We start from the raw sequence: 144179 nt of genomic DNA, 5'->3' as shown, positions 1-144179 counted from the left end.
AGCAATACTTATAATTGTTTACAAAAGAGGTGAAACACTTAGGTGTAAATCTAACAAAACATGAATAGGACTTGTATGTTGAAAAGTACAAAATATTTATGAGAGAAATCAAAGATCTAAATACACAAAGAAACATACCATGTTCATGGATTGGCAGGTTCAATACAGTAAGGATGTCAATTCTCCCCAAATTGCTGTGTAGGTTTAACTCATTTCCCATCAAACTCCCGGCAAGATTTTTGTAGATATAGACAAGACTATTCTAAGCTTTATATGGGAAGGCAAAGGAACTAGAATAGGTAAAGTAACTTCGAAAGAGAAGAATAAAGTGGGAGGAGTCTGCCTATCCAATTTCAAGACTTATTATAAAGCCAAAGTAATCAAGAATGGTAGTATTGGTGGAGGAATAGACACATAGATCAATGGGACAGAAATAGATCTACACAACCACGCTCAACTGATTTTTGGCAGGTGCAAAAGTAATTCAAGGGAGGAAAGGTAACCTTTTCAATACATGGCGCAGGGGTGATGGAACGTCTGTAGGCAGACAAACACACAAACTCCTTAACCTAAACCACACACTTTGTACAGAAATTAACTCTGAATTTCTCGTGGACTTAAATGCTGAACATAAAACAATAAAACTTTGAGGAAAAGACAGAGGACACAATCTATGCGATCTAGGTTTAGGCTATTTTAATTTAAAAAATACAACACACAAACATACATTAATCTATTTCAAAGGAAGTAGGAAGCACCTTTTTTTCTTCATCTTCCCAGTTGCTGCCCTTTCCTACAGAAATGATGAAATCACATGGGAAATGTTGTCAAGCTACCAATGCCCAAGTTCCACTCCCAGAGATTTGATTCATTTGGTCCAGGATAGTGGCTGCGCATGTGCATTTCGGAAAGCTCCCAGGTGATTCCAATGTGCAGCCAGGTTGAGAACCACTTGGTGAAATGAAGAGCTCCCACGAAACACCTTCAGTACAGTGATTTCCCAAGGGCGGTCCCTGATCAACCTCAGCCTCAGCCTCACCGGGGAGCTTGTTAGAAATGCATGTTCTCAGGCGACACTCCAGCCCTGCTGAACCAGAAACAGCCATCCGTGTTTCAACAAGCCCTCCCTCCAGGGGATTCTGATGCCCCACTCAAGCTGGAGAACCTCTGCCTCGGTAGATAAATTCTGACACAGACAGGAGCAGCTGGCTCCAAACAAGAAAATACACGTGGTGAAAAAGCAGTAAGAGCACTCTTTAGCCTCCACAGTGACGAAAAGAAAAGCAGCATAAAAACAGCAGGGAAATTCCACCGGACATCTGTCAAGTGAGCAAATTTAGGAATAAGTCATGCAAAAGATAATACTTTATGCTTCCCTTTTCACACGACTAGGGTAAGCAACCACCCAGTGTGCCTGGGATGGAGGGACTTCCCAGAAATAGGACTTCCTGTGCTAAAATCAGGACAATGTGGTCTCCCGACCCAAGACTTAGCAGATTGGTACAATTCTGGCTCACTCTCCGTTTTCCCCCATAAGACAGTGATCCATAGGGGCAGAACCCGTGTTTCTTGTATGATAGCCTGGTCCCTATCCTTGTACGTAATAGATGCTCAATATATATTTGGAGATGGAAGGAAGAATGGAAGGAACAGAGAGAAAGAGGAAGGGAAGAGGAGAGGAAGGAAGATAAACCTTTGCCAAGAAGTCAGTTCTTCCCTCGGCATTGCTACAGTACCAGACACACACCACGATTATAATTCTGACCGCATCGCATTATAGCTGCATACTTGTAGGTCCTTCTCCCTCAATAAGCCATGAGCTCGTCCTCTGCATGGACCATATCCTACCCACCGTCATAATCATAGGTGTCAGCACTGAGAGGTTAGGAGAATGAGGGCTAAGCTCAATCTTCCTGGGTTCAAATCCTAACTCTATGGATTATTAGCTGTATGACCTCAGACAAGCTAATTCACCTTTCTCTACTTCTCTACTTTCATCTGCAAAATGGGTATGAACAGAACAGCACAGGACCTAGCTCATGGGGTTGATGTGAGAATGTTACGTGAGCCAATGCATGAAAACCATTTAGAATGGTGCCCGGAGTATACAGAAGGCTCAATGTCGTTAGCTATTATTGTCAAAGGAAAGGGACTCACGAATCCCATCTGAGGGATTGAAGTTACCTTTGAGTAATCAGGAAGCTGCAGGTGGCTGCATTTTCTGGATGGTGGATAGACAGCAGTGTGACTGTCACCAAACAGTCAGGAGGGAACTTTTCAGGGATGGGAAGATGACACAGGAAGGCCACAGGCTACCACTAGGCTTCTCTTGCCCATGTCCTCCTTCACATGTTCCCTACTCGTCGCCCTGTCTAGACCAGATAGCCCAGTGTCCCTACACTTTCACACACATGGCCACTTGAGAGGGGCAAGGGCTCTCACCGGAGAGTCATATCTCAGTGAGTGGATCCTTCGGTTCATTACAGAATCCCTAGGACCTGGTCTGTAGAACAGAGTATGCATTCCAGAACTACGTATAAACGGACAAATTTTAATGAGTGTAAATCCTTCTTTTAATCCCATTTGTCTATCAGAGTCCAGAACCTCTACACCTCTGATTCTGTCCTTGACCATGTACTTCCCAACTAGGTCTTTCCTGTTGGGTCATGAGTCAGTAAGCAGAATGGCCATAAACAGTTACTCCACTGGCATTTACCCAAAGGAGCTGGAAACCGAGGTCCACCCAAAACCCTGCACACAAGGGGCGCCTGGGTGGCACGGTCGGTGAAGCATCCGACTCTTGATTTCGGCTCAGGTCACGATCTCAGGGTCATGAGATCGAACCCCTACATGGGGCTCTGTGCTAGTGTGGAGCCTACTTAAAATCCCTTCCCTCTCCCTCTGCCCCCCCCCCCAACCCCACTCGTGCGTGCGCTCTCCCTCTAAGAAAAACCAAAAAACAAAACAAAAAACCTGCACACAAATGTTTATAGCAGCTGTATTCATAATTGTCAAAACTTGGAAGCTACCAAGATGTCCCTCAGCAGGCGAATGGATACATAAACAGTAGCACACCCTGAAGATGGAATATTATTCAGTGCTAAGAAAGAAATGAGCTACCAAGCCATGAAAAGTCATGAGGGAGCCTCATATGCAAATTGCTAAGCGACAGCAGCCCATGTGAAAAGGCTACGTTCTGTATGACTCCAATTATCTGACACCCTGGAAAAGGCAAAACTATGGAGACAGTCAAAAGACCAGCAGTTGCCAGGGGTTGGGGGGAGGGATGAACAGGTGGAGTACAGGGGACTTTGAGGGCTGTGAAACTAATTCTGAAAAATAAAATGGCCCCATCTGTACACTCCCCAGGACTCCACCTCTCCCCAGGGCCCCCCTGACTTGAGAGCTAGCGAGGGGAAAGAGAACACACTGGATTAAGCCTACACTGTCTTTATCACTATCCTTTCTTAGGGACCTAACACGAGCGCCCTTTGTCCGGCTCCTTGCTGGCATCCACATGTATTCTCGGCTCTGAGGCACTAAGCTTGTTGTCTTTGCATTGGGGTTAATTAACCAGGCCCTTAAGCATAATGACATCATCCACCCGGAAGGGAGGGACCCGTGAAACCAGTGAAGGCGGGATTAGCACCTGACCCCAGAATGGAACCTCCCTTCCCTGTGTCCCCACTGAGACATGCCACCAACACCACCTCAGCCAGCTTATTTCTTTATCTGTTTCCCTTTCCTGGACCCAGAGTCTGTGAAGGACAGGGCCCCCGTTCATCCATCGCTGGTTTAGCGAGCCCCCCCGCCTGTGTGGTATAGCGGGTACGATGCTGAACATGGACGGCAGAGATGGGTAAGACCCAGCCTCAGCCGCTGGCGAGTGTCCGATGTGGGAGCCTCGTGTCTTGCTCATTTCTGCATCCTTGGCGTTGAGCACATTTGCCTCGCAAATACAAGACATGTTTGTTGAAGGAATGGATGAAAATCCCTACATGACCCCACATCAGGTTGCAGAAAGGGCTGCCCCTGAAATCCTCTCTGAGTGCTCCTGCCATCTAGGCCTGGCACCCGGGGAGGAGCAGCGATGAGGGCAGGAAGGGTCCGAGTCACCTAAGGACAGAAGGCATCCCTTACTGTCGCAGATCAACAGCCAGGCCAGCCAGCTCGGTGTCCTGACAGCCCAGCGCTGCCCTGGTGTGAGAGCGCTCTAGCTCGGAGAACTGTCCTCCCAGGAGAGGAAGGGTAATGACAGGGTTCTTTCTTGTCCTTTGACTTCTTTTCAACAAAAATGGGACCATATATAATATGCACTATTTTGCAACTCGGGAGGGGTTCCCCCCACTTAAAAACATACAATGTATATATTTTTTAAAGATTTTTTTTGAGAGAGAGAGAGACAGAGCAGGAGCAGGGGGAGGGGCAGAAGGAGAGGAAGACAAGCAGGCTCCCCAGTGTGTGGGGAGCCAGAAGTGGGGCTCAATCCCAGGACCCTGAGATCATGACCTGAGCTGAAACCAAGAGTTGGAGGCTTACCCAACTGAGTCGCCCAGGCGTCAAAACATGAAAATGAATATTTTTCTGTGTTACTAAATTTACAAGTCCAGCACCAATTTTAATGGTTGTACAGTGTTCTGTTGCATGAATGCATTAGCCTTTATTTAAATTATTTCCCTAGTCTGGGATTTTGGCTATTTTCAGATTGTCATTGGGAGGAATATCCTAAATCCTTCAACCTTTAGAAGCAATTCCTAGGACAGGAATTGCTGAGTCAGAGAGCGTGTACGTGTGGGCTTCTGGCATTTATTACCGAACTGCCTACAGGTTTCCCGCTGGGCAAGGATAAGCAGGCGGGTGTGAGCGCGCATGGGCAGTTCTGTCCAGCTCCGTGGTCTCGTCTGAATCCCCCGGAAACAGACACATTTCAGAATTCAGAATTTTCCAGGTTCTAGAGAAACACAGCACTGTATATACTCCAGGGGCTGTGTCACACCTCCGGTAGGTTCTGGGGCAGACCCACAATCCAACTCATGATTCACATTTTCCCAGTAAAACATAGGAACATTCACAGTAAGTGAGATAAACCAAAACCATGAAGAATCCCCTGGCAACTCTGGGCAGGTTTTGCCACTATCTATGTTTTGGAGCTAGAAATATGATGGGGGGGTGCGCCGGGGGGCTCAGTCAGTTAGGCGTCTGCCTTCGGCTCAGGTCATGATCCCGGGGTCCTGGGATCGAGCCCTGCATTGCACTCCCTGCTCAGCGGGGAGCCTGCTTCTCCCTCTCCATCTGCTGCTCCCCTGCCTGTGCTCTCTCGCTCTCTCTGTCAAATACATAAATAAAATCTTAAGGGGAAAAAAAGTATGTTTAAAAAAAAAGAAACCAAACTTTCAGCATTCAGAATTTTTGCAGTTCGGATTTATGGAGAAAGGAACAAGGTAGAGTCATTCTGCAGCTTTGCGAGAGAAAACAGGCTTAGCCGGGTCCCAGGAGGTTATGCCAGGTAAGGATTAAGTGCTCAGCTGGGGAAGGAAGCCCACCTGCATTTGGATGCTGGCTTTCCCTACTGTAAGCTGGGGGACACTGGGCCAATAACTGTCCCTTTCTGGGCCTCATCTCTGCAGAGCTGTGGAGAAGAGCACAAGGGATGAAAACACGCAGAAGCCTTAGCACGGACCTAACTCGTGCTGAACAGAGGACAGCCGTCATGGAACTTGCCTTGGTAAATGGCAGAGCTGAGAAGTGAAAGCCTTGCTTTTCCTGCAAGGCCAGGTGGGCCCAGGTCCACACTGCGTCCCGGGCAGGCTGTCTGCTCTCACTCACCGAAGTGGAAGGCCCAGAAATTTGGGTAGAAGGAAGGGCCCAGCAAGGAGCCGCACTGGACTTTCTCTCCGTGGCCCCAAACGGCTTCGGCCCACCCTAGCGGCACTGGGGTGCTGTGGGTGGGGCAGAGCCCAGGCCAGCCCCACCTGGACCTCCATAGAGACCTATTTCGGTGTCCCAGAGTGTGGTTGTGGCAAACGAAGGCCTGGATGGTTTGAAGCTGCAGTTCCAGGAGCAACTCAACCAAATACCTGGGCAGGACACCAGCAGGTCTCACAAAGAGTCAAACTGTCTCGTTAAGGCCACGGGCCATCGGCGGGAAGAGGTGTGAGAATGGGCAACCGTAGAGGGTAGGGAAGGGGCCAATGTGAGGCTTCCTTGCACGTGTTGCAACCCCACAGACCCGGGGGACAGAAAAACTACATGCCTGGCTTGTTTACTAAAATTGCGGGGAGATGAGAAGGAACAGACTTGGTAATAAAGCCTGAAAAGCCCTCTGTCAAATCCCCTCTGTTGACGAAGTTTTCCCAGTATAGATTACGGCACCTCGGTTGCTGGAGGCTCTTTGCACTGAGAGTTCTGAGACAAGCGTGCATTTGCCAAGAATAATTTTGCCAGGTCTGCACCGGGAGGTGGGGAGATGGAAATTTTCAAAAGCCCCCGATCCAATGAGGCCTTTCACAGCTCACCACATAGACCCTGGAAAATAGCAAACTGGCTCATCTGTTTAGAAAGGGCTGCAGGGGTTTCTTTAAAAGACTTTACAAATATTCTAGACATCACTGTAGAACATTGTCGCAAGTGTTGCTTGCTTGCTTGTAAGCCCGCTAATTTTATACAAGAATCACTTTCTAAATGCACCTTCCCATCTTCATCGAGAGTTACACGTGTATATTGTTTTAGTCGCAGTATTTTTAAATTTCATCTGTAGTTTTTTCTTTTATATTCCGTAAGTACTTTTCCATGTTTTTATGCTCTTTGTGGTAACTTTAATAATAGCATCCACTTCATCCTATTCAATACCACACACAGACTTCTCAACCAGACTATAAAAAATAGTTTTTCACTATTATAAATACTGCCACAACGAACATCTCTGTGCCTGTGGGATTTTCGCATACTGACTTCCGAAATTAATTTTCAGTTATCTGTTCAACACATGTTTATTGGATGTTTATTACGTTAGGCCCGGAGATAAGGGAAAAAAACAGACACTGTCTCTGCCCCAAAGGCTAAGCATTCTATAGTCTAATAACCTGCAGATCTTTCTTGAATATAACAATAATCCTCTGATTTAAACACTGCCAAGAACGTAGATTGGGGCCTGGGACCCACGGAGCTGGGACTCATCACCAACAGCCCTGTCTTACCCCCGCCCCCGGAGCGCGGGGAGTCGCAGGGATGGAGAGCCCCCTCACTCCCTCAGGGGCCAGGCTGAGGACAAGGCTCGGGCCACGCTCGAGGTGGCCCACGACACACGGACCCAGGGGCCTGCCCCTGTAAGGTGCTGGGATTTGGGGTGCAGGGCGGGTAGAAAGTATGCCTCCTGCAGACAGGCTGGTTCCAAAGGGGAGAGGATGCTCTGAGCAGGGGCAGATCCTTCTCCTGAGCCCCCGAAGCAGGTAACTCGCTCCTCTCCTGACAGAAGCCAGGATGCTGTTTCACCTGGAGCCCCTCCCTGCCCCCCCCCGCATGGAAACTGAGGGATGGGGGCAGCAAAGGCAGTAATGATGGATTCTGGCACAGACAGTCGGGAGCCCTCAGCTGCCGGTTGCTTTTGATTTATTGTTGCTAAAGTCATGTACGGAACCCTTATTGTGTGTCTGGCAGGCTGCCAAGCGTTCGATAGCTCCGTCCTGTTGCTTCGTCTGGGTAGCCCCTGAGCGGGAGCACTGCCCATCTCTCCTCCACTCAGGAGGCCGGTTACCTTCTCCAGGACCACACTAGGAAGCAGCAGCGACTGGCTCAAATCAAAACGGGTCTGATGGCAAAGCTGGGACGCCCAGCCTCTGTGCTATGCTGCCTAAACCTGGTCACCCCCGTCCTTCTCGAAAGTGCATGCATTGCTTTCAAAATCACTGCTCCCGTTACCAAAGAGGAAAGAAAGAAAATGTGGCTTTGGGCACACGCACGAATTCATGGGTCTAGTGGGGAAACCCCCACGTCTCCTGATGGCCGGATCTGCAGCCTGTCAGCAGTTCACATACGATGATCGCTCACAGCGGCAGGGCACTTAGCCCTCATGATGGCCGATGTTATCACCCCCTTCTGCTAGCTGAGGAATCGAGGCCCAGAGAGGTTAAACAACAAGCCCAAGTCACACAGCAAGTGGTTCAGCTGGGACTGGAACCCAGTCCGTCTGACTTCAGAAGCTGTAACTATCGCCACCTTCTCTAATTCCTTTTGGGCTGAAGATGAACAAAGCAGCCAGTCCATTCAGAATACAGGACACGGTGGTGATTCCTTGTGGTGATTTTCCCTCAGTCCTTTCGGCACATGCAGTTCTAGATTTTTCCACCGGTCTTGGAGAAATGTCCATTATTTCCTACAATGGGGGCGTGGGGCGGCAGGGAGGGGCAGGTTATGGAAGTCTCGTGTTATTTCTAAACCAGTAGACTCCTCGGTGCCTTATTCTTATACCAAAGTACTTAACCCTTCTTAGCCTCTTTATTGACTGTCCCTGATTCTAAAATGTCTCCTGCATAAAACATTCCATTTCCATAATGTGGCCTTTCTTTCTCCTGAAGACTTCTCTTCCCTGCAAATATTGACAGAGTTTTTTTTTTTCCCTGTTGATGAATTAACACACGCCACAGCCCAGCCGGCATTCACAGCACCGTGTATGCCTTGAAATGTACCCGGAAGGTTTTTCACTGATTTTATTTGCAGAGAGAACTGACGGGCCCCTGTCGCACTGAGAACAAAGAATGAACAGAACAAGGAGGGATCACAAGAGGTGAGGTTTTAAAGCAAATGCTTAGAATGCTTAATGATCTAACTCACACCCAAACCTTCTCTAACAAATAAGCAGGGGAAAGCAGAGTGCTCAAGGATGGTTTGCCTTGCTTTGCCTTTTGGCAGCTCTGGTATTCTGAATCATGGCTCTAGCTTGTTGTGCAGTACATGACAGAGCTCGTTCATGCATACAGTCTTCTCTGAGCCCTATAACAACTATGGGGGAGCGACAGAGCCTGAAGGAGGAAGACAGACATGAAATGAAGACAAGCTTCTCCTCTGCCTCTCTCCACTGCCTCGTGCTATCACTGCTTTGCGTGGCTAACCCACCCAATAGACTGGAAAGGCTCAAAACAAAACAAATCTCACTTTCCCCAGTCTCCCTTGCAGCTCGAGGTGGCTATGGGACACAGCTCTGGCCAGGGAGGTAAAAGCAAAAGTCCACTGAGGATTACTAGAATAGCTGCATAAAAGGTAAAGAGGCAGTTCCACCTCTTTTACCCTCTCTTCTTACTGCCCTGAATATGGACTTGATGTCTGGAGCTGCAGCAGCCAAATTGTAACCATGAGGGAAAGGACAAGAGAATTGCCAAGAAGCAGACCCAGAACCCTGACGTCACTGAGTTGCTGCTCCAATAGCTGAAACCATCTGCCTTAGGACTTTTCCTTATGGGAGAAAAAGAAACGTCTATTTGTTTAGGCTCCTGTTAGAGGGTGTTTGTTACCTGCAGCCAAAGACTCTCCTAAACAGTGGAGTGCTATTTGGGTGTTATTATCTCCATTATTCAGATAAGGAAAATGAAGCCAGAGATGCTGAGTGTCTTGTTCAAGCTCCCATTGCCAATCAACAGAACATGCACTGAAGCATAAGCCTTGTCCTGGCCTCTCCCGCCATTTCACCGCGGCCTCCACCATATGGTGGTGGCAGAAACTCTATGCAGTGAAAAATCCACTGGCCATAACTAACTAGTACTTCCTTCAAGCAGTTCATATGTTTTCCTGAGTCAACGGTCCAAGTGTTTGTATGCACCAAGAGGGCTCCCTCAATCACGGTTCAGACATTACCTAATTGGGACTTTGGTCACAGAAAGGGAAGAGTAAACTTCGCTGTCAGAAGCTTTAGGATGTGTTCTTTGAGTTGGCTTGAAGTAATACTCTACAAGCTTTCCCTCCCACTTTGGAGGCATAGCTGAGGGCAGTCCTGGCCACAGTCTTATTGGACAATGTCAGGGAACACGGACGCCAGCTGAGCGTCCAGAGGGGACCCGGTGACCTTGCCTCCATCCACCCATGTAAACGCTCATGGACTCTCATCCCCCAGAGGCCAACAATGCACATTTTCTTACCAAACTCCTGCCTCTGCCCTGTGCAGGGTGATTTTCTGGATGCTTACCCAGAAAGCGTTTAGCATTAGTTTCCCATGTCCCCACGCCCCCAACCCTCCCCCATTATAGCGGTTCTCCGTCTTCAAATGCCTCTGAGTCATCCGTATTGTATTCTGCGTCACTTAACCGCAGTTGTGAGTAAACACTTATTTATGCGATGATCTGTTGAGGGTCTGTTTCCCCCACTGGGCTGGAAGCTGCATGTGAGACCCTGCTGGTGGTATTCAGAGACATGGCCCTCAAGGCTAGCACAGGCCTTGGGCAAAGTAGGCTCTTGACATGCTCTTTGAATGAATAAACGAGTGGATACGGGCATGTTTTCAGCGGACCTTTCTCCTTCCTGCTAATTCAGAATGCCCTGTCTCTCCATCTAATGCAGAAAGTTGCTCTCTTGGCAACTGCTCTTTTTCCCGCCTCTTTTTATTTATTTATTTATTTTTATTTGACAGAGAGAGAGAGCACAAGCAGGGGGAGTGGCAGGCAGAGGGAGAGGGAGAAGCAGGCTCCCTACAGAGCAGGGGGAACTCAAAGTGGGACTCGATCCCAGGACCCTGGAATCATGACCTGAGCTGAAGGCAGACGCTTAACTGACTGAGCCACCCAGGCGCCTGGATAATCAAATCTTCTGAGATACAGGAAGAGCCTGTTGTGCAGTGGGGCTGCTCTTTTCAGTGCCCTCCTGGGTTGAAGCCACAGGGGACGTGGGGAGGAGCTCCCTGGCTGAGCTTCCCAGCCCTCAGAACACAAGGCCACGGGCAAGCTGGAAGGCCACCAACCGAAGGCCGATTTGCTGAGGCTGCAAACTCCTCCTGGCCTCCTTTCTCTGGGGGCTTCTGTTGCATACCCTGCTTCCCACGCGTCTTTCTTCCTGATCCCCATGCTGGCCTTCCAGAAGCCCTGCCCCCTGGAATTCACCTTAGAATCTTTCCACGGAGTGTGTAGGGGAGACTGTGGGACTTCGGTTGCCCCAGCGGTGGTCGACTGCCCGGATCAGGATCCCACATTTCAGGGACGGTTGGGGCCTTCAGTCAAAAGGCCACATTCTGGAAGGGCCACCACACGCTCTGGCACTCTTGATCTCAGATCCATACTGGAGAGTTTGCTACTTAGCAATAATAGATGTTAGAAATAGACTTAGGTGGTGAAATTCATGGCCAGGGAGCACCGTGAAAGCTAGACAAAGGCTCTCCTTGGTAAAATCCGTGGTCTTCAGATATGTGCATTGGCTGACACACACTAGAGACGTCCCGCCCATGTGTGAACAGGAAATGGAGCCTGGGGCGCCCTCCCCCACGCTACCGGAGGCTCCATTCCTAAAGGGTCCTGTGTCCAGCCACCAGTTGAGACGATTTGGTGACACTTTGCCTCAATGAGCCTTTTATCCAAGGTGCAGGCAGAGCGCCTCCAAGGACAAAGAATCCGGACTGAGCGAGAAGGCTGTACGATTGCTTTGCCCCTCCTTGCTGACAAGTGTCAGTTCAAGTGGTAGCATTTCCACCGGGGAGCAAAGTCGGGGAGCACCACCCTGAACAACTACCAGCCTCTGCTACCAACCAAAGCTTACCTAGCCATTTGCCTAATGAAGTTTGCTGACGTTAGTTCACAATATGGATTCTTCCACTCAACCCAACACCATATGCATGGGTCCTTTCAGAGTTCTGTGGGGTTTTTTTTAATTTGATTTTATTTATATTCAATTAATTAACATATAGTGTATTCTTAGTTTCAGAGGTAGAGTTCAGGGATTCATCCGTTGCACACAACACCCAGTGCTCATCACATCACGTGCCTTCCTTAATGCCCGTCACCCAGTTTCCCCATCTCCTCCCCAGCTTCCCTCCAGTGACCCTCAGTTTGTTTCCCAGAGTTCAGCATCTCTTATGTTCTGCCTCCATCTCTGGTTTCGTCTTATTTTCTGTGGGGTTTTGTGTGGAGTCTTGGCGATGGTTCTGGAAGACATTCTAAAGCAACCCTATGGCCTGGTCTCTCCCCCTCAGCACTGAGGGCAGCTTGGCCTGGATCATTCCGTGTTGCGGGACCATGCACTGCGGCACGTTTTGCAACATCATGGTCTCTTCCACTAGATGCCAACAGCACGCCCACCCCTGCCTCCACCCGGAGCTCTCTGCCCAGTTGTGACAACAGAAAATGCCCCCCCCCCCCGACATGAATGTCCCCTGGGGGCAAAACTGCCCCTTGTTGAGAACCACTTCTCCTGAACTACTGGGTCAGATTCCAACACAGTCAACACGTCCATTACTCAAAGGAAGGGCCCATCAACCTCCCGAAAACAGAGTCTCTGCAGAAACACGCTGGCCAAAACGCAGCCCCACATCTCCACTTTCTAGTGGAGACACGACCTTCAAAGTTACAGAAAAACTAGGTCTGATGTACACTCTAATCTTAGCGTCTGGAACAGGACGCAATCTGAATGGCAAAGGCACCTTGGAGTGCAAGCCACCAGTGCCACATCCGTCCCCAGCGGTCGGTGAGGTCAGAAATTCCCATTTCCCCGTGGTCAGAGCAACTCAGGTTGCTTTGCTTTGCATGAGCATGACATCTGATCACTGTGTAAATGCTAGAGCCATGAGGATCCTCAAGGCCACCTAGCTTCTCCAGTCCTCCAAGCTTCCTTCAGAAATCTAGGCTGGGAAGCCCTCGCCTGCTCGAAGGCAGAGCACTGGACAAAATGGGTCCTTGCAGGTTCTTCCCTCCAGCTCAAGATCTAGGATCCTCTGTGTCCTCAACTTGCTAATGCATCCAAGGAGCGTCTGCTGAGAGAGACCAAGAGCCTTGGGTCCAACGCCACCGCCAGGCATGAGCTGCATATCCTTGGAGAAGTCACTCCTTCCCGACCTTCAGTTTCTGCTTCTGCAAAGTGAGTGGCTTTTAGAAACCACAGAATCCTTTGCAAGGCTGAGAAAGACCAGGCACCATCTCCCTGGAAAATAGACATGAGCATAAAATCTTGCATGTTCACAGGTGTCCTTGAGGATGCGTGAGCCCGGTCAGGAATATTAGGTTGGAAGCCTCTAAGCCGGCTTTCAGTTCTGACTTCCTGGAGCCTGTTCTGTTCCTGCAACAATGCTGACCACAAGTCAGGGCCCGGATGCTGAGGGCTGGCAGGGAGCTTGACAACGGATGGAACGGAACAGCAGGAGTAACAGAGTGGGAAGACCGTTCTTACAGTTTTTGTTCTTTGATTACATCAAAGAGAAAGTCTCAGCTGGATGCTCTCGTCTCCTCACCGCCTCCCTCCGCTCCCTAATCCTCTTTATCACAGAGAGGCCGAGGCTCAGCACCTTCAGGAGGCGATGCCAATGTTCTGTTTTCACTGCATTTTTTCAAACTATTTGTCTTTGTTTAAGTCCAAAGGCAGAAGGTATAAATGGAATTACACAGGAATAGTCACTCAAAGTGGTCCCCTAACCCCGTCTCTAGCCATCAGCTCTCCTCTCTCAGGCAATCACTATGTGCCTCTTATGTGGCCTTCCAGAAATATCTCATGCACTGCAGGCATACGCAATATGCGTTTTTGCATTTATCTTAAAAAAATTAACATCAATTTATGGCAAGTGAGGCTGGTTTCCCTTTAGGATTTCAATATATGGTTTTCTTTTCTGATAAATGTGTTCAGGGGCTCCTGGCTGGCTCAGTGGGTAGACCCTTGCGACTCTTGGTCTCAGGGTCTGAGTTCAAGCCCCACAATGGGTATAGAGATTACATACATGCATATGTTCATGCTTGAAAGAAGGGGTGGATCACTTTATTAAAGTAGAGTGTTAGGTAAATGCACAGAGATGGCGCACACAGGACCTGCTCGCAGCCCTGCTCTCTGCGGGGGTGGGCAGTCTTCCCTCCCTCTCTCGTCCGCCCGCAAGCAATGACCAGTGTCAGAGGCTGGAAGCACCTAGTTCAGATCCAGGCCTCCCGTTGGAGCAGCCCCTCCCCAGCACCCTCTCCCTGGGAAGGAAGGGGAGCCCAGATGGCGGGCACAGCCCCGGCCGTCACGGGAATCTGCAGGTGGGACCCGGGCCTGCTGTCTCCCGCAGAACGGCAGAAGTGTGTGAGCCCATCTCTACTGTTGCCCCCACGTGATGGAGCTTCTGTCACATCATGCCTGACCTGTATTTGCTTCCAGAAAGAGCGCATCATCTGAAGACCATCCTGTTTCCCGCTGCATGAGGAACCTCGGTGCAGGGGTGCACACACGCGTGCCTGCAGAGGTGCATGCACGTGCCTGCGCGAGTGCCCGTGGGCCCCCGTGTGTGTCTCAGTAAAGCAGCAGAGAAGTTGCAGAAATGAAGCGGCGACCCCAAACTCTCGCGCAGGCAGCGTGGGCCCGGCTGGTGGCGCTTGATAGTGACGAATAGAATATTCATGCATTTTACTTATGCACTAATGGATTTCATTATAAATACAATTAACGCTCTCATTCTCCTCAGACACAACACCTCAGGAATCTAATGAACACAACTGAGAGAGAACCACCGACTGTCATCATCCCTACCCGAATCCAGACTTCGGGAGATGCTCGCAGCCTCTCCAGAGGAACCCTGAGGACGCAGAGCGGGCACAGCTCCTGTGAGCAGTGCTGGGTTCAGGAGACGTGGGGCGTGGTGCCCACCGCACAGGGTGCCTCCAGGGCCAATTTCACAGGGTCCAATGAAAACAGGCTCAGAAGTGCCTGCAGCTGCCAGAGCCACAGGATCCTCACTGAGTGACAGACCTGACTGTCCTATGTCCTGGACCCCTGCTCATTCATCAGCGGCAGGGATCACGAGAGCTTGCGGCCCAGCTGAGCCCTGAGAACCTGTCTGCACACCTTACACAGACCATTATTCACGAGGCACAAAGAACTCCGTGTCCCAGGGGCTGCCTTCAAAGTAACACGTGGACCTCTCGGCAAGCCATGAGAAGAGTAAGGCCAGGCCACAGAAAAATGAGTGGGTCTTCATACTTGGCGTACATCTATGCAGCTGTGTTTTCTTTTCTTTTCTTTTTTAATGGACTTGATTTCTTAGTTTTAGGTTCCCAGCAAAATTGAGCGGAAGAGACAGAGATTTCCCACATAACCCCTGCCCCTACACACACACACACACACACACAGAGCCTCCCCCGATTCCAACATCCCCTGCCAGAGTGGGACATTCACTACAATCCATGAACCTGTGATTGACACAGAATCATCACCCAGAGTCCAAAGTTTCCATTGGGGTTCATGCTTGGTGTTGCATCTTCTATGGGTTTGGACAAATGTATAAGGACATGGGTCCACCGTTATGTCATCACACGGAGTAGCTTCAGTGCTCTAAGAATCTTGCTTTTGTCTACTGAGCTATACACTAGAAGCCTTTTCTCATATCATCAAATATTCTCTGAAAAAATGATTGACGCGGCTGTATTAGCTGGAGTACAGGCTCAGCTGCTCTATCAGAGAGCCCCACCCCCACCCCCAGCCCGAGAGCCGCATCTTCAGAAAGGGAGCCACACACATACTTCTTTCTCTCTTATCCAGCAGTTAGAGGTGGGCAGGGGGCTTGGGGCCTGATCACGCAGGGATCAGCTTCCTTCCATCCTGTTGTTCCCCCTTTGCACTTTATTTGCTGAAGAGAGCAGACTGTCTGTCCATGGTCTGTGCATGTGCCAACGCCCAGAGGTTCTCTCGGGTCCAGCTGTGCTCCGATGGTGTGCCGTGGAGTGGGTGCGTCTACTAGAGCTTCCTTCTTATTTCAGAGGTCAGGGGAGAGCAGAGTCGATGACAGTGACCGCAAACAAAGCCCTTAGGAAGCACAGCTCTTGCAATTCTGCATGTGGCTGCGGGAAAGCCCCCACGCCAGTCTCCCAGAGCTGCCTGACCACACCCGCGTGGACGAGCCCTGGCAGGCCCAGCCCTCATCTGCTGCTGATGGCCTTTCCTTCCCTTCCTTTGCTTAATGGTCCTGGATATGGATCCAGGCAGAGTGCCACTAGATTCGAAAAAAAGAAATTTATAATAAGGCAGTCATTAAACTCCATGAGCCACACAGGAGGCAAGGCAATTACATCCTTAATCATTTTCTTATCTCTTCACTTCACCATGAGAAATTCATTTCACCATTAGGCTCAAATTCACTACAGAAGGCAGGCCTGGGAAGGAAAGTGCCTGTGATGCAGCCAATCACCACACCATCCCCTGGAGGGGGCACTCATCCCCAAAATCCCCTTCCCGTGGGCTGTTTCCACGCTAGAGTGATGCTACAGTGGACACAGTTAGGCACGCTCCCTTATGGCTGTGTCGAGAACTCTCTAGGGCTGGTGTTGCGGAGCAGGACGGCCGGGTTACGGGGTACAGTACCCGGTGCTGGTCTGTCTCAACTCGCATCAGCACAGCCTGGGAGTCCCCTTGTTTGGCATCAGTCAGCTTCTGACATCAGCAGATCTCACGAGGCTAACGTGATCTCTCGTCATTTCCGTTCACCTCTTAGATACTCGCCAGTTCGCACACCTATCCTGTCTTGGGGGACTCTTCATGGAGTAACCAGCTCAGTGTCCTCCACCTGTTTTCTTTCAGGCGCCCCATCTTCTTGAGGGTTGGGCAGAATTCCTTGGTTTCTGGGGGTCTAAGTCCCTTGTCAGTTTTAGATGCTGGAAGTTGTCTTTTCCCCATTTTGCTGGGTCTCTACGACCTCATTTCCATGGTGGTCTTTTGGGTCAGAACCTGTAATGTCCATTCAGTGTTTGTGCCTGTGATTCATCTGTTGACAGGGCGGTTTAGAAGCCCTTCCCTGCCTCCAGGTCACAGAGATATTTTCCTACATGACCATACACACTTTATGTTTGTACATACGCACGCACTGAGGTCTTTAATCTGTTTCAATGCTACCTCTGTTAGAGGGTGTTAGACACGTATAGTGATGGAGTTTTCTCAGTACCATCTGCCAAACTGTCTGTCCTTCTCTCTTTTTTTTTTTTTTAAGATTTTTTATTTATTTGACAGAGAGAGACAGCCAGTGAGAGAGGGAACACAAGCAGGGGAAGTGGGAGTGGAAGAAGCAGGCTCCCAGCAGAGGAGCCTGATGTGGGGCTCGATCCCAGAATGCCGGGATCACGCCCTGAGCCGAAGGCAGACGCTTAACGACTGAGCCACCCAGGCGCCCCTGTCCTTCTCTCTTGATTGGCAAGTACTGCAACTTTTTGGCTCTGTGGACTTACTCATTCAAGCAAATAGTCTGTGTTCCAGTAAAAGTAACTGCACACATATGGACACCAGGGGGCACACCTTCTCTTTGTGCTACTGACAAGCCCTGGGAGCTTGGACAAATGACTGGATGCCTGACTCTGAACCTCGTCTTTCTCACCCAAACAATGCGTACAACAGTCCCGAGGGTTCTGACAAAGAAAGGAAACCAGTATCATTTGTCTTTTCAGTTCAACATCAACACAAGTCTAGCACAGGGCACTCAAATATTTGAAAATGAACACGTCAGGGGCTGAACCATGTCCTCCCTAAAACTCATGTTTCAGTCTTAACCTCAGAATGTAACAATATTTGGAGACAAGACTTTTACAGAGATAGTTAAGGTTACATGAGGTCATATGGATGGGCCCTCATACAATATGACTGGTGTCCTGAGAGAAGATGAAATTTGGTTACACAGAGACACCACGGACCCGTGCACAGAGAAAAGCCATGAAAGGAACCAGCAAGAAGGTGGCTGTCTATGAGTCAAGGAGAGAAGTCTTGGAAGAAATCGAACCTGCCAGCACCTTGATCTTGGATTTCTAGACTTCAGAACTGTGAGAAAACACATTTCTAGTGTTTAAACTCCCCAGCGTGTTGCCTTTCAACATGGCAGCCCTAGCAAACCGATACGCAAGGAATGAGCTGCTCCCTTCTCTGGGGAGACCCAGCCCAGGGGCAGGCACTGCTCCCACCAGGAATTCAGGGCCTGGCCTGCAACCCACACAGCAAGAGGACTTGCCCAGAAGCTCACGGGGCTCAGTCCTCACTCTTTGCTGAGGGATCCAGGGGTCAGGCACTCCCTGGGCAACAGCGGTAATCCTTGCCCTGCTGGGCACACAGCCTAAATCCCGTCTCTAGACCGACAGCCCCTACATCACCTGTGAAACCTTCCAGGCCAACAGATGACCTGCGTTAGGCTTGGTTGAAGTGCCCGACTAGAAGCTATGGATTGAGAGACTGAGCTTACGCCCATCTCCTCTGTCCCCTGGAGTCCCTTCTGGAAGATTAGACTTGCCCTTGCTTTCCAATCAAGCCAGCTCTGAGAACAGTTCAAGTGCGCAGTGGGAAATGTATACTGAGCTATGGAATGACACACTGCCGTGTCCCCCAGAACTTAGGGCTCTTCTCTCCATAATACCCACCACCTCAGCCTGTCTGCGGCAACTGCCTTTTCGGGTTCCCTCTGTCTCTTGCTCTGACCTGCAGCTGCCCACGAATCCGTCTCTCCAACCTCCTTCCCGTTCTTCATTCTGACAAATCCCGTCATAGCAGCCGTCAGTTTTTCCACATGCCTACTCTCCGCACAGGAAGGTGGTATTCCAAGCACTTGAGGTTTCTCAACCTCACAGGCACCCTCGGAAGGTACACTCAACACCCCCATTTGACAGATGAGGGAACTGAGGCAGAGCGAGGTTAAGCAACAGATAACGTGGCCGCAATTCAAACCCTGCGGCCTTGGTGGGGAGCGGGTAGGGCGTTCATCTGCCCGAGCCTGACTGCCTATTGGGTGCTCGGGGCGGGGTGAGGAGCACGAGGAGCTGAGGGGGCGGAATTCGAGTCCCGCTCTCAGGAGGCCCTGAGTGAGCGGGCCTCACTCCCCTCAGCCCCACCCCAGTCCTGCCCTTGTGCTCCTTCCCCGCTCCCCGAGGCCCCAGGATGCCTTCCACGAGCGCTGGCCTGCTGGGGACCTTCCACAGGCTGCTTACGACTCACCTCTCGGCCCTCCCATCTCTCACTTTGTCTCCACGTCGAGTCTGGTTGTCTGCCCGGGATGTCCTTTCCCAGCCTCATGTTCGTGGATCTAACACCTGCCATCCCTCGTTGCAGAGAGGATCCCCAGGGATCCTCCCACCCCGCTCTGTTCTCCTGTGGGGCCACTGCTGGCTTCCAGCAGAGCTTTCCTCTTTGCTCTCTGCACTCGTGCCCTGGGGTCTCATCACTCTCGGACTTGAAACCTCCCCCACTCTGGGCTGATGCTCTGACCGTCAACGCTCTACCCTGAGCTGCAGACTCCTGTGCTCACCTTCCTACTCGACATCTCGACTCGGCTGTCTACTAGGCATCTCCAACTCAGCACCCGATGCTCGAGCATCTGATAGACCCCGGAAACCACCCTCCTCCCAGTCCTCCCGTCTCAGGTGAAAGAGCACCTCCAGCCTCAATCCTTCCAGTTGCTGAAGTCCAAAATGCCGGAGTTGTCCGGAGCTTCCCTCCCTACAGCCAATTCGACGTTAAATCCCATCGGTTCTCCTCTTAAATTATGTTCCAACAGAACTCACTCATCACAGCTAGCGCTACCACTCTGGCCTCAGACATCATCGTCTCTCCCCTGGATTGCTCAGTAGTCTCCCCTCACCCAAGGCCTCAGGCTGCCCTCCACCCGGCCACCACTGTGCTCCTGATAATCTGTAAGTGGGGTCTGGCTCCTCCTCTGCTCAGAGCCCTCCCTCGGCTCCCAACAGTGCCCAGTTCCTCTAACCAGAAAGAGCCTACATGGCCTGCCCCTCTCCCTGTTCTCTGACCTTGACTCACTCTTCCCCCCTGGCTCACTCGACTGCACCCTGCTTAGTTATCCCCTCAACACTGCAGTCATACACTGCCTCAGGGCCTTTACACTTGCTGATGTCTCTGCTGGAATGCTCCTTGCCCCAGTACCTCTCCCTCACCTTCTCTGAGTCTTCAAATGTCACCTTCTCAATGGGGTCTTCCCTAACCACCTTAGTTTAAAATCCCATTCCCTGTGCCTCACCACCTCCCCTCATCTCCTTCCCTGCTTAGATTTTTCTCCCTGGCACTTAACACCAGCGAACATTCTATGGAATTTATTTATTTATTTATTTTGCCTGTTTCCCTCAACTATGGAATACAGGATTATTGTTTTGTTTACTGCTGAATTCTGCCTAGAACCGTTTCTGCTGAATGACATTTTTAAAAAGATTTTATTTATTTAAGAGACAGACAGAGAGAATGAGCGGGGGTGGGGGGCAGAGGGACAATAAGAAGCAGACTCCCCACAGAGCACAGAGCCTGATGTGGGGCTTGATCCCAGGACCTCAGGACCATGACCTGAGCTGAAGGCAGACACTTAACTGAGGCTCTGCCTGGCCGTTTTTGAAGAAATGAAAGAACTGTGTACACTCAACCACCCTACCGGACCACACACAGCTTCAGAGTTTTAGTCTGAGTTCTCCAGAGAAACTAGACCCACAGGATATATGCATAGGAAAAGATTTCTTATAAGAAATTGGCTCATGCCATTATGGAGGCCGAGAAGTCCCAGGATCTGCCACAGGCAAGCTGGAGAGAGCCGGGAAAGCCCGCGGTGTAGTTCGGTCCGAGTCCGAAGGTCTGAGAACCAGGAGCACCAAGGGCAGGAGAAGACGGATATCCCAGCGCAAGCCATCAGGGAGGACAAGTCAAATTCTCCCTCTACTAAGGCCCTCAATGGATTGACGGTGCCCACCCCCACGGGGGGGAGCAAACTGCTGTTCTAAGTCCCCTGATTCGCTGCTAATCTCCTTCAGAAACACCCTCACACCACACCCAGAAATAACGTTTAGCCAAATATCTGGGCATCCCACGACCCAGTCAAGTTGACACATAAACTAAACATCATCGTGTTCATTCACTTCGTATCCACTGCGCCTTGGATGTAAGGAGCATTCAATGGTGTCCCTGGTCTCTTCATTCGTTCAGCACTCAGCCAGGATCCTCACTTTTGCAATTATTAGGCAGGCTCTACCTCATTTTCCTGACATACAAGAAGGTATCCCCATCATACACGCAGGGAGGCCAACACCATGGGCTCCTGCCCTGCTCACTACAGTCCGTCAGCATGCGTTCCTGCACACCTACTGTGTGCCGACCACGGGGCCAAGGACCTGTCTGTGGGCTCTTTCTGAGTCAACACATGCTACTGTGCCCATCAGTTTCCCTGCAATCAAGACTGTGCTTACACGGCTGGTGTCGCTGGGCACGTGGAAGCATCTACAAGGAGAAGGCGGCAGAAACAAAGCAGCACCGTGCTGTGGGAATGCACTCGGCTGGAAGCCAGAGTGGCTTCTGGTCCCAGCTCTGTGTTGAGCTGTTTAACCTTGACCTTGATGTTGAGGTAGCTTCAGGTCTAGCCTCGGTTTCTGCACCTATAATCGGACTTGGAGGGGCTGACCTCCCTTTCCAATCTCAAATACTATGAAATAGTACCTGAGAGGCACACGACTATAATAAGGCTATTCATGGTGGGGTCCCATTCACAGCTGACCCGAGGATCCAGAAACACCCCAACCCTGCTCTGCTCAGCATCTTGGGAGACTCCCAAGAGTGCCCAGAGGACGGTGTATGGTGCCAGAGCTATGGAGCATTGGCAGGAAAGGTTCTGCAGTAAAACCCCGCTTCCTTGCAGTGGAATTTCAAATTTAAAAACTTAAAAAAAAAAAGTTATTTTTCTAAATAAAATCTTACAAAATATTGACAGTTGAGTGCTCTGATTTAAAGTGGGCTCAAGGGGGGGGCGCCTGGGTGGCTCAGTCATTAAGCGTCTGCCTTCGGCTCAGGGCGTGATCCCGGAGTTCTGGGATAGAGCCCCACATCGGGCTCCTCTGCTGGGAGCCTGCTTCTCCCTCTCCCCCTGCTTGTGTTCCCTCTCTCGCTGGCTGTTTCTCTGTCAAATAAATTTAAAAAATCTTAAAGTGGGTTCAAGGGAAGAGACTTGGCCTGTTTCTCTATGACCTCCCTCTCCCTCTCCAACTCCCATCATCTAATACCCCAAAACTTACATCACAGATTACCCCAAAACTTAAGTTTATGTTTTGCCCATTCCTGGATCTCTTTATCAGGGATGGACTCGTGGTGAGTGATGGTCGGGAAAGGCCTTCTGCTATTCGGGCATACCTCGGAGATATTGTGGGTCCGGTTCCAGGCCACTGCAATCTGGTGACTATCACAACACAGTGAGTCAATAAATTTTTGGCTTCTCGGTACATGTAAGTTATGTTCTAAGTATGCAATAGCATTATGTCAGAAAGAAAACAAAGTACACACCTAAATTTAAAAACATTTTATTGATAAAACCACTGTCATCTGAGCTTCCAGCGAGCCATAATCTTTTTGCTGGTGGAGGGTCTTGCTTTGATGTTGGTGGCTGCTGACTGATCAGCGTGGTGGCTGCTGAAGGTTGAGGTGGCTGTAGGGATTTCTTAAAATAAGATACTGAAGTTTGTCGCATTGATTGACTCTTCACAAATGACTTCTCTGTAGCATGAGATGCCGTCTGGTAGCACTTCTTAAAAATTTATTTTTAAAATTTATTTTTTTAAAAAGATTTTATTTATTTATTTGACAGAGAGAGAGAGAGAACAAGCAGTGAGGAGGGGCAGAGGGAGAGAGAGAGAAGCAAACTCCCCACTGAGCAGGGAACCCGATGCGGGGCTCCATCCCAGGATCCAAGATCATGAACTGATACGAAGGCAGACAAGCGACTGAGCCACCCAGGTGCCCCAGCATTTTTTTTTCTTTTAAAGAGAGAGTGCACGCATGGGGATGGGGAGGAGCAGAGGGTGAAAGAGAGAGAGAATCCCAAGCAGGTTCCATGCTCAGCATAGAGCCCAATAGGGGGCATGATCTCTTGGCCCTGAGATCATGACCTGAGCTAAAACCAAGAGTCGGGCACCGAGATGCCCGTCTGGTAGCTTTTTAACCGCAGGAGAACTTTTCCATAATTGGGAGTTAATTCTCTCAAACTCAGCCACTGTGTTATTAACTATGTAATATTCTAAAAGCTTTGCCGTCATTTCAACAATCTTCACAGCATCTTCACGGGGAGTAGATTCTATGTCAAGAACCCACTTTCTTTGTTTCTGTTATGGAGACGGCTTCTCTCCTTAAACCTCATGAACCAACCCCTTCTAGCTTCAAACTTTTCTTCTGCAGCTGCGTCCCCTCTCTCAACCTTCACAGAATTGAAGAGAGTGAGGGCCTTGCTCCAGTTAGGCTCTGGCTTAAGGGAACGATATGGCTGGTTTCCTCTTCAATCCAGACCAAACTTTCTCCCGTCAGCAAGGCTGTTCCGCTTCCTTCGCACTCCTGTCTTCCCTGGAGCAGCACTTCAAATGTCCCTCACGAACTCTTCCTCTGCATTCACACCTTGGTTAACTGTTTGGTGCAAGAGGCCGCACTTTTGGCCCTATCTTAGCTTTTGGCATGCCTTCCTCACTGAGTTTCATCATTTCCAGTTTTTTTTTTAATTTAAAGTGAGAAACACGTGACTCTTCCTTTCACTTGAACATGCAGAGGTCACTGTAGCATTAACTGGCTTCATTTCCAGAATTTCTGGGTCTCATGGCCGAGGGGGGAGACAGGGGAATGGCCAGTTGGTGGAACAGTCAGAACACACCCATCTATGTGTGGGCACCGTTCATGGTAACCCTAAACCATCACAACAGGAACATCAGAGATCACAGACGGCAGATCACTGCAGCAAAGAACGAAAAAGTTTAAAATACTGCAAGAATTGCCAATATGTGACACAAAGTGAGCAAATGCTGTTGGAAAATCGGCATCAATACTATACAGGGTTGCCACAAACCTTCCATTTGTAAAAACAAAACAAAAAAAACCCCACAGGATCTGCAAAGCACAATAAAATATTTTCTCTCCTTAGAGTCCGGTCACCCAGCTCCTAAGCAGTGGATACAGTCCTGCTCCGGTCATTCTGCTAACATCCAAGCTGCCCCGGCCCTGCCCTTTTAAAGCTGTCTGAAGAACTGCTGAGTAGATACAGATGAACTTTCCTAAAGGATATAAATAATGATACAACAGATGCAGAAGTCCTCCACATGGGTTATGAAAGAAACCTTTAGGGGCACCTGGGTGGCTCAGTCCCTTAAGCTAAGGGTCTGAGAGTCCCATGTTGGGATCTGTGCTCAGCGAGGAGTCAACTTGTCCCTCTCCCCCTGCCCCTACCCCAGCTCCTGCTCTCTCGCAAATAAATAAAATCTTTTTAAAAAACAAAACAAAACAAAAACCCAGAAAGAAAGAAACCTTCCTAGGTACTCCTTCCTAACCCTACCTCCATTCCATTCCTTCCTAGGCAACCACCAGCTTACACGCCATATTCTTCATTTTGAATTTTTATTCTCTTGCTTTCTTTTATGGTCTACACCAATTTTATCTCTAAACATACATCTGTCGGTCTATCTTGCTCCGCTTTGCCTGTTTGTGTACATATTCCTTCGTGACTTTTTCACTCTGACTGACCCGTTATGTTATATATTTTGCTGCTGTATTCTTATTAGACACGACAGTCCGTGTGTCCATTCTTGTCTGATGGCTCTTGGGGCTGTTCCCAGGTTTTGGCTTTTGCTGCTCCTAACAGCACCATGAATGTTCTCGTACGTGCCTCCTGGTGCCTTGATGTACCTTTGTGCTGGGTACGTATCTGAGCACGGAACAGCCGGGTAACAGGACATGCACGTTTAACTTGGTACTAGGTAATGTCAAACTATTTTCCAAAGTGACTGTACCACTTAATTTACACTCCTGCCAGCAATAAATAAATGTTCCATTTGCTCCACATCTTTGCCAACATTTGGCTGCTGTCAGACTCAAAATCTGCTACGTAGCTGGAATGCAATGGTATCTCCAAGCAGTTTAATGTGCCTTTTCCCTTACTGCTGAGGTGGACTGTTTTTAATGTTCCTGCCCTTTCTCCTCTCACTAACATTCTCCTGAGGTAAGAGGAAGAGGTTAACAGGCTGCCTAAAGTGGCCATCTCTGCCAAGTCCTGATCCAAGCCCTGAGCCAAGTCCTTGGCTCCACCAGCCAAGCCAATCACAGAAATGGTTTAGGTGCCTCTGCAGCGCACTTGCTTTTCTGCACCCGCAGGGCCTTGTCCTAAGAAGCTGCGGGGCAGCGGTGAAGAGCCCTGATTCTCGAGAGGTAGAGAGAGACGAGAAGTCACATACACCAGTCTCCATGCGGAGAAATTCAAAGTCCCCTAAGAAAACACAGTGTATGAGGAGTGTATGAGCAGGGGCGCCTGGGTGGCACAGCGGTTAAGCGTCTGCCTTCAGCTCAGGGCGTGATCCCGGCGTTATGGGATCGAGTCCCACATCAGGCTCTTCTGCTATGAGCCTGCTTCTTCCTCTCCCACTCCCCCTGCTTGTGTTCCCTCTCTCGCTGGCTGTCTCTCTCTCTAATAAATAAATAAAATCTTTAAAAAAAAAAAAAAAAAAGGAGTGTATGAGCAGACAATCCTTGGTGGAGGCAATCCAGAGCAGGGAGGTCAGGAGAAGAGTGTATCTGGAGCACAGAGCAGGTGCGCGCAGACAAGCAAACAAAAGCAGAGGTCAGAGGCGGTGACGGGCCTGGTGTCTGGCAGGGGACTATGGACCTATTTAGAGGCCTCTGGAAGATGCTGAGGGCTTGGGACAAGGGAAGTTTGAACAATGACATCCTGGCTACAGTGTGGAAAGAAACTGGCACAGTGCTGAAACATCTCAGACCAAGTATTGATTAATCGTGCTGAGAACACTGCACCGTGGCATGTGAAAAGCCAGAGTCCCCAGAATGGCTCCAGCAGCTCTGAAAGCTCCCATTCGGCCAAGGGGGATGGGAGGCAGCATGGAAAGGTGGCCAAGAGGCGGGCCCAGGGAAGTCACAGGCCTAGCTCTTGCTTCAAATAGTTGCTCTATCACTAACCAGCTGTGCGATCCTGAGCGAGGATTCCCACCTCAGCCTGTTTCTCCATCCAGAAACGGCTGGGGATGGGAGCACTTCCCAACAGAGCGGTCTGAGCATGAAGCATGAAGCATGAAGGAGGAAGGAGGAAGGATGAAAGAGGAAGGATGAAGCATGAAGCACGAAGGATGCAGCAGGAAGGCGGCCGGTGCGCATCAAGCCCACTGCCTGGCACAGGCTGTGGGAACCTGCATTTGGCTATCGCTGTGAATACTCTGCAATCACCCAGGATGGAACAGAAATACTTTGGAGAGGGTTTTGGTGAAGGATTAACACAAAATAGGAGTTCCTGTTTAACAACCGATGCGTAAGAAAACGAAGCGCACGCGAGCGGATACATGGAGCCCACAGTCAGCGCTCACGTAAGCACTGACCGAACGGCTGCGATGTGCTGGCCCCGGCCGGAGGCTGCAACGGCGATAACCGGTCGGTCCATGCCCGAGGACTGCTCGGCGCAGAGCGGAAGGAGGGATCACACAGCCGCACACTGCTCTGCGGGGAAGGGACAGAGGTGCGCAGCCAAGGACACACCAAGTGCTGAGAGGGAGCTGGGGTGTGGGGGGGTTGCTGCCCTAAAGATCTGGACCGAGCAGTCAAATCAGGGTAAGCTGAAAAACGGAATCCGAAAAGCCGACAGCACTAAAGTGTAAACCTCAGCGGCCTCCAAGCTGCTTCTTCAGCAGTGAGTGCTCGCCATCGTCGACACGAAGCCCGGACTCTATTCGACACTCAGGCAAAGAATCCTGCGACCGCCACTCGATAAGAAGGCACACAGAGTGGATATTAATACCTTTTAATGTTTCACATTGTTTTTTTCCAGAAGATATATAACAAAATACATAGAATTTAATATGAATCTCAGTACAGTGGGCAATTATAGAATCTAAATAGGACAAGTCTATAAAGTATAATCCTCCTTGTGGGGGCTGAACGTTCCGTTCCACGAAGAAGAGAGAATTGCAACATGATTAGGCACAAACATATCATACTGCCTACTGTTCTAACTTCTGAGACTGGCAGGCTTGGAGGAAAAAACGATTAAAAAAATAAATAAAACTGAACACAGTCAACTGCCTCAGTTTCCCCCTTCCTCCCTTCCCGTGGTCTTCATAGAACCGCGTGGGTGAAGGCGTGAGGCAGAGCCGTGTGGGGCAGGGTTAGGCGCTCTGCTAAGTGCCAAGCAGACGCAGAAGTTCCCTGAGGTGACCAAGAAATGTACTGCGAATCAGCCACTCGGTGTTGCCACTGAGAATCCGGGCTGAGGCGGGGTGACCTGCTGGCGGGAGGCCTGACGGCCACAGCGCAAGTTTCAGATCCAACTTGGAGGGAGACAAGGTGGCCCACACGTAACCCTGGAATAGTCGGCACATTCACGCAGAAATCTAGAACTGCAGAGCTAACCCTCTCTGTGACACTACGAGTTGGAATGCTAACGGGGCATGAACACTCCGGCCACGATTCCGCCAGGACCAGTCATTCACCCAACAGAAAAAGTCAAAACCATCTGGTTTTTAAGTGAAAATCCTTCACATCCACCTGTGGTCAAAAATAATAACTTATGACATTAATAGCTTCCTTAAAAAAGCATTACCACAAAAGAGTTAAACCATAAGTGTGGGAAGACCTATTTTCCTATGAATGAAGCTCGTAGGAAGGGACAGATACAAAACACACCCGAAAAGTAAGGCCGTGATAGTCTGTGTTTTTAGTTTAAAGCTAGAGTTACCCCAAAAAAGTATTACACAAGTTAAATGTTTCTTACTGCTTAGACCAACACAATAAACTATATAAAGAAAAACATTTATTGTTTTTCCCCATTTAAGGTGCCGCTCTGCCTCCCTGGCGAGTCCCGGCGGGAATGCTCCTCTACGGCACGTTCATGCAGGGGAGGATGACTTCCAACAGGCTGGCCAAGGAGCCATCTCCTTTCCTAAACAGAATAGAACTAATAGTCGGTGATGTAGCACATGGAGCAAATGCGGCCAGATTCAACCATAAATGTACTTGTTCTGGACAGAGAACTCATCAGGGGAGACACTGCTCAAAGGTCCGCCACAGAGAACGGGACATGGGAATCCTAGGACAGCTCTCTTGCACAGGACAAGCCTACACAGGCTCCAAGGGACCAAATCATGCCTTCCACGCACAAGGCACCTTACTTGCACAATCTAGCCAAGACTTGCTTTTAGACAAAAATCGACTACTAACATGTCTCATCTCTAGTATCATTTACACCTTGGAGGAAAAAAGAAAAAAAGAATCAACATGTGAAAGCTTAACAGTGAGAATCAGCAAACCCAGAAAGGGAAGCTCAGGCTAAAACTGCTCGACAGCTGTTCCATCACTGCCCACCGCGTGGGCTTGAGGCCAGCGACTTCATGGACGCACCACGCCGATGCACTGCCGATTGTCAGCTCCAGCCCATCACGGTGACCCCAGTGGGACGCTGCCTGCCTTCCATCCACCACCTCCTACCCGGGAGATCCAAGGGGGCCTTGGGTGCCATGAGCACAGGACATGCAGGTGCCAAAGCCCAAGACCCTTCCTAAAACTTCCCCTTGGATTTGGGCAAGGAAACACGGCAGTGGTCTGGAGTGTTGGCGGCAGCATCCACACTGGGGCTTAACCTCAGCAGCCGGTCTGGAGGATGCTTCCCCCAGAGCGCTTGGTCACCGACAGAGTCGTGAATACCTGCGGGGAGGAGAGAGCAGGAGATGTTCAGACACCCGAGCAGGTGAGGTAACAGGGAGCAGTGCAGATAACACCACATCTATCAAGAGTGACTTAGAGGACTACCTAAAATGCATACAAGAGAAAAGTAATATGACCGAGGATATCACAGCTTCTCTAGATAAATGGGGAAAAAACATTTTAAAACCAAGGTGAAAGAGAAGAAAATTTAGCTTATATCAACTTTATTACCATGAGGGTGATTAGAGCAATTAAATGCAGCACCCCGGCTGCTTGTCAATTCTCCACAAGAAATACTCTGGATGTACAGAAAGGTGCGTCCCACTGACCCAAACACCCATGTGCCTGCCTACTCAGCTCAGGGACTACAAATGTGCTTAGAGCCCCACGTGCGCCCCCGGTCAGTGCTTACCACTCCTCTACATTTCCTGCATTTCTTCTGTGGGTTTTTAAAAACTTTACCTCTAAATAGCAAAATGATATACATACTCTTCTGCCACCTGCTTCCTTGGCTTCATCCTGCACTTCTGTAATTCATTCGCCCATATGGATACAGAGCTCTAATTCTTCCACTTTGCACTGAATAGCATTCAATTTGCTGTAGTATACTATACTATATATACTGTATACTATAGAACCCAATTATTCAAACAGTGAATATATTACAAATTAAACACCCAGGCTCCTATACTACTGACATGCTACTTGCCATATGCTCTGACATTCCAACAGTCTCCTTGCACCCACAGCGAGAGGTACAATGATTAGGTTGGAGGATATGTGTCACTCCTATGTGACTGGAGTCCCAAGGTGCGGGGCCAACTGAAACTCTTATCTGCAGTGACTGATGAGCCCGCCTCCTGTCACATCCCTACACACAACTGGTGCTTGTGGACTTAGGGCCTTAACATCTTCAGGCAGCTGTTTTACTGTCTACTGCTCAAGAGCGTCTATTCACCAAAACAATGATTCTCGAACTTCAGTGAACAAACTCTACTCACAGATTAAAATACACAGAAATTACACTGATCTTAATATGGCAGATTTAGGGTAGAGCCCAGGAATCTCATTTTTAGCCCGAGTCCCAAGTGAGTCATTTTAATGCAGGCTTGTCTTGTAGTAGAATTTCTTGTGGAACACCAATGCAGGCAATGCACTGTGAATTCTTGGCAAAATGCAAAGTCTAGAAGTCTACTGCATGGTAAACTAACCAGCAGCTGCTTATCTTCGTAGGTTTTCCAAATAGGAAGCCTACAGTCAAGATTTTTAAAAACACATACCCCCTACACATTAGAAACAGACTTTCATTCCTGATCTAATGGAGTCATGAGTACCAAACCAGCTAGCTCTCTGGACAAAATTCATGAAACAACTACTTTAAACACCAGACAACAGGCAGTGGACTGCATTCCCCTAAAAAAGAGAAACAAGGTGAGCCTTCAACCGTCCTGGCTTTCTACTCGGAAGCATCTCTAAGACCCTGGTGCAGCCCAGAGAGAACACAGATATCTCAGGGACTTGGAGAGACGGAGTGGAGACTGGGGAGGCCAAGGTGGCCGGGATTTGTGGGGCTGAATCCCCAAGAGGAGGCAGCCTCTTGGAGGAGGCTGTCCCCTCATCTCTGCCTGAATACCAAGCTGTGCACATCCAGGGGGCAGGGCCCCAGGAGGCCAGAGAACCAGCACCAGAACCCACTCAGGGCTGGGAGATGTTCCAGTTCACACCAACTGCAACCAAGAGACTTCTGAGGCCCTGGAGTCATCAGGAGAGACCCCAGAAAGCCATATCTAAAAACAGGGCTAAGCATTACTGGCCCCAGAGTAAAAGCTCTCTAACCATCCTAACAAAGCTTCAAAACAAGCTTCCAAAGGATCAAATGATCTCCCAGGACATTAACTGTCTACCACGAGAAAACTCAGTCTTCTTTAAAGGAGGAAAACAAAACCCAGGTACCTGGCACAGATTCAAAGTGCTAAATAATGGAAAAACAAACAAACAAACAAAACCTGTCAACCTAGAATTCTATGGTCAACAAAACTTTCCTTCCATGAAGAAAGCAAAGTGAAGACATTTCAGACAGACGAAAGCTAAGCGACTCTGTCCCTAGCAGCCCTACACTACAAAAATGTTCCCGGAGGTTCTTCCAGCTCGGGGAAATGCAACCAGAGGGGAACAGCTTTTCCCGCCACCACCTGCCACTCCCCACCCAGGGCTAGCCTACTCTTATGAGCCCCTCCACCTGCCAGGCTGGGCTTTGGATCCCACCCCTCACGTTATTTCATGTATCACCTGAACCCACACTTTATTCTTAACCTCGCCTTTTCCATTCTTTCTTCCTTCTTGGCTTTTAAACAAGCTCACATTGCATTTATCCTAAAACAATTCCCCCTCGGCCTTATGATCACCTCCACCACCACCATTTCTTATCCTCTTTACACACTAAATCTTAAGTTGTTGGTACTTACGGTCTATTTTGAGTCCTCATTTCACTGATATCTGGCATGGTCCCTGCCACGCCTGTGGGTCATCAGGACCCTCTGGCTGCCAAACCCCGAGAGCACCGTGCAGTCTTCCCTTCACATCGCCCTCTGTAGCACTTCTTGTCATCCACCTCACCTCCCTTTAACAACTCTTTCCTCTTCTTGTCCCACGAGAATGACCGTGGCTCTGCGCACCGCGGCACGGAGGCGTGCTGAACACCCATCTCCCCCGGCCTGTGGGCCAGCTGTGCAGCTTAGCACCTACTGTTTACTCCAGTGTGCTGCACCAGTGCTGCCACTGAGGCCGGGAGGTGCTGCCCCAGGCTTCCGCCCCAGCTTTCCCCTTTAGACACCCTCACGCTACCCGTCTCATTCAGTCGCCTCTCCCTTTTAGGTAGATGAAGGTGCCGACTCTCCAGCCACTGTGTCCCTCCTGAACTATCCACCAGTAAGACCTAACCAACACCTCCTCCTGGATGGCACTTCAGACTCACCCTGTCCAAGACTGCACCCTCCCCCTCCCTTAATCCAGCTCCTCTCAGTGAAGGCCATTACCAGGCCATGCAGCTGCAATGAATGCTTACGTCTTCTGTCTCCATTCCTGCTGATAACCAATCAATTATGAGGTCTTATATAGCTTCTTTCTTGTCATATCTGATTTCTCTTTGTGTTAACACTGATACTTAATTCATGTGTTATCATTCTGACTGGACTACTGGGAGGTTTCTGCTAGTTTCCAAAACAGAGTGCCCCATGAAGACCTTTTGTGTGGACCACACGTTATACACTTTTGCCTTATCAGATGTTAGGGGCCCAGGTCTTGCTTGTGGCCAGGGACATGCATGGAAGTGGGATGAGCTGCTTCTGAAACCCGTGAGCACCAAGGTGTGCTCTCTTACATCTCCTTCCCCTCTGCAACCTAGCCAGAAATGCCCTGGGAAGGGGCTGCTTCTGCCAGCCGGGCCCTGGAGTGAAGGGAGCATGGAAACAGAGTTGCAGCTGATCCATGGCAAGGAAGAGACCTGTTTTTATAAGCAAAACAAGAACACCGCCCAAACTGTCCATCTGTATTGCCCAGTCATGAAGACACAAAAGGGCTTTGTGTTCAATTCATTAAATTTAGAAGCATATTTGGTTATTGAGAACAATTAAGGTTTCAATCCAAACCTTTTTGGTCACACCAAGTAGGCTGGAGGGAAACACCAGTAAGTTTCGGTAGCATGCATCTGTGCTCCCCTACATCCAGGCTGACCTTTTCCAGCCACTTAAACATCTTCCTGAGACTGGAGGCCATGGCTTATCTGAGAGAGTCCCCGGGGGAAGCAAGACTCATCAAGGACCCCTAACCGTGTCGGCAAACCTGGACACCCAGGCAAACTTTGGTCAGCTACCTCTTTGATTCCTGAGAAATAACTGGCTTCCTGGTTTTTAATATAAAGAGGAAAGACCAAAGAAATCAAGGCCACTTTGACTTATTAGGTCAAAGCAACAGGAATCAGCATCAAAACTACTTTTCAATAAAAGGAGAAAAACTTCCGTGTAAAAGAGGAACATTACTGAGAAAAAAACCCTTGGTCCATTTCAGTCTTAAAGTAGTGACAAAAAGCCTTTTTACTTGTCATATACCAATATATATATATCAGCACCTTAAAAAATTCAGACCCAAGTAATAATGGACAGTATTTTAAAACATTAAAAATATGAAGCCAGAAGAAAATATGAATCATTCACATTTAAAAAAAATAGGTTAGCAAAGATATGCAAAAATCCTTGAAAGTTAGTCCTATTTTACTAATACAGAAAAATTTATCTACACTGAATTTTGCAACATTTTCATTAGCACTAAATTCATGCTGATGACACTATAAGCTATGACAACTCTTTTGAAAAGCAATAAATTCCTCTGTTTAAAAAAATGTGCAACTGTGGACTAGGACAGAAAGACAATACATGATAATGAAAATAGCTGTGTTGGGATGATCTCATGGGCAATTTAAATACTATCAAATATACTGGCTTCAATTTTTATAAAGGAAGAAAGATAAAGAGCTAGTGAATACATTACAGCAAATTTCAGGCTTCTGAATTTACAAGCTTATGTTTTACTTCTCAGGAATTAATTTAGAAATAGAACTGGCAGGAGATTTGGATAGAAAAGGAAACCCACGGGGCGCCTGGATGGCACAGCAGTTAAGCGTCTGCCTTGGGCTCAGGGCGTGATCCCGGCGTTATGGGATCGGGCCCCACATCAGGCTCCTCTGCTGTGAGCCTGCTTCTTCCTCTCCCACTCCCCCCTGCTTGTGTTCCCTCTCTCGCTGGCTATCTCTGTCTCTGTCAAATAAATAAATAAAATCTTTTAAAAAAAAAAAAAGAAAGAAAGAAAAGGAAACCCAGGGCTCCTGGGTGGCTCAGTCAGCTAAGTATCAGACTCTTGAGTCCGGCTCAGGTCATGATCTCAGGGTCGTGAGCCTGAGCCCCAAGTCAGGCTCCGTGCAGGCTTCTCTCTCTGTGCCACCCCCCCCCCACCCACACACAAACTCACTCTGTCTTAAAAAAAAAAAAAAAGAAAGAAAGAAAGAAAAGAAAACCCATCAAAAATACAAATTTTTTTTTTTTAGAAGAGCTCCTGTCTATTTCTCTCATACTGATAACATGCTTATGGTAAAGATATGCAGAAGCCAAAGTGCCACCGTTGATTAGTCTAAATGAAAAAAAGAATAAGGTCAATTTTTGTACGATTTTATTTGCACATAGCCGCTTTAGAATTTTCATAAAAACACATATTTTAAAAATGAGCATGGAGGCCGCTGGCTCATGGTTCTCTATACCAACACGAAGAGCACTTACAAAGGTCAAGTGCTGCTGTAGGCACTCCCCTCACATTCACATCTGCCTCCACCTCCCAGTCTCACAAGCCCCCCCACTCCAGGCTGCAATTATGTTGACAATTAAAACTTTTGATGCTCAGCACTAAGACTGACTTAACGTTTCACTGGGGTCTTTCCTAATGTTCTCTCTTCTTGAGCTATTATTTTTCCCCTACAAATAAACTTGATTAGTTGAAATTACTACTCCAAATGATGTGCAATCAGTTTCCTATTCAATTACTGCTGCTCAGAAATCCGGAATAAATTACCACCACACAATCTTCACACTGAATAACGCTAATGCATTACTGAGCTCCAGGTGTTAAGACTCCCCCGGTACTGACACCAAAGAGATTTCAGTCAAAACAAGAGTACTCTCTCCTTCTTTCAGAGTAATTCCTCAACTGAGGAATCTGTCAACTTTTCTCAGTAATTACTCCTCAGAACCAAACGCTGGTTGCTCAACTGCCCAGGTTATGTTATCAAAACGGTCTGAAAAGCACTCAGTGATTCATTCCACAAACCACCCACAGCTGGCCCGGAGCTATGGCTACTTCTGAACACTTTGAAACAGTGCTCAGGACCAGTTTTTAACTTATTATTACCTCTAATCCAACCCATGGACGGACATTTGTGAAATCCAATAAAAACGTATTAGAAAATGAAATTTTAAAAGGCATGTAAAACTAAAAGCCAAGCTCAGATATGGTCAAATAGCTTGTAAAGTTCCTACCCTCCCTTCTTCATTTCCATCTTATCTTATAGGGACTGGTAACAAACACTCTGGGGACACTGTCAGCAGAACATCTCTATAGCATAAAGCTGGACGTGAAAAAACAGCAGGTCCAGTAGCTAATTTACTTACTGTCCAAGCCAGACCTACCATTTAACAGAAAAAATAGTCCCTGAAAATTGCCTACAAATCAAATTTCACTTTCCCTTGATTAAGACGCTATAAAAACTATTTCCACAGTCAGAGTTAGGAAGAAAAATCTGATTTGTGAGCAAGTGGTTCGCACTGAGGAAAAAAACAAAACACTCCTCTCGTGCCCGAATGGAAGAAAATAATTGTAAATCATGGATCTACAGAGTAAGAGGCTAATATCTCAAATACACAAAGAATTCATACAACTCAACAGCAAAAAATCAAATCCAATTAATAGGTAGATCTGAACACACATTTTTCCAAAGGCATCCAAATGGCCAACGGGTACATGAAAAAATGTTCCACATTATTAATCATCAGGGAAATGAAATCAAAACCAAAATGAGATACCACCTCACACCTGTTAGTATGGCTACTAACAAAAAGAAAAGAATTAAGTGTTGGCGAGAATGTGAAGAAAAGGGAACCCTTGTGCACTGGTGGTGGAAATGCAAGTTGGTGCAACCACTATAGCAAACAAAACGGAGGTTCCTTAAAAATTAAAAACAGAACTATCAATATGATCCAGGAATTCCAATATTGGGTATGTAAAGCCCCCAAAAAACATAAAACACGATTTGAAAATATATCTGAACCCCCATGTTCCCTGCAGCATTACTTACAATAGCCAAGATCTAGAAGCAACCTAAACGTCCATCAGTGGATAAAGAAAATGTGGTGAGTACACACACACACACACACACACGACTATTACTCGGCCATAAAAAAAATGAAATCTTACTACTTGCAACAACATGAATGGACCTCAAGAGCATTATGCTAAACGAAACGAGTCAGAGAAAAACAAATACCACAGGGTCTCTCTCATGGTGGAATCTAAACACAAACAAACAAACAACAACAACATGGGGCACGGGCGCCTGGGTGGCTCAGTCAGTTAAGCATCTGCCTTCAGTTCAGGTCCTGATCCCAGGGTCCTGGGATCGAGTCCTGCATCAGGCTCCCTGCTCAGTGGGGGGGGAGTCTATTTCTCTCTCTCCCTTCTGCCCCTCCCCACCCCGCTGTCACCTGTGCTCTCTCTCTTGCTCACTCTCTCACAAATAAATAAAATCTTAAAAAAACAAAAAAACAAAAAAACCAAAACAAGCTCCCAGAGAAAACAGATTGGTGGTTGCAAAAGGCGGGTGGGGGATGGGAGACATGGAAGAACTATTTTGTTTTCTTGTTTCTGTTTTTAGTTTAAATAAATTTTTAAATGATTTTATTTTTTTTATAATTTTTTATTATGTTATGTCACCATACAGTATATCCTTAGTTTATGATTTTATTTTTAAGTAACCTCCACACCCAACATGTGGCTTGAACTCATGACCCTGAGATCAAGAGTCACATGATCTTCTGACTGAGTCAGCAGGGCTCCCGGGAGAGGAGCTTTTTCAAAATACGCATCCCTTCCCACCCCTTTAAGAAATACTATAAGGACGACCCTGAGTGAAGCCGCATCTTCTAATAATGCAATGCCCCGGGAGAACCCAGCCTAGACACTCTGCACAGCGCTGCTCACCAACCCTATGACTCCGGCACCAACTCTGTTTTAGTTCATGTGGAAACTAAGGCGGCTGAAAAGCTAGGCGCTGTGGCCGGGCTCACGGAGATTTTGCTGAGATTACAATCCAGCTCTGTGTCTCCACACACTCGTGTTGCCACCAGAAAATCATATCCATTTTTAAAATTCTATGTCCGATACCATAGAAGGGACAAGCAAGTGGAATACCATTTGCATAGCGGTGTCTCGGAGGCACACTGGTTGGGTTTGAATCCTAGTTCTGTCAGTTCCAAGCTGGAGAACCATGGACAAGTTATTCAACCTCCCTATCCTCCATTTCCCCATCTGTCAAATGGAGCTACAACTGCCCCCGACCCACGGAATTCTTGTAAGGACTTTGTAGACAGCAGAGTGCCTGACACACAGAGGAAAGCCTGATGAAAGTCAGCACTATCTGTGGTTCCCTGGAACCTGCTTCTGCTGCCGCTTCCTGCTTCAAGCCACAGCTGTCAATCACTCCCACTTCTTCCCTCTCCCACTTACCGTCAGTTGGCAAGCACCATAAAGCCCACCTCCTATTTCTCTCCCAAATGTATCAAGGTCTCTCGATGTCCAGTACCTCCTCCTCTCTTACTTCTGGATGTGCCTGCTGTGGTCCAGTAAGTCCAATGCCACAAAACAGTCAGGGATTTCTCTCCACGTGCATCTGATCACGTAACCCCCGTGCTAGCCTTCTCCCAGCAGAACCCTCATGCCCCCAGGATAAAGCCCAAACACCCTGCCTTGGTTTACAAGGCCATGACCTTCCTACCTACTTCTCTAGCATAATTTTTTTTCACCTCTCTCTGGGCTCTTCAAGCTCCAGATACTGAGGACCTTCCCGTTCCGTGAAGGAACACGCTCTCTCCCACAGGGGCCAGGTCTTTGGTATCCCCTCTGACTGGCTAACTATGAACACATTCTACTCGTCATGGACGAGAACTACCTCCTCAACCGTCCTGCCCAGCATCCCTACGCCAGACACCACTTTGGACCGACCCTGATCTGGGGGCCCCTCACACTGAACTGCAAACGGTCCTTCACTCAGTGGCCTCCTGCTCTTCCTTAATCTCATCTTAAACCACTGCTCTAGCCCCACAAGTGCCCAGCACAATGCTACACACATAACTGCACAACAAATGTGTTTGCAGAGTGACAGAGCCCCCAATTTTTCTCTCATTAATCAACCACCAGCTTGGAAAAAAAAAAAATTTGAAGCCTTATCAAATCAGAGAAAGTTTCAGCCTCCAAGCTTCAAAGTCATAAGAGAACCAACAGATGGAGCCACACAGCAGCAAATGCTTACGAAGGCCCCCAGATGCGCCAGCTGTATCAGCGAGAACAGGCCTTTGGCTGACCTCCCTGCAGCAGAGCCTCGGGAAGATGCCTGCCTCTTCGGCGCATCTCTCTGCCCAGCTGGCAGCCATCCTGCCAGATGCCACCCACTCGCCACTGCTGGGCCATCACACAACACAACCACGCGGGTGGGGCAGTCAGTCTTTTTACCAGTCCACTGAGACCTAAACTCAGATTTAAAAAGTTAGACACTCACATATCTAAGTTGAGAAGTCATCTTTTCATCCATGTCAGAGATGACTGCTACAGTTTTTAGAAACCAATCCAAGATAAAGTTTTAAATACACTCACTGTTGTGGGTTAAGTCTCCCAGAAAGATATGCTCAAGTCCTAGCCCCCGGTACCTGTTAACACGACCTTATTTGGATAAGGTCAGCTGGACTGAGCAGGCCCTAATCCAACGGCTGATGTCCTAATAAAGGGAATCCAGGCCCAAACACGCAGGACGCAAGGCCATGCACGTGAAGACGGAAGCAGAGATTGCAGCAACGCAGGACTGAGCCAGGACAGCCAAGGGCTGCCAGCAACCACCAAGAGCTGGAAGAGGCCAGGCAAGATTCTTCTCGAGAGCCTTGGGAGGGAGCGTGGCCCTAACACCTTGATTGCAGACTTCCAGACTCCAGAACTACGCAAGAATAAACCTCTGTTGTGTTAGGCCACCCGGTGTGGGGCACTTGGTTATGTCAGCTTGATCTTCTTAAAGCATCATATTATATGCTAATATTTATCACACTGAAAGTGTTTTTGAAAGAAACGAAGTTAGTTGCTTCCTTCCCTAAGCGATAGTCATTACACCGAACAAAAAACACATATTATACTTTCTTTAAGAGCTTCAATCTGGACTCTTTTCAATGCTGGGGTCATATTTTTAGAAGTTTAGTTTTATTTCACAAAAACAGCCGTTTTCTATGAATAACAAACGCCCTGGTCACTAAACATGTTAATATTTCATGCTTCCATCCCAGCCAGGTGCATATTAATACAGAGGAGGGCCCCATCCCTAATCATAGAAAAGGCAAAGCAGAAAGAAAAAAGAAAAATCTTTCCAGGTCTTGAAGCCGACAGTCTGACACTCAGCAGAGTACAGCTGTGCGAGGGCAAAAAGAACAAAGACCAACCAGGTAACAGGCCGCAGAATGAAATCGGGCACGAGCGCGCACACGTGTGTGTAAGTACACGCCCTCCCTGGAAACCATGGACTCTGGTGGCCAGATAACAGCTACAGTTTTCAGCTCCATAGCTACGCTGGTCTAACACAGCTACCTCCTCCAACCTTCACCATGGTCTCCAAAGTAGGCACACTTTTGGTTGCCAAGGCCTGCTTCACAGTAAGCACGACAATATCCAACTCTTGCACGATCCCGGACAAGCACGAACAAATACTGACACCCAGAGGCCCAGAGCAGTCAACTTTCACTTCTCCTGTCATTTTTGCTTGATCTTTTAAGAGCATCACTTTCAAATCTCATCTTTTGATACCAAAACTAAAAAGGGAGACAACATCATTTAGCCTTGGGGTAGCTCTGGGATAAAAGGATTGAAGCTCTTTCTGGGTATGAATGGCACTAGTCACTGACTGCCCTGAAAATAATTTAGGAGGCGTGATAAAAAATTTAAGGCACAGCTCTGTAAATAAATCACTGCCATCATTTATACCATTAGCATGAAACTACTATCCAGTTCACGCGAGGAACAAAGGTATTTGAAAAAGGAAAAATTGCTTCTAGAGACAAGGTTCCTTTTGAGGTATTAGATCATGAATTAAACTGTAAGGAGGTCCAGAAGTAGCCCAACTACAGCAGAAAGACAGTAACGTCAGAGTCCTGGACTTGCCACTTGCAAGCCAGGTGCTGTTGTGCACTTTAAAACAGAGCTGTCAAGGTGCAGGGGACCCACCTCTGCACACACGGGGTGGATTCCGATGGTGCTGTCCAGCTGCTTTTTGGTCAGTCCACACTTGAGGGCAGCTGCAAAGCCTTGTGTCACTTCTCCAGCATTTGGACCCAGTACGTGGAAGCCCACAACACGTTCCTAAGATGTAAAATAAAGAATAGGGTTATACTGATTCTTTCCCCCTTAACAACCTAGAATATGAACCTAGTCTATTCTAAAAAACCCTGTTCAGAAATGATCAAAGACTTCATTAACACTTGCTAAAAGTGATTTACGCTGAAGATACTCCAACATGGCCCAGTGGAGTGTGGTGTTACAGCAAACAAGAAGGGAGACACAGGAGCCGGCCTTGAGCGATAAGGAAGAAAATCATTAAAAGCAAACATGTCTGCAACTCCATAAGTACCAAAACATTCTGGAAAATGTTTTCAAAGGGCAGTTCTGTCCTCATCTCCTCTGTCTGGTTGTCTCAGAGCTCCAGATACACTATTTGCGATAGCTGTAACATTTAAAAGCAGTCATTTCGGGGTGCCTGGCTGGCTCAGTCAGTAGAGCATGCAACTCTTGATACCTTGGGGTTGTGCATTTGAGCCCCACGTTGGGTGTAGAGATTACTTTCAAAAAGTAAAAATCTACGGTCACCTCGGAGGCACAGTCGGTTAAAGCGTCCAACTCTTGGTTTAGGCTCAGGTCATGATCTCGGGGTTGTAAGGTTGAGCCTCACGTTGAGTTCTACGCTCAGCATAGAATCTGCTTGGGTTTCCCTCTCTCCCTCTCCCTAGCATCACCCACTCTCTCACTCTCTCTCTCAAATAACTAAGTCTTTTTAAAAAATTAAAATTGGAAAAAAATAAATAGAAACAGTTGTTTAAATTTAAAAATCATTTCAACTAAGGCTTTGGGGTTAGACAGCACAGTTAGACTTAAGACTCTTCCAATCTGAAAACATTGCTGAGACCAACAGAAAAATGCTGGCAACTCTGAATAAACTCTGAATCCCGGACTCCAGCTACCTCTGCCAAGGGCAAAGAAATCTGATGCATTCTGATGTTCAGACTGCGTGACAGAGCTCTACTATCTAGCCCAACCTCCTTACCACAGATAAGGCAACTCAGGCTGCGCCGCGCACAGCCTTATCTAAGGTTCAGTCGCTGCCTGGAAAACAATCAGGAAGGTCGTCCTGTTGCCGAAGTACTGTAATATATCCCTCGTTGAACTCTTAACGCTGCTCATCCTGCCCATCGGGGGTTTAGCATATGGATAAAGCACCAAACACACTGCACTTAAAATACACTAGCTTTACGTTTAATAATATGGATAGATTCAAAGAAAGAGATTTTTTAAAAAGTTGCAGGCTTCTATTTTTAGCTGAGGATATCTTAAGCCACGATGCTTAATGTTTATGGCTACATAATAGGCAGCAAATGTAAAAAAGTAACCAGATGAGACACTCACTTCAAAACAGTGTTGCGTCTGGGGCAAGGGGTGAAGAGTATGAGATTGAGAAGGAATACAAAAGACTACACAGGCATAGGGTAATGCTAAAGAGCATGGGATCTACACCGCCTGGGATTAGGTAAGTGCCATTAACTAGGTAAGTGACCTGAGCACAATTACTTAACCTCCACGTGCTTCAGTTTCCTCACCAACAGAAAGGGGATAATAAGAGTACACACCTCACAGGATTGTACAAGAATTAACCAAGTTAATACATGTAAACCTCCAAGTACTGCGCGGTGCATGGTACAGAGTAAGTGCCTGTTATAAATTTCCTCTGTGATGGTTTCTCTCTTACTAGAGAAAAGCTCTGAAGCAAACACACCAAAATGTTAACATTCATTGAAACTGGATGGTGGGTACTTTCCCTATCTTCCTGTAAATGTCAAATATTTCATATAAAAGAACAGCATATGAAAAGAATAAAAACCTAGCAGATAATAAACACTGGGAAAACCAAGCACAGGTAGACACTGTGAAGCGGCTGACTCAAAATGAATAAAGCATATGCCCCAAGGATGGTCAAGTTCTAGAAGCATGCTTTTGTCTAAGATTGCTCATGACAAAAGAACAATGACAAGTATTCATCTTTTCTAATACTACCTTTGTCTATGAAAATAATCAAAAATGGTATTACCCTCCTTACGGCCTCAACTATTTTAATTAAGATGGGTTCATTAGTAGTGGAAACTATTTTTCATATTATATTTAGAAAGTGTTATTTGAGGGGCACTTGGGTGGCTTAGTCAGTTAAGCATCTGCCTCCAGCTCAGGTCACGATCCCAGGGTCCAGGGAGCCCACTTCTGCTGCTCGCCCTACTTGTGCTCTCTCTTGCTCTCTCTCTCTCACATGCTCTCTCTCAAATAATCTTTTTTTTTTTCTTAAAGCGTTATTTGAACAAATGACACAACAGTGACAAAAAAGACAAACCGCATACAGTTAAAACAGACTTGCTTGGTCTGAAGGAAAATGTGGAGGTTTCATTGATTGCTAAATGCAACATGCAACTGAACTCTCTCTTGCTAGAGGCAGATATCAGACAGCCAGTGAGGACATCAGACATTTTCTCCTTTCGTCTACAGCAGCATGATAGCTAACGTGTTTTAATAATAAAACCTGTATCTGCAAAGGAAAAAATTGCATAAAATTGTTCTTTACGTCAACTGCATCCTCACACATTCACTTATTAAATGCATCCAGGATGGCCTTTTTTGTAGAAGATCCAAGTTTCCCTGCACTACTGTCTGAAGCAGTAGTTTCTCAACAGGATACGTGGCTTAATTATATTCAAATCGCAAAACAAGAAAAGTGTGAGTTTATTTGGCTTTTAACCATGGATTCTTTAGCATGATTTACATTTTTACTCAGGCCTTTTTTTTTTTAAAGGTAAGATCCCAGCTAAGTTAAAAATACCAGTTCTCATCAGATTTAATCCACAAGTATGTGTGTGCATACATGTGTTCTGAGTATGGGACTAGCAGCCAAAAAAGACAGAAAACCAAGCATGTCTTCAATCACTTTGTAGGTATGGAAACAAGTCCTTGAGGTCAAGGAGTCTGCCCACAGGCATTTAGTTACCGGCTGTTACATGCAGCAGCCCGCAATGAAATCTTAAATCGGAACCCAATTAAGAGCTCTTCCCCGTTACACCTTTTTCATTAGCGCCAGCAGCCCAGGATACAAAGGTGTGTTCCTCCTGTTCTTTTATATTTTCTCATTATTTCTAGAAGTCACTGACTTCATGGCTTCCCTTTCATGAACACACACAGTTCTCAAGTTGCCTCTGTGGTCTGCGCTTGGCAAGGTCGTGCCGGCCATGTGCAGGGCCCTGTGCTGCTGACGCTGAGTGCAGACCAAGGAGCGTCACCATGGCCCTTGCCTTCAGTGTCCACGCGGCTGGGCAGACCAACATGTAAAATACTAAAGGAATGCAATGTCCATCATGTGATCAAAACAGAACTACATGTTAAAAACACAATGAGGGGCGCCTGGGCAGCGCAGTTGTTAAGCGTCTGCCTTCGGCTCAGGGCGTGATCCCAGCATTGTGGGATCGAGCCCCACATCAGGCTCCTCCGCTGGGAGCCTGCTTCCTCCTCTCCTACTCCCCCTGCTGTGTTCCCTCTCTCGCTGGCTGGCTCTCTCTGTCAAATAAATAAATAAAATCTTAAAAAAAAAAAAAAAAAAAAACAATGAAATTACTGGAAAAAAGGATTCAATGAGGATTTCACTTACATTGTCATTGATATTACAGACTATTTTTGCATAACATTTGTTGTTATCTCTTGATGGAATCGTCCACTCCAATGGCCAGAAGTAACTATGGTAAACCTGAGAAGATATACACACAATTTAAGACCCATTATCTTAAGAAGTATGTTTGTCAAACACCAGCCGTGGATTAAAAACATTGGAAGCTCTTTGATACTTAGACTTTCATTAAGCAATAAAACTCATGGAATAAATAGGAATTTGGTCAGAAGATAAATAACCTTAAACTTGTCAGGCCCCTTTGCTATAAGCTCATCCCTTAATTATATCTCAACCTCGGAATAGTAAACCTTAAGTAATAATAACAACAAAAAGCAAGCAAATGAGAGAAAGAAGCCAGGTAATTACTTGCTGTCTTACATCAAAAAAACAAAAGAAAAAAGAAATAAAAAAAACCTAACACTATCTTGCATAGGAATGACAACTTTGGGCAAGAAACAAGTAAGGTGCCAGGAACAATTATAGCAATTATCCAGTTCCTTGCTTGATGCTGCCAAAGACATTCCTATTTTGGCATTATTCACCAAAAGCAATGAAGAAGAGAAGGAGGGAGGGAGGGAGGGAAGATGAGAGGTGGAAGGACGCAAGTATCTTGACTGATGCTTCATGAACTTAAGCGTGGGTGACTACAGGGATTTTTTTTCCACCTGAAGCTGCTAGCCTCAATTCAAAACATATATGGTTGGCTCCCTTTTAAAAACATACTGATTATGTAGCCATTATAATAAGTGTTCTTTGATGCTGTAATACAATGTGAAATTTTTTAAAAATGTGGGTTACAAAACTGATATATAGTGTCATAGTATCGCAACAATTATACAGGGAAATGATGAATAAAGAAATTACCCCAAATTGCTAACATCTGTGCTACAGATATAAGTTTATGGGTAACTGTTTCCTATTTCCATTTTCAAAATTTCAACCCAAATGCATTACTTTTATTTTTTCTTTTTTTGAAGATTTTATTTGAGAGAGAGAGAGAGAGAGATAATGAGAGAGAGCACAAGCGGGGAGGAGAGAGAGAAGCAGGCTCTCTGCTGAGCAGGCAGCCCAATGTGGTGCTCGATCCCAGGACCCTGGGATCATGACCTGAGCTGAAGGCAGATGCTTAACCGACTGAGCCACCCAGGTACCCCAAATGCATTACTTTATTAATGAAAAATGCAAATTCTAATAAAATGAAAGCCAAAGCTTGCCAAGAAATATGGAATATACATTAAGAATCTTAAAACATAAGAAACGTTTGATAGGAATCTATATTCAGAACATAACCAGAGAAATACAGTGAATTATGAAGATGTTCACTGTCCTATTTTTACAGCATCCAAAAATACATGTCATTTTTAAAAATGCTGTTTTTAGGGTGAAATGCTCATGACCTAACATTAACTGTAAAACAGAACACAAACTGCACATAACTTAATGACACTTAAAAAAAAATAAGACGTATGTACCTACAATTATGCATACACACATATGTACATATATACAATATACAAACACATAAACACTTAGAAAGAGACTAAAAGGAAATACGCCAAAATATTAACAGCAGTGATCTCTTCATGAATTACAATTTCCTTTTTTTATATTTTCCTAATATTTCAAACTTCCTATAATGAGGATATACTATTTTTATAATCAGAAAATGCTACTCCCGTGGTACTAATAGGCCAAGATATTACATGTTACTGCTAATGTGTATAATAATAAAAAAGATTAAGAGATTTAAAATAGGCTTTTATATCATAAAATTTACTCTGATTTACAATCTGGTTCTCTGGAAGGTTTTACTAGAAAGCTTTTTCCTGAATGAGTTAAAGCAGCAGTCCCTTTCGGTGGCACTGTGTACACAAAAATAATGTATTTCATATGCCTGTCCCTCAACCGTGGCAAAGTTAGAAGAGGGTAAGGGTACAAAAAAACCCAACTGTCACAAATAGAATGGTCAAAATGTTGTTAATTTTTAGTCGTCTTCTTTGAATTTTCCTGTATTTTTCGTATTTCCAACAATATTGTTTTAATAATAAAAGGAACCAATAAAAGTGGCTTCAAAAAATAGAAGGAAGTATTACTGGGTCAGCTGACAAGACTGAAAAACGGAAGGAAGATCATATACAAGTATTCTATCAACATTAAACTTCCTAAAAGTGGTAACTGTAACGTGGTTACTTAAGAAATAGCCTGTTCGCAAGAAACACACACTGAAGAATTTAGGAGTAAAGGGGCATTTAACTTCCTTTCAAAAGGTGCAGGGAAAAACATAGACACAGAGAGATAAAAAGAGAATATGAAAAGTATAAAACCAATGGGCAAAATGTTGACAATACATGAATCTGGATTACAGGTTAACGAAAGGTCTTTGTACAATTTTTCACCTTTTCTGTATGCTTGAAATTACTTTTAATTTTGAACAAAAATCAGCGGTAACTTAACATAGGCATAAAGAATATAACTTACCTCAATATTTTCTTCCCCGAACGTCTCCACAGCTTTCTCCTCAGAAAGCCCACAGGCACCATATTCCAAAGGAGTAAACACAGTTGTTGGAACATTTTCATAGTCACACTGTTTCAAAATGAAGAAAAGAATCAAGACAGGAGAAATTATAACTCAAAAAAGGGTATACATCAAAAACGTTCAAAATCAAGAGGGGAAAGCAGACTAACAAATTTCTACCAAAAGTATGGGAAGTCACAACCCCAGGTATAAACCTACTACACTGGGAACCATTAACTCATGTGACAGTTGTAATAGAGGTTTGAAGTCTGGCAAGACCAGTCATGAATAAATTCATGTGCCTTCTCCATCCATCTACCAACTGAGGTTAATGACAAGGACACACTTTTCCTCCCTTTATAAAGCAGCCAAAAACAAGACGAGTGTACCCCATGCTAATAGTCTCATATTGGTGACAGGAATTAATAGACTTCTTTGGAAAATCCATTAGGTAATACTGATTAAGAGCCATAAAAACATTCTTTACCTCTGTGCCAAGAAGCCCACTCTTAGAAATCTATAACAATTCACTGTATAGAAAAGGCTCCATGCACTGCATGAGCACTGCTGCAGTCCTCCTCAACAGTGCGAAGATATTGAGCGTCTTTCAAATGCGAATAGGAAAGCGGTTCTACAGCATGTACTCTCAGTGTAAACCCTTGGAATTCTGAATCAAAAGTACAGGCAGACATCCACAGACAGCCATCATGGTGTATCAGGGACCAGAATGACCTTCCTGCTTTCAACAATGAGAAAACCAAAGAGCAGGCAACACTTTCAGACACTGGACAACAGGCAGTGCAGAACTGTGATCCCTGACAGAAGGGAAACAAATGAGGCGAGTCCAGTGATTTCTCATTTACTGTCCAGAGCAGTCAGGACTGGGTGCAAGAGGAGGGAACTCAGAGCCCAGCAGTCTCTCTGAGTTATGGAGATTGAGACCACAGTTCAGCAGAGTCAGGGTGGCCCAAAGCTGCAGGGCAGAGCCCAAGAGTGTAGAGCTGCACAAAAGAACTCTTGAGATCTGCAGAAATTTGGGCTGAGAACTGATCTGTCAATGTGTCACAGGAGGTACTCAAGGGCGAGGAGAGAACCACTGGAAAGCAGAAAGCAGGAGGCCCCCAAGTGACCAGAGCTCTTACAGGACTGGAAATAGCTCCTGTTCCCTCAAGCCAGAGTAGAAAGACTTCATAAATAAGGGGAATGGGGTAGAGTTCTCCAAAGGGCATCGGTTTAGCAGTGGAACTAAATCAGCCCTAGATAAAAGGTGGCTATTGACAGACCCTAAAAAAGCACAAAAGCAAGTTTTACAAAAGGATAAACTAATTATACATAACTTAATGGGCTGCCAGAACAAAATCCAGCACTGCATAAAGGAATTCAATAAAACCAGCACCCAACAACGTAAATGTACAATGTCCACATCCATCCAAAATAACAAGACATGCAAAGGAGCAACAACATATGAGCCAATACCAAGAGAAAAATCAATGAACACAACCAGACACTGAAGACGAGATGATAAAATTATCAGAGGACATTCAATAAGCTATCATAAATATGTTCTGTATATTCAAGCAGTTAACCTGCTGAGGAGAGAAACGGAAAACATTTTAAATAAATAAAACTTGTAGAGATGAAAAAAACTACTTGAAGTGCAAACTACACAATATGGAAGTAATAGCCTTAGTGCAGAAGATCAGTGAACTTGAAGATATCACAACAGGTTACAGCACAGAAACGGGGGAAAGAACATGAAAAGAGCATCAGAAGACTCACAGGATAATACTGAGCGAACCAAATCTGATGAAAAGGATAAACAGATAAATCCAAGAATCTTGACAAATCCTAAGCAGAATATAAGGAAAATCATGCCAAGACATGCAATAATTCAGCAGTAGTTGCTAAAACACAGTGATAAAAGCAAATTTTATAAAGAACAAAGATAAAAATGATTGTATACTTGTGTTCAGAATCCATGCAACCAAAAGATAACAGACAAATCATTAAATATTTAAAGAAACACAGTAAATTTAGAACTCTATATTCAGCAAAAAAGATCTTCCAAAAAAATGGAGGCAAAATAAACTTAAAAAAAAACAAACAACAAAGAGTAGAAAAGGAATTCACCAGGAGCAGACGTGCACTAAATAACTGTTAAAGGAAATTCTTCAGGCAGAAAACTGTGTATCAGATGGAAATCTAGATCCATATAAGAGACAAGTTTGTCCTGGGTTCCAAAATGCAAGTTCCAGTGGACTTAAATGGGCTGCTGTGGCCTCGCCTAGGAAGTGTAATCCTTGTTTCTAACACTTCCATTTGGAGAATACACTTCGCAGTTTTCACAACATCACCTTAATGAACTTTTAGAATACAACCTATTCTGAAGTTGAAGATATGTGTACTGTGGCTTCTCTATGGTTTTCACATAAAATATTTTATACATAATATATATAATATATAATTTATAAATATATATAAATATATTAAAAAAATAAATATAGGGGTTCTTGGGTGGCACAGCGGTTAAGCGTCTGCCTTCGGCTCAGGATATAAATATATATTATATATTTTATATATAAATATATATTATATATTTTATATATAAATATATATTATATATAATATTTTGTATTTATATATAAATATATATTTTTTTATTTTTTAAGTAGGCTCCACACACAACACGGGGCTCGAACTCACGACTCTGAGATCAAGAGTTGCATGCTCTACCGACTGAGCCAGGCAGACACCCCAAAAATATTCTATATATACTATAAAACTGAGCTAATAAATAACAGTACCACTTTAATAATAAAGGTGCTAATGTTTACTCTTTGTAAAAACAAAGTATTTGAAGTGTTTGAGAGCAATTCTAAAAAGATCCAAGAGACAACTGGTCATTCTGCTGCTGTGTCCATCATACTGTGTTTTAAACTGGTATGTGTGTCTTATCATGTGGCTTTTTAAACAAAGGGCTTAGAGGAATGTCTGTCATCTACAGGCTGACTCAGCTTTACAGTCTGGTTCTCTACCAGTTTTTGAAATGATAAAAACTTTTTTTTCCTTCCCTTCACAGTTTCCAAAAAATGGAATATTTAGCTTATTTGATGGCAAATATTTTTAAGTTTCGAAAGTTTAATTACTATTAAATGTTAAAAAGCTTCGTTTAATTTTCCCAATGTATTTTCCACTTTTTTATTTAGGAAAATTATGTGTTACAGAGATGTTTGCAAATTGGTAGATTCTTTAAGCCTTGAGATATCTTTCCTATTCCATCCCTTACTCTTCTATAATCTATACTTCCTGAGTCTTCTTTCTTAGGCAATAAATCGCCATGATTAAGACAGCGATACCTACAATCAGAAGTGGACTTCATCTATGCTTCATCCGCCTCCTCCCAGCCTCGTGACCTCGCACAGTTACCTAATTTCCCCGTACTATGTCATCAACCTCGCCGCTGCCCCGAGGCTGAATGAGATAAGGCTTACAAAGCACTTAGCACAGAGCCAAGCATGTCGCAAGCACTCACACGTGTCGCAAGCACTCACACGTAGCGCTTTGTCTCCTTTCCTCCCAACGCTCTTGTGAAGCAGTGAGGAATAGATGACAGCAATTTTGGAGGACGGCACTAACACCCACAATTCAATCTGGGCTCCCTTAAAATCCCATAATGGATTTAACTCAGCCAGGTGTTGATGTTAAGCTAAACTTTTCAACAGAAGAAATCTCCGAGAGCTTCTCCTTTAGAAGGAGGGCAGGCATGGATTCTCTCACCTTCTCAGGTATGTGGTAACGTTCTCATTAATACACGTTGGGCAAAATTAGAGATTATGCAGTTGCTTTAAAAAAATAAAAGTGTGTGATTTCCCCAAATACATTTAACCTAGATATCTATTGGCATTTCGACTTCATTTACTATATTAAAGGACAGACCAGTGAGATTTCAAACTCAGAGATCTGAGCAGCGCCTGTTTATATTTTCCTGTTCAGTAAAGCATTTGTCTTATTATTAGAGTTAGGCTAAAAATAAGGGAAAAAACAAAACAGAACAACAAAAAAAGTCCTTTAATTTCGACTTACATTAAATTCTGATGTTGATAAAGCTTAAGGCACTTAAAGAAAAAATTTGCTCTACCTGGCAGAGAACAAACTACAGTACCATGCCCCCACATGGAAGGCCACGGATGTCCAAAGTAGGTGCAAAGATTCATTAAAGGTTTTTAAGAATTTTTTGCTACTTAATTTCAACTTTATTTAGAAGCAAATTTTTGCATGTGCCTCTTTTGGTTATTTGCGGGTATATAAAAATATCTCCATTTTAGGAAAACAGAAAGATACAAGGTCAAGAACAAATTCAATGCATCTCAAGCTATATTTCTAGATACCCTTTTTCTTGGCTTACCAAATACTCAAAAATTGCAACAACGAATACAAGACGTAACTCATTCAAAAAAGTAAATTTATCCCAAATAGTAATAATAACCAGCTGCTTTCCCTGGATGATCAGACAATCTGGAATTCAAAACCCTTTTTGGCCTCAATCTTGTTAATTTCAAAATAGAGGATCTTGTTATGCCACTATCGAAACTAACCCCAGGTACATCTGAAATGCCAGTCACGAATTTTACTAGCAGTATTCTTTGAGGTTTCAATTACTGTAACCAGCCTAGATCAACCCATGGTGATTTATGTGTAAGGAAAATGGGAAAATGGGCAGTGACTAAGTTCTTTACAATCAATGTTCCTGGAATCCTTTCCAAGTAATTAATTAGGGAGGAAATGTTGATAATGGGAAAGGCTATGCACGTATGAGAGCAGGGAATAACACACAGGAAATCTCAGTATCTTCCTCTCAGTTTTGCTGTGAACCTGTAACTGCTCCAAAAACCCATCTTAAAAAATTAGAGTCTGTTTATTCTTGCCATCTAGTCCCATGAAACACACCTAAGAGCTTCAATTTCCTACACTGACTTAAAAAAAAAAAATCACTTTAGAACATTAATATAACACATTAAACATTCCAAGAGCGGAAGACATATTTTTAAAAAGGGCAGGGTAATAAAGCCTGAATATTGGTTTAAACAGCTTTGCACACTGACATTATTACCTAGATCCCCAAATCCTTTTATAGCCTAGACAGGTGCCATAAAAGGATTTAGAAAACTATACTTAAATTGGTAATAATGAAATTAATGTAAAATGCAACTATTATGCGTGTATGGAATGTAACAGTGCTGAAACTTGATTAATCAAGCTCATTTTATTCCCAGTGTGATTCCAAGAATGACAATTTTCAAAATAAAGTCACAAAAGTACAGCAGTCTTAACAATGTCTTGTTTGGAATACAGTTAATAAAGCACCTCTAGGATGCTGTCAGGAAGACAGCTAAATTATTCAAGACCTGGAAAACATCACAGCTACCCCTAACTAGGGAACTGGTAGTATTAAAAACAGTATCAATAATGGGGCGCCTGGGTGGCTCAGTCAGTTAAGTGTTCAACTCTTGGTTTTGGCTCAGGTCGTGATCTCATGGGTCGTGGGACTGAGCCCTGTGTAGGGCTCCACGCCCAATAGAGTCTGCTTGAGATTCATTCTTTCCCTTTGGCCCTCCCTCACTCGTGCACATGTGCACACTCTCTCTCTCAAATAAATAAATATTTAAAAAAAAAAAAAAAAACCCAAAAACAGCATCAGTAGGTGTCAGCCACAAACTCACCTTCACATTGGAGCCAGCATAAAGCCTCTGAGCCAGCAATCTTCCTGCCTGGATTGCTACTGGAGTGAGCTCCAGTTTCCCCTCCAATATATCGCCAATGGCATAGATATAAGGCACATTGGTCTGCTCTTCATCTGTGACAGGTATTTTTCCAGTCCTGAAAATTCATTCAGTTAAAATCATCAATTACCACTATTAAGCAGAACAAAATCTCCTTTCTCCCAAAGAAGCCCAAAACTGTGATTCTAGCTAAGAGCAACGTTCTAATGTATTAACTTAAAAATACATACATACAGGGGCGCCTGAGTGGCTCAGTCGGTTAAACAACCGACTCTTGATTTTAGCTCAGGTCATGATCTCAGGGTTGTGAGATCAACCCCTGCATCAGGTTCCATGCTAAGCGCAAAGTCTGCTTAAGATTCTGTCTCTCCCTCTGCCTCTCCCTACCACACCACCCCCCCACACATTCTCTCTTAAAACAAACAAAAAACATACATACATAAAATTAAATAAAATATAATAAAATAAAAATTTTTTAAAATACACAAAAAGCTTAGAGACAATTCTGGAATAAGAAAACTGTAAGAAACTCTGGCGGACAACTACAACAGTGGTTAAGAATATGCAGATTCTAGGGGTGCCTGGCTGGCTCAGTGGAGGAGCGTGTGACTCTTGATCTTGGGGTTGTGTGAGCCCCATGATGGGTGTAGAGATTACTTAAATAAATAAAACTTGAAAAAAAAAAAAAGAGAGAATATGCGGATTCTAAACTGTAATAACCAGGTCTGTTAGTTATTACCTCTATGATGTTGGGAGGGCTATTTAGTATATCTCTAAGCTTAATTTTCCCACCTATCAATGGGAACCATAATAATGGGAATACTAGTAAGAAGAAAAAGGATACCATCTTCTACCTTAAGGGGCTGTGAGGACTGAATGAAAATGTGTACAAAATATTTAGCACAGAAGTCCATGGCTCACAGTAAGCGCAGAGTTAAGTGTTAGCTGTTAACATTACACAAAATCTAAGCTTTGGACCCGCTGGAAACAGGCTGGCAGGTTTATTAAGTTGATGGAACATTTGGTCTGCTAAATCTTATTGGTGACCTCCTCAACAACTCTGTCTCTCCATCCTCGTAAAAAAATGAATAAAACAAAAATCCTCAAAATCAGATTAGGAAGTCTCTTCTCCAAAATACAGGTTACTCCTGAAAGGGCAAAAGAAACCTGTATTGTTAGTTTCCCAGACATCTGGCATTCATAGCACTTGTTTTTACTTGGCCGTAAGGAAAAGTGTTCCTGGGAAAGAGCCCCAGACAGATAAGGAGCTACCATCCATCTCCGTGATCTCAGGTGGTGCTACAGTCCAGAGAACTTTAACTTTTAACCCTGGAAACAGAAGTTTTTCATACTTGTAGCTGTCACTACAAACACAGTGACCACTCGTCATCCTAAAATGTGGTAGCTCTAACCATGGTTCAAATCTACATATTTAATGAAGCTCAGCACACACACCTGCAATTAACTGTGGGGTCAGATTCTTTCTCTGGACACTATACGTTACAGAAACAAAATGCAAGCCGCTCTATCTTCCATTTAGATTTTGAAAAGGGAAAAAAAATAAAACAGGAAATACTAGTGCGAGTGACACTGAGACTTTTCTCCAACTACAATTAAAACTAATTCTAAAAATCTAAAACTCCACTATTAATCAGTATTACAAATAACTGAAACAGTATTTGATAAGACATAATAAGATTTTTTCTCTTACTTTTCATTTATCTTTACTCCCACGGTTTCTAAGCCAATTTTTCTTGTACAAGCATCTCTTCCTATTGCCAGCAATACCTGAAAAATTATTAATATATCAGTGACTGTTATCAAAATGGATGTACAGAAGTTACTTAATCGTTGAGCCAATCTGATTTCATTTTCCAGACACGGAAAGAAATATTTCATTAAGAAAATAATGCAAGAGTTAAAACAAATTAGAATCTTTTAAAAACATATCCATTGAACAGGATATAGCAGAAATCCCTGTCCATTTATTAAGAAAAAGAAAGTTAACGATTCCTTTATAAATCTAGCCAAGTTTAGGGACAAAGATAGCACAGCCCATGACTGAATTTTTTTTTTTTTAAGTAGTGAGCTAGGGAGATTAAAATTTTGAAGGACAGAGACGTTCTAGCTCATTTAAAAAGTTGGATGCCTTTTTTAGCTATTTGACATATGATGTTTTTAAGTTACATATAAAACAAATTATGATATCACAAGCAATAAAGATATCTTAGAATGGGAATAAAATCAAGGGTTTTGGAAAGAGCAAACAGCCATTATATGTACCCAGCAAATATCCAAGAAGCACATTATTTGCTTTCTGGGTCCACTCCTTACCGTATTATACTCTCCTTCAATGGTTTCATCACTACTGGTGGACTTAGCTACCACCCTGAGTCGGCCTGGTGTCCCTGCTTCAATTTGTTCAACCTACAAAAGTAATAAAAAATTCTGTTTAAGTCTGTTTAACCCAAAGGTAAACACAGTATCTGGCTGGAAAGGTCCTTCATGTCCCATCTCCCTCATCTTAACATCATTACGACAATAAGAGATTTTTCTATTTTATCTCCTTCTTTCTTGTTGCTTCATGTTTGCTAGAGGGGCTGTCTTTCAAATAGCTCCCAAACAGAATAAAAGTCAAAGAGAAAAGTGGGAGAGGACTACAATCCTTAAAATCTAACTAATAACTCACTGCTTTTGCCTGGCTCCTATTTGCTACTCTCCCAGAACCATTAATTCCCTGGAGAGCCACTACTGCTCAAATTCAGAGATTCTCTTCCAACTACAGATGTGCAGTTTTGTCAACAAAGAACAGACACTGGAGTAGATCAAACGTGATACAGATAACAGCTAGAAAGCCCTAAACAGTACAGTGAGCAAGGAGGCAGTTTATCGTAACTAGGAGTGGTCTTCAGTTGTCCAGGATGGAAGGAGGAAGGAGCAAACCCTGGAGCTGTGCTGCACCAGATGGGATCAAACACACCAGCCCACTACTCAGCAATGCCAACGACGACCTCCAGACTAGGCAGCAACAAATGAAAAAAACCTTATCACCTGGGCGCTTCTGCAAGTCTGTAGTTCACCTTTGTCTTTGAATGACAGCAAATCATGGGTTTCTATAAAATATTCACTCAGAGAAACTCATAAAATCACCTGCAATTTCTACTTTACCTTTTAGATACAACCCTTCTGTATGGGAAAACTGGCAAGGGTCATTTTACTTTCACCATCAATACAACAGTAAAGATTTCCTTCTCAAATTCCCTTCCTTTCTATATAGTTAAGCCCATTTGAATGTACTGAAAATGTCTCTCCTATTTAAGTTTAATGTCCTAACCTCTGGAGAAGAGCTGCAGTAGTCAGATTAGCTGCATGAGCTCAGATCTGCCTAAAAATGATAAAGGCCTCATCACTCCTCTATTTCCTTCCTGCCTCACTCACTTTTGTGTTCCAGTTCGGCTTTTTCTGTATCTAAAACAATTTCTGCATTTAGAACAATTGTATTTCCCGCAATCTCTCTGCACACCACACTGTGTTCTCTGTCTCAAATGTGTTCTCTCCTTCCTCCTTACAGAAGGCTGCTTCTACTAGGTCACTGGCTAACACAGCACAGCTTCCCCAAGGCCCATGGGGGTCAGAGAGACCCTGGGAACCCACGTAAGATGTCAGGTGCACAGCCATATTTATTTCACTAAGGGATAGTCCACAAGATTCTCAAAGATGCCCACAACTCTCCAATGGATGTTAAGGCATTATAAAGGAATGGTCAATTAATCTTCAACAAAGGAGGCAAGAATATGCAATGGGAAAAAGACAGTCTCTTCAATAAATGGTGTTGGAAAAACTGGACAGCTACAAACAAAAAAAATGAAAGTGGCCCACTTTCTTTTCTTTTTTTTTTAAAGATTTTATTTATTTATTTGACAGAGATAGAGACAGCCAGCAAGAGAGGGAACACAAGCAGGGGGAGTGGGAGAGGAAGAAGCAGGCTTCCAGCGGAGGAGCCTGATGTGGGGCTCGATCCCGGAACGCCGAGATCACGCCCTGAGCCGAAGGCAGATGCTTAACGACTGAGCCACCCAGGCACCCCTATAAAGATTTTCTAAAAAAATAAAATAAAATAAAATAAAATAAAATTTATACAACTCAACACCAAAGAAACATAAATAATCCAACTAAAAAATGGGCAAAAGTGGGACTCCTGAGTGGCTCAGTTGGTTAAGCACCTTGACTCTTGATCTCAGACCAGGTCTTGATCTCAGAGTCATGAATTCAAGCCCCATAAAAAAAAAAGGGGGCAGAAGACATGAACAGATATTTCTCCAAAGAAGGCATCCAGACACCCAAAGGCACATGAAAAGATGATCAACAACACTCATCATCAGGGAAATGCAGATCAAAACCACAACGAGAAGGGGACGTCTGCGTGGCTCAGTCAGTTAAAGGTCTACCTTCAGCTCGGGTCACGATCCCAGGGTCCTGGGATCCAGCTCGGCATCAGGCTCCCTGCTCAGTGGGGGGAGTCTGCTTCTCCCTCCCCCTCTTGCCCCTACCCTCTGCTCTTGCTCTCTCTCAAAAGATAAATAAAATCTAAAAAAAAAAAAACACCCCACGATGAGGTATTACTTCACACTTAGAACAGCTAAAATCAAAAACACAAGAAACAAGTGTTGGCGAGGATGTGGAGAAATAGGAATCCTCATGCACTGCTGGTGGGAACGCAAACTGGTACAGCCACTGTTGAAGACAATATGGAGGTTTCTTTAAAAATTAAAAATAGAGGGGCGCCTGGATGACTCGAACAGTCTGCCTCTTTGTTTCGGCTCAGATCATGATCTCAGGGTCCCAGGATAGAGCCCCAAGATGGGCTCTGCACTCTGCACAAGTCTGCTTATCCCTCCCCCTCCCTTTTTGCCCCTCCCCCCACTCCCCACTCGTTGTGTACAGACTCTCTCTCTAGAATAAATAAACAAAATATTTTTTAAAAAATTAAAACTAGAACTACCCTATGGTCCAGTAATTGCACTACCAGGTATTTACCCGAAGAATACGAAAACATTAATTTGCAAGGATACACGTACCCCTATGTTTACTGCCGCACTGTCTACAATAGCCAAATTACGGAAGCAGCCCAAGTGTCTCAGTAGATGAATAAAGATGTGGTTTATACAAACAATGCAATATTAATCAGCCATAAAAAAGAACGAAATCTTGTCATTTGCAACAACACGGATGGAGCTAGAGAACATAATGCGAAGCAACATAAGTCACTCAGAGAAAGACAAATAACATGATTTCACTCATATGTGGAGTTTCAGAAACAAACGAATAAAAGAAAAAAGACAAACCAAAAACAGACTCTTAACTACAGAGAACAAACAGATGGTTCCCAGAGGGCAGGTGGGGCGGGATGGGTGAAATAGGTGATGGGGATTAAGGAAGGCACTTATCACAATGAGCACTGACTAATGTACAGAATTGTGAATCACTATGTTGCACACCTGAAACTAATATAACACTGCATGGTAACTACACTGGAATATAAAAAGACACTACAGGAAGAGGTTATTCTTCTATCAGAACAATGTGTACATCCAGCTGTTGTTTTCTTATCATTGTCCTAGCACAAACATAGCATACCTATCTCCACTCCCTAAAAAACAACTCCAGTAATCAATTACTTCCAAGACATCTGCTACTCAATCCTCACTATAATACTGGGAGATAGGTTCATTCTACATTTACTCTGTGCCAGGTCCTGTTCTTATTACTTTCTAAGTGTCAGCTAATACAATCTTCACAGGAACTCTGAGACGGGTACTATTATCATCCTGATTTTACAGGAGAAACTGAAGCTCAGAGAGGTTAAGTAATTCCCCCAAAGTCACATAGCGAGAAAATGGCAGAACGGTATTAAAAGCAGGTCATACTCATCCCAACGCTCAAACGCCACCCATCTATAGTAAGAGATCCCTAACATGGTCCTACAAAGAACCTACGTTAAGCCGCTGAACAAACGACAGCTAAAATTCCTTAACTTGTATTAACAAAACAGTCTCATCCTTACCTGCTCTAAAGGAAACTTATCTATTAGTCTGAGATACAAGAAGTATTTGATTTTGTCACTTTTATTTATCAAAATATCTGTGATCATGTTAACAACTCCCACTGTAACTTGGCATATTTTTTGATCTTTTCAAAAGAAGATTAAATAAGCAAAAGGCCAGCCCATGTAACAAAATTAGATAATGGTTCTCAGAGAAGCCAGAATAATACAGTGCATCTGTTGACTACACGGTATACCAAAGGCAAATGTCTTATGAAAAAAATTTAAAAACCAGCCCAGTCTTGAACTCTTATTTAAATCACTGGCATGTATGGAGAAACAAAAGATAAGAGACCAAAGATTATAAATAAAGGGATGCCTGAAGGGAAGCATTAAACAAAAGAGAACCAAAGGTAAGAAAGTTAAGAGAGTAAAGACATCATTAATCTGCAGCTAAGAACAAAGCTGTTTAGGTGGCAGCAGGTACAAGCTCATACACCAGTATCACAGGTGAGGCACTGCAGCGTTCCTAACGGGTTATAATGCTGAAAGCAGGCTCCCATCACCTACCCCAACACTCTCTCTCCTGCCAATTAACTAACTGTAGAACCAAGAAACCTACCAGCAACTCCACTTACTTTTATTGGTACAAACTGTTTTATAAACTTGACACCATGTTCTTCCATATGTTCACCAATTTTGTTGGCCATGTCCTGGTCAAATCCTCTAAGGAGAATGGATCGCACCATAACAGTAACATCTAAACCAATGCCAGCAAGAAATCCAGCACATTCGAGGGCAACATAGGATGCTCCAACCACCAGGGTCTTACCCGGGCAATAAGGTAAGGAGAAAAGATCATCACTGAAAAGAAATTTAAAAAAAAAAGGAAGAAAAGAAAGAAATTGAAAATGTTCATATGTGAGTAATGACTAAATCAAAGTAAAATTTTTGGTTTCTTAAGAACAATACACTTGTAAGATTAAAAACATTCAATTAGTTACACACATAATATATGAAAAGTGTTTACAAGGCCTTAGACTGTCCCTGTCTCGCCACTCAGTTGCTCAAGCTGCCCACGGCCAAACATAGCAAACCGCATAACTCAGTCAAACAACATAATTTGGAACTGTATCGAGTAATTCCCCACTGTGTTTAATATCGTATATTCGCAAACCCAAACCCCCCCCACCCCTCATCTCACCACCACTCAGCTCTCTTTGAGGTGGAAAATCTGTGTTACTTTCTTTTTATCTGGAACAACAATTGTCAAGAATGGGGAGAAAAGTAGGAGAAAACTTCCAACATAACTGCTTTATAAAATAAAAACCAACTATAAAAAGCAAAACCTAACAAAATCTTTTAGTCAAGCGAAGAATATACAAGACACGAGAGAGATCAGAAAGGCATTATTAGGAAATGAGGTTTTTTTTTAAATATGAGAAAGGAAGCTATCCAGACAACAAAGAGAATGGCTGCCATCTAAGCTGCCCCTATATGAAGAACAAAGGGAAAAAAAATCATCTCTTCCCCCAAAAAAGGGCCTGAAAGGAATAATATTTAACACAATCAGAAACTCCTCGGCAAAAAGCATCCAAGAAGACATATTTATCAACAACCTGTCTTAATGTTGTCATAATGTGAAATTCCTTCTTGAATTCCTAATGTGAATTGTTACGTCACCGTATGATCACCTGTATGGGCAAATCACACAGCCAGCCCTTGCTAGACTCACTTATTTCAGAAGGCCAATCTACACTGACATTGTGACCGTGCAAACAGCAAGGAGGAGGGACTAGGGTTTCATAAATCTACATGGCCCGCCATCCTGGCACTGTTTGTGTCCAAATGAATATCCATCTGGTTTTCAACGTTATGCATTTCTAATATACACTCACGTATGTACATTCCAGACATAAATCTATATGTCAGCAGTGATGTTAACTGGGTGGTAAGAAGATCAATGTTTACAGTTTTGAATTCTTAAATGTTCTCTTGCATAAAATGATTTTTGCCTTCTCTTTTTCCCAATTTCCTGTCCCTTTGGGCAAAAATGTGGCAAAACACTCTGAAGTTCTAGGAATGGACAGAATGGGTTTGAAGAAAAAAACCTGAAAAGCCTAAATCTGCAATGGGTTTCTCCTATCTCCCTGCAGCGCTCCCTTACCTGCTGATGCAGTACTCTCTGTCACCAGGGATGCCCAAGTAACGCGGCCTCTCACCAGTAGCAATGAGAAATCTCTCTGCTGAATAAATTTTTTCTTTGCCTTTGTTATTTGTTGCCTACAAAGAAACCAATGTCAACTTTTAATAAGTTATTCATTAGAATTGTAAACTTCATAGTTAACGAAGGCCATTCACATTACCCAATTTGATCTTCATAAACATTTGTTAATACATAAGATCTGTAAGGCTCTAAGTAGTTAATAGACTTGCCGAAAATCACAAATCTGGTAAGTGGCAGAGCCAAGACTCAAATCCAAGTAATCTGGCCCCAAATCCAGTACCCTTACACTGCCACCCCACAAGGGAAAGCCCTGTAAGATGTGACTGCAAAATCACCAAACTACATACACAGTTTGGGTCACCATGGCTTTTCCTGCCATTAAGATAATCCCCCACCCCCAACCAATCACACAATTACCTTAATCCTATGAGGACCCACAAACTGCCCATATGCATTCTCATAGGTGACTTTCTTCTCCCTCAGAGCTACCCGGTAGCCCCAGTTCAGAGAGCCAATGTGGTTCTGTACGGCTTCTGTCATTTTATTCCAGTCATGTTTAACTGCACAAGAAGAGAAGAAATGTTTTTAGCTTTTCCACTGCCAGGCAAAGATCGTTATTCAGTAACTATTCACATAGAATACAAAGAGCAGAGCTTTTAGTCTAGAAGAGCAGGGCCCTTCATTTCAAGCATATAAACAACTTTTTCATGCTCAAATGTTCTTTCCTTTTTAGAAGACTACCATACAATTAATCATGTAAGGCTTCCTGACAATTCCTAAAACTAAAATAACCAGGCATAAACTTTTCTTCTTTTTTAGAAATGTACGGGAATTTTACTTTGACTGTAAATACTGATTGCTGGGGTACTGAGGTGTGGTAAAGCCTAGGATTCTGTATTTGTAACAATTCCCAACGGATCCTGATGTAGCCAGGTTTGGAGTTAGTAAGCTGGTAACAGAGTCTATACCAGAGGCCCGCAAACAAAGGCCCACTAAAGCCCCACAGCCAAATGCAGCCCATCACCGTTTTAATAAAGTTTATATACCCATGATCACTTATTTACATATATTGTCTAGGGCTTCTTTTGTGGAACAATGGCAGAGCTGAGTAGTTGTGACAGGGATCACTGGGCCTGTGAAGCCTAAAATATTCACTATCTGACCCTTTACATAAGTTTGCTGACCCTTGATCTAGACAGAGTATTTTAAGACTCTGTTTCACTGTCCCCCAAATCCTATCTCACCGAAGAGAGGAAGATTTTTTAATTCTATCATAAAATGAATCCTTTGAGGGGCGCCTGGGTGGCTCAGTCGGTTAGGCGTCCGACTCATGATTTCGGCTCAGGTCATGGTCTCAGGATCATGAGATCAAGCCCTGGGTCGGGCTCCACACTCAGCGGGAGTCTGCTCCAGATTCTCTCTCTCCCTCTCCCTCTGCCTCTCCCTGCGTACGCAACGCTCTCTCTCTAAAATAAATATATTTTTTTAAAAAATGAATCCTTTGAGTCAGGCACTAATATATTAAATTTCAATGGATAAAAATCAATCATTCAGGGGCGCCTGGGTGGCACAGCGGTTAAGCATCTGCCTCCGGCTCAGGGCGTGATCCCAGCGTTATGGAATCGAGCCCCACATCAGGCTCCTCCGCTGTGAGCCTGCTTCTTCCTCTCCCACTCCCCCTGCCTGTGTTCCCTCTCTCGCTGGCTGTCTCTCTCTGTTAAATAAAATAAAATCTTAAAAAAAAAAAAAAAAAATCAATCATTCATTAATAACTTATCAATGACTAGAAAAAAAATAGGATGCAAATAAAATATACTCTTGTGATCGGACAAAGGCAGGTCCTAGGAAAGCTGTGGTTTAGAAGGAAGGAAAAGAGAATCAACATATACTAAAAGATCTGTCATGGTAATGAGGAGTCCGAATCTTGGATTCAGGGTTAATTAGTAGCTTGGCCACATAGGAAGTGGTGAACCAAGTCTATGCCACCCAACGACCAGCCTCTGGAACTGGGAATGACAACACAAAAATTGGTCTGTGGCCTCTGAGAACAGATCGTCGATATTCAATTCACAGAATCATAAAATGTGGGACTTTGAGAGATCAATGAAAACAGACAGTGACTACAGAATCCACTGTGGCTACAATGCTGAGAGGATGGTGTGCTGGGGGGCAGGGCTGGGGAGCGCTGAGGGAGCTCTGCCAACCCGCCCATCTGGCCTCCGTCTAGCAACACTAGAAAAAGAAGAGACAGGATTCACTCCTGCTTTCTCCCCTAGGAACAGAATAGAATAGTGTAACTCACACCCCTATGCCAATCATTTAGCTGTAACAATTATCAACATTTTGCCAATCTCATTTCATATACCCCCTTTTTCACTAGAGTATTTAAGAGTTTATTTTATTTTATTTGAGAGAGAGAAAGAAAGAGAGTGTGCATGAGCGAAAGGAGGGGCAGAAAGAGATGGAGAGGGAGAAACAGACTCCCGGATGAGCAGAGCCTGACATGGAGCTTGATCCCAGGACCCTGAGATCATGACCTGAGCCAAAGTCAGACCAACTGAGCCACCCAGGTGCCCCTTTACTAGAATATTTTAAGCAAATCCCAAATATTTTATCGGTGATCTGTTTGGCTATTACAGTGATTTAGGAATGACCAAAGGCCAGGGATGCTAAACATCCATCACTATAGTTTCTTACAGTTAGGAGGTGTCCAACCAACAAGCCAATAATGACCCCGTGGAGAAATACTGAACTGGACCACAGGGAGGATTGATTCACTTCTGAAATTTCACAATTCACAATTATACAACTATTAACTGGATTATACTCTGCTAATCCATCAGGAGATTGATTTCTATATTCTAAATAAGACATAGTTGAGATTAAATAATAGTACCAAAAATGCAATTATTTCAAAATTCAAGGTCGACAATTAGGCCTAACCCGACCTTAATTCTCTTAAAGCCTTCCTTTGTGGCTATCATGCCCCACCTGATTTTCAAATGCCTCAAACCCCTCTTTTCTACACCAAAGTTCCTTCTTCATCCTCTGGTATAGTAGGCAGTCACCCCCTGCCCCAGTCTCTAGTGTGATTATGCTCAGGCAGAAGGAACTCAGAAATTCCAGCCCACCAGTTTGGGATTCAGCATCAGGGAACTCTAGCTGCTCCTACGGTCCTGATCCTACACTAAGAATTAAGCTTCTGTCTTATAAAATCCAAATTCCCTACTTGATATACTACTGGTGGTAAATGGATCCTTGCTGGACTATGGATGGTAACACACCTGGAACCCTAGTTCTCTAGGGCTACACTGCCTTCCGATAATGCCCCAAATCCACCACCTCCTTGAATTCCCAAACACTACCTGGATACCCCACATCCCACTCAGCCCACCTGCTGACACAGTCCCAGCCTTTCTCCTAGGTCTCCAGATCCAGCTGGCTCGGTCTACCAGTTATAATCCAATGCTAAGCTTCTGCAATATAGATTCCAGCTGAGCAGGCAGGACCTACAATTCACCTGTGTGTGACATTAATGCCCACCACAGAAGCTGGATCTTAAAGCCAACCGTCTGTTGCTCCTGATCTGCCCCTATCCCACTACAGAAAGCTGGGCCACACTCTTAAATCTGACAACAGTAATCAGACTAACCGAACTTTGTGCTATCTTTAACATCTTCAGTGCACCTACTTATTTGAACTTCAAAACACCCGAAGGGGTACAAATTACTTCCATTACATACACAGGGAGATCAAGGATGGATGACCTACACAAGGCCAAACTAATTCACAGACAGCCACAAATAAACTACATATGAAACATCAAGTGTGTGTAGGCAGAATTAATCCTGTAATTCCGCAATGATCTTGCTTTCTTTGTAATGATATTGGGATTCTAAAACTTCTCAAATACTTATTTTTAAAGGCATATTTAATTCTTGAGCACAGGGGAACTCAAATTGATAAATCTAAAAATTATAAAGCAAACAAATCTTCCAGAAAGGTCCAATTCATCCAGTGCACATGACTGAGCTCCAGTAATTTTTAAGGCCTGAGACTTTCTCTGTACATTCTGAATTTGGAGCTTTAGGAAAAGGGCAGATCACAGCTGAGTCCTGGATGTGTCCCTCCCCCAGTCACAGTCAGATTCAGCTCTGCGGCCTGGCCCAGCTCCCTTTCCTCCTTCCATGCCTATCTACAGTGTCAGAGAAGACAACCTTCCCAGAACACTGGAGCGCTGTTATTTGGTCAAAGACATGAGATTAAGATGGGTCTCTATTTTTAAAAATGCAAAATAAGCCTTCATGCTTCATCCATGGGAACAGGGATCAGCAGCCTGCAGGGGTTTCTCATTTGAAAAATATATTACCAAGTTTCTTTCTTGCTCTAAGACCTAATGACATAAAGTAACATCTGTCTAAGTCCACTGTACTCCTCACTACTACCATTGTAAAAGGAGGGAGGTGACTACTGCTCCCTCAGTGGTGGATCCTGACAGGCATGGCAGACCCCTCCCAAGCCCAGCCTGGGTCTCTGCTAGGCCACAGCTTAGCTTCAGAAGCTCCCAAGGCTCAACGAGAAAAACGGAAGATAACACAGTAAACAAATTATGAGGTTTCCATTTAGGAAGAGTGAAGGGATTTAAATACAGGGCACAGCTTTCATCGAAGGCTTTGGGATTGCTGCTGCCAGCAAATACAAGAGGAAGAAGGTATAAAAATAGAAAATTATATATCTCTAACAATAAAACCCAGAAAGGGGGAAGAAGCACAGGAGTAAAACTGTTAATTTAGTTGAATAAATAATTTCTTTAAAGACAGACTTTGATTTGGTCCACGTCTTAAAACCCCATTAAAACTCAGGGAGCTTTTACTGGTTTTAATGTATAGATCTGGACTATGCTAGTAGTGGCTCTTTATTACCCCAGTGGTGATACATTTTTAGTTGTCATAAAATTTAGAAACAAATTCAACATGAATAAGTGTAGCTGGCGTTTACTGTTACCTGACAGGTACAGAGATATTCTTCTGCTGGAAAGATCGGTCTATTCACCAAATTCCATTTCACCACCTACCTGATTACTGAATTTATCAGAATTATACTTAGGTATTAACCCTGTTAATAAAATTGCACATTTGGCAGAGGCCTGTCCTTAACTCTTTTTGAGACCCTAAAGACCCACCATATATACTTCTACATTTCTACTACATTAAGCAATTCTGCTCTCCTGATTTCATTTTTTATAAGAGTTGATAGCTTAAAGCTAACATCAATTAGTAAAACATACCAATTTGATCCCTAGATGAATGAAGATCCCTATATGAATGAATAAAAATTGCATGACTGAGTTACATAGCTCCCAGCACTGTTACTTACCTAGATTTAAGACAAAGACATATCCACTGTAGATGACAGTATATGGAAATTATAAAGCTGCATAAATCAAAATTTGCTTGGAACAGCCTTACTTTTTCCAACAAATTCTAGACTTTTTCAGATGAGTATTCTTGTTACATGTCCTCTTTAAGAAGGAACTAACTTGGTTCAAACATACAACTTCCTATAATATTTGTAAATGTTTTTCTACACCCAATTAAACAAAGAACCAAGTGCTTAGCAGAGTCTACTCCAATTTATTTAAACTGTGAATGGAAAAATTAAAAGCAGCAAGTCCAGAGGAAGGGACAGAAACTGTGTGATGAGTAGCAGATATTTGAACCACACCACTGTACTTAATCCTCATCACAGGCAGTGAATGGCAAAGTCAGAAGTTGTGCCCAGGTCTACCTACTACAATAACCTACATTTTAATGTGTCAGGAGGGCTGCGGTGAAGGAAGTTCTCAACCCAAGGGACCTAGAATACCGGCAAAGACTGTGTGTCACCACTTAACTCACATCACCCGTTCTACCTCTGGGCTTCCAGGGTACGTGGTCTGCACATCAGTGATATGAGTGCGTCGGTGATTGGCAGAACCTGTGTACCTACGCAACATGGATTACTCATCTCTGTATTTCCCCAGCACAGACTCAACTGCAAACAGTGGGCACTCAGTAGCAATCTATAGCTTTATCAGTAGAATTTCTAAAATGTCTACGAAGAAGTCTAATAAATTAACTGAAGAGAGATCTCTTGTTAACCAGGTACATTAGAAGTAGGCTTCCAAGAAGGGAANNGAGTGTGTGAATGGCAGACTCAGTGGGGAGACATTCAGACACGGGAGTAAACAATAACTTGTGGAGGGGGGCAGAGGCGGGCCTAGAGGCGGACTATCGGTAAATTATGTGTTAAATTCATATTCCATAGGTCAAAAGGATCACCTCAACTGCCCTTTCTGTTGGCAAGAGAAAAGGACATGAGGCATGGCACCTTAGAAACAAATAATGAAACTCTCAGTACCAGCCTCCGGCCCCAAAGGTCATGGACAGAGAATAGCCTTGTAAGGATCTGAGGAAAGAGAGATGACCCTAGCATAATAACACTTCTAAAGTAACTGATTTTCTAAGACTCCAAACTCGGAGAAAAAAAGTACTGTTGATCTCCCTGGTGGTACTCTCTCTCTCAAAGGAATAAATAAAATCTTTAACAACAACAACAAAAAACTAGTATCACATAAGATTGTGGAGTTTCCCTCTTCAAGGACATGGTGACCTATGTTATTAATTAATGCAGATGTGCCAACCTCATTTTTTTCTTCTACCAGGTAATGCAATCTACTTTCCAAAGGTAGCAATTCCTCTTCAACTTTCCTAGGGTTGCGAGTGTACTCTAGATATTTTACCCAACAAAGACTAACCTAACCATCTCTTTCTAAACAAATAAGCAGTCCCCCACCCCCCAAAATATCAGCTCATGAAACCGATTTCTTTGGAGAAAGAAAAATGAAAGAGCTTCAAAGGAGAGCACATGTAACTTACACTTTTTATGAAACTCTATATGTAAGAATTTATTTGAGGGGCACCTGGCTGGCTCAGTCGGTAGAGTGTGCGACTTGATCTTGGGGTCATGAGTTCAAGCCCCACACTGGGCACAGAGATTACTTAATAATAATAACAACCACAATAATAAAGAATTAATCTTAAAAATTCTGGGTTTTCCACTACCAAAAGGCACTCCAAGTGCAGTATCTGCTCTTACCATAACAGCTATGCAGCTATCTGACACAAAATAACTACTAATTTTATACATGAAAACCATCAACAATAAAAACCTCCAGGTCATTTTCTACTCCCATAAAAATGGATGGTGCTTTATAAGATCACAGCTCAAACCCCTCAAAAGCACAAGCGGAAGAGCAGCTTCTTCCCCGTACCCGTCTCCTCGGTGTCCCAACCATAGTTGCGAGAGTCCCGTAGGGCTTGTCCTAACAAAGCCGCTTGGTGCATCAGTTTTTTAGGTATGCAACCCACATTCACACATGTTCCTCCAAGACCTGCAACAACATTGAGAAATCAGTTTATCTCCAGCTTCACAATCCTTGAAAGAAAAAGGTCAATAATTATTACTATGCTAGGAAAGATCATAATTTATTTGCTTAATGTAGCCAATTCTGTTTTTACAAGTTTATTCTTAAGATTCATGGCTTTCTAAGCTCAGAGAACCTTATATATCAAACACAATGACACACCCTAAAACATAAAAAAAATGAGATTACTACAATTTCCACGTACTTCAAAGATTCAAAATTAACAGCTGATATGTCAGAAATTGAAAATTTTACTTTGCACACAATCCTACACTTGCCACCACATCTATGAATAGAACTAAGTGGTAAAGGGTTGTTAAGCTGGCCACGGTTGGCCTGTAGTGCGTCTAGAGCTACATGTAAAATCTGGTATAGATGAGCTTTTTTCTTTAAGAAGGTGGTCTATAGTTTTCATGGATTCTCACAAAAGGATTCATGACCAAAACAAACAAAAGGTTTAGTTAGCATCTCTGAGCTTAAAGAACATAGCGATGGATTATCTCCATTAAACAAAATGTAGGCAGGCAGGGAGGGAGACAAAATGGTGTAAGAGTGCAGGACGGCAGTGGACTTCACATAAGCCCTCTGAAGAGAATGCTTCCAGACTGCGACTATGAAGTGTAAACTCCACAGGCCGGAGCACCCATGCCCAGCACAAGAATAGTGCCTGACACAAAACTGACACCTATAAATATTTGCTGAATGTATCAATTAGAAACTCAGACACTCATTCATCCAGAGTTCCAGCTTCTTGCCTCCTAATTAGAGCAGCTAAGTTATCTTGATAGGATTGACATATCGCATCAATCTTCTTCTCAAAGGCTTCCTACTATGCTTTAGTTAGATCCAATTCCTCATCCTGACCTACCAGGACCTGTACAGCCTGACCCATCCCTTCCTCCCCATTCTTAGCTCCAGCTCATACCATCCATACTACAACCATGAAGGACTCCTACCTGCCTCAGGGCCTTTGTATATTCTATTCTGTGAGAGAAACTGAGAAAAGTCCCCTGGAAGGTTCTTCCTCAGCTTTTGGCATAGTTAGTTCATTCTTATTCTTTTGGCCTCATCTAAAGGCCACCTCTTCAGAGGCCTTCTCTGATAATCTTCCCAAAGTTAAACTCTTACCTCTACTCAGTTCTTCCCTATTACACCATATAATTTTTTTTAGTACCACTTATCATAATTCATAAAGTTCTTGCTTATCTTTTGTCTCCCCACTACATGTAAACTCCACAAGGGCAGGAATTTCATGTCTACTGAGTCCACTGCTATGTTCTCCAATGCCCTGGTTCATAATAAGTGTTTAATTAATTATTTGTGGAAAAAAAAAATAAGGAACATTTAATTCACCAAGACTCAGAAGCAGCACAGGCTATTCATTAAAATAGCTGATTCCAGTTCTTGCTGAATATAGGAATTGGTTTTAAAACAGAAATCCACAGATACGTGTTTAAATTTTCAGATATTAAGCCTTAAAGTTTACAAGGTTACTCAAATATTTAGCTTTAAACCATTTTAACAGCTGTGGATAAGGTTTTGCATTATCTTGACTCTGCCAAAAAAAAAAAACCCTAAATCAACATTTAACTGGAGTCCATTTCAACAGCACAAGAGGGTTTTTTTTTTGTTTTTTTTTTTAACTTTTTAATTGGGATTTAGGAGCCATTTAAGCCAATGCCAGGGAAAAACCTGCTCTTACAAATTCACTTTTAAAATACTTTAAAGCTTACCCCATCTAGTTCCATGAGGGGTTGGAGTGACAAAATCCAGGACCATTATCTTCTTGTCATATTTGGCTGCCTCCTGGAAAATAAAAGTATTACAATCAATTGGAAAGGTGAACATGACAGACTAGAAATGGGCTATTAAAACTCCAAGCTATTCTTATTAAGCTATAGTGCCTAAGGCATAACCAGTTATTACTGCCTTGGAATTTCATATACAAGATGATTAGCATGACTCCAAGATAAAAATTAAGCAATATTCAGACAGTCATAAGGGTAGTTTTAAAGAATATACAGAGTACAGTTGTAAAACTGTCAGCTGGAAACACTAGAATCCTTATATGATTCCACTCACACAATAATCTGAAAAACCTGTGGTCATTTCTAAGCAAACAGGTGAGTATCCCATTAAAAAGATTTTTGACAGTCTATAATTCTTAATTCAATCTATATCCTATAAGTATTTTTTAAAGTACTTTTAAGTTTTCTCTAATTCAGTATATAGGCAGAATATTGGAAACATTTTTCTTCTAAAATTGTGAGATTTCCTAAAATTTCACATGAAGAGCCAATGAAAAAAAGTTTGTGGTATCTATAAAGCTTCCAAATCGATTTTAGGGGCATGATGACAAGAGTAAGAAGTGCATTTTGCAGAGTACCCTTTACCCTTCTCAGAGAGTAAGCTTTGTGTATCGGCAACTAGACCTCCAAAGGTTATTTGAAAGGACTGCTGTATCATTTACAGCAAAGTATTGCTTGATGCCAGACACTGGCCTGCCCCTCTCTGGGCTGCTTCATTTCGATCTACCTTTACTGATCCACAAGCTACACCTTAGGGGAATATAACCATCTCATCTTTTAAAAGTACCTTTTGGGGAAGGATGACAGGCCCCAGGCCCTCACACATGGAAAATGTATCTCAATTTAGGGCCAGAAGCCTCACTCCTTAACCTCCCTTATATATACATCCTCCACCCCCATAACCCCCAGGCTGGAGTTATAGGTTATTCTCATAGTTCACTTCATATACAAAGGAGGCAAGCATTTTTAACGATTAAGTTTAAGAAATCCAATTGCTCTCCATTTTTCTATTGGGGAAGAGGGCTTGTGAAAAAGGGGAATCACTGAAGTGAAAAATCTAATATTAATAAAGAATAAGAAATGTATTTAATTTCAAACCATTTTTATACAACACCTTTGTTATCTTTGAAAAATCAGCCAAACTTAAAATGAATCAAAATGTGTCCCAAAATATTGGGCCTGGTACTGTTATATAGAAATATTTTCATAAAGAAGACACAGTTCAACCTGAAAAAATGATTTATAAAATAGTTCCTTTATAAACATGTCCTGCCCAAGTTAATGTGCAAAATACCACAAGAGTGGCTCAAACAAATTCCAGTGCGAACCAGAAGCTGTCAGGAATGTGACTACTCTAACAATCACCCAGACAACACACAAGGAGCCTTGCCTTAGCAGCTGCCAGTCCTCCTGAGCCCCCTCCGACGATAATGAGGTCATAGTCATAGGCCTCAGGGAGATCCTCAGAGCCATTCATTTTTAGTAGCTTTTGAAGTCGGCCCTCCTGATAAGCCTGCAGAAAAACAATAGAAGGGAAATAATGTAACTTAAAAACGGCAATGTCTGAAAAATTTTGTGAGAAAAACTCTCTTTAAAGTAAAAGGAATTTTCAAAGGAAAAATATCAATTTATATTATAGCACCCAAGTAGAAAATGTATAACCTTCCCTTCAAGCGGTGAGCCACGATTTGCTTTTGTTAACAAGGACTGTCTGAATTCCTTTTCACACGATGGAGAGCTAACGCTGAGATGTTTCTGCAGACTTCTACATACGTTAGGGCCTGACATTCCAACAAGATCAACCTAGTCCTAAATTAAGTATCGTCATCAGTCCTTTTTTCCTAGAATTATTATACCAGGATTCAAACTAGGTTTTTAAAACACTAGTGCTGTATGCTTTTAATAAAACTATCAATACCAGTTGGCAGCATCTTTATTTTCTATTGTCAAAGGTACCACAACGAGCGGGCTGAGGTCTCTGGTTAAGACAGGGGCCTGGTAAATAGCAATTGAAACAGATTAGCCAAATACTTAAGACTTTTCTACATTGTTTAGGTAAAAATTCAGAACAAAATCATGAATTGACATTTAGCTGCATGAAAAGTTAACTGTAAAAGTCCCTGATTTTCCAAGGCATTTTAAAAAGCAAAGAAAAAAAGGAAGGAGGACGAAGGAGGCTAAATAAACACGACTCTGTAAAGCGTACTTTTTTTTTAAAGAACACATTTTTAATATTTTTAGTTTTTTAAGTAATCTCTCCTTCCAACGTGGGGCTTGAACTCACGACCCCGAGATGCTCTACTGACTGAGCCACCAGGCGCCCCTCAAACTTGCTTCTTTCATCTACGCACGAGGCCTCCTGTAATTTATTTATTCTGTGTACTTGACACATAACAAGCTTTATAATATAAATACTATAGACTTTTAATTTTAAAAACCATTTCATTCCACTAACTTTGATATACATTTCATATTAGTTTGGAAGACTATTTTGGTGATATATTTCATATTACCTTTTATTAAAACAAAAATCTTGGAAACATTGTTAACAGGCACTAAAAAACTTTTTGTAAAAATCGTTTTAATCTCAGTAATCAAAAAAAGCCCCCAAACTTACCAGCCCAGACTGTACGTTTTTCTCCTGCCTACCATCAGCTGTAGGGGGCGAAAGGCAGAGCTTAGGGTCAGTAGGGCAGGATGCTTGGGATGCAGAAGGGGGGGCAGTGGAGGAAGATGAAGGAGGCACGGCACTGTGGCTGGCCCTTGGCAGCATGGCAGGTACACATGATGGCTTGGGGACTGAAGGGAGAACACGTGGAAACCAGCAACAATGGGGCACAGACGGCATGACCCTGACCATCTGTACAAAAGGTCTAACGTGAGAGGCTGGTAAACACAGCCAATATTCATGAACTTGCATTATGGCAGAGGCTCCTCCTTCAACAGAAGGCGCTGTGGGGGGGAAACAAATTGGTAATAATAATAGCCATTCAGATCAAAGGATCAATATAAGCTTCAGATAACAAGCATTATTCTCTAGTTGCTCTCAAAGAGCATAGGCTTACTTGCTGGCTTAAAAGAATTACGCTAATAAATGCAGCTAGATGTTCTTCTGGAAAAATAACATGACCATTTTTAATCTCAGCCTCAATTTTATCTGCAAGTACTTGACACAGTGCCAGAGCACAGTCACTGGCTGTCTAAGTGGAAACTACCCATTTCATAACCACCTCCCCAACATATCTACTAGAAGAAAGAAAATGCACTGTCATGCTGAAAAGCCACATACTCCCTCCACCAATACGTAATCAGTTATGTACTGAAATTCTGGATCACACCTGATTCTTACGGTTCAAGCTGGAAGTCAAAATGCATCAACCAGTGTACGTATTTTTACAAAGAAAGCTGAGTGAGCCTGAACACTTAACTCTGTAAAGTAAAATCAGTAAGACACAGGCAACTAAAGCATTCCGCTGACCCCAGAACTAAACATGCTGTTTTTAAAATTTTAATCCAACTTAAAACTGAAAATTGCTGTCAATAAGGTCCAACTTCAGTGTTTCCCACATGAAATATAAATAAGATAGTAGAAAACAGCTCCCCCAGGCAGGGTCAGGAAGGAGCATACAGATGGGTAAGGAAAGAAGGAGAAAGATGCCCCCTATTCTCCTCCAATAGGAGTGCTAGAAATAGTGACCACCAACCATAGCAGCTGATAAAGAACAAGAGTTCTTAAACTTTTTAGTCTCAGGATCCCTTTAAAACCTTAAATTATTTAGGATCCCGAAGAGCTTTGGTTAATGTGAGGCTCCTCTATCAATTTTAGTATATTAGAAATTAAAACTAAAAAAGAAATTTTAATATTAAAATCTTTTAAATCATTAAATACTAAATACCTTAAGTATTACTGTTAAACGTAACTTATTAACAATAATCTTTTAATCAGTGAGAAGAGTGGCATTATTTTAATCTTTGTAATTCTCTTTAATGTCTGTCTTAATAAAAGACCGCTCATATCTTTTCTGCATTCAGTCTATTACAACATCCCCTGCCTGGAAAATTCCATGGTAGACATACAAAAGAATTATAACAAAGAAGCATCTTAGTACATGGAAATAATTCTGACTTCAAGGCCTTCCTCTTACGGCCTCAGGAGGCCCCCAGAAGAATTCAGACCACACTTTGAGAACCACTGCTATAGGACTTAAGTGTAATTACACACCACCTCACACCTGCAGGTGTCTGCCAGCCTTACTCACATACTGGATATTCTTCCATCTCTCTCAGGAACACCTCTGCCCCACCCCACCCCTAGTGAAACACTGCTCCGGACTCACCTCTGAAAAGGCACAACACAGAAAGTAATTCAAGTGTACCAGATTTCTTTAAAATTAGAATAATCTTTATGTTCCCCTCCCCCCAAACATGACTCTCCACTAGACACAGACATGTGCTACCATTATACATTAGTTCTGGTGTGGAAGTGACATGGGTTAAAATACTTGCTCTACCACTCTCTAAGACAGGTGACATGGGCTAATCACCTAATCCTTAGGAGTCTGTTTTTTCATTTTGTAAAATGAAGTTAATACCCTTGTACTTCACCAGCCTGCAGGGTTTGAGTGAAATAATGCATATCTGCACAGTGCCTAGTAGGAAAAATCTCTTAGGTTATTAACTCTCCCCTTCCTACAGCAGGGAACAAGCATGGTCAAAAAGCCCCTGCAGAGTTTAACAGAGTCCTGTGCACCTCCCTGCGCCACTCCACACCTGAAATGCCCTCTTCCCATCAAATCCTGATACAGTACATAAACCAAGATGTTAATTTATTTTTACTCAATGTACACACACACATTACCCTTTCTAAAGCTTTCCTTTAGGGCTGGAAGGGGAGAGTCTTTTACCAACATTGTAAGACTCCAACACAATGCCTGTTTCTTCCATTAGGTCCCCCTCAAGTTCCCAAACAACATTCTCCTTTTGTTCCTTGCCACTCCATTAACACATGAGCATATCCTTACATGAGGCAGGCAGAGGGAGACTTCACCACAGTAGTACATGTGAACATAGACTTCAGAGGTCGCACTGGCAGCTTTGAAAATGGAGGAAGAGACTGGGAATCAAGGAATACAGATAGCCTCCAAAACCTGAACCAGGCAAGAAAACAGATTCTTCCCTCAGAGCCTCAGCAGATCCAGCCCTGTTGACACTTTGATTTTAGCCCAGAAAAACAGATTTGAGACTTTCAACCTCTAGAGCTGTAAGATAATACATTTCTGTTGTTTTGAGCCACTAAAAGGTTGGTAATTTGTTACAGCAGCAAAAGGACACCAGTACACACACTGAATTATAAATCCCATGAGAGATGGTCAATTTTGTCCTCCACTTTTTCCCCAGTGCCTAGAGCAGTGTCTGGTACAGCAAGCACTCAAGCAACTGCTGAGTAAATTAACAAGTGCCAATGCCAATCGCTTGGTAACGGAGTCCCTCAAGCGAAGGCAAAAGCATGAGAAAGTCATATCCTGACTTAAAGTGAATGAGCCATGACAGAGATGTCATCACCGAAGGAGGTGGCAGCACAGAATTTCTGACCCTGAGAGTGAGGCACTAACATGTGTGCTCACAATGAGCCAGACACTGTGCTAGACGCTTTACAGACACGATCCCGTTTGATCCTCACGACGGTCTTCCAAGCAAATGTCATTCCCAGCTCAGAAATGACAATACAGAGGTCCTTAGAGATGAAGAAACTTGCCCGAGGAGTCAAGAACTTAACCCAGGAGTGGGGCGCCCGGGTGGCACAGTTGTTAAGCGTCTGCCTTTGGCTCAGGGCGTGATCCCAGTGTTCCGGGATCGAGCCCCACATCAGGCTCCCCCACTGGGAGCCTGCTTCTTCCTCTCCCACTCCCCCTGCTTGTGTTCCCTCTCTCAGTGGCTGTCTCTCTCTGTGTCAAATAAATAAATAAATAAATAAAATCTTAAAAAAAAAAAAAAGGAATTGAACCCAGGAGAAAACGATTACAAAGCTCTTGCTTTTCTCACAATACCATACCCAGTAACTCACATTTCAAACAACAGTTGACCCTTTAACATCATGGGTGTGAAATGCAGTCCACTTACACAGATTTTCTTCAATAAATACACTATTATAAATGTATTTTCTCTTATGATTTTACTTATTGATTTGAGAGAGTGTGTGCCCGTGAGAGAGAGAGTAGGGGGAGGGGCTGAGGGGGAGGGGGAGGGAGAGAATCTCAAGCCAACTCAGTGTTGAGCACAAGCCTGACCCTGAGATCATGACCTGAGCCAAAATCAAGAGTTAGACGCTTAACCGACCAAGCCACCCAAGTGCCCCATTCCTTATGATTTTCTTAGTATTTTTTCTCTAGCTTCCTTTATTGTAAGAATATGGTATAGAACACATTTAACACAAAAAATACATTTCAACTGACTGTATTGTGTTAACAGTAAGGCTTCTTCTGGTCAACAGCAGGCTATTAGCTAAGATTTGGGGGAGTCAAAAGTTAGTACTGAATTTTTGACTGTGCAGGAGGGATGGTATCAACAATCCCCTCATGTTCAAAAGTCAACTCTACTTGTCACATAGATTTTCTAATTTTATCCTTATTGTAAACTTAAGAGACAGGTATTATTCCCACTTAGCAAGTCAAAAACCAAAGGTTTACAGGTTCAATAACTTGCCCAAAGTCTCTAACTAGAATGTTAGTCAGGATTTGATGCCAGGTACTTTGATCAGAAAAGTGGTTCTGTTACACAAAGTTCTAGTTAAAATTTTTTTCTGTAATATTCTTCTAAAATTCAATTGATTTTACTGAACCTGTGAAATTTAAGCCACTCTAATTATATTACTGGGAAAACAGAAGATCTGCAGTTTGGCTCATACCTATCTTTGTAATTATCTGTCAGTCAATTCTTTTTTTTCTTCAAAGTAAGCAGTCACTTTAATTTCAGAGTGCTGAGGCAACTGAGGTGTCACAACCACCAGTAAAAAAATACAGACAAGTGGTCACCATGATTTATATGTCAAAAGCTGTAACTTTAGGGCACCTGGGTGGCTCAGTTGGTTAAGCGGCTACCTTTGGCTCAGGTCATGATCCCAGGGTCGGGCTCCCTGCTGAGTGGGGAATCTGCTTCTCCCTCCCCCTCTGCCCCTCCTCCCTGCTGGTTCTCTCTCTCTCTCCCTCAAATAAATAAAAATCTTTTAAAAAAATTTTAAAAAGCTACTTTAGAGAAGGCCCCCAAAACTACCTTCCCCCTAAACTTGTACATGCTCTATTAATGCTTTTAGTCAAGTTTCCAATACCCTCAGTAAAGAGAAGGGCATTTAACAGAGCAATCCGCTGATGAGTAAAAAAGGGAGGCAGGATCCTGTTGCCACCAAGGAATTATTTTCCTCTAATGACAAATCTCTGGAAAACCCAAGGAACTTGGTTGGGAGAGACCGGCTAAGGTGAGCATCAGCGAGACCAAATGATACTCCCATGACCGTAAAGAGTGGTAGACATCAGGAGGGTTAGCATTCCTTCACATGAAAAAAACTGAACAACTTTCATGAGAAATTTCTATTTGGCTTAAAAACCTCAACTATTCCTAGAGAAACTTCCCCACACATACGTTAAGACTGCTCCTGTCAATCTTAATGTCATTTATTTAGTCTTTGGACTTCCCTTCCCTGTACCACACTAGAGAGTAGGGAAGTTTATGTTACTTCAATGAAAAACAGATACTTATCCATTTGCCAAATCATGCCTAATGGCAAAATCCACTACTACCAAAAATTAAGTTCCTATAGGGATCAAGAAAAGTAGCCTACAGGCGCCTGGCTGGCTACACAGTCAGTAGAGCATGTGACTCTTGATCTCTGGGTCCTGAGTTCCAGCCCCACATAGGGCACGGAGCCTATTAAAAAAAAGAAGAAGAAGAAGAAAGAAAAGCAGCTTATCTAGCTAGGCATGCTCTTCAAAATTGTTTTCTTAAAGACGCAAATTTTTGGCATAACCTCAAAATAAGGTCATAATTTATAACCTTAAAACAAATGCAAGCAACAAAAAGGAAAAAAAAAAGCTTTTACGGTTAAGTAAAGAACATTTAGGTAAGTTAATTATGTATTTCAGTATAAAGAGATCATTACCAGGCATTTAAAGCTGCAATAAGAAACATAAAATTAAACTGGGGATATTCATATAATGAAACGCCACTAATTCTGAAGGTCACTCTGTGACAGATTAGAAAGTGTTTGGAAACTAGAGGCTAGAGAAGAAATTAACCAGGTAGATAAAGACTATAACTGGCTTTGTGTTTGAAATAATCTGACAAAAATATCTTCTACCTCTGAGGATACTAACAGATAAGGTAATTCAATTTTTGCCCAGTTTAACATTCAAATGGAATAGTTTTCAAAAAAAAAAAATCTCATGATCCTCTGGTGCCGTAATTTCTCACAATTCCTTATACTTGACCTCCCTATTACCCTGCCTAGAATACCTTTCCTATCTTTGGCCAATCCCTACTCACCTTTCAGCATGCACTTAATTGATGCCTCACCTAGCAAAAGTAGAATATCTCTACAGTAGATAAGTTTAATCACAGGAGAAATTATTTAGAATATGGGCATCCATTCATTAATCTTACTGAGTCCTCCTTGCAATGAAGCATGACATTTAGATTTTTTTTTTACGGTATAAACATTGCTTATTCACTGCCCTACGGATAAAGTCTTTCTTGACCATTTTACCCACCCCCACTCTTCCCCCAACCTTATCAGGAGCCCCATTTGTCAGGAGCCCCATTTTTCAGAAGCCCCATAAAAATTCCCTGTAACAGAGGAAGCAATGCAGTATCACAGCACCACAAAATTGATTTTTGGTAAATTATCAAATGCCTCTTATGAAATTCAGAGCTGATTTTTATTGATAAAGTCTTAAAGGGCATTCAAAAAATCTTCCCGCAAACATGCCAGTGAATAATTTTTAATAACAGAAGATCATGACAATCTTAAACCACCAAAAAGCACACTGCACAGGAAAACAATTTCTGGTGTTTTTGAAAATACTTTTTCACTTTACATGAAATACAATTATGTGCTTCTGCTTGACTTTACTCTCCATTTTGAGAACTTTAGAAAAGCCACAAAATGCATCCTATACTAAGAACAAAAATCCCTAGTATGAGTTTGTGATCATAGCCTCTGAAATTTCAAAAGTTGCCACAATATTTTTCCAGTCCTGTAAACTCAAAGATATAACTCCTTGTTTCCTGCCATAAGAACTGGGATCATTTCCCTCGCCCACTTGGTTAATATTAATTGGCTCTAATATCGGCAGCCTGTCTTGATCAAGCCTTATTCTGGCAAAACCATCCCTTATAATGAAAGAAACATAAAATATATTCTCCACAGTACGAGAAAAAGAGTTTGGATCAATCACAAACTCAAAATAGGACACGGGAGTATCAGGATACTTTCGAAAGTAAGTTTGCAACAATCCCAAGATTCTTTCTACTTCTTTTTCTGTTGCTTCTTGATTATTACTCAGGTCCAGCTTCCTCAGCTTTGTAGGCATATCCCCATTTTCTTCCATTTTGTGAGCTTTTTTGTGGTGTTCAAGTCGGGGCTTTGGTGCAGAAGGTTTGGACTTGAATGAGCCAAAAATAAAGTGAAATGTTTCAGCTTGCAATATCCAGGATGTTGCTTCCTTCTGTACTGTCTCCCAGAAGGAAAGAGCTATATTATCATCACAGCCACTCAATTCACCATGTTCATCATCTTCCACCCAGTTTAGACCCACAAATATAAACAGAAAGTCACAAAACGCTACTTGATTAAAAAAGCTCATATCACAGTTTAGTTGCTTTGCTTTTTCTTTACCCAAATCAGAAGCCAAAACAAGAAACTGGGCATCGAGAGCTGCTTCTCTTGTTCGGCTCACTCCATCAAACAGGACATTGGCTTCTTCGAGAGCCTCGGTTAATGAGTCGCTGGCAGTGTTCACTATGTCATCACGGTTCTGCTGGACGTTATAGATGAGCTGTCGGTACTGCTTGCGGATTTTCCGGCATTTCTCCTCGTCATCCGCAAGCCCTAGGAGACTGGGGTCTATGTCGGCCTCCCCACAGCTGAGGTCGTCAGAGCAGCCATCAGCCCCCACCGCCACTTCCACCGTCATCGGTTCTTCCTCGACATCCGCCTGCTTCATAGAGTACGCACTAGCAGCGATGGTCCCCAATGGCTCCTCTCCTTTCTCTACGCGTCCCCCCAGGGAACCTTTCTCATCAGACATTTTGGCGACCAGCACACTCAGCTGACAGTCAGCCAATGGCCTTCGCAACGCTTCCGACAACAGCGGAAATTGAAGGGGGTCTGTCGGAGCTGAGGATGTCCGCCCATGCGCACTGGCGATGGCCCGGAGGCCCCGCCCCCAGCTCACTCCGGCTCCCGGCAGCCCCGCCCCGCGGAGCACAGCCCCTGCGCCTTCGCAACCAGCTCACTGCGGCGCACAGAACGCACGCAATAATAGGCCCCTTCTGCACACTGGAATAATACCTGCTCAGGCGATAGCTATTATTTTAGCAATTACTGACAGTGTCATCTAGCTTTCAAAGAAATACCTGGTAAATCTTATGCCAAAATTGGGGGGGGGGGTGTTGGGGGCTAAAGATCCTGCGCTTTAAAACATTTGCTGTCACATACTGCAGTTAGGTCAACCTATGTTTTTCGTTCTTACTATGATTAAAAGGTAGGGTCTTTGGTGTTTTGTTTTTTTGAAAACCAAATCTGGCTATGTTGTCAACTGCCCATAAAGCCAAGCATGGTGAGTTGCAGAATGTCCACCACAAACAGGCCGAATTCTCAGGGTTCATTTGCAAGGTGGCTGTTTGGAATTCATTCTGCATTATACAAATGCATATTAGGTTAATTACCTTCACGGGCTCCCAAAAGCCAGACCCCTTCCAACCAATGGAGGAGGCAGACTCCAGGCAAGGGAGTATATGAGCTAGCGCAGGGACGGAGGTGGGGGAATGTCGGGCATTACCCAAGTGACCTTTGGTTCTCCACTACCCAAGGGTGGAAGAATAAAGTGGGTACACTCTCTGCAAAAGAGCGGTTTATTTGGAAGCTTGCCAAAGACTAAAGGCCACAGACTCTGAATGGAGATAAATCTGAACCCTGAAAGGTGATTAAGGCTATGAAGATTTTAAACACAATCTGATATAAGGCTATGAAAGCGAATGCTGTATATCAAGTGACTACGTTGGAAAATTCACCCACTAGTTCACTGGGAATTCACATACAGTTGGAACAAAGGGCTTAGCTCATCAGTCTTACAAGCAGCAAAGTATATGGAACAGTGAGGAATACATTCTGTTTTTAAAGAGAACAAATGAAGTGCACTCTCAACCCAGTAGATCAAAAGCTTTTCACTTCCACACATGCCCCTTTAAGGCGGAGGGGGGGGGATGAAACAGAGGGAACACCACACTGTACCTGTCAACTCGGGTTTCAAGGCACCAGGAAGTAAATTAGCCCTACATTCCTTCCTATGCATCTAGACTGGTTCATTTTCCTTGTCTTTAGCACAAAGTTTCTTGCAAATGCATGAACAGCACAACTTAGTATTAAATTTCTCTAAACTATTTATATTACTCTTCATCCACCACAATTTTTTTAGGATTATTTGTTTGAGAGAGACAGTGAGGGAGCAGACCCACGCTGAGCCCCAAGCAGGGTTCCATCCCACAACCTGAGCCAAAATCAAGAGTTGGAAGCCCAAGTGACTGAGGCACCCAGGCACCCCCCCCACCATAATTTTCTTAAGTAGAGATATAATTCAGGGGGGGGAAATGTGCATTTTCCAAAAACACTATGGTTATTCATGCATATATATTATCCTGCTGTATTAGACTGAACTTCTCTAAAGCAAGAATCTGGTGTTAAATCTTCCAAGCAGAGCTGTTTTCACAAGGATACGTTTGAGTATGCACATTGGAATGTATAAATGAATACAGATGAGAAACTTTGTTCCAGCACCTACTCTAAGTTATTTGGCACAAATGATTAATTTCACAGATTAGTGGGAAAAAACAGATCCAACACTGAAAATAAAAGTTCACTGCTTTTCAGAAAGTCAACCGTAACTCTTCTCTGAATAAAGAAAAAGCAAGAGAAAAACAAAGGAGGGTCCCCGTATCACCAAAGGACCATTTTTTCCTCCCAAGGCTAGCCAATTACAAACTATTTAAATCTGTTTTAAATCTTAGACGAAAACACCCAGTTAATTCCAAGTTCCAAAACCAAAAATGTTTGCTTTTATAGGTAACCATGTTCTTGGGAGCTTCGGATATGCTTTTCAAATTCAATAAAAGCAATTTATGAAAGAACTCCAAAAGATAAGCCAACCTTCCCACCCTAAGGTGCCTATTTTCTCCTGTCTCAGAGGAGGGAAAACAGGCAGACACCAATTTGCTCTATATAGAGCCTTTCATCTAAGAATTTCAAAATGGTTTAGAAAAATAAATTAATTCTCCCAACCTACTTATAAAGTATTACTAACACCATTCACAGGGATTTCTCAGGAGATAACAACCCACACAACTTGCTCAGAGCAAGAGAACACATCAAGGCAAGCATCATATTATTAAGTACTGATTTCCAGTGCTGAATTCATTCATTCTATGCTAGCCAGATCCCTGCCCCTAAGAACCTTGGTAACATGTAACTTATATCATCCTCAGAAAGTCATACTTGCGTTATATTTTGCCTTTTTAACTCTGCCTTTAGAGCACAGGTTTAAATGTTGCCACAAACTAAAAATCTGAAGTCTAATGATTTTCCTTAATCAATTAAAAAATGGGATTTCTACACTTGTGAATACTGAAATCACTAAAGAGCGATTTTCTATCCTGAAGTCCAACTACTCATAATTATATAAATGCAGCTTAAAAAGAAGGAACAGCAGGGGCACCTGGGTGGCTCAGTTGTTGGGCGTCTGCCTTGGGCTCGGGTCATGATCCCAGCCGATTCCGGGATCAAGCCCCGCATTGGGCTCCCTGCTCAGAGGGAAGCCTGCTTCTTCCTCTCCCACTCCCCCTGCTTGTGTTCCCTCTCTTGCTGCCTCTCTCTGCCAAATAAATAAATAAAATCTTAAAAAAAAAAAAAAAAAAGAAGGAACAGCAATAAATTTCAGTTATGCCGGTCAACTTCTCTATGGATTGTAACAGAAAGCAAAAATGCGCTAGTACTTCAAAGACATCACTACAGTCCACCATCCTCACTCAGTAAGGCTAGTTCAGGCAACAATGACATACAGGTTGGCCTCCAAGATAATTCAGTTCTCCTCCCCCTTTTCCTCCTTAGGCATTGCTGCCAAGAGCTCAACTTGGCCCTATATTTCCTTTCTTCTTTTCCTCAGTTTTTTCTATTTTATTTTCCAGTCCCTTTGCTCCAACTTCAGACTCATTCATGCCCAGCTCTTAGGCTCTCTCCCACAACCCCTAGTGTTCAACACAAACATGAAGAGATGGATGTTACAGGTTGAAGGCCTCTCTGTGGCCAATTAAAAAAGGAACTCACACAGGGTCCATGGGATTTTTACTGCAGGATTAATCTATAAAACATGGGCACAGAAGAGACCTCTGAGCCAAAGCCAAGGGCCAATCAGGTTTGAGTCCCACACTCTAGCAGATACGCTTATCCTGCTATTAGCTACCTCCCTGAACTTTTCTGTTCCTTCTTTCACAGCAATTTTTTCTCCCCTCATCCTGCCACAGTATCTTTAATACTTAGCTGAGAAGAGTCTTACTGATAAAAGTGCTAGTTTGGTTTGTCAGAGTAGCAAGATGTTAGGTATATTTTCTCTTTCATCTTAATTTCCTTTAAGGTTATGATTGTGTGTATACTTTTTGCTTTGGTTGGTGTTTCAGTATTTAAGGTAAACTTTGCTATGATCAAGGCAGATACATATTGTTTTAAATAACCATGGACAGCAGGAGGAGGCAAACCTGGGTTCCAATCTTGACCTATTATTAGTTATTAGGGTTCTCTTAGGTAGGTCGCTTAACTGCTCAGCCTCTGGTTTCCTTGTCTGAAATGGGGGAATACTACTACTTACACACCATGAAGCTACTGTAAGTATTGAACGAGAATTACTGACAGATCTGATAATATTTTCAATTACTGAGTACTTAGTAAGTCTAAATCATCCCAAAGATAGCAAACATTAATTAATAAACATTAGAAACTAAATAGAAAAAAAGTATACAAACCAGTAGCCTCACTCCTGCACATTGTTTTAGGACAGAAAAATATCTTAAAGGTTAAATCCATAAGGAGAAATACAGGAACATACCCCAGTATAACTAATAACAGTGAAAAGAAATTTGCCATATAATGCAACTTAAAAGCCTACTAAGGTTTCAACTAAAGGAAGTATATATAGGCCTTTGAAGAGGTAAAACTATGTTAAATAATCTGAAGCAGGGTCTATTAAGAGTCTGAGGTTATTCTCCTGAATGGTTCCTTGGATTTCAGCAGATTCCTTAAAAAACAACAAAAACACAGTATCCCAAAGAGGCTTCGAATAACTGTTCTATTCAAATAACATGGCTTTATTGTTAGTGAAGTAAAAGATAAAATGACAGTCAAGTCCCACAAAATAATGTGGACCCAAGCATTTAAATCCTTTAGATTACATAAAGCCTCCACCCTTGCTTTGTGGTCCAAGTCATACGCTTCACTGACACCAGAAAACCCGCTGCTGGCTGACTTACCAAGCCTCAAGAACTAACATAAACAAGGGTGTGAGTTGAAAATAGAACCTTTCAAGTTACGAGAGCAATTAGCAACTCTTTTAGGACACACCTCAGAAGTCAGCAAGACCAGGAGCATCATTTCAATAGACTACAGGGAGGAAGGTACTGGCTATGTGGTTTTTTAGGTGGCAGCCTTGCAGGAACTCACACTGGAGGCCTGGACTCAAAGCAAAACTAGTGTTGTATTAGTTCCCACTGATTTTCTTCAGAGTCTGAGTTTCCTCCTTTGTAAAATGAGTCTACTGGATGTCTTCTCTGCCACACAGAGTGGTTGTCACTCTTTATAAATACACAAATATTTTTTGACAAATACATCTTAAATTTACACACACGCCCTGTATATGTGTTACAGAGAGCAAAGACAGTACCTAGCCCAAAGCTGAGAACACAGGCACTCAATAAATAGTAGCCAAATAATTACACTGTGACTTCCTTCTCAACTGACCTGGACACCCCTGCATAAGACAATGAAGGTGGACAAAGCTGCTGTCATACACCTCTTTAAAATTCGGAACTGTTCATAGGCTGCCTAGAATCTCTTCAGAATATCTTGGGGGTTTTTCTCAGATAGACAGTCCACTTTCACAGAATTAGACAACTTGTAGCTAAATACCTCACTTGAAGTGAGTGTCCTCTGGCCCTACCATCATCCATTCATCCAACAAATCCTTACTGAATGCAAACTAGATGTTAAAACACACACACAAACACACACGCACATGATACAAAAATAAATTTTTGTCCTAAAGGAACACACAATTTACTAGGCACAGAGGAATGCAATTCCTCTCAGCAAGCATTTCATGAATGAATGCCATTTGTCAGAGCTATGCTAGAAATACCAAGATTTGCATGGGCTCAGGCCTGAATCATGAGCACACAATCACACTGGGGAGAGAGATCAGGGATGTATCCCAATGGTAAGTAACACAAAGTCAAGTGCTGGCAAGTACGAGTACAACACCGTGAACTTCAGAGACAGGCCTGGATTCCATTCCTGGTTCTGCCATTTAACTAGCTGTGTAATCTAGGCATGTTCCTTACATTCCCAAGGCCTCCATTTTCTCATCTATAAAACTAGGTAATACCCCCTTTTGCACAGGACTGCTGTGCAAAATTTAATTACAACATTTAGAGTCTAATGTATACTAGACATTCAATAAATAGTAGTTATATCATTAATAGGCATGCTTGTTTAAATATTTGCTGAACTCTAATATAGACATGGGATCCTAGGCACAAAGAATAAGACTAACTCTCCACTTTTGATATGTAAGCCAAAAAATTATAATTGGCAGGATTCCTCCTTTTCCAGAGATAAGAATTCGCCGGAAAGAATGGCAAATCTGGCCTTGTACTCTAACACCGGTAGGCAGTTGGAAAAGTCGGTTTGAGTAGGAAGATAAATCAGAAACTGGAATAAAGAACTGAACAAAGGAGGGAAATTTTAGGGACTCTGGCTGCAACGACAGTCCCACTGCCAGTAGGTAAGGGAGCAGAGCAAGAGATAACCAGAAAAGCAGGTGGGCGCCAGGCCCTGGAGAAAAGAATACCTAGCTAAGGAGTGTGCACTGTACCCTGCATGCAGATCCGAGGGCAGGGAAGGAGCAGCCAGAAGATGCCTCCAACAGCAGATGGACTGGAAGGGGAGGGAGATCAAAAGAGAGAGAGACTGCTGAAGCAGTTTAGGCAAGAGGAAATGAGAACGTGGAACTGCCTGGGCAAAAGTTAATAGAGGCAGTGGGCATGTATATGGGAAACAGGCCCTGGCAAGTGAATGGACAGGAGAGGCCAGAGACAATCTGAAGCCAGGACCAGCAGAATAGTGACACTAGTGTGAAAGAACAGATGAAGAGCAAAAAGGAGGTTTGTGTTGTCACTTAGCTCAAGTGGGAGGAAGAGGCATGGGGTCTCAACACAGATTCACAACTACTAAAAATTTCACTACGTACATCAGCCCCAGAGAAATTTATTTGCAGTCCTAACAATCCAGGCCTCTTAAATCTCATTAGTCCTTACCCCTTACCTTCTTAGGTCAGCCAGAGTCTGTTCACTTCCCTCATCTTCAAAGCAGTCCTTCCATTCTCCTCAGGCCTCAATCTTCTCTCGGCCAAAGCAGGTACACCCTTAATCTCCCCAGAAGGATTATGTCAGGGGGAAGAATCACAAGAAATAAAGTTTTCTGCCAATTTTGGTAGAGTATTAAAAAAGGAAGGGGATGGCTGGAGAGTTATTAAATTACCACTCATTTCCTGATGTCTATTTGGTTAAGGGTCTGGTTTCTGGTAACTTTAGAAGCCAGGCTTGAAAGGAGGAGACCTGCCTTTGTTTTAGTGTCTACCCACATAGTCATGGACCATGGGGCCCAAGCCTCAGAGCCAACAGGATCACACCTGAGCTCCACCCACAACTGTCTCCATAATTCACCTGGATGCCAGTCAGGCACTGTTTTATGCCTGGCATCTCTCCTATTATTGCCTTGAAGAAATTAAGTCCCCTGTTGCTGGTTTTAGTCTTATCTCCCAAGACTATTATCTCAAACTATTAGTCTTAATTATGTCCTGCACTAAGTATGCCAATAAATACTTTTTCATTCATTTCCCTTTTTCTCTCAATTTTCCCAATTCTAATTATTTAGCAACCAATCTTGACCAAACTACCTTATACATTAAAGTAAGTCTCAAATGTGATATTTATCCCAAGAATTATCTGAGAGAACTTGCTTAAAATAAATTAAAAGGCAGATCCTAGCCCCTTCCAGAGGGTTTACTTTAGACCTCAGGTAAAGCCCAGGCATGTACGTTTAACAAGCACTCCAGGGGATTCTGTGCAGGTGGCCCACACACTAGTTTTTGAAATACACTTCCTTAAAGCAAGGTAGGTTTTGCTGCTGCTGCTACTGTGTTTATTAAGGAGAAAGGGAGACAAAGGAAGAAACAAGAGGAGAAAGGAAAAGCAGGCATTTTAAAAGCGCTCCCTCTCCCCTATTTACGTTGCAATTAAAGTATAAAATCTTAACCTTTTTTTTAAGGTGTGGACTTTAGGATTTTAACACTAATCCTATAAACCCTCAATTCTCCACTAAATAAATGCCTTTCTCCACTCAAACCCAAGGTTCCCTAAAGATTCAGAACCCACTATTTAGCCCCAAATGTGGGCAACAGCTGGAAATTCACAAACATTTCCAATCAGTAGTCCTTACTACCTTGTGTCTCTTCTTCCATTTCTTGCTACTCATTAGAAACCAAAAATATATGATACAAAGTAGAGTGGTAAGCTTACTTAAAAGAGATGTGTGAAATTATTTTTTTAATTTTAATTATGACTTGATGGTATACTTTTCAATCTTGGCACTTCATCTCATTAAATGTTTGAAATTAACTACAATCGTATGGATTGAAAACATCAGATTATACCAATAAAGTGGATTCAAAGCTTATAAAAACAGTGATTCTTTTTACTCCCACTGATGCTAAAACCAGAACCATTTGTAGAATTTATATAAAGGTCAAATGCCCATATAACTTTTTAAGTGCAAATGTATGACACAGGTGGAGAAAACAGAACAATCAGACAGAAAGTAATATGAACAGACCTTTGTCTCATCTTACTTGCAAACTAAGGTCTGACTAATACACTACACTTTAAATCAAGCTAAAAGCCTTTTTATCCTTTATTTCCCATTATGTTGCTATTTGTTTTGAAGTCTATCTGCATTTCCTATTCCATTACCCATTCTTCAAAAATGGTAAGTAAGGGGCGCCTGGGTGGCACAGGGTTTAAGAGTCTGCCTTCGGCTCAGGGCATGATCCTGGCGTTATGGGATCGAGCCCCACATCAGGCTCCTCTGCTAGGAGCCTGCTTCTTCCTCTCCCATTCCCCCTGCTTGTGTTCCCTCTCTCGCTGGCTGTCTGTATCTCTGTCAAATAAATAAATAAAATCTTTAAAAAAATGGTAAATAAGATTCTTTTAGAAGAATATAAAATTTTAGAAGAAATAAAAATGCAAATAAATTGTTAATATTCTTCCTCAATGCACACATATCTAAGTAGATTTTTACATTTAAAGGAGGCTTCAGGTTTACTTCTAAGAAGGCAATATTCATGTATGAGTTCCATTTCTTAAAAACTACATGGATACAAACAGACAAGGACAAAAAGATCATCAGCACAAATTTAAGGCAAATTTATCAATGGGATGAGATTATAAGGCTTTCTAACCTGGTAACCAACCACACCTGGTACAGAACATCGTCCAAGCTGGGTATCCTCCTAAACATACCCCACCTCCAAGCATTTTGCCAGCGCCATAGCCAGACCCATCCACCCGACCCCACCGTACATGGTCCTAAGGGAGGTGCTTGCAACCAGCCAAAGGAAAGACTTCTTTCTCTCCTTTTCCTCCACCCAATTGTTAACTCTGGGCTAGAAAAGAGATACCTGAAGGGAAATGAGCTCACTCCAGAAGCTTGCAGGTTGCTCTCCCCAGAGCCTGGGGCTTCTGGGTTTCCCTCCCAGAGAATTAAAGAGAAATCAGGGATGAACGAAGATAGGCATTTCCTGACGCCCTTTTCTCAGTACTTCTCCAAACGCCTCACTTTCAGCAGTTTACACTGCTGCTGGGTATTTTTAAGTTATCTAGATTGATTAGGAGGAGCAAAGGAAGGCAAAGTAGAAGGAAACAAATTTTCCGAACACGTGTTTTAAAAGATGAAAAGTTACATATTCCCTTCCAAGCCTCCCCAGCTCTGCATCTACCCGCCGACTCATCAACTCCCATCGACACGTGAGCGGCCCGTGTGCTTCTTTGTCGTTTTAAAGAACATGCTCCGTGTGGAGGTTCGTTCACATCCACCCTGGCCTTGAAGGGGAGGGCCGCGAGCACGGCGGGCTCGGCCAGCTCATTCCCAGGGCAGGCGGGTAAAGAACGTTAATGTCCCCCACCTACCTTTAGGGTCGGACCGTGGCCGCCTATCTTCCGCCGCTTCACGAACACCACGGGCACTTCGGTTTCCGAGGTCAGCTCCGAGAGCGCTCTCTCCAGACCCCTGGCGTCCTCTGCGGCACAAAAGCAGAGAGGGGCGCGGGTCAGCCCCGCCGGCCGGGCCGCGGCGGGAAGTGCGCAGCAGGGGCGGGCCTTCCGCGTCCCCCACCGCGCCGCCCGAGGACGCCCGCACGCCGCCCCCCGCCGCACGCCGCCCCCCGCCCCCGCCCAGCTCCCCGCACACCTGCGCGCGCTGGCCGCCGCGCCTCGGGCCGGCGCCCGGCGCCCGGCGCCCGGGGGCCGGCCGCGCTCAAATACTGGCCGCCTCGCCCCAGCAGGCGTTCCGAATCCTGGTCAATCCCCAGTGCACTCCGGCCTCGCACAAGAGGCTTAGGACAAGCCTCTCCGCTTCTATAAAACGCCTCCCGATGTAATCTGCCTTTGAACTCTGCATCTATACAGAATGCCAAAAGCCAACTTCCCAGTTTTCTTTGAAATCTGAAACCACGAGGCAAAATTAGGAACACTCTGCCCTCTTAGGGAGCTTTCATTTCAGAACCTTGAAGCCATACAGCAACACCCTGCTTGACAGGCCGGGAGCTAATGGCCCAATTTTACAAACGGGTGAACTCAGGTAAGAAGTGAGTCACTGATGGGATTAAAAATAGACTCCAGTTACTCTAACATCATCAGGCCCATTCATGAGACAGAAATCACACCAACACTCAGAAGTGCGGCTGACTGACAATAATGGCAGCTAGCACTTCTTCGGGGCTTTGCACATAGCCACACTTCATCTCCACAACTGCTCTTTTGAAGGAGGTCCCAGCGGGTCCATTTCACCCGAGGGCAAGCGGCTAGAAAGTCCAGGGGGTGCCGTGCACCCTCTTCACCGCCACCCAGCACTGCCCAGCACCGATACAGCGAGACACGCGCTGGGTCCCCCTCGCAGCTGTCCCGGTTCGGAACCTGGAGCAAGTCACGTGATTCGGAGCCTCGGTTTCCCCAGGGAGATACAGACGATTTGCCAGCCCAGGATTTCCGGGGATTAAAGGATGCGAAAATTTAAGAGACCTCTTTCAATCGTGATACTCCCTTAGTGCTGTCGAGGATCTGTCAGTCTACTCGTCACATTATCATCTACGTTCCGATACTTGTGCAGCAAGGAACGATACAAACACTCATTTTTCCACATTTCTGCACACGGTCTCTAGACCTAGCGGAAGGAAGCCACCAGCCGACCGGGGCCGGCCGGTCTCACCCACCCCAGGCTAAGCTTTCACCGACCCACGCGCAACAGTGAACGCGGCCAAGAAGCTCGCCGCCTTAGAAAAGCTTCACCCCTACTCAGACACCTCAAACCATCCACTCTTTCCGCGATCCAAAGCGCACCCGGCAGGAGGCTGCCGCCGTCTCCGGCCTCACAGCCCAGAGGCTCGGAGCTCTGCCCGGTTTCCGCGAACCCACCGCTGTTGTGACCCCGAGCGCCGGGGCACCAGGCTCTTCTGGCCGGCGGCCCCCAGCCTTCCGCTCCGAGGCGCTGCGGACTGCTGCAAAGCGAGGGGAAAGGGTGGCGGGCTCCCCGCGGCCACCAGAAGCCACGCCCTGCTCGGAGCGGGCGGGCCGGTCGCCAGAGTCAGAATGACAAAGCAGAAATCCACTCCCGTGCAGCCCTGCCGACTACGCCGACGGGCTTAGCAAAGTGGGACCTCCTAATTGGGTGACACCACATCCTCTTCCTGCTCGTAGCGCCCCCAACCCGAGAAAAGAGCAAAAGCAATGTGAGGAATGTTTGGAACCCGAACCCAAAGAAGAGTGTTTTAACCCAACAAAACTGGGCTATGCCCTAAGGCAGTGACTCCGGAACTCTGCTGCCCATTGTAATCACGAGAGGCCCTTTAAAAATACTGACGCCTCGTTCCCACTCCCAGACATTCTGAGGTAATGGGTATTGGGTGCGACCTGGGCATCTGAGGTTTGGTTGTTGTTTTGTTTTTTTTTTTAACTCCCTGGGTGAGTCTAGTGAACAGCAAAGTTTGGGACCCATTGCCCTAAGGTTATGGATTAGTCAGTCTGGTAATTCCCTAAAGGAAATTATCAGGCTTTTAAAAGAAACATCTAACTCATGCCAGGTAATCCTGAAAAGTGACAAATTCTCACCAACACATAGCTTCCCCTTATATCCTTCTTCCTTAACCCACTCAGGTTTTGGTTTGTTGTGTTTGTTTTAGGGAAAACAGTGTATTTGACTCCAGCCTTGCCAAACCACCTGCAGCTGCCCAAGTGAGCCATGCTCTCTCATACTTCCTGCTCTTACTCATATTCTTACTCAGCACCTTGCATCAGTAGGTAGCTACGAATATTTGCTGAATGAATGAATGAATGAATGAATGAATGAATGAATGAATGTCTCCCCCACTTCTTTAGATACTGGGGGACTGAAGCACCCTGGGGTGAAGGATTGTTGGTTTCTTAAGGCTGTGAGCAGCCACGCCTTCTCTGAAGTGGCAGGCAACCACAATTTGCTCCTGCGGGTCCACTCCAAAGCATAAGTATATAGCCCCTCAGCTTCTGAATACACATACACTTGTGCAAACACACACACACACACACACACACACACACAGCATACATAAATGGGCACTTTCCCCGCAGGTTTGTTGTAGGCCTAAGCGCACACCTCACCTCTTCTGGGGTCCTTCGAACAGAGTTTGGGTCTAGCACAGGTGTTCAGTAAACAATGTGATTTAAGGAACAAAGGATGAATAATGAGAAGGCAAGAAAGCCAGGACTCCAAGGTAGAAAACAATATTTCCTCCTGGCTGCTGGGCCCAGCTCTGTTAACCGTTTTATATGCCTTAGCTCATTTAATTTACACAATAATGACCTATGAATCAGGGTCATAAACTCTTCATTCCTAAAATATATAGAAACTACAGCTTCCATCAAAGGTATGTCTCAAGATAGAGAGGGACTGTAAAATCATTTAACTTGAAATAATGTGCTGAAAGCAAGTGATAAGGATTGATTTCTATGAGCCTCATATGATAGGTCAGAGTTGCCATAGTTCATATCTTCTAACAAAATATCAGAAAAGGTATTTTAACTTCACACTGTTCTTAAGCGAGCAACTTATAGCACCAATATCTAGAGTAGCTCCATGTAGTTTTTTGTTTAAGTTAAAAAAAATCAACATTTTTTGAAACCTTCACTTTTCTTCCAAACCTTTCTTGAAGCAGTTGAGGACCAGATGCTTGTCACAAAATACAGAGAACTCCTTAGTCATACTTAGTTTCTGGGTAGTGGAAGAAGTGCTTCGTCTCCCACCATTTCTCATCATGCAGCATTTGTTTTAGACATAACTCTAACATCTCTTAACTAAACTCAAGTTATTCCGGCTGCCTAAAATAAGCTTCTCTTCCTAAGGCCTACTCCTTCAAAGCTCATCTGAAATGTCATGTCCTCTAGGAGGCCTTCCCTGATTCCCACCCAATGTTGATAGCTCCTTCCCTATTCTGGGATCCCAAATACCTAAAAATAATTATAAACCATGTAAATTCAAGAGGGCTTTGGGAAGACAAACCCTTGTTTGATTTATTTTATCTTCCCAGAGCCTGCTATATATAGTAAGTTACTCAGGAAAGGCTGGAAAAGACCCTCAATGTTCCTGAGCTCTCCGTAAGCACACTATAAACAGATTTAACTGATCGAGGGTCCTATTGCATTACACTACTGTTCCTCCTGTAACAAGTTTCTCTCACACACATGTACACCACACTGAGCTAGAACAATCTTTCTGACCCTCAAATCTTCTCTGCTCAAAACTTGTAGCTCTCTAGGACCCTCAAAATAAAGTCCAAACTCCTCAATTGTACTGACTTGGCAAGGCCCACCCTTGTTAAACCTAGCTGTCCACATATTCAGTACCCTACTTATACAGAAAAACATTGCTGGAGAAAACACAGAAATTCCAAAGTAAATATTTCATACTTATTCCTCTTTTCTCAAACCTCTAATACACCTACACCTTGTCATTAACTCATGACCTGCTTTCTACTTTAATAGAAGCAATTTCCTTATTGACTGTTCTGTCGAAACTCCCTCCCATTTTCTTCTCAATCACCAAGCTGCCATATTCTCTACCTTCATCCCTGTTTTAATGAAGGCTGACTTCACTTTGCAGATTCTCATTTCTTCCTGGCTTCTTAATCTTCAATAACTTCACTCCTGAAATTAGCCTATCTGGCATCATCTGTTTCTTGTTCTCTGCCTGATCATTCCATCATCATATATACTGTAGTTTTCCCATAAAAAAAAAAAAAAAGCCCCCCAGGATCCCATGTGCCCAACTCCCATAGTTACCACCCCATTTCATTGTTCCCCTTCACAGGGGGGAAAAACTGTTTTGAAAGAATTCTTTGTACCCTGAAGAAGAAGAAAATAGGGTACAGAAGTCAGGAAAGATCTAAAAATATGGCACTTGAGCAGAGACCAGAGCGAAAGGAGGGAGCAAGACTTAAGAGGGGGGAAATCTTTCTAAGCAGAAGAAACAGGAAGTACTAAAATCCTAAACTGGGAGCCTGCTTGACTTGTCCAAAACTCTGCAAGGGAAGCAGTATGTCTAAAGCTCAGTGAACAAGGAAGAATGTGGTAGAAAATGAAGCCAGAGTAGTAGCCAGGGGTCAGAACCCAAAGGTCATAGGACTTGGGATTTCATTCTAAATGTGATAAGAAGCCAAAGTGTCACAAGAGAGGACAGGGAAATAATCTAGTTCGTGTCTTAAAAGGATTGCTCTGCTGTGTGAATAGACTAAGGCGATAGGGACTTGGAATGGAGGAGCGCAGACCAGCTAGGAAGTTGCTGTGGTAGTCCACGCTAGAGATGATGAAGGCTTGCATTAGGGGCTGAGAAGAGATATTTGAAGGTAAAGCTCATAAATTTTACAGGTGGGTAAAATGAGTAACATAAAAGGAGGAGAAGACTCAATGATGACTCCAGAGTTTTAGCCTTGGCAACTGGGTAAATGGGGTTTGGGACAAATCCACAGTGTGGCTTGAGAGACCTGATGTTATCCAAATGGGGATGCTGAGTAGGCAGCTGGTATGCAAATCTGGAGTTCAGGGGGGAAGTCAGAGCTAGAAATAATAATCTGGGAGTCAAATATAAAAGATATTTAATGCCATGTATATTAGTCAGGGTTCTCCAGAGAAACAGAACCAATAGATTATAGAGAGAGAAAGAGAGAGAGAAACAAACTGGCTCTCAGGATTGTGGGGGTTGGCAAGTCCCAAACCTACAGGACAGGCCAACAGGCTGGAATTGCCAGCAGTCTTAATGTTGCAGTCTTGAGTCTCAAGGCAGTCTCAATTTCTTCCTCTTCAAGAGACCTCAATCTTTTCTCTTAAGGCCTTCGACTGATTGAATGAAGCCCACTGGCATTAACGGAGAGTAATCTGCTTCATTCAAAGTCTACTGTTTTCTATGTTAATCACATCAGAGAATATCTTCACAGCAACATCTACCCTGGTGTTTGGCGAAACAACAGGGCACCATAAAATCAGCCATCACACAAGGGACTAGATGAAATGACCCAGGGAGTTAATATATTTAAAGAGATGAAGACAGTCAGGACTGAACCCTGGCAGAATGCAAAAGAGGAGAAGGGTCCAGCAAAGGAGCCTGAGAAGAAACTGGAAGGAGGTAGGAGGAAAACCAAGAGAATGTGGGGTCTCAGAAGCCAGTGAAGAATTGCTCCCCAAAGGAGGGAGACCAACTACATCAAGTACTGCTGAGAAATACTACAAGATGAAAACGGAGTCGTGGACATAGTTGCTGATTTTCATGAAAATGAGGGAGGAAAGAAAGTCTGATTAGAGGAGGTTCAACGAGAAACAGAAAAAAGGACATGGAGGTAGTGAGTATAGCCAACTCTTTCAAGAAATTTTGCTATAAAAACAAAAAAGTGGGAAAGTAGCTGAAGAGGGATGTAGGATCAAGGAAGGTGTTTTGTTTAGTTCTGTCTAAGAAGGAAATTATTATAGCATGTATTTATACTTGAAAAACCAATCTCGTAGAGGGAAATCTGGCAATTTCCTAAGAGGAAAGGAGGGCGAGGAGGTCATTACAGAGGCAAAGTCCTTTGAATATGCATCTATGATGCAGCATGGACTTCAGTCCGACCCAGGCTCTATCAGTGACTACACTGTCCAGTTACTCAGCCTCTCAGCTCCCCATCCCCCTTCTACAAGACCCTCTGTGGTCCTTCTACCTCTCTACCTCACCCAAACCTGCCCTCCATCTCTACACCACAGCCATTAGCCTTTTTTCAGTCTCTTTAATTACCTAACCACAGGGCTTTGCTAGCTCCCAATCACTGAGCAGATCTAAGTTCAAGCAAGTCTTCCTTGAGGAAGCCATCACATAGGTCACATCGCCCTATGAAAGCTCCTGTGTTACCATGTATTCTTTCTGCTCCCTACTTATCACAATTGTAGTTACATTTTTACTGATGATTATTTCGATCAGTGACAGCCTCCCCCAAGGACAGCACAGTTCAACAGAATTTCTATGATGATAGAAACGTTCTGTACCAGCACTGTCCAACCCAACCACTGTCCAACCAGCACTGTCCCACTAACCACATGTGACTATTGAGCACTTAAAATATGGCTAGCACAATTGTGCATCTGATGCTTTTATTTTATTTAAGTTTAATTTGTCTAAATGTAGGTTGCCCCATGTAGGCAGGGTCCAGGATTGTTTATGCTCACCACAGTGTTCTCAGTACTTAAAACAGTGCCCACACATCATACATACGAATTGCTCAATAAATATTTCTTGAAAAACTCAATCTATAAAATGGGGATAATACTAGTTAATTTGTAGATTCCATCTTTTCCATAGAGAAAAGGAAAAAAGACTTCACATGGCAACTCTCGGAGGTTCTCAGTCCTCCTACAAAAATGAATTTGTCCTTTAAGTTAGAATTTGATCTATCCTGGAGGGTAGTGGGGATAATAAATGAGAACTTATTGAGTGGTCTGGATGAAACAGCATCTGTGATATGCCCAGGAGTGTGCCTGGAACATAGTAGGTACTCAAAATGTGGTTGTCCGTTAACTTCAAATAGAGAAAGCAAATAATGGTATGGGAAAATTGGGGAAGGCCTCACAAAGTAAGTGATATTTGAACACTATCTTGAGGAATAATGAAGGTAGAAGTAATAGGAGTGGGAGAAATGCCTGAGAATGTTTCAGAGCTTGCCAAAAAAACCCCGAGGTATAGAAAGGATAATTATCTTGCCCACGGCCACCTAAATAACACTTGGCAGAGCTGAGACTAACCCTCGGTCCTTGGCAATCACCACGATGCTGTTCCACCTCTTGAAGAGAATTTTTTCTAGGCAGAGAGCAATGCATACAAAGACACAGTCGTGGGAAAGAAACGGTGTGTTTCTGCATGAGATGCCGAAGCATAAGGGGAGATGAAACTACAAATATATGTTGGGTTCACTTTGCGGTTCACGAGGCAGCTAAGCGTCTGGTTCTTTTCCCTACATTCTCAGTTAATCCTCAAAAATCGTCTAAGTATTAAACCATATTAAAAATTAGAAACTGAAATTTCAGGAACTTGCGAATCTTGCCAAAGGTCACAAAACAGGTATGTTGGAGTTAGGATATAAATCCAGGTGTGCCTGTCTCCAAATCCATTGTTTGCCTTACAATTCAATAATATATATTGAGGTAGGACCCAAAAAGACGCAAAAGCAACATGCTGTAGGGACAAAAACAAAACAAATCAACAAGCCAAAGTCCATTAGCTTCCTGACAAAGCTCAGGGTGGACTTCATCCTTGAACCATCCACCCTGAAAATGTCAAAATCCCACTTGGGGGATCATGATCTTTGTGATGCCTTCTCTGATCAAACACACACCTAGTCACTCTCTTATTTCTTACATCAATCTACATTAGAACTTTTTACACGTCTGCCGTGCTTAGAACGGTCACTTGTTGAGCACCTCTGTGCCAGGCGCTTTACACGTTCTCGTTAATCACTGTAATAACCCTCCGCGATGCGTGTTACCATTTCCATTTGCAGACAAGGAAAGCAAGGTTAAGTGAGTGGCCCAAGTGAGGGCTGACAGAGCTAGTGCAGGACTGACGTCTCACACCCTTCTCTCTCCACTATGGTATTTTTCACCTGAGGGCCTGTTGTTTGTTGCCCCAGTAGTTGACAACAGTGCCTTTCCCACAGAAGTTCGCACTTGAGGTTTAAATTCAACTGACACTACGGCAGGCTTTCAAATGTTCATGAAGTAGAGAAGAGAGTCCAAAGTGTTCTGGTAAACCAGCTTGAGGGGGGAAGCCTGAATTTGTAGCATTTGCCAATTTCTGTGGCATAAATACTCCCACTTCGGCTGATTTTAGGCTATCAACCTGCTTGCAGAATCCTTCAGTGCTTAACAATGGAGCAGCTCAAGGACAACCCCTAAGGGCTCAAGGTCATCAGGTAGGAGCTCTTTCCCCTCCTACGTCTCTTCACTGCAGTTCTCTATTCTTAGACTTGACTGCAATCTCAGAAGGCTAAGGATTATTCTACCCCTGCTTAAGCACACCTTTACCCCACAACCTATTCCAATTCCCACATTCCTTAAACATCCTCTCCCTATCTTCTATCCAGGACTATTCAAGCCCTCGTGCCTTCAAACACGCCCAGGTCTCTTTTGTAAGTATCTGACCCTACAGCCTCATTGAGTTTTCCACTGACAAGCAGTGTGGCCCAATAGTCGGGAACCTCCTCTGAAGTCACATTACCTGGCTCTTCTGCCGGCAAGATGCATGCCCCCAGGCAAGTTCTGTTCCCTCTCTGTTTACTCATCTGTCAAATGGGATAAATACAGCACCTACACCTCATGGGATGGCAGCGGGAATCAGATGAGTAAGTAGATGTAAAGGGCTCAGAATGTGGTAGGTATTCAATATCCGAGTTATTATCATCATTATGTCCTTACGCATGGTGTAAATCTAGGAAGACCACAGAGTGGTTAAGAGTTTGGATTTCCACCTTTGACAAATTATTCACAGTAACCATCAACAATGTGTTACACGAGACGCTATTCAAAACTTAATTCAAGGGCAACCTATTCATCTTTCTTTTAATTAGCAATCTATGGCTAAGCCCGCCATTTTCCCACAGTTATCTATCCTCATTACTCAGAACTTGTTCTTTACCTGCAGGAAGAAAAATGTAGTTTCCTTAAACAACTTGCTAAAAGAAATCGAAAGGACATGAGGAACTGCTAAAAGAATCAAACACGTGCATCTCAAATTGCATGTCCGTACACACAAAATGTACACACGCTTGAGCACGTGGAAAGAGTCCCCTCCTGCGCTCCATTTGTTTTAGGCCTCTCGGTGTGTCCTTCCAATTCTAGAGGAAAGAAAATGTCTTTAATGCAGAAAACCACCGGCTAGCAGAACCTCAGGAGACACAAGATCTCTTGAAGTCAACTCTCAGATGTCTCATTGAAGACACTGGAGATCAGCCACCCTTACCACCAGCCAAGGGGTTGTGTGAGTATTAATTAATAGTGGTAGGTAGCTTTTAGATCCTACAGATGAAAGAAGAGCCATACAGTTTATTACCATTGTTAACGTCTAAATTCTTAAACCCTATTAGGTAGTTAATACTAAGAACATCTGCCTCTGGGACGCCTGGGTGGCTCAGTCAGTTAAGCGTCTGCCATCAGCTCAGGTCATGATCCCAAGGTCCCGGCACTGAGTCCTGCATCAGCTCTGTGCTCAGCAGGGAGCCTGCCTCTCCCTCTGCCTGCTGCTCCTCCTGCTTGTGCTCTTTCTCTCTGATGAACAAATAAATAAAATCTTTATTAAAAAAAAAAAGATGAAGAAGAACATCCGCCTCTAATTTTTCCAGAAACCCAAATTCTAGAATCCCAAGACAATTGATGACCACAAGTCATTGGTGGAAGGCTACTGTCACCTCATGAAGTGGCCTTGGATCTTCCTGGATGGCAACTAATCATCCAGACCCTGATTTGAAAGGAGAGTGATCTATGTCTCATTTATAACCATAGATGTATTACGACCAACTTTTCCACCATAAAGACAAATGAGAACACTGTAGTTATCCACCAAAATATTTCTGACCTTTTTATCTACGGATTTACAATATCTATAATAATCTTTCAATAATCTCAGAAACTCTTTGAGGCTGTGTTGCAAAGGACAAGGGTGGACTACCTCCTACCCCCCTTAATTAAGTCAGGTTCAATGTTAACCATTAAGTGAGGTAACTAGGCCTCCAGTTCAGTCATTATTCAGTCACTGACCTTTCTAGGCCACAAAGTATTTTCCAGCTCACTGCCATCATTTAATGACCATAGCAGGGTGCCTCTATACTTAGGATTTAAATAGGAGACAAATGCATGGGTTATATGGAAATTATTATACTAATCTTCAGATAAACCAACCTCAGCCATTCTTCAGGCAAAACCAAGATGTTATTAGCATCACTAACTGGACTCTTGATTCTTAACTGTGCACTTGGCTCCCAAAATAAAGGTTTCATTTCCCTGTCACCTTTCAGCATATATATGGCTAAGTGACTAAATTCTGATCAATAAGACATAAGCAAACTGTCAAGTGCAACTTTCAGGAAATGTTCTTAAACAGAAAGGACAAGTCCTCCTTCAGCTCTTCTTTCAACCGATGGCTGAAGTTTGGACCCCCATCTTGGAACATAAGAGGGAAGACAAATGCTGAGGAGTGTGGAACATGAACACAGGAGGACTCAACACTGGATCAAGCACTGTGGAGTATCATACAAGCCCTGGACAGACTACTTTATCTAGACTTCTTTTAGATGACAGAGAAATAAGCTTTTTTTTTAAAGATTTATTTATTTGAGAGAGAGAGAGAGTGCAAGAGAGAGAGCGAGCAGGGGGAGGGGCAGAAGGAGAGGGAGAAGCAGGCTCCATACTGAGCAGACAGCCCGACATGAGGCTTGACCCCAGGACCCTGGGATCATGACCTGAGCCGAAGGCAGATGCTTAAGCAACTGAGCCACCCAGGCGCCCTGAGAAATAAGCTTATATCTAGTATAAACACTGTTATTTTGGGTTTGCTGTCACATGTGGCCTAACCAAATCCTAACTAAAACACTTATATTACATTATGGGAAACACATTTACATTATAGGAATTTTAAAAGATATATAAATAAAGCAAAGGAAGAAAAAAAAGTCAGTCATTCAGCATCTCACCATCTGGATGCAATCAAGATCTAAGTTTCTTGTTTCACTCCACAGACTTCTTCACCTCACCAAAGATTAAACCCTCCCAAATCTGTATCTCCCGCTCATCCAGACCTATATACCTACTAGCCTATCTATCCACGTTGGACAATCATAACATGTCCAAAACCAAATTCATCATCTTCCCCAGTCTAAATCCTGTCTTCTCTCTCAGTGGATGCTACCACCACCATCCTCCATTCTTCATTGCAGAAATCGAAGCAGCATGTCTGACTTCTCCCTCTACTTCATCCTACACTGCATTATGACTGTGTGTCTCCCTTATTAAAACTTTCCCTAAAAAAAAAAAAAAAAAAAAAAAATTTGTTTCTCTGGGGCACCTGGGTAGCTCAGTTGGTTAAGCGTCCAACTCTTGATTTCGGCTCAGGTCCTAATGACAGGGGCTTGGCCCCGAGCTCGGCATGAAGTCTGCTTGAGATTCTCCCTCCCTCCCACTCCTTCTGCCCCTCCCTCTCTCAAATAAATAAATAAATAAATAAAATCTAAAAAAAAAAAAAAAAAAAAAAAAAAAAGCAACAACCTTTCCCTGACAAAGAACCAGATCTTATTCACCTGTATTTCCTCAGTGCCTATTGCACTAGCAAGATAGATGTACCAATATTTGAGACATTATTCATATCTTGTGTATTTCTTTCTAGTCCTTTTACTATATTTTAAAAGCAAGATGGGAGTATTCTATAAAAACTATTTTTTTTAAAGATTTTATTTATTTATTTGACAGAGAGAGACAGCCAGCGAGAGAGGGAACACAAGCAGGGGGAGTGGGAGAGGAAGAAGCAGGCTCCCAGCGGAGGAGCCTGATGTGGGGCTCAATCCCAGAACGCCAGGATCACGCCCTGAGCCGAAGGCAGATGCTTAACGACTGAGCCACCCAGGCGCCCCTATAAAAACTATTTTAAACTCTTTTCTTTTTCATTAAACATTATAGTATAGAAAATTTCCCCATGCTATTAAAAACTCTATGAGTCTTTTTTTTTTAAGATTTATTTTGTTTGTTTGTTTGTTAGAGAGAGAGCACAAGCAGGAGGAGCAGCAGGCAGAGGGAGAAGCAGACTTCCTGCTGAGCAAGGAGCCCGATGTGGGACTCAATCCCAGGACCCTGGCATTATGACCTGAGCCGAAGGCAGACGTTAACCAACTGAGCCACCCAGGCATCCCTCTGTGAAACTTTTCTAATGGCTGTATAATATTACATGAGCTAGCAACTACTACTAAGCAGTGACTGTGTGCCATGAAGAGTGCTAGGCATTTTACATACATCCTCATTAGATCCCCAACTTTACAGATGAGGAAACAAAGGCTCAGAGAAGCAAAGAGCCCTCCACCTGTGGTGCCTATGACTAATGACCGACAATAGATAACGAGCCCATGAAGGGCAGAACTCTTATCATTTATGTGTAAGAGCAGGCCCTCCAACATTTGTTCAAAGAATAAAAAGAATCAACAATTTACTAGAATGTGTATATGGCAATTAAAGAGAGCTTTATCTTGCTTCATAAAAACCTTAATCTAAATCTAGCTTTTTCATATCCAAGTACATTGGGAAGAAGATACTAATTAAACACTATGTTGGATGCATTATAAACATTATCCAGTTTATTTTTTATTTTTCTAAATTTATTTTTATTGAAGTATAATTAACATACAGTGTTATATTAGTTTCAAGTGTACAACATAATTATTCAACAATTATCACTATAGTTTTAATCCCCTTTATCTATTTCATCCATCCCCCCCAACTTTCCCCCTCTCTGGCAACTATCAGGTTGTTCTCTGTACTTAAGAGGCAAACATTATCCTATTTAATCCTTCCAACTCAAACAGAGGGACAACATCATCCCACCTGGCATGGATTTGAATCTAGGTCTATGTGATACCAAAATATATTTTCTACTTCTTACTTAAGAGAAATTCTTTCATAAAATGTGTGAGTCATTTACTTAAATAATCAGCTTTCCCACCCACCTTGCATTCATTCCAAAACAGAAATTTACTTGAATAGAGGTATATATGCACAGATTTTTTAAAGATTTTATTTATTTATTCGACAGAGATAGAGACAGCCAGCAAGAGAGGGAACACAAGCAGGGGGAGTGGGAGAGGAAGAAGCAGGCTCATAGCGGAGGAGCCTGATGTGGGGCTCGATCCCATAATGCCAGGATCACGCCCTGAGCTGAACGCAGGCGCTTAACCGCTGTGCCACCCAGGCGCCCCTATATGCACAGATTTTTATGTGAATTCTACATAACCACTGGTCTCCATCCTCTCGGTGCTCTTTATGTAAGAGCAAAGCATACACGAGCCGTGCAATCCATGCCGTGGTTATCTCCACAAACAGCACTAAAACAGGTATAAAAAAGCAGTTTGGGGGGGAGAAGGGTGTGTATGTATGGAAGTTAATGAGGAGCACCAGGACCTGTAAGATCATTAGCACAGGTTAGATCAGAGTTCAGCAGTAAGAGCCTGGTTGTATGACCTTGAGTAAGTTGTCTGACCTCTTTGTGTCTTCATTTCCTCATCTGTGAAATGGAGATAATAGAAATAGCTGTCTCACAGAACTGTGTGGTGAAACTAGTTAACACCTGCACTGCTTAGAGCAGTGGCTCATAGATACTGCCGTTGTTATTACTCCATGAGGAACATGGACACACAATTCAGATAACGAAATAAAATAAGTGAAATGCAATGCGATAATGTGCTACAATACATAGGGAAAAACTGCCTCATTAATAATTAAGGAAACACAATTTAAAATAAAGACATTTTTTACCTCTCAAATCGGCAAACAATAATTTTTAAAAGCCTCTTATTTCTTAATACTAAGTACTGGGAAAACTCGTTGAATTTGTGATGTTATCAATTAGTACACATCACTTAAAAGGCTCTAGAAATTTAGAAATGTTAATACTCTGAACCAGGTATCGAGTCTAGTAATCTATCCTATGAAAAGAATTCTAAATACAACAAAAAATTTAGGTCCAAGGAAAAGTATTTCTAACCTATTATTCTGTAATAGCAAAAACACTGGCAAAGACTATTTGTCCAACCAAAGTGGAATAGCTAAATAAAAATATTACATGCAATATTTTATAGCAACTGGGAAAATTATTAAGAACTTTTAATAACATACAAAAATATCTTAAAATAACAAAACAGAACACAGAATACATAAAAGGCATACAAAAATATTAATAGTGGTTCTCTCTGAATGTAACTATATGTGGCTTTTGTGTTTTATTATACTGCATTCTACAACATCTCTAAAATGAACATTTTTACAGGCAAAATAAAAATGTTTAAAGAACATTTTGAGCCTCACTCATTGAAATAAACAGAACAATCTCCCACGGACCCCTACTTCTATAGCATAAGGCCTCTTTACTCTTCCACTTTTCTCTCTCATCATTTTCCCTGCCAGGCACTCCTTACTAGATTCACTCTAAATAAACAAGCCATGATGTTTTCTAATTTGTTTTGTTTACAGCTATGAATTCCCTACTCACCACTTTTTTCCATCAGGAAAACACCTGTGCAACGTGCTCTCACAAGTACTCTGTGATCCTGCAGCCTTTCCAGGTACCAGATCACACTGAAATTAGAAGGGAGGCTGATGCAAACAACGGAATGACCTTAAAGAACACGGCTGTGCCTTCATCTTTTCGCTCCTGCCAGTGCTTAGCCCATAAACAGGTGCCCAAAACACATCTGTTGAATGAATAAGTATCGATACCCAAGTGCTAAGGTCTGAGCTGGTCTAGGGTATCTCGGAATGTAAGGGGTTTTTGTTTGTTTAAAGAAAGCAATCCCTGAAGAGGCAGCTGGGGAACCAGACAGGCCTGGGCTTGACACAGCAGCACTGAGCAAGTTACTAAAATGCTGAGTGTCTGCTTCCTCGCTTATAAAGCAGAATTAAATCCAGCAACCTCACAAGGTCATTGAGAGGATTAAGTAAGAGAGATGTGAAACACAGGCATTTAAAAAAAAAAAAAAAAAAAGCTCATCAACAGAACTCAAATGTGAGTAAGTCAAGGTCGGTTCCTTTCCCTCTTGCTGAAGGCATTAAAGCCATGCCCTCTGTAAGCAGCTGGGGACGAGGATGATACCCATCAGCACCCCGAGCCCGTGAGTGACATATGGCATCCAGATATACACTTCTGGCAAACCGTCACATGAGTCCTCTCAAACCTTCTCTCTGTTTTCCACATCGACACCTGAAGAGCGGCAGCAGCTACCCGTCCAAATTAAGATGACGACACTGAAGTTGTCTATTCCTCAGATCGAAGCCACTGGGCAGATGCCCAAGGCCAAGATGGAGGCTTCCTAGACCAATGAGCCCTGTGAGTGACGGCTCCTCCACAGGACTCACTGAGGTGCAGCTATCCCGGTGGTAGGCTGCACAACCTCCAGTCACAAGAAGCCACCAGCACATCCAGGAACACCCATCATAGTATCAATACCATGAACACCGTACATTAGGCAGATAGGGTGAGTCATGAGAGCCTCTGAGGAGGTAACCAGAGGACACTGAAGGGAGGGATCAGGAATTACCGATGGGTTCACTAGTAAGCCAACCATCCTCTATATGAATACTTCTCTACCTTTTGTTTCCTCATCATGAGAAGGTGACATCACTACCTACCCCACTGATGGTATTCTGAAGCTTAAGTAGAAGGACGTGCACGAGCCTCTGGCACAGGGAGGCCAGCATTTATGCCCATTACCTCTGCCCACACACAGATACTAACGCCATGCCTTCCGGGGCCCAAGCTGTCCTCGCCAACACCAGTCTTGGTCGATCTGACTTGATCTTGATGGTTGTTCTCAAATAATAACTTTAATGTATATAGACCAGTCCAAAATACAGCCCAAAATAAGGAAGAAGGAACTGTCAGGGTGGGAGGGGAGGTTCCCAGCAGTACAGCTTCCCTCCTTGATCTTCCTTAAGAGGAGATACTATTGCCACCAGGAACTCCGTGCACAGCCACTCCCATACCAGTCCAGTCAAGCGGCACGCTGTGCTGGCTGCCGCAGACACTCAATTGAGTATCCTGAGTGTCCTTCTATAAAAGAAGAGGACAGGGATTTGGGGGGGAGGTGCAAGTCTAACTTCACAAGAGCACAGTTCTCTACTTTCTTTCCAATGCTTAGTACGGAGCCTAGGGCTCAGCAAGTACTCAGTAAACACGCTGGATGAAAAACACCCACCTGATTCTATACCAGAAACCCCTGCCTACGAAATGACCGTCTGCCTCTGAGAACTTTCTGTGACCCAAGCACTGGGGAGATTAGGTAGCCAAGACTGGTGAGGAAATAATGCCTGTGGAGCGTTCGTCGTGGAGCTAAGCCAAAACAGAGAAGAAGCTGTTCGTTGACAAAACCAGCACTTAGAGACCACAGCAATTCCAGCTCCATAATTACAAGCTGCTTGCAGACACAGACCTGATCACGGATCTCTCCTGTGCGGCTGGGTTGTGAGGCCCAGCACATGTTGCACAGTGGTCCTCCTCTGCTGGAGACCGGTAAATCACACAGAATCCAAAGTGCTTAGATTTCTTTTTTTAGGTTTTGTTTTGTTTTGTTTTGTTTTAATTTAAGCAATCTCTACACCCAGTGTCCAGCTTGAACTTATGGCCTGAGATGCAGAGTCACCCACTCTTCCAACTGAGCCAGCTGGATGTCCCCAAATCTCTTAGATCAACACTCACACTTCCTACTTGCCTCAGAACTCAAGACATCAAGCTTTTGGTGTCAATACCCCTTTATACTCTTAAATAATTATTGAGAACCCCAAAGAATTTTTGTTTTTATGGGTTATAGCTATCAATATTGACCACATTAAAAATAGAAATGGAGGGGCGCCTGGGTGGCACAGTCGTTAAGCGTCTGCCTTCGGCTCAGGGCGTGATCCCAGCATTCTGGGATTGAGTCCCACATCAGACTCCTCCACTAGGAGCCTGCTTCTTCCTCTCCCACTCCCCCTGCTTGTGTTCCCTCTCTCGCTGGCTGTCTCTCTCTGTCAAATAAATAAAATCTTTAAAAAAAAAATAGAAATGGAAACATCTAAATATATTTATTTATTCTCTTAAAATTAATAATAGTAAACCCATTACATGTTAACATAAACAACATACTTTAATTAAAAATAACTCTATTTTCCAAGACAAAAAAAAATATAATGAGAAAGTTAGCACTATTTTGTGTTTCTGCTATTCTTTGTTTGGTTTAATACAAGACAGATTCTCATATCTGCTTCTGCATTCAACATATTGCGATATATGTTGTTCTAGAAGTATATGAAAGAAAACCCCACTCTCACAAAGATTAGTTGGAAGAAGGAGAAATATTCAGTAGATTTTTCAGGTAACTGCAGATATTCCTTGATAGTACACCAAAACTCAACAAGTAATAGTTGATTAAGGTGAGTTGCAATGAAGAATCTGAAACCACATAGATGAGCTTTTCATATTCTGTCACATTAAAACCCATTGGTCTGTCTTAGACTTTGAATGACTCTTTTACCCATGAACAACTTTGTAAGATCATACATTGAACATTCAGAAAATATTCATTCACTGAGTTATACAGATCTTCCAAATGTTGACATATTTAAATCCACAATATCAAAAAATTAGATTCAGAAATATTATATCCAACCTCATCAGAAAAATATTTAAGTATTGAAAAGCTATTGAGCTCACATGCCGGGTACAACTTCCAGAATTCTTATTTTCACCTGAAAGCTCCAATTTTATCATGGGCAACAAATACTGTCAGTAGTTTTCCTTGAAGTGACAGAGGGGTTCATTGAGGGGAAATGTCTGCCAGACACCCAAGTCTGAATAATCCAAATCATTTGAATAATTTGACTGTCAGTCATTCTTTCAAGTATATATGGTGTTCCATGAGAAAAGCAGCTAGTTCAGTTTGCAACGCAAACTATTAATTGTACAAGTGCTTTTTCTTGAGAGAACCATCGTGCTTCATGCAACAAAAACCACTTTATGCATACCTTCCTCATCACACAGAATATGAAAAGATACATACTCAAAGGGTTGAGACTTAATAAAAGTAATTAATGATTTTTTACTTTTTCCTCAAGAATAATCTTAGGTAAAATTTTCTTGAATTTATCAGCGCAGTGGTGAAGACTAGAATATAAACTAGCACCATCTGGTGCCCCTAGTTTGGTTCATGCTAAGCTTCAGCAGCTTTACCCACAACTGCTTTTGCACCATCAATGAAAATGTCAAGAGAGTAAAATAGTAAATAACATCTTAAACATGATCAGATAACAGTTTTGAGTTTGAGGACCCCCAAAAAGTCACAGGCACCCCTGGGGGTGTACAGACATTTTGAGAACTGCTACCTTACTCTGTAAATCCCTTTCTGTTCCTACAAGCTGCCCAGCCTCTAAGCATGCTCGAGAAGGAAGATAGCTTCTTCCGTGTGAAGCGAGGACACAGAGGATCATCAGCTCCCTCATCCAGCAAAAGGCTCCCATCTTTCAACTACAGAAGTTGGTTCAGGTCAAACCTATCCCAGCTCACATACTTCAGGTTTTCTTAGGTAGGACTTTACCAAGGGGTGAGTGGGAGCTCCCAGCTGTGATCTGTAGACCCACGACCACTCCCACAGTAAAGGGAAAGAGCTTCCCGTCTGATGAGTTTCCAAAACTAAAACGTCAGAGTAGTTGACACTTGCCTTTACTGATCTCCTATCCACCTGCAGCACTTTTGTCATGGTCTTTGCCTTCTTACTCACGCCCCAAAGCACTTGGTACCTCCATTGTGCCCATCCTCTTCCACTATTACCTCCCGTCTTTTCCCATCCTTAACAGACACATTCATTTGCTTTATCTTGTTAGTTTCATTAGCTCGTTGAGAGTTTTCTCGATTCACACTGAGTTGCAAGTTGACTTAACTCTCCCAGGAAAATGCACAATTTTAAAAGGCTACTTTTTGGCCCAAGTGAAATTTTAATTATTGGGCTTTCCTTCCATATACTGCAGAGTGTTTGGGGTAAGAACATTCCTTGACAGAGAAACAGAATGGTCATGCTGCCATGCTAGGGGAGACAGACTACCTGGTATTATAGGAAGAACACAGACTTTGGAATTAAACAAGCCCGTGTCTAAACTACAGATCCACTACTTACATGACTTTAGGAAAGTTACTTGACTTTCCTGGAACTCAATTTCCTCACCTGTAAAATGGGGATAAGTTCCTTGTAGAGTTCTTGTAAGGATTAAGGGCTTTGTAGACAAGCCCAGCACAGTCCCTAGGAAGCACCAGCCCTCAGTGGGTGGCATCTATTACCTGACTCTCTCTGGGAAGCTGTCTTTAGAAGCATCAAACAAGAGTTTCCTGCCCCACAGCTACCTCCTTCCTCCTGATCCTAGAAATGAGCTTTCTATCCCAATTACCTTATCTCACTAGCTGAGTCTCTTCTCTTTTATTTTCAAATACTATTTCCTACGACTCGCCAGAAAGGTGGCAAATTTGCAAAAGTAATAAAGTTACTATGAAACCAGTAAATACTGTACCTGTAACTAGACTCAAGGTTAATAGGAAGAATGATTTTCAACAACAGAAAGCTCCTATAAAGGCTAAAGGTAATGAGGTAAAGACTAAAGGCAAATATGATAATTAGTCCCAGGGAATGGCCTACCTAATGGTCAAAAAGAGGAATCCACTGGAAAGAGCTCACTAAACAATAAAAACCTCAAAGGACAAAAATAAAAACCAGACAAAGTAGATTAAATAAAATGTACAGTCAGTAGATATAATTTACGTATTAAGCAGAATCTTACCTGCTTGATCAAGTTCGAGCAAAAAATAAGGAACACACATCGACTTAAATAACTTCTTCACCTGTAAAAACAAGGGGGAGAATTAAAAAAAAAAAAAAAACCTTCTCTCCAGCTTTTTACTTTCCTCTTTAATCAGCTTCTCCTTTGCAAACCTACCAGCCCATTTTTATACAACCCACAAGACTCTCCCTGTCGACAGTAATGATACTTAATGGGTATTTGAAGTCTGTTGATTCTACTCTATGTTCACTGATTCACCTAGAGAGCTTCATAAAATACACTTTACATGTTTAGTGACTCTGTCTACCCCACTATAAAATGGGTTTAATATTAACCAGGTTTTAAAAGACACTGGAATACATAATATTTCCAAAACATATGTGGAAACTCTAAGAAAAAAAACCACATCCCACAATAAAGTATTATTTATTTTTTAGCCAACTAAACCTCAACCAACAAATCAATTATAAAAGTCATATGCTCAAGATAACACAAATTATTTTTTTAAATATTTTATTTATTTATTTGTTAGAGAGAGCACAAGCAGGGGGAGTGGCAGGTAGAAGGAAAAGCAGTCTCCCCCCTAAGCAAGGAACCTGATACGGCACTTGATCCCAGGACCCTAGGATCATGACCGGAGCCATGGGCAGATGCTGAACCGAGGCACTCAGGCGTCTCAAGATTACACAAATTATAATGGTAAAAATATTTTACTGGAAGGATAAGAGTTACTTTTGCCAAATTTGCGACACTAAATAACACTTAATTCCTGATAAAAGAGACTTTAAAATGACACCTGTCATTAATGCTTTAGGACAGCTTAGAACCACATTTCCTCCAGCTTCTACAATAAAATGAAGAAGGTCAGAACTGTGGCATGGAGTTCAGAGAAATTAACAATCTAGAGAATGTATCCTTGTCCCATTCTAATTTAACTACTAAAACAGTAGGCTGAAAGATTTCTATCAATTGTATAGGATCAAAGACAACATTTTGATAAAAATGGGAGAATACGGTCATTCACACCGCCTCAGTGGCCCTCCTCTTATGCTCCTCCAGGCAGTATCTGTGCCCTAGTAGGAATTCAGCCCCCCCCCCCCCGCCCCCGCCAACGTACAGTTAAAAAGATAAGAATCCCTTTGAAGAGTGATGGGGTGAGTAAAGAGGGACTTTAAGGAAAGGGCAAGGAAAGCTACAGCTGGGAGACCATCTGCACAAAAGTCCATTCATATTCCAATGCTCATTTTCTAAGACTAAAAATAAAAAAGTTCAAACACATAAAAAATCATGGACTCTTAAGGCTTCCTCAGCCACTTAATTTTAAAAATAAACCATTTGCAGTTTGTTACAAGAAACAAGTTTTCCAAATTTAGAGAGTAATCTTAAAAACAGCTCCTAAAAGTATCAAAATTTGACAATATGTGAAAAGTAGAAAATATCAGCTCTAGATTCCAGAGTACAAGTGACCCCACTTCAAGAAACTCTTTGGTAGGTTATTTTAGCTCTGATGAAATTTTCACATTGCTCCACAATACAAGATTAAAGATCTGTATTAAATATCATTAGCACCAGTTTCCAGAATATTCTAATTGATTAAAGCAGAGGATGGTCAACTTTCCCTGTAAAATACACACACTATGGAGAAATGGCAGGGGATCTGGGTGTCAGGCAACAGATAAGCTATATGAGACATCATTTGCTAATTCCAACTTCATACTTCTAATTTCCCATTGAAATAATAAGAAACAAATATCACATTTTCTGAAAAGGTAGGAAGTTATCTTTGCATTTTAAAACCCAGTCTTCACAGCGGGATGCAGGCAAATCACACACCGTAATGTGTTATGCAACAACCGGGAAACTAACTTACGTAGAAGTTCATTTCTTTGTGGGATTTTCCCAACTTGAATCAATGCAAATTACATTACTCATCCCAGAGAGAAATATAAATTCATCAGGTCAAGTACAGAGATAAAAATGAAGTTTCTCCATTCCAATTTACTCACATCACAACTGTTAAACGATAAGATCAAAACTGAAGGAAATAACCGGAGGAAATGCTAGGTCAAGGTAGTTTTTTAAAATAATAAAATTAAAAATTAAAATTGAAAAACCACGAACAGTCAAGTCTATAAGTTGTACCCTCACAGAAGAAAATCACTATTTTTATCAGAAGAGACACCTAGCCATCCTTCACAGCCAAACACATTGAAAATTAATTCCCATATTAATTGGCACAAATCTGAAAACAGCGTATATACTATGTATCCCGAAAAGCTAAGGCACTGGTATTTGTCAAGGTAAAACCAGGAGATGCTTGTCCAAAAGACCTGGCATACCCAGGAATTATTCAGATAATGGCATTAAATAAAGTTTCCAGAATTACTATACATTTCAATACAATAAATATATAAATACCTACCAGAAATTTTACAGGAAATGTTCATCATTTCTAGAGTCTATTTAATTGAGGGGGAAAAAAAAGCTTTGCCTTTTCAGAGTCAGGGAGGAGTGTTAGGAAATGAAGAAGTTAGTAGAATTCAGAAGAGGATTGTAGAAATATGAGTAACAATGGGTCAAAGAGATGGGAGATTGCAGGGAGCATGCAATGAAACTGCCTATCACTACTAGCAATCCTGACCACCCTAGCCCAGGGCTCCCCTGCAGGACTAGAGCAGAATCAAAACTGCAAGTTTGTAATTCTTGAGCAGCGTTTTAGAATATAAGGAGAGTTGGGGCACGTGGGTGGCTCAGTTGGTTAAGAGTCCGACTCTTGATTTCGGCTCAGGTCATCATCTCTGGGTTGTGAGATAGAGCCCCATGTCAGGCTCCGTGCTCAGCTCGGGGTCTGCTTGAGATTCTCTCTCTCTCCCTCTGTCCCTCCCCCCTCACACTCCCGCGCACGCGATCTCTCTCTCCCTCTCAAATAAATAAATAACTAAAATCTTTAAAAAAATATGTAAGGAAAGTGACCAAACATTGCCTGGCACATAGCAGGCACTCAATGGTGGCTCCTAATACAAGCCTACACTGTAGGCTTCCAAGTGCTTTCAGATAGATTTGAAATTATTTGGTCCTCATAATGAAGCTGTGTATTTAAAAAATACAATAGATAAGGTGGCATTGGCAACCTTACTGCAGAGGAAACTGATTCATAGAATGAGAGCTGAGCCCTTTTAACTGCCCGTGTCCCTTCCATTACCCCACCATGTGCATAGAGTTTTGAAGGGCAAGACCAGTTTAGAAAAAAGGGCCACTTTTTAATAGGAGTGACCATACTGGCAATAGAGTCAGATATTTGTTGATCTCCACTTAACTGAGGCTCAATATTGATGAAGGAAGATCACCATCCAAGGTTTGGAGTCCTGATAGGAAAACAGGAAGGGCAAGTAGTTCTTTCATTTAAAAAACATTATGTAGCATTTACTATGTGCCAGGCATGTTCTGTGGCTTCCGTAGGTATTAGCTGATTTGATCGTCACGACAAACTTATGAGATAGGTATATTATTACCCACATTTTACAGAGGAGGAAACTGAGACACAACAGGTAAAAAACTTAACCAAGGTCACATGGTTAATAAGTCACAGAGGCAAGGTCCAAACTCTGACTTCAGAGTTCAGGCTCTTCACCATTATTTGGAAAGAGAAGAGACTAGACAACTCCATAATTTCAGAACTAAAAGGAATCTCAGTAGTCGACTAGTCTAAGCCCTTCATTTTACAGATTACACAAACAAGGGAGAAGAGCCTCAAAAGACCACAAGGGCTATATGATGAAGCTCCCAGAGGCTGGGAATTATGCAGTGGATTTCTCATACCCAACCCTCTTCCAAATTCTCTAACGTTTACTGCCTATGGTAATCACTTAGAATTTAGCATGGGTTACCTTAGATCATTTTTATTTTTTTCTAAGATTTTATTTATTTGAGAGAGAGACAAAGAGATCATGAGCAAGGGGTGGGGCAGAGTGAGAGGAAGGAACAGACTCATTCAGTTTTGATCTCCCCAACATGGGGCTCCATCCCACGACCCAGAGATCACGACCTGAACCAAAATCAAGAGTTGGATGCTTAACCCACTGAGCCACTCAGGTGCTCCAGACCATTTTTTTTTAAGCCCAAGGTCTGCCTTCTCAGGTTGACTAAACCCCCTAGGGATGGGACTTGTGTCTGCTACCTCTTGCAACCCTGTTCCCAACATGATGTCCTGCACAAAAGGCTCCACGATGGCTTCAATAGGGATGAAGCCCCAGATGACAATGAAGCAGACTGTGTTGGGTGAGAAACAAAGATGAAAGGTTCTGCCTACTTTCAGTGTTTCCACCATTTGCCCAGCTTCCCCTTTTCCTTATTTAGAACAAGGGAACACACACACACACACACACACACACACACACACACACACACGGAGTCCAAGAAGCCTGTCTCTGTGCAAGGCTTCCAGAATAAAAGGCTTCTGAGGTCAAGAGATAGACAATAAGCTGGAAAATAAGTCAAGAGATAGACAAACTGAGAGAAAACTGAACTTAATAAATTACCCTACAGGTGAACCCTGACAGAAGGCCAGTTATGTTGATTTAAGAATCCACTGTATCTAGCCCTAGAGCTACCCCGAGTATGATTTAAAGCTAAGCTTCAGTGACATTTAAACATCCCCAGCCTTCCCATAAAACACCTGACCAGGTTTGTCTTTCAATTCTCGACATCATTCTGTGGTGAAATCAGGGTGGACTAAACCAACCCTCCCCGTGGCTGTGATCACTGACATTTTCTCTCAGATAATCAAAGACTAAGAACCAAGTAGGAAGCACAGTTTATTCTTTGGGAAGTCATTTTTCCCATAATAAGCATGAAGAGATACTTATCAAAATTTAGGAGTACCTTAAGTAACAGCTCCTTAGAAAATATTCTCTACAGAAGTGCCTAAAAGAGTAGCCAGCCACCTGGTTTGGGAGCTCGCCGACCCCAAATCTGCCTGACCTTGACTACCTGAAAACATCCAGTATTTTGCAAAAGCTCAGGAGATGACTCAAGCAACATTTTGTTCTCAAAAGCATCACTCTCCAAGGACTCTGAAGCAATTCAGACCCACACGAACCCCTTCCTCTGGTGAGATCCAACTGTTTACAGCTGAGCTCAGAAGTCTCCACTTTCTCGAAGGCAACAAAGGGTCCCCGCTCCTGGAGGCTGACGCCTTACCTCAGCACAGTGCTTGCACGTGGACTTGCTGACGATGACCACAGGGTGGCTGTCTATATAGGCCCTCAGCCGGGCTCTGGGGTCCAAGTCCCTTGGGCTGCTGGGCCTTGAAGGGCCACTCACACCAGTGGCTGGGTTTTCTGGCAAAGCTTGACTAGGGAGATGATCCTTAGCTAGAAGTAATGGAAGCAAAGACGGTAATTATCAGAAAGGAAAACATGATGATGCATTTCCTAATATTAGATTCATTCGGCAAGCCTTGCAATTTGAGCCCCAACCACCAAAATAAGGAGTCTGAGGAAGGACTCGAACATGGATTACACATTAAGTTCTGTCATCTGACTGCAGACTCCTGGCAACTCACTGGATATTTCCAATTTGTTTTTGCTACATTTGAGATTAGTTCTCGGGGGACCCTGACAAATGACAGCAGGAGACTGCACCTCCCTGAGGTAAGAGACTAAGTCACAGGCTCTGGACAGCGAGGGCCGTCTATTGCCTCAGCCCCACCCATGGTTTAAATGCAGAGGGGCCAAAGAGAGAGATTACGTCCCCTTCTCACACAACCCTGCTCAGAGACACAGGACTGGGCAACTCAAGCCAAGGCTGACTCCTTTTTCTCCAATTAACTTCGGGACCGGCAGACACTCCTGTGTCTTCAGGCCACAGGCACAGCAAGATTTATAAAAAACGACTTCCTTCAGATTCTCTGTTTTCCTCTCCAGGATTTTCCTGCAGCCCAATGTGGCACCATAACAAACATGACCCAGCTCAGTGGTATGTTACCCCACATGACCACACTATCATCCTGGGCATCACAACCAGACAAAACCACTGAGAGATTGCTACCTCTGGCTTGTAAATATTTTAAACTAGCTATCTTCTCTAGGGCCACAAAGGAAGCAAGCTCAATCCTACCCCTATTCGCTCCTCCACAAGTTATTTCCTCTCATTTCTGCATGTCTAAGACCTACCCATTTTTCCTCAATCTCCTCATCATTTTCATAGTTGATATTAATGTTTACCCACAACTAGACAGGGAGTTAATATTTGTATGCATCATCTCATGTAATCTTCACAAGGATATCATTATATAAACACTGCTACCATTATCCCTATTTTGCAAATAAGGAAACAGACTCAGAGAGGTTAAGCAACTTCCCCAAGATTGCACAGCTTACAGTAGGAGATGGAACTAGGATTCAAATGTACATTATAATTCTCTAGAACCCATATTTTTTTAAAAAAACAGCTTTACTGATATACAATTCATATACCATAGAATTCACCAATGGAGGGGCACCTGGTTGGCTCAGTTGGTTAAGCGTCTACCTTCGGTATAGGTCATGATCCTGGGGTTCTGGGATCCAGCCCCATGTCAGCCTCCCTGCTCCTCGGGCAACCTGCTTCTCTCTCGCCCTCTGCCACTCCCCCTGCTTGTGCTCATTCTTTCAAATAAATAAATAAAATCCTTTTTTTTAAAAAAAAGAATTCACCAATGGAAATTATACAATTCAGTGAGTTTTAAAGTTGTGTAACCATCATAACAATCAAATTTAGAACATTTTCATCACCCCAAAAAGAAGCCCTGTAGCCATTAGAAGTTGCTCCCCATTTTCCCCCAGCCAGCCCTTCCCCCTTCCCTACCTCTAGGCAACCACTATTCTACTTTATGGAGTCATACGATATGTAGTCTTTTGTAACTGAGTTCTTTCACTTAGCATTATATTTTTTAAGGTTCATCTGTGCTGTAGCACGTGTCAGTGCTTCCTTTCTTTTTTATTGCCAGATAATATTCCATTGTATGAATATACCACCTTTTTAAATCTATTCATCAGCTGATGGACATTTGGGTTGTTTCCATATTTGGGTTGTTTCCACTTTTTGGGTGGTGTGAACAGAGCTGCTATGAACATTCGTGCACAGGTTTTTGTTTTGAATACCTGTTTTTAATTCTTTTGAGTAAATACCTAGGAGTAGAATTGGGTAATGTTAAATCTTTTGAGGAACCACCAAACTGTTTTCCAAAGCATCAACACCATTTTTTTTTTAAAGATTTTATTTATTTATTTGACAGAGAGAGAGAGCAGAGAGAGAGAGGGAACACAAGCAGGGGGAGTGGGAGAGGGAGAAGCAGGCTCCCAGCGGAACAGGGAGCCAGATGCGGGGCTCAATCCCAGAACACAGGGATCATGACCCGAGACGAAGGCAGACGCTTAACGACTGAGCCACCCAGGCGCCCCAACATGTAAAAGAGCCCCAATTTCTCCACATCCTTGCCAACACTTATGTTCTGCTTTCTGATTCTAGCCATCCTAATGGATGTGAAGTGGTGTCTCATTGTAGTTTGATGTGCATTGCTCTGGTAGCTAAGAATGCTGAGCAACTTTTCATGTGCTTATTGATTATTTGTACATATATCTTCTTTGGAGAAATGTCTGTTCAGATCCTTTTCCCATTTTCTAATTGGGCTATTTGTCTTTTATTGCTAAGTTATAAGAGTTCTTTTTTTAATTAATTTTTAAAATTTATTTTATTTTGACAGAGAGAGAATGAGAGCACAAGGAGGGGGAGCACCGGGCAGGGGGGTGGGGGAGAAGCAAGCTCCTCACTGAGCGGGGAGCCAGATGCAGGGCTCCATCCCAGGACCCTAGGATCATGACCTGAACCAAAGGCAGCCACTTAACCAACTGTGCCACCCAGGTGGCCCTATAGAAAGTTTTTTTTAAAGCTAGTTAATTGTAAATTAAAAAAATAATCCCTATTATACACGGTCAAGACAGGGTCAAAAACTAAGCAGATTTTTTTAATATACTAAACATTCAAATATTACTAATACCTGAAATATAGATAAAGTAAAAAGGGATATAGAAATCCCCATATTTAATATGAAGAATGGGTGCTTCTTAAAGAAAAACTAAAATCTATGCCAATTAATTTTAGGAATCTTAAAGAGCAATGGGGCTTGGTATTTGTCACAGAACATTCCACACCAGACCAGACCTTTTGTATCTGCCATCCAGAAGCTTCACCAATGCCCTCCAGCCTCACCAATGACACTTCAAATTTTTTAAATTAAACTCTGGTTTTCATATTCTCTTTTCCAAGTTGCTTATTTTAGAAGGCAACATGGAAATGAGGATTCTTAGCGGTAACATCTCATGGAAAGAGAATCACAGAATGTTAGCACAGGAAAAACACTGGGGGTCAGCAGGCCAACCTATTCATTCAACTAATGAGGAAACTGAGCTCCAGACAGGTAATTAATTGGTGTCAGAGTCAGGGCTGCCACACAAGCCTCTTGATTCCATTATGCCTTACTGACTCCTTTGACTTCATGGGATGACTGACTCTAAAGGAAGGTGACAATTCCTTACATAACATCTACGCTAAAGTCACCACCCACCTATTAAGCTCCGATATCTGCCAGTACACGGAACACAGAAATTAAGGCCATCACAGGGAAAGGGATATCTTCTGTAATCAAAAAGAGTTGCAATATTACTGGAGAGACTGTTCACCCAAAATAAACATAAAATAAACAAATTAATAGATAGATAAGAGATTGCCCAACTCATCAAAATCACTAGAATTTTTCCTTAAACTCTGCCTCTAACAAAAAAAGGCAAATTTTATTTTTAAATGTTTCCCCTCATTTGAAATAAAATTTGGATCAGCATTCAAAGAAATAATATTAAGTAAATGTGGCAAGAACAGCATATAATCGTGTGGTCAGAAAAATTCAGATAAAGTTATATTTATGAGTTTCTTTATTTTGCCCCAACTCTTATGCCTAAGATCAATCCCTAATATTTGGATCAATGAAATACCTACTGTCCACTTGTAAAAACTCAAACCAAAAGTTAATAATAAAAGTGCTCCGTACTTAACACTCATAAAAATTATGTGCATCAATGAAAGAGACTGCATAGCCCAGAAACAGACAAATATAGAAAATTTGTGATCAAAAGACATCACAAAGCAATAAAGAAAATATGTATTTTTAAAAATAGTATGGTAATGGGGCACCTGGGTGGTTCAGTCAGTTAAGTGTCCTACTCTTTATTTCAGCTCAGGTCATGATTTCAGGGTCATGAGATCGAGCCCTGTGTTAGGCTCTGCGCTGAGGATGAAGCCTACTTGGGATTCTCTCTCTCCCTCTCCCTCTCCCTCTCCCTCCCACCCCCTCTCTCTCTCTAAGAAAAAAGAAAAAAAATTACAATAGCATGGTAATAATGGCTTGATAATTTGGAAAAAAGTTTTTTCACTTATCTCTTATTATATAACAAAGCATGTTAAACAGAATCGTTATCAGATCTCTAATGAGGTGATAACTTCCTAAACTGAGAAGTAAATACAAAGGAAAAGAGCAACAGACTATATTGCAAAATAATAGTAATAATAATAATTTTTTTAAGGCAAAAGAGCAGCCTAGAGAAAATACCTATATAGAAAAATAACAAAAGAACAAAAAGAACTCAAGAAAATTGGTGAAGAAATGGCAGGACCACAAATGATAAAGTGAATAAAGAACAGGAACAACCAATTCATTAGAAAGAAAAGAGCAAACCTAGAATAAAATGTCTTTTCACTTTTCTTTCAAAATCAGAAATGTAGATTAAAGCAACAAAGTACCATTTCTTATATATTAAACATGGAAACTCCCAGTGCTAGTAAATATACATTGAAGTGAGTCCAAGAACATAAGGGGGTATATAATATAAGCTGTTACTATTCTTTTTGAAAACAATTTGACAGAGTGGATCAAAAACCTTGAAATACCCATACCTTTTAACCAAGGATTCTTATAGGAATTTATCTTAAAAACAAAAAAAGTAAACTAATGAAAACATTATATTCATAAAAATGACCCTTACCTCTTTATCTTCTCATAGGAAAAGCTTTTAGTAATTTTTATTAATATAATTAGCATCATCTAGTTAATGGGAAAATTTCCAAATCTCTTTTGAATATGAGTTCTATAGCTTTAGGAATAATCAGGTTAACTTCCTGTGAAATCCAACAGGACAAAATAGGCCACTGACCTATCAACATTCTCCACTCCCTACCTCCTAAACATGTGTATCACCTTTCCAGGGCAGAGACAAAGTTATATCTTGTCTCTGCTGCCTTTCTCTCTCCAAAGGCTAAATTGCAAACAGATTGTATTCCTAGCCTCCAGCCTCCTTCACCCCTTTCTGTTCCCATCCTCAAACCACTCTTTTTTTTTTTTTTTTTTTTTTTTTTTTTTTTTTAGATTTTATTTATTTTGGAGAGAGAGAGAGAACACAAGTGGGGAGGGGCAGAGGGAGAGGGAGAAGCAGACTCCCCACTGAGCAGGGACCCCAATGCGGGACTCGATCCCAGGACCCTGAGATCAAGACCTGAGTGAAAGGCAGAGGCTTAACCCAGGTGCCCTCAATCCATTCTTTTTATCTACATATTACCAACACAGCATATTGGTTATAGTAAAAAACTGGAAAACAACACATGTCCAACATTAGGAGAATGGCTAAATTATAGAAGCTTTCTTGTTCTTCAATAATTTTAATGGTTCTATACTATGCAAGATTCAAAACAATATGGAAATGGTTTGACATTATGTTAATTGCAAAGAAACAGAATACCAAAGCCTACATACCATAGTTTTATAATTACGTGAAACTTTGCATATAGGAATCCTGAAAAGGGATATGCAATAAGGTCATAGAAGTTATACTGGCATGATTGAATTATGCATGACTTTTCCTTTCTTGTATTTCTCAAACTTAAAAAAAAAATTTTGCAAGACATAATAATTGGCCACAAATTGCAATAAATGATCCTTAATTAGAGGCTCCAACTCACAACCCCAAGATCAAGAGTCGCATGCTCCATGGACTGAGCCAGCCAGGTACACCACAACTGAGTAAATTTTCATATGAACTTACATAGGATGATACTATTGTGTTAAATCCACCTGGTTTATGTGGAAAACTACTTGTTCTTAGGAGACACATGCCTAAATACTTAGGTCTGAAAGTCATGATGTCTATAACTTACTTCAAATGGTTCAGGATAAAAGTGTGTGCGTGCGTGTGTGTGTGTGTGTGTGTGTGTGTGTGTGTAGGGAGAGAGAGAGATTGATTGGGAGAGGAAAGAGGATGTCAGGTAGAAAAATAAAACAAATGTAGCAAAATAGGAATCTTAAGAAGAGAATAAGGGTATTCATATTAGTCTTCAACCTTTCTGTTGACAGGGGGAATTGGTAGAATTGCTGGAGTAATAGCCTTCAAAGCTCTTCTACAGAGCCCATGATAATATTCCCACTTGGATTTGTGGGAAAAGTCTGGCTCATGAAAAAGTCAGGAAGTCATAAGTCAGCCCACTTTGGGTACATCAGTCTGTAGCTAATAAGAAATCTCCGGGACTGTTTTCTTGACTTCCTTTGTTCAGGCAACATAAACATCTTCTAGACCAGTGGCCCTCAAGATACGGTAGGCATGCCTCTGGAATCCCTGAGGTTAAAACTAGTTTCATAACTATAAGATATAGTTGCCCTTTTCACTGTTGGCATCCTTAATAATGTAAAAGGCTACTAAGACCAAAAGTTTGAAAACCACCAACCTTGATGTTTTGAAAATTTTGAAAGAAAGAAAATGTGGAAAGTAGAGTTTCCATGGGAGCTAAATTTTTTTTATCTAGGATTGAAAAAGAAATTCTTCTCTTAAACTAAATAAAGTGAACACACCTTGGCTTCTCTTTCAAAGCCCCCGAAACCAATTAGAATGGGGCAGTCCTTCAATCTGGGACTCTCTTAAAAAATTTTTTAAAAATTGCTTTTGTTGTTGTTAGTTCTAATTCCATGCCACTTAAATGTAGCCAGAAAAAGAAGGAGGAGGAGGAGAAGAAGAAGGAAGAGGAGACGAGGAAGAAGATGAACAGGAAGAAGGCGGTGAGGTGGCTTGACTCCAACTAAAGAACAAACACTCAACATTCCCCTCCTTTCTTGATCTTTACACATTGCATGAGGCTCCAGAGGCCTGCCTTTCTGTGCTGTGGTCACAAGGACAAAAAACCAGCAGCAGATCATTATTGGAGTTGACTGCTTAGACTTCTGAGAGCATGAGGTCCAGACTGTCAAAAGGTGAGAGAAGTAGTTCATAAATTTCAGAGCAGAGAAACAAGAGGGAAAGCAAAGAGGAGCCCAGTAAAAGAAAGCAAAATGGCAACATTAAACACAGACTAAAGCTGCCACTTGTCAGAACTTGAATTTCTGCCATTAATAAGCAACATGATCACTTCAAATGTGATGATAAAATTTTTATAGCACTCTACTCTGCCTGCTGTCATCACTTTCTGGTTTGTAGATGTCACATGCATGTTTTTACCCTGTTGCCTGTGGTTAAAAGCATCTGGACTGCAAAACGTCAGAAGAAATCAAGGATTTCTGCAAATCCTATAGCTTTAAAACTTTTTATTCAGCTCAAGAGTTTTGCAAACACACCACTACTCTTACATTTAACAAATTAGCAATATTAATAGTATTTTATTCAACCCACAAGACACACAAAATATTATTACACTTGGGTCTAATAAGACTTCATGAAATAACAAGTTATTCCATAAAAAAATCTAAGAGTGGGGAAGCTTTAATGGGGAAGCATGACATGATCCATGAAGTGAGAAGACAAGATAATTATGTGTTTTTTAAAGTCTGCAGGGTATGAGACATGCTAGAAAAATAAAACATAAAAACATAAGAAGACTAAAGACTCCTTAATAGGACATGATGATGACGTCTCCGATGCTGAATATAATAAATATATCTTAGTTTTTAGTACTATTTGCCAAATTAAAACAAAACACTAGGATGCTTTTTTAAGCCTCAAAGGGATTTTTAGTTCTCACAAAGAGCTTGTCATGTAAAGTACTTACTATGTTCCGGGCAAGCTGCTATAAACAGGCCGACAACATCCTGATTATAGCTCTTCTTTATCTCCTTCAGAGGAGTCTCACTGGAAGGTTAAAATTAAACCTGGATTGTGTTGAGGGTCCTACCTACTAGGAATTTCCCACTTGCCTTACCCCACAGTTGTATGCTAATGTGATTATATGCCATGTCCAGGATTTGATATCTCTATGAGCCTGAGAATACACATTTGAAAGGAAATCTCTCTTCTCCAATGGATTGGATTATGGAATGATTTATGCTGGGAGAGAATATGCCAGAAGCTCAAGTGTGTTGTCACTGGAAACTGAATCTTCTCGTGGGGGTGGGAGTGAGGTTAGTCTTATTTACTGGATCACTCAGCCCAAAGATTATCCTGTCAGGGTTAGGGTCTACTACAGGGACCGCAGGCGGCTTACTGAAGGACCAAATGGAAGAAGAAAATCCAACTTCCTTTTACCTAGCTGTTAAATTTCATATTGATGCTATTAATAACAAAATCATTTTAGGGGCGCCTGGGTGGCGCAGTCATTAAGCGTCTGCCTTCGGCTCAGGGCGTGACCCCAGAGTCCTGGAATCGAGCCCCATGTCAGGCTCCTCTGCTGGGAGCCTGCTTCTTCCTCTCCCACTCCCCCTCTGCTTGTGTTCCCTCTCTCGCTGGCTGTCTCTGTCAAACAAATAAATAAAATCTTTTTTAAAAAATCATTTTAAAGGAAATACTATAGAAGTTTTTTAAATCAGAAGCATAAAAACATAAAAGATGTTACATGAAAGAATAAAATTGAGAAGTTTTCCTTAGTATGTCTTTTAAAAAATTACTTTCAATGACTTCAGAGATATATCTTTGATTTAATAGGCAATTGATTTAATAGGCATTCCTTCTGGATTTCAGTTTCTTCAGCTGTGATATGAGTTGGTCTAGATACAGACAAAACTTCTGCAAATATGCCCTTTGTGAACATAAAGCATCTACATGGAAGAAAATGTAAATGCTACCTTTGATTGTATAACATACCCACTATAAAACCTGAATTATGGTCATTAAAATATAAAAAGAATCTGTGGAAAATGACACAACCAATGCCTCACATGCAAGAACACGTGCGCGCGCACACACACACGCACAAACATTAACTCCCCTACTAAATAGCACTTAAGAGCTAGCTAAAAAGCTCTCATCAATACCACACCATTCTCATAATTTCAATAAACATGCTTCAAACATTTATACAGAAAATATTTTGCATTTTTCATATTCTTTGTTACCCAATGAGTGTTAAGAATAGCCAATGAATGGAATAATCACAGTACGTTAAATGTCCAGCAAATGTGACCAACACTAGGGTTTTGAAAAAACTGTCTTAATCTTTCCAATTTCCTCATAAAAGGTTTAGAAACAAAAGATAAGGTTGTATTCTATTTTAAATGATTTTTTTCTAACCCCAGGGCTTAAGAAAAAACTACAAAACAGATGTATTTAGAAGTCCCTCTGATTCAGCAACATTTCCACATGTATACACACACACACACACATCACACACAAAGAATACCAGGAGGAGAAAAAAATTAATAAAAGATACTCTACCAATCTACACAATCTTGTCCAGAAAATACAAGAGGAAGGATTATTTTCCAACTCATTTTATGAGGCCAGTATTACCCTGATACCCGAACTAGACAAGGATACTACAAAATAAGAAACCTACTGACCAATATCCCTCATAAACAAAGATATAAAACTCAACAAAATAATGGCAAATTAAGCCCAGCAATATATAAAATAATAATAATAATAATACACCACGAGCTAATGATGTTTATCCTGGGGATACAAGGCTGGTCCTTGTATTCAAAAATATTCAAAATTCAATCAATGTAATCTACCATATTAATGGTCTAAAAAAAAAAAAACCCACCACAATCAATTGTATGCCAACATACTACATACCCTACGTGAAATGGACAAACTCCTAGAAAGGCATGCGACACAAACTGACTTAAGAAATACAAATCTGAATAGACCTAAAACAAGTGAAGAGTTAATGATCAAGAAAACTTCCCAGAAAGAAAAGCCCAGGCTCAGATGCCTTCATTGGTGAATTGTAACAAACATCCAAAGCAAAATTAACACCAATTCTTCACCAACACTTCCAAAAAAACAGAAAAGGAAGGAACATTTCCCGACTCAATTTATGACACCACTATTACCCTGAAAACCAAAGAAGAACATTACATGAAAGAAAAAACACGGAACAATATTCTCTATAGATACAAAAATCCTCCACAAAATATTAGCAAACTAAATCTAGCAACATATAGAAATAATTATATATCAATGACCAAGTGGAATTTATCCCAGGATAAACTTTGCATAGGTTGATTTAACGTATGAAAAAATCTATTGATGTAATCTTATATTAATAGAATAAAAAACAAAAACCACACGATCATCTCAATAGACGCAGAAAAAACATTTGACAAAATCTAATAACCTTTCATGATAAAAAAAAAATACTCAGCAAACTAGGAATAGAAGGAAACTTTCTCAACCTGATAAAGCCCATCTATGAAAAACCACAGCTAACATCATACTTTATGGTGAAAGATGGAATGCTTTCCCCCTAATATCAGGAACAAGATAAGGATGTCTGTTCTTGCCACTTCTATGCAACACTGTACTGGAAGTTATAGCCAGGGCAATTAGGCAAAGAAATAAAAGGTATCCAAGTTGAAAAGGAAGAATAAGACTATCTACAGTCATAGATAACATGATCTTCTATATAGAAAATCCTCAGGAAAACACACACACACACACACACACACACACACACACACACCCTCTTAGAATGAATAAGCAAGTTCAGCAAGGTTGTAAAATATGAGATTGAAATAGAAAAATCAATTATATTCCTATACATGAATAATCTGAAAATGAAATTAGGCAAGCATTTTTTTCCATTTACGATAACCTCAAAAAGAATAAACTACTTGGGGAAAAGACTAACAAGAGTGCAAAACCTACACATTGAAAACTACAAAACATCACTGAAAGAATTCAAAGAACTAACTAAATAGAAACACATCTCAAGTTCACTGACTGTAAGACTTAACATTGTTAAGATGGCAATAAACCCCAAATTAATCTATAGATTCAATGCAGTCCTTATCAAAATTCCAGCTGTCTTTTTTGCAGAAATTGACAAGCTGATCCTAAAATTCATATGGAAGTACGAGGGACCCAGAAATGCCAAAACAACCTTGAGAAAGAGGAACAAAGTAGGAGTACTCACACTTCATAATTTTAAAACTCACTACAAATCAATAGTAATCAAGATCGTGTGGGACTAGCACATGGATAGACATACAGATCAATGCAATAGAATTGAGACTCCAGAAATAAACTGTTACATTGATCTTTGACAAGGGTGTCAAGACAATTCAATGGAGGAAGAATTGTCATTTCAGCAAATGGTGCTGACATAACTAAATATCCACATGCAAAAGAATGAAGTTGGACCCTTTCCTCATACCATACATAAAAATTAACTCAAGATCTATCATACAACTAAATATAAGAATTAAAACTATAAAAGTCTTGGGGCGCCTGGGTGGCACAGTTGGTTAAGTGCCTGACTCTTGGTTTCGTCTCAGGTCATGGTCTCAGTGTCATGAGATTGAGCCTTGTGTTGGGCTCCTTGCTCAGCCCGGAGTCTGCTTGAGATTCTCTCTCCCTCTCCCTCTCTCTCTCTACCCCTCCCACTCATGCTCTCTCTCGCTCTAAATAAATAAATCTAAAAAAATTTTTTTAGGGATCCCTGGGTGGCTCAGCTGCCTAAGTGTCTGCCTTCAACTCAGGTCATGATCCCAGGGTTCTGGGATCAAGTCCCACACTGGGGCTCCTTGCTCAGCGGGGAGCCTCCTTCTCCCTCTGCCTGTCACTCCCCCTGCTTGTGCACACTCTCTTTCTCTCTCTCACACACACACAAAATCTTTTTTAAAAAGCTTTTTAAACTAAAAAATTCTTAGAAAAAAACATGATGGTAATTTTTGTGACCTTGGATAGTTTGTTTGATACACCACCAAGAGCACAAGCAACAAAAGAAAATAATCCATTGGACTTCATCAAAATTTTTAAAGTTTTGTGCTTCAAAAGACACGATTGAGTAAACTTAAAAAACAACCTCCAGAATGGGAGAAAATATTTGCAAATCATATACCTGATAAGGGACTTGTATCTAGTATATATCAAAAACTCTTACAACTCAGCAATAAAAAGACAAAGAGCCCATCACAAATGGGAAAAGGGTTTGAACAGATATTTTTCCAAAGAGGATATATCAATAATTGATACGCACATGAAAAGATGCTCAGCATCATTAGTCATTAGGGAAATGCAGATCAAAACCACAATGAGATGTCACTTCACAACTACTTGGACGGCTAAAATAAAAAAGACAGACAATAACAAGCGCTGACAAGGATGTAGAGAAACTGGAACTCTCATATATTGCTGGCAAGAATGTAAAATGGTGTGGACCCTTTGGAAAACAGTTTGGCGATTACTCAAAAAGTTAAATGCAGTTATCATAAGATCCAGCCATTCAACTTCTAAGTATATACCCCCCCAAAAAGAAAATGCGTCCCCATAAAACTTGTACGCTACTTTTCACAGCAGCATTATACTAACTGCTAAAAAGCAGAAACGACCCCAAATGTCCATCAACTGATGAATAAATAAAATGTTATATCCATATAATGGAGTATTACTTGGCAACAAAAGGAAATGAAGCAGTGATAACATGCTATGGCATGCATAAATCTTGAAGACATACTAAGTGAAAGAAGCCAATCACAAAAGAATATACATTATATGATTCAATTTCTATGAAATGTCCAGAAGAGGCAAATCTGTAGAGACAGAAGGTAGATTGGTAGTTGACAGGGCTGGCTGGGTAGAGGGGTGGCTAGTATTTACTGCTAATGGGTACAAGGTTTCTTTTAGGGGTAGTGAAAATTACATGGTTGCACACTGAACTAAGCACTTTTAAGTGGTGATTTTTATGGTATGTTAGTTATATCTCAATTTTTTAAAACCCTTATACAAATGTTTATAGCAGCTCTGTAATTCCAAAAAAAATGGAAACAATCCAAATATCCTTCAATGAATAAAAGGTAAATAAATTATGGTACATTCACACAACGTAATAAACGCAATAAAATGGAATAAACTATAGTTGTACACAACAAATTGGATGAATCTCTAAGGCATTATACTGTGTGGGGAAAAAAACAATCTCAAAAGGTTACATATTGTGTAATCCTATTTATATGACATTCCTGAAAATGCAAAACTATATTGACGGAGAACAGATAGTGGTTCCCAGAAGGTAGAAGCGGGGGTTGGTTGTGTCCACAAAAGGACAGCATAAGGGAGTTTTTTGAGAGTTATGGAACTGTTATGTATCCTAACTGTGTGTACATGTGCTAAAACTAACACCAAAAATGTCAATTTTACTTGTATGTTAAATTAAAAAATAAAATTAAAAAAGATATCCCAAACGATATACTCATTTCCTGTGCTATAAAATAAAAAACAAGACTACAATAGAGATCTTCTATGTAGAAGAGGGACATGAATTTGAGGATCATTCCTTTCAGAGAATGGGCTCCAGAAATATACTTGAGTTTATGCACACTCCTCTACACAAATCGTTAAAAATGCAATTAAGACATTATTTGGATCTTAGTATATTTATTACTTTAGAGCAAGTTCTTTCCTGCTATGTCAGAAGTTACTGACTTGCCCACATAAAATGAAGTGAATGAGTTAAAATCTTAGTAGTTACTCAGGCATGCATTCTAGCAGCCCAGACTGGAAAAAAGACATGTCTTAGATAATACATATGAAATTACCTGGCATATTGTGGAATCCTATAAAATGCTAGGTATTTTTATTTGGAATTTTACATTTCCTAGGCACTTGGGGACTCGATTAATTTTTCTGGGAGACAGATCCATAGAATATTAGAGCTGGAAAGGACTCAATGTTTATCCATTCACTTTATGTTGCAAAGGAAACCAAGGCCCAAAAGTGCAATGGAACTTGTCTAAGATCATATAGCTAGTTGATGGTACAAGAAGAACTAGAACTTTGTCTTCTCGACTCTAATTCTCTTTCCATTGCCCCTCAAGTGACTTGCAGAGTCATAATCTAAGTAAGCAGCTCTCAAATACACTGTCACGGTAATGACCATGACTATATTGGGGACTTACCTTGGACGCTAAGTTGTTTTACATCAAGTTCTTCCAGTCAGTTCAAGGTTATATTCCAGAGACACAATAGATCTTGTGGACATGAAGTGATCAAGGGATTCTGCTCTGCTTTGTAGGCAGGTCAGCGAACCCATAGCACTCAGTGTTCACCACCTAAACTGGATATTTTGGGCTATTCAGGATTTCTATGACTAATTTTTATTCTATTTGTCCCTAAATACAAGGTGAAACTATCTTGACCAGGCTCCTTTTCCCACTATCTCCAGGTACTGGCAATCCTCCAAAAAGTTTTATTTTACTTCTACTGCTAGTTCTCATGATAATACAATGCTTTACTTCCAAGTCTTATGAGCGGACGGAAGGATGCAGATTCTCACTGGATTAGAAATGGCTAATCAATCTACAATCTACAAATGAGGCAGTATAGCACAGTGGTTAAGAGCATTGGTTCCTGGGGCACCTGGGTAGCGCAGCGGTTAAGAGTCTGCCTTTGGCTCAGGGCGTGATCCCAGCATTATAGGATCGAGCCCCACTTCAGGCTCCTCTGCTATGAGCCTGCTTCTTCCTCTCCCACTCCCCCTGCTTGTGTTCCCTCTCTCGCTGGCTGTCTCTATCTCTGTCGAATAAATAAAAATAAAATATTTAAAAAAACAAAAAAAAAGAGCATTGGTTCCTGGGTGAGGATCCTGGCTCCACTCCTTACTAGTTATATGCCCTTTACTTCTCTGTGTCTCATTTGCCTCATTCGGTTGTTTCAAGGACTGAATGAGTTAATACCTGTAAAGCAATTAGCACAGGACCTGGATCATAATGAGCATTCAATAAATAGTACTATTTTTCATAAAAAGTCTCAGAAGTTCTATATTACTCTAGAAAACAACCCCAGAAAGACATGTTCACTCATCACCCCAGCACCTGCAACAATGCCTAACATCTGTATGATGGTTAAAGTGTTGAATGAGTACATGTAGCCCGATTTACAAGACTTCCTTAGGAGTTATCCTCTTTCAAAAAAACTATATTTCTGGGAACTACAACATCTCATATGGCATATTGGAAATACCATTCCCTCTCCCCATGATAAGGGCAATTTTACCTGCCTGAGATGTCCCATTTGTAGGATTCCAAAGAGTTGGGGAAAGAGAGTTCGATAAAAGAAGTTTCCAAGAGAAAAAAGATGGTCCTGGGTTGACTGTCACTGGGATAGAAAAATCAGACAGGAGAGGCGCCTGGTTGGCTCAGTTGATTAAGCATCCAACTCTTGATTTCGGCTCAGGTTTTGATCTCAGGGTGGTGAGACCAAGCCCTGTCTCAGGCTCCATTCTCAGCATGGAGCCTGCTTAAGATTCTCTCTCTCCCTCTCCCTCTGCCCCTCCCATGCTTGTGCAGGCGCATGGGCTCTTTTCCCTCTCTCAAAAAAAAAAAAAAAAAAAAAAAAAAAGAATGAAAAAGAAAAATCAGACAGAAGGGAATAACTTGACTCCCTTCATTCAAGCATTTATTGAGCATCTACCTTGTGCCATGATACACCGTCCCAAACAGGGAACGCAGCTCTGAGCAAGACATCCTTGCCCTGGGAAGTCAGTCTGGTAGAGCAACTACACAATGCACTATATGTCCTATAACACAAAGGGCAACACTAGCTTTACTTGGGGAATCACAAAACTATCATTTGGAATGGGTCTTGATGGGTAAGAAGAAGATGGGTAAGAAGAAGAAGATGGGTAAGAAGAGTTTACACAGCAAAGAGGAGAAGGAAGAGTATTCCAGGCAGAAAACCAAATGTTCAAGAACAGATGAATGAGGGAGCTTGTCAAGGTCAGGGAACAGGAAAAAAAAAAAAATGTGCCAAATGCAAGAGAGAGGGCTTAAAAGAGGCCTTAAACCTGTCAACGTTCCTTTGTTCTTAAAAGAAACTTCCCTAGGAGTTCCAGCATTGGTCTAATCTAGTAAGAATGAGTATTGATCAGTTTGCATCAATTGATAATTAATGCAAAAAGAAAAGATCCTGACATACAATTCTCTTTAAAATCTACCCCCTCCTGGGGTACCTGGGTAGCTCAGTCGGTTAAGCATCAGACTCTTGGTTTTGGCTCAGGTCATGGTCCCAGGGTCCTGGGAATGAGTCCCACATTGGGCTCCCTGCTCAGTGGGGAGTCTGCTTCTCCCTCTGCCCTTCCTTCCTGCTTGTGATCTCCCTCTCTCTCAAATAAATAAATAAAATCTTAAAAAAAAAACAAAAACTACTCCCTCCCCATCCCACACTATTCTGCCCACACCCAGAGCCAAAGATGTTGATTTGACTTTGTTTTGTTGTGTTGCTTTAATAAAAACAATTAGTGCTCTTTAGCAAGTCTGGTCTGGCTGTGGTGGCTGACAACCAGCTGCCAGACACACAGAGCGGCCCATGCTTTTCTCCTCCCTCCTTGCCATCCCTACCCTCAGCTGCCTCTTAGTGATATGGACCAAATCCCCGTTCAGCTTCCCTCTCTCTCCACTTTGGCCTGGACACCCCCTCTTGCTCAGCCAGATCAGCCCAACCAAATCCTAAGGATCGTATTACCAGTCTAGCAGATCAAATCACATCCAGAAAGATACCATGGAAGCCTACTACAAACAGGTACAAGGAAACCTTGCTTCCTGCTCTCCCAACATAAAGATTGTTTAGCCCAGTATTACATTTCTGACAAAACCTGATGGGGGTGGAGAGCCACTTACCAAGTTCTAGTTCCTTCTACTCCCCCTCCACCTCTTCTTTGATCTCACTGCATACATAAAAGAAAAAAAAAAAACACCTAGCCATTGCTCAAATATGTAGAATTACTTCCATAAACCTAAAACAAACATGATAACCAAGAGCACAGTATCCACTTCACAGTAAATCCTTGTGATAAAGCATTCAATGAAACAATCATTAACTGGATATAGAGGGGCATAAGTCTTCAATATGCTCCCAGTGGTTTAAACCTTTTGCAGGCTGCGGCACATACCTGAAAAAGTAGTCAAATTTGGGCAGCACATTGGGGAGGGAGGAATAAGCAGCTCAAAATACCACTAAATAAGTGAGCGATAACTCCACGGTAATCATCATTATCCATGATCTTAAGAAAAAGTATCCAAAACTTGGAAATAAAGGAAGAGGATGGCATTGCCATTTCAATGTCATACTGGGGCATTGTTTAACAAGCCCACTGAAGAATCATTCAATCCTTTAAGAGACTGTACCTGTTCTTGACTTTGCTATTTACTATTTCATTAGTGTCCAGACACTGAAGTTTTGTTATTGTTTTTTTTTTAAGATGTTATTTTTAAGTAATCTCTGCACCCATTGTGGGGCTCAAACTCACAACCCCGAGATCAAGAGTCTTGTGCTCTACCAACTGAACTAGCCAGGTGCCCCCAGGGACACAGATGTTTTACAATAACCTGTCCAGTAATACCAGAGGTTACAGTTTTATTGCCCTGTGGGACATTAACCAGTGTTGCAACTACTAGCAAATTCAATTCAGCAATTCTTTAAGTCTCTATTCCTTGGATTCTCCTTCAAATTAGTAGCTTCATACATTCCAGTTAATAAATTTTTATACATGTTCATCTTATTTTTTACAAGAATCATGTTTTTAACATTTTTGAAAATCATACTTTGGTCATTACATCATTCATTCAGTCATTTCTCTTTGTTGCATTGCTATCTATGGAAAACTGTTTTCTGCCCTGGCTACATCTCCTACACGTTCAAAAGGCCCCATCTTTTTTTTTTTTTTCTTAACGTGTGCCAGCTTGACACTACACATTCGCAGACCATAATGACCTGTGATCATATCTTGTTTGGCCTTCAGTGTTTTATTTAATTGAATTATTGCTGACATTCACAAACTGGAAGAAGTCACAAAAACAATAAATAAATATGGATTTCTAGTTTCTCTTGAAAAAATCTGAAGGTCTGGCAACACTAGAGTCATCTTCCCACCCAACGAAGGAGAGCTGAGCCCCTTTTAGCGCATTCTGTCCCCCGTTAATCCCAGTCTCCACCGCTCTCTATTGTTACCTGCCTGTCCTTGCAGTAAATTTAAACTTTCAATCCCTCAACTGTGGCCTGTCCATTCTTCTCATAACAAGCTGATACTCAGTCTATCCCACCTCCTACCACATGCTCAGCTCAGTTTTTCATCTAATAGCCACTGACATCTGAAGTGCATGGGTCTGTGTGTGTATACATAACACACACACACACACACATTCAATCGTGGCAAAAAATAACTTTTAAATTTTGATCAAAAGTTGGCAGCACATTTGAAGGCATTCTCAACACACCTGACAGTTGAAAGCTGAAAACTGCACTGTCATTTAAACCAATAGGTAACAAACTATTTGTCAACACCAAATAGAGACTCATGACGGTGATTTACAGCTGTATACATGTAGACTGGTTTCTTTTTTTTTTTAAGATTTTATTTATTTATTTTGTCAGAGAGAGAGAGAGAGAGCGCGCGCGCCAAGCGCGCACGAGCAGGGGAGGGGCAGGCAGAGGGAGAAGGAAGCTCCCCCCTGAGCAAGAAGGCCAACTGATGCAGGACTGGATCCCAGGAAACTGGGATCATGACCTGAGCTAAAGGCAGACGCTTAACCAACTGAGCCACCCAGGTGTCCCGTATGTAGACTAGTTTCTACCAGCAAAATAAAGCACAGAGCTTAAAAACAGGATATAAGGAACACTCATGAAATACTCAGTGATGTTGTATGAAGGTTAAAAAAAAAAAAACACCACCACTTGGGGCACCTGGGTGGCTCTCCTTAAGCGTCCGCCTTCTGCTCAGGGAGTGATCCTAGGGTCCTGGGATTGAGCCCCGCATCAAGCCCCGCACTGAGCTCCCTGCTCCACTGGAAGCCTGCTTCTTCCTCTCCCACTCCCCCTGCTGTTTTCTCTCTCTCGCTGGCTGTCTCTCTCTCTGTCAAATAAATAAAATCCTTAAAAAAAAAAAAACACACACACACAAAACCTTACACATTAATCCCTTCTTTCAAGGGCTTAATCCAACTGCAAATCCAAAACACACTTTAAAAAAAAAGACAAATTTAAAAGCTTCAAATACTAAGAAAACATTAATACAAAGAGGTGAACATTCAAGTGTGAAGATTCAAACATGACCAAAGACATTTACTTAAATTATCTGGCTAATGTGGGCTAAGAGCAAGTTTTCCCTTGAATTATCTAGCAAGTTATGCAAGTTCTGACTGCAGATTCCTAGCATGTCAGTCAGGATGACCCTGGTTTCTACACCACAAGATTTCAATTTCCTCTTATTACATCCTCCACCCAAACCGCAACCCCGCTGCTGACAACAGGCCTCTCCCCAGGAAAAGGTGGGTTCACTCTGGCTCAAACACCTCACTCCTTTGTTGTCAGACCTTGGTTCAAACAGAATCACCCGGAGCACCAAACATGGCAATTCCTGGCCCAAAACCCTGAGACTTGATTTAGTAAGTCTGGGATGGAGACCAGGAAAACAAACGTTTAACTTACACATACCCACCCTTTATGTAATTAATTCTCTTACCGGTGGTCTTAGGATACACATTGACAAACACTGTTTCCTTGCCTCACTGGAGAAGCTGGCTGTAGAGAGCAAGATGGAGTCACTCATGTCAAGCAGGGGCCTGTGTCAAGCGATGATGCAAGCACTTAAGGGTCCTGCAGCTACCAGATATCGCTGAGACCAGCAGCAGCTGACACCCCAGAACTGATAACAAGCAGAAGCAGAGGAGGCCTGCAGGGGCCCAAGACTGATTAAATCTCTCTAAAAAGGGAGGATTTCTGCAGCAAACTGCGAGACTCCTCAGACATGACCCCTCTATGTCTGACCACTTTGAAAAGGCAGCTGCCGCCAAAGACTCTGCCTGATTGATGTCTGGACAGAGCTGAGATCCGTCACTGCTTGAACATCATAAGGAGTAAGTGTGGAGAGCTGACCCGGACCGGACGGAGGGCTTATCTCTACGGTGTGCCCACAGGCTGACTTCACGCTTGGTTCGTTAACTTCTACCCATTGTGTTATCTTGTTTATTGTGTGCTATGTAAGAAGCCAAGTTAATCATATTGTGACATGTCATTGAGTTTGGAATCCTGAACCTGCTTTATAATTATGTTAACCCTGCTTTATGACTGAATAAAACTGACTTTGTGGAAAGACACAACTCGTGTGTGTGCCTTCATAGTGTGCTTGTGACACTGGTCAATGTTAGTAACATTGGCTTTTGGAAATTTTCTCACTTACAAAAAGTTGTCCTTTGCCATATGGACCATATGGATACATTTACTGAGTCCCAACCATCTGCAAGGCAGTGTGTCAAGGGCTGTGACAGATCAAATAATGAACAAAACGCATTCCTAACTCTCACAAATTCAGCAGGAAAAATAAATGTTTACAAGTTAATTAAACTAGAATGGAATATGTGTCATGGCAGGAATACAAATTAAACTCTAAGCACTGAGAAGCTGACTCCCTCTACCATTCTCTGCCAGCATCTTGTACCCATCCATCTTTATGATTACACATGATGACACAGCATTTTCCATGCCCTTCCTCTCCACGAGACTGTATGTTCAAGGGCTGAGATCATGCCTTGTTCACTCCTGAGTTGTTACTGCCTGATAAATAATAAATGCTGGGTTGAAGAGTCATTTAATCAAGACGTCCTTCATCATTACAACTTGGCCCAGATTGTGAGAGACTTCACATTAGATTCTGGCTGCTCATTTAGGAAGTCAGTTCCTTGAAACTTAGCCATGTAATTTCACATTTGGAGGGAACTTACAGAACATGTGGTCCAGTATGTCACTAAATTTGGTGTGCAGATCATGGGTGGTACTCAAGATAGCTTCTAGAATGTTTATAGAGGATATATGAAAAAAATTTAAATTTCAATAGGAGGCATATCTATGTGTGCATAGAAAATATCTATAACAGAACAGTGATTTTCATAGATTAATGCTTAAAACAGTGCTAAATTTATTTTAAAAAGTAAATGTAGAACAGGTGAAACTTTTATGCTATTAGAAATCCTAGTGGTTGCCTTGGTATGAGAGTAAGAGGCATGAAGGGGGCTTCTGTGGTACAGGAAATGTTTCTTTAGCTGGGTGCTGGCTGCACAGGGACGGTCAGATTTAAACTGTATTATGACAATAGCTCTTTTCTCTATGTACAGTATACTTCAATCCAAAAGTATTTTTTTAAGTGGGTGTAAATAGTAAATAAATGATAGTATTCGGATACTGGAAAAATCCTGAAGGTGGAAAAGGAAAGGTAAATTTGGGATACAGGGACTCAAATTCCATTGTGTAGATGAGAAGAAACTCAAGTGAGGGCCACACATCAGCCGCTAGACCTTGCGCAGGGGCTGTCCCCACCCAACCGTCTCTCCCATTCTCCCTTTCCCCCACCTCATGTCAGTTTCAGCAGGATATGCACCCTCACTGTCTCCACGATGGTTTTATCAGCTGCTCCCTGCTCAGACGCCCCTGCCAAATCCAACTCTTCCAAGGGAGCGGCCTTCCCCACTTGGCTGTTTTTACCGTTCCTTTAAGCCCTTCGCCATATGCTGCCTTGTGACTAAATTGTAAGCCACGGAAAGACACAGATCCTACAGCACTTAACAATTCCACCTATTGGGCAAGTTACCTTTCCGGGTCTCACTTTTAACACCTGTAAATCCGGGGGGTGAGGGGGCAGTACAAAGACTATGATCTGGGTTTGGAGTCAACAACTGCCTGTATCCCAGCTCTACCACTTACTACTGTGGAACTTTGGGCACGTTTCATCGTCATTTTGTGCCTTAGCTGCTTCAGCTGTAAAATCAGGGTTATGATAAACCTATCTTTTAGTGTCGTTGGGAAAGTGAAACAAGATTATCCGTGTGGAGTGCTTAAAACAGTGCTTAGTAACTGTTAGCCATTATTACCATTATCTGCAAAGCGGAGAAATACAAGCGCCTTTCCCCTGACGAAGTCACTGAAAGGATAGAGTGGGCTGGCGCTGTCAGGTATGTGCCTAAGACTCAAAGGGGAGAAGACGGGGGAGGACAGTAAGATCTGATGAGTCTCGAAGGCGGAGGGGTGTGTGGGCAAGGGGGGTACGCGGGCCCCACCCAAGACCTTCCAAGTCAGAATCTCCGGTTACAATGGCCCAAGTTTTTCTTGGCGCTTAAGCTCCTTTGATTTGGGTTTCTGTCCCCCTGCCCCCGGGGTCCTGGCTCCTCGAGAGGTGACGGTGAATTCCCCTTTGAAACACGGTGCTTGGAACAAGGGAGCATCAACAGCCCGCGACCAAATGCAGCCCAGTAACCGCCGGCGGTCTCGCTCGCTCGTGAGCCGTCTTCGGGCAGGTCTCGCAGCCGGCACGCTTCTCCTTCCGCCTCCTATCTCCCGGAAAGCTACCGGCCGGGCGGCCCCTTCTGGGGGCAAACGGGGAAGCCGCTCCGCGCCAGCGGCGGGTACCCCGGGCGCCTCTCGACTCCCCGGCGTGGCGCGCGTCGGTCGAGACCCGGGGCTCCGGGGCGGCGCGGGCTGTCTGGAGGGCGCTTCCCGGTCACCGCACGCCCCAGGCCCGCCCGGCCCCGCACTACGGGGCCGCACCTTCGCACTCACTCGTACCTGGCGACTGGCTGCCCGGGCCGCTGCGGCCGTTGGCTTCCGGTTGCGGGCAATCGGACGCCTTCACCTTCTTGCTCTTCGCACAGCCCATGGCGCGCAGGGCTCTGTGGGAATTCCCGGCTGAGGACAGCCGCAGCCGAGCGGGGGCCGCGCGCCCCCTGCCGGCGGTGAGCGGAACGGCGGCGGGCGGGGCGAGGCGGCGGAGGGCGGGGCGGCGGGCGGCCACACCCTGATGCCCAAGCCTCCTCTCTTGCAAGCAGGTGGATTTTTTTTTCACATTAAAATACGCTCACTAAAGATAAGTAGGAAAATGTAAAGTGGAAAGAAGTGGGGGAAAGGCATTATCCAAAATCTTATCTTTCAAGTTACTGGTACCGAATTTACTATTTCTTTCCAGTTTTTTTACCCTCAATAAATAGTTTTGCACCTAGGTTTTCACTTAATACTAGCATTTTCTATGCATAGTCCTGTAAGCCCCCCAGATAACTTCCTGACTTCCACTCTCATCTCAGCTTTTGCCAGTGGATTAGACTGACAATGACCATTTCATTTTGAAGATTGTATTTATTGAGAGAGAGGGAGAGAGAGAGAGTGCCTATGAGAGTGGGATGAGGGGCAGAGGGAGAGGGAGAGACAGAATCTCAAGCAGACTTGCTGAGCACCTAGCCCACCCCTGGCTCGATCTCGACCCTAAGATCATGACCAGAAGGGAAGTCAAGAGTCCATCACTCAACGACTGAGCCACCCAGGTGCCCCTGATCATTTTATTTTACACAGAAGCCCGCTCACACCATCCTCACCTCACCTGCACCACTTACCATACTCTTCGCTTTTATATAGCTCTGAGAGCCTTCCAACTACCCTCTGGTCTCTCTCTCCTGCTCTCACTTCCTTCCTCCCACCAGAATAGCATCTTGGCATTTTGTTTTTCTTTTGTGCATCCCAAAAGCTTAGAACAGTGCCTGGGACACTGTAGGAATTGAATATTGAGGGGAAGAAGGAAGGAAACATTATCTTTAATAACTATCAATATAAAAGTCCTCCCAGTAGAGCTACTGTACTAGGCTTACCTAGTCCTCTATTGATAGACATTTAATTTGTTTCTTATTTTAAAATATTATGAATAAGACTACAGGGAACATCTTTATGTGTAGAGTTTTAAGGCTCTCCCTTACACATTGCCATATTGCTTTCCAGAATGGTGGTCCCTATTTGTACTCCCAGTAGGAAGGAATGAACGTTCCATGCTACCCAAGAGTGATTTTTAACACCAAAGCCACATTGTGCCACATCAGGTGGGGGTCACTGTTCTCAATGTAGTGCTTGGTTTTTCCTTCTTTCAATGAATTAACATATGTTAAGCATCCGGGGCGCCTGGGTGGCACAGCAGTTAAGCGTCTGCCTTCGGCTCAGGGCGTGATCCTGGCGTTATGGGATCGAGTCCCACATCAGGCTCCTCCACTATGAGCCTGCTTCTTCCTCTCCCACTCCCCCTGCTTGTGTTCCCTCTCTCGCTGGCTGTCTCTATCTCTGTCGAATAAATAAATAAAATCTTAAAAAAAAAAAACATATGTTAAGCATCCGACCCATATCCGGCTTTGTTCTAGGGTTACAGGGCGTCTAAAACAAGTTTCCTGCTCTTGAAGAACTTCCATCCCAGCTGAGATTTAGTGACCTTGTCTGGTCACCAGATGTGTGGCCGCGGTGCAGGCCCTCTGTTTTCATCTGAATTTGTGGGCAAGCTTATTTCCTGCTTTTCTTGGGAGCAACCCAGAATCAAAATGCTCTTGGAAAAGGGTATTTATTTGCTTACATACAGAAAGTGAAGGCTGAACCCAAACCTTTTAAAAACAGACACTGCACAAAGCCAAAGTGATGCTAAACAATCTCACCCAGGTGTTTGCAATCTGTTGGGATGGGAAGTGCTATAACGAAGCCAGGAACTTTTAAAGGCAAAGAAAAGTTCCCTCCCTCTGTAAGCTAGGTCCGTAATTCCTTTGTTCAGCTGGAATGATTATTTTGGAGATTTTTTTTTTTACATGCTGTTCAACTTATAGCTAAAATTACTACGTATTTTGTCGGCAAAATCCCAATTGTAGCTGTCTTTTCTTTTTCCCTATCTAAAGCACACATTAAACTAAGATGATGGTTTTCTTGTTTTTCTGTGTTTTTTTTTTTTAATACCTAAGCAAGAGTAGCTGAGAGGCATGTGCTTGTCTGAGTCATCTTACCACATACGAACAATTTGTTGGACCTTGAAGATGAGCTGGGCACCCTGCTTACTGCTTTGCTCACATCATCTTGTGTTATCTACACAAGAACTCTATGTGGTAAGGATGATAATTATTCCTGTTTTACAGTAAGAATCCCGAGGCTGGTGAGTTAACTGCCCAGATTCCCAGAGCCTGATATACGAATCCAAGTCTCCTTACTCCAAGGCCTCTTTGCTCTTAACCACTACCTTATAGAATCATTGTGATATTGCAATCCACTAATCCCTATACATGGAAGGACTCTTCTTTGGGAAATGTTTTGAGTGTTGTTTTAATTATATATGATCTGTTTAAAGCACATCAAAAGAGAGGGCATCTCTCTTTCACCCAATAATAGTCAACGTTCGGTCCTCGACTTACTCGACCTGCCCATCCCACGTGACCCCCGTTTGTCATTCCCTCCTCCTTGGAACAGTTAGCTTCTAGGATACCACACTCTCCCATTTCCTCCTAGCTTGCTGGCTGCCGCTTCTGGGTCTCCTTTCCTGGTTCCTCCCCAATCTCTCTGGCACTTGGTATTTAAGTGCCCCAGGGCTCAGTCCTTAAACTATCTCTGCTCTTCTCCCCCATTCTTAATCTGCATTTGCTCCTCAGTGACTTCATCCAGTGTCAAACTTTCCAGGCCATCTGCCAAATTTACATCTCCTGCCCTATCATCTGCACCTGAGTGTCTAATAAAACTCTCAAACCTAGTGTCCAAATAGATGGTCCCCTCCCCAAACCTGTATGTCCTATAGTCTTCCCCAGCTCAGAAAAAGGCAACTCTGTTCTTCCAGGGGCTCGATCGAACACCTACCTGGGTGTTATCCTTGACCCCTTTCTCACACATGCCACATTCAGTTTGCCAAAAAATCCTGTCCATTCTACCTTCAAGTGATATCTCAAAATAAACAAACAAACAAAACCCCCCAAAACACAAAAACAAAAATATCCCTCTAACTACCAGTTTATAGGAAACAGAGGACAAAGGAACAAGTTGAACAATCCATAGAGATGTAATCGGTATATCCACAATGTACCGATTTCATCAACGAATAATGACAAGAGAAGAAAAAGAAGTGGGAACTTGTCATTTCAGAGAGACTTAGGGTATATGAGGTATATAAGAGGAATCGAATTCATAGAGACAGAAAGTAGAGTGGTGGTTACCAAGGGCCGGGGGAGGGGAGTTTGTGTTTCATGGAGACAGAGTTCCAGTTTGGGAAGATGATAAAGTTCTGGAGACAGACAGTGGTGGTGGCTGCCCCACAACGTGAATGTACTTAATGCCACCGAACTGTATACTTTAAAATGCTCCAAAGGGTAAATTTCTCATGTTATGTATATTTTAGTAGGAGGCAGTGTGTGCACTTTGGATCCCAATTTGAACAAATCAATTGTAAAAACATTTATGGGTATAAAATACAGACTAGGTATTTATTTTATGGTCAGTGTTTTCATTGTGATTCCTTTATTGTGGCAATTTCTTAAAAAGTTCTTATCTTTTAGAGATATACTTTGAAATATTTACAACTAAAATTATATATATCTGGGGTTTTCTTTAAAATAATCCTGTGTAGGGGGTGCCTGGGTGGCTCAGTCGGTTTAGCCTCTGACTTTTGACTTCGGCTCAGGTCATGATCTCAGGGTCTTGAGATCATTCCCTGAGTCACGCTCCACGATCAGCGTGGAGCGTGCTGGAGATTCTCTCTCTCTTCCTCTCCTCTGCCCCTCCCCCTGCTCGAGTGTGCACTCTAAACAAATAAAATATTTTTTAAATTAAAAATCAGTAAAATGAAATAATCCAGTGTGTTGGGTAGAAATTTAGATAAAATAACACTGTTTGGGTGTGGATTGTTGAAGCTGGTTGATGGGAATGTGGGAATTCCCTCCACATTACCTCTAATTTCTATGTTTGAAATTTTCCATAATAAAAAGTTTTTAAAAGATTTTTTTAAAGATATTTTTAAAAATCCAAAAAATGAGTACCTCTCACCTGGATAATCACAACAGCCTCCTAATGGTCTCCCTGCTTCCGCCCTGCCCCCACCCCCTCTTCCTGCCATTGCAGCAGGTCAACGAGAAGCATCCTGTTCAAATCATGTCATGCCTCTGCTTAGAAACTTCCATGGCTCCCAATCTGCTCAGAGTGAAACCAGTGGCCCAAAAACTCCAGTGTGAGGCATCCTCAGCTCGTATCTCTCTGACCTCCCTTCCTGCTTTTCTCCTCTTTGCTCACGCCCTCGGCCACCCTGGTTTTCTTCTTCTGCTGAAGCACACCAAGCACACTCCCATCTGAAGCCTTTGCAGTGGCTGTTCCTTCTGCTGGAACCACAATCCCCTCACGTACCTGTGCAGCTCTCTCCCCTGCCTTCCCCAGATCTTCACTCAAAATGCACCTTCTCAATGAAGGTTTCCCTGGCCACTCTTCCTTTCTCTTTCACCCCTTGCTCTGCTGCTGACCCCAACACCTCCTTTCCCTCTTCCAGGCTTCAATTTTCTCCTTAGAAATTATCACCATATAAGGTGCCTGGGCGGCTCAGTCATTTTCGGCTCAGTTCATGATCTCAGAGTTGTGAGATTGAGCCCCATGTTGGGCTCCACGTGGAGCATGGAGCTGCTTAAGATTCTCTCCCTTCCTTTCCTTCTGCGCCTCCCTGCTCATGCTCTCTCTCTCTAATGAAAAAAAAAAAAAAGAAAGAAATTATCACCATTTATTAATATAACAGGAAATGATGATGATAATAATAATATGACAACATAAGGTAACTTATATAATGTTCATATAGTACAGTCTATGCATTTTACTTAATCATCTTGTTTATTGTCTGCCTCCCTCAAAAGAATGTAAACTCTAGGGGAGGAATTTCTGTCTGTTTTGCTGGGTACCCAGAGCAGCATCTGGCACTGCAAGGCAATCACTAAATATTTGTTGAAAGAAAGAAGGAACATCAACGTGATCACAGATTGGTGACCTTGGGGCAGTGTGCATTCATTCCTACAGAAAATACTTAGGGAGCCCCTGCCATGTGCAAGGCATCATTTACGTACCACAGGATAATACTTTACGGATGCCCACGCCCCACTGCGACCATGTTTGTAATTTTCAGTACGGGATGATTGATGTCAGAGCTGCTGTCCAAGTCAGAACATCTCATTTACTTTAAACCATCAGTCCACCTCAGAGGGCCACTCCATAAATGGAGTTTATGAACAAAGTCTTAAAGTCCCAACATTTAGGGTTCCACAATTATTTGATTCATTTAATCTCTAGGTGTTGGCAATGCAGGTGCAGTACATTCGGAAGAGGAATTCCTTTTCCATTTAACTCTGTGTGCCTTGCCTGGATTGTCCTCCTCCTGCTCATTCCTGGTCCCGCGCACGGCCAGAGGTCACCACCAGGTTCTACTCCCTCTACCTGCTAAATCTCTGAATCCATCTGCTGCTCCCAGCCCCACGTCTGGTGCCTCAGTCGCCCACCCCCACTCCCACCCCCACTATTTTCCCTACACCCTGGTGAACGTGTGGAGGGCAGGTCTTTGTCTAATTCACCTCTGTGTCCCCAGCACATGGCTCAGTGTCTAAGAGAATTAACATGAAAATAATATAACACCATCAATTATGCATTGAAGACCATGACATCAATCATCAATTATACATTGAAAAACATTCTAGTTTTCTGAGTTTTCCAGTTGTTTGGATTTGTCATGAAATTTACATTTTAAAGCAATTTTCCTGCATTTAATTTCTCTACTCTTAGAACTTTGTGCTTGAGTCACACGCAAACTCCATGGTCCATATTAAAGGTGATTATACAGTGGGTCACCCATTCATAGGACTGTGTTCACCCAAGAAAATTAACTAAGTGTGCCAGGCAAGATAAAAGCCAGGAGAAATGAAAACACGCACCGGTTTTGCTATGGATGGAAACAGGCGCTCAAAGACTACCCGGGGCGGGCTCTGGGAGATACTGCTGCCAACCGCTCCTCCCCACGCATTCCAGTCAGAATTGCTCCTTGCCTTAAAAAGTTCCCTCGGTACCTGTCCTGGGGATTGAAGTCCCGGTGAGGAGAGCGGAGAACCCGGCTTTGTTATGGGACACACCCACATTCAAACCCTGCTCTGTCATTCTTAGCTGTGTGATTTTGACCAAGCTACTGAAATTCTCTGAGCTCCCACCCTCTCTCTAAAATGAGAACGATTACAGTATCTACCTGGCATAATAGCTATGAAGATTAAATAAGATGCAAGTGAACACTCAGTGTGATCAGCGGCACACAGCAGACAGGTGAAATTTCCTGTCTTCCTTTGGGAACTGTGTTCTTCAAAGTTCCCCTGGGAAAAAAACACCAAATACCCTTAAAACATTAGTAATAACAGATGGGCATTATCCCCATTTTGTGCAAGAGGGAACTGAACCGCGAAGGTGTCAGACAGGTTACTCTGCTACG

The 144179-nt window shown here is 42.9% G+C and overlaps 2 protein-coding genes across 8 annotated transcripts; both read right to left on the bottom strand.

Annotated features, from left to right (window-relative positions):
• Positions 1-26904: 26904 nt before the first annotated feature.
• Positions 26905-137576, bottom strand: TXNRD1 (thioredoxin reductase 1). Of its 7 annotated transcripts, XM_040637402.1 has the most exons (17): positions 137477-137576; positions 114624-114796; positions 109425-109485; positions 89247-89356; positions 70864-70986; positions 69399-69471; positions 67513-67632; positions 60618-60760; positions 60141-60256; positions 58612-58837; positions 54265-54357; positions 53642-53718; positions 51871-52027; positions 46112-46219; positions 43616-43711; positions 39889-40023; positions 26905-28818 (listed from the first exon to the last, which is right to left on the bottom strand). In XM_040637402.1, exons 1-17 carry the CDS (start codon positions 137565-137567, stop codon positions 28756-28758), a joined length of 1965 nt encoding a protein of 654 aa, XP_040493336.1. In that variant the 5' UTR covers positions 137568-137576; the 3' UTR covers positions 26905-28755. The 7 variants fall into 7 exon arrangements, with proteins under 7 accessions (XP_040493336.1, XP_040493331.1, XP_040493333.1 ...); XM_040637397.1 differs by lacking the exons at positions 109425-109485; positions 114624-114796; positions 137477-137576 and adding exons at positions 86326-86431; positions 90638-90776; XM_040637399.1 differs by lacking the exons at positions 109425-109485; positions 114624-114796; positions 137477-137576 and adding exons at positions 86326-86425; positions 90638-90776.
• EID3 (EP300 interacting inhibitor of differentiation 3) lies at positions 78382-80147 on the bottom strand. The gene has a single exon (XM_008705672.2). The coding sequence runs from the start codon at positions 79769-79771 to the stop codon at positions 78656-78658; it is 1116 nt and encodes a 371-aa protein (XP_008703894.1). The 5' UTR covers positions 79772-80147; the 3' UTR covers positions 78382-78655.
• Positions 137577-144179: the final 6603 nt, after the last annotated feature.

Source organism: Ursus maritimus, unplaced genomic scaffold, assembly GCF_017311325.1.
Source record: "Ursus maritimus isolate PB19 unplaced genomic scaffold, ASM1731132v1 scaffold_21, whole genome shotgun sequence".
In the NCBI taxonomy this organism is placed as follows: domain Eukaryota; kingdom Metazoa; phylum Chordata; class Mammalia; order Carnivora; family Ursidae; genus Ursus; species Ursus maritimus.
This window is presented reverse-complemented; position numbering and strand designations above follow the sequence as displayed.

What these genes read in the sequence shown, in the direction of transcription:
- EID3 (XM_008705672.2), bottom strand. Translation starts at nt 79,771, where the DNA reads ATGTCTGATGAGAAAGGTTCCCTGGGGGGACGCGTAGAGAAAGGAGAG.
- TXNRD1 (XM_040637402.1), bottom strand. Translation starts at nt 137,567, where the DNA reads ATGGGCTGTGCGAAGAGCAAGAAGGTGAAGGCGTCCGATTGCCCGCAA. An exon ending in CCCGGGCAGCCAGTCGCCAG is followed by an intron (nt 114,797 to 137,476) that starts GTACGAGTGAGT and finishes CATTACTTCTAG; the next exon opens with CTAAGGATCATCTCCCTAGT. An exon ending in GCTCGAACTTGATCAAGCAG is followed by an intron (nt 89,357 to 109,424) that starts GTAAGATTCTGC and finishes TTTGTGCCGCAG; the next exon opens with AGGACGCCAGGGGTCTGGAG.